We start from the raw sequence: 143,225 nt of genomic DNA, 5'->3' as shown, positions 1-143,225 counted from the left end.
TGATGTGGGCGGATGCGTAAGATATAGGAAAAGGCCTTATTTGTGTACTTGTTTTATCTGAGCTGATACTTTCTGAATCTTGGATAAAATTTGTAATAAACTACATTTGAACATTATCGTAAGGCCGCGGTTTTCAAATATTAATGTGCATAAAAACTCCCTGAGCGCTTGTTAAAATTCAGTGAATCTAGTGTAAGGCTTTAGAATCTGACTGAGCCTAAGAGACACCCCCCCCATATGTGTACACACACACACACACACACACGCACACACACACACCATCTCTAACCAGTGATTCTGTTACTAGTAGTTCGAGAAGTAAAACAGCTCTGAAAATGGTTTTACTTCATCCTAAATAAATAAATAAATAAATAAATAAAATGTGCTGAACGCTTCTGTGTGTAACGGAAGATGTCCAGAAGCTACATGATATTTAAGATTAATTTCTTTCGTCCCCTCCTATCTAAGGGACGATTACGAAATAAATCCCAAGCAAGACATATGGTAACCGATCGTCAATTGCATTTGAAAGCTAGAGAATCCATCACCGGAGATTCAAATTCATGGTACAATAACAATTTGTAACAATTTTACAACAAGAAATTAATCATGTTAGCCCCAAGTCTCGGATATCGGATTCTATCTTCATTTTAAGGACTTACTTAGCAGTGGAAAGGAAACATACGCGAGAGGAGAGGAGCAGGGGAACAAGTGATTTATTGAGCGATTTGGGGGAACCATCAAGCGGCCTGGAGCGTGGGCAAAGACTGTAGATCACACCATCTGCGGTTTTTAAATGCCTTCCTCTGTTGGCTCACCTCTACGTGGTTTGACGTAAAGGGGTCCCTGGACAACTGCCCGGTGACTTTCTGGTTGTCCTCGGGCCAGCTAGAGCTGGTTACGTGGTCGCAAACACCAGCAGGTAACTGAGGTGTGTGCGGAGGGTTAAACAGTAGGATGATGAGAAAGAGGCTCAAGTCAGGTGCGCACAATCTAGAAAGTTTTGGCCCACGGCCGAAAGCAAGCAGTGCTCAGAAGAAGAGAGATAAAGAGTGACAAAGATGGCTTGGTGAAGACGATCCTGACAGCCACAAAGGGAGCAGGAAGGGGAGAGATTAAAAGTGACATAAAAAGGGATTGCCTGGCTAAAGGTCTTGAAACCAATAGGTAATAATTTGAATATGACCCAGAAGCTAATGGGAAGTCATTGGAGGGTCTTGAGAAAAGGAGAATGGAAACAGCAGGCATAAAAGATTATCGGAGGCACAGAAGATTGGGCCAATTGGAGGATAAGAGGCCAAGGGCTGGGGAAGGCTGGCGGGGGAACCCCAGGCCAGAGCGGGGCCCTGCCGCAGGCAGCAAAGCCAGGCAGGTTAAGTGGCTTGTCCGGGGGTCCCCTTGGGAGTTTCTTTGCTGGTGTATCAGTGTTCTGTATACATGTATGCATACCTTGTCTTATTTTCAACACAAGATTTAACATAGTCTGTTTATCCTGCGGATCTACTCCGCCAACTTCCAAAAGCATTTACCAAATAAGCTCTGAGTCAAAATCAATCAACTCAAAACTTCCAGGGGGCAGATCTCAGGCTTCAGTATAAAAAAAAAAAAAAAAAAAAAAAAACCACTCAGAAAATGACAACGTGCAGCCAGGGTTGAAAACCACTTTTCCAAAGGCAGAAAGGGAACAGATGTTCTCACGTCCCAGATGCTCGGCACTGATGACAAATTAGAGAGGTTCTCAGTAGCTAAGGCCAAACAGGACGTGCCCTGGGTGAGCAGTTTTCCTTTTTAGCTAAAAGACGGGACCCGCACCAGTTTTCGTTGACATTTTGTCCAGAAACTAGACTCAAGTCAGAAAGAAGTGTATTATCTTTTTATAAGGGTTTTGTGGAAAAGTTGCTAACGTCAAGTACGGTTTTAAGAAAGCGGTGCGCACACTTTGTCCAAATGTCCTCCTGCAGACGTTGGTAAGTCACCAGGTTCACACCATTAATGCGCAAGTCAGGAAAGCCTTTACTCCAGGGACCAGGGCAAAATGATGCTATGGTTGGTTCTCCTCCCCCTCCTCCCCCTCCTCCTCCCCTTCCCCCTCCTCCTCTCCTTCCTCCTCTTCCCCCTCCTCTTCCCCTTCCTCTTCTTCCTCCTCCTCCTTCTCCTCCTCCTCATCCTCCTTCTCCTTCTCTTTCTCCTTCTCCTCCCCCTACTTCTCCCTCTCTTTCTCCTTCTTTTTTAATCGAACACGCTAAACGAATATGAGATGTTTGAACAAACCTCTAGCAGATGCCGCATGGTCAACAACCCATGAAAGAATCCTCTAACGAAACCTGTAGTGAAGATATTTCCTGATCTTCTTTAGGCTGGAAACTGTATGCTTTACACACCGGACAGGAAGAAAAGTTGTTAATCTTCATTGCTTGTCTTTTAAGAGTGAGACTTTTTTTTCAAGTTCAGAAGGAGGCCAACCCTATTCAAAAAAAAAAAAAAAACACCAAAGGTATTACCTTTGGTGTTTTTTTTTCTTCAGAGAGAGCCAATGTTTTCACCTGAAAGTGGGTCTAGTTCTTTTTGGGAAGTGCAGATACCTGGTTGAGACCCAAAGTTGTTTGTCTGATACCGTGGAAAGACAGCGAATCAGAAATCTCTGATCTTCCCCCCAGAATTGTGCTTCCCACACTGCCCCTCCCTGCTTTCCAGTCCACACTTCCATGTTAGATGTTAGGATTGGACTCTCAACGTGAATACAGAGAAGGAGTTAAAGAAGAAAAATAAAGAGACTACAAGATTTGATAATAAGGTAGAAGGAGAAAAAATAGGACAGAGGCATGAAAACCGGAAATTGGAAATTTCATGCGTTTGCCTAACACCAGAACACCCAGGCGAAAAATGAGTGCTTTAAGAAGTCAGCGATCTCGCTGCTTGGCCATGATATCAAACATCTGGTCATCTGGGGCATCTGGAAGGTTGTCTGAATTCTACATTTCTCCAGCTGAATGTTTAAGCGTCATTTGGACACCATCAGACAGCCTTTATGGAGAGCGTGGCGGAGAAGATGGGAAAAGAGAATACGGCTTACTTTGTGGGAACCAAATTAATCTTATCAATAAGGTAGAAAAGTTGAGATCCAAATAGGGGTCTAGCTGGTTAAATCTGGATCAACGGAAAATACGCCATACACACACACACACACACACGTGCACAAAACCCTAAACAAAGAGCAGCAGTAATTACACCCACATGAAAGAGGGGCATGAATTAAAATTTCAGCAGCCGACCAGAGAGCGTGCCTCGCAATATGGCGGGATTGTTGCCGTTGTATTAAGACGTCTTAATTATATGATTGATGTGGGCTTCAAAAGAAAACTCCAAAGCCGCAGTGGCTCTGAGGGCATGAGTATTATCGAAAGGATAAAGACAGCTTCCCCAGAAGAAAACCACTCTGAGAGGAAGCCTGGGAGGTTTGCCTGGCAGAACTAATCAATAACGTCTTGGTTTTATCCATATTAAGTTTAATAAAATTTGATGACATCATGATTGAAGATCCCACACACAATTATGGCAACATCAAAGGTATCCAGTAGCCTACGTTCAGCTTGAGAAGTATAACAAATCAGAGCCTGAATGTATATGACACACGGACCCTGGGAGGGCAAAGGGACTCTCTGAAGTCACTTCGGCCACATTTATGAAAAGCTGTGTAGGCTTCCTCACCAGCTTCAGCCCTCTCTTCCCTCTCATCCTCCCGGATTTCTGACCTCAGACTTCGGTTATTTTTTTTTTCTTAATTTATTTACTTTGAGAGAGACAGAGCACGAGCAGGGGAGGGGCAGAGAGGGGCTCTCAAGCAGGCTCTGTGATGCCAGCCCAAAGCGCCATGCGGGGCTCGAACCCGTGAACCGTGAGTTCACGACCTGAGCTGAAACTAAGAGTCTGAGGCTTAACTGATGGAAGCACCAAGGAAGCCAGAGTCAGCACTGGATTGGTCCTCGCTTGACCACGCGCCGCGAAGCCAGGTGAGACCAGAGCATTCCAAGGAAGACACAGCCTCGCAGAAAGGGAGAGATCTGGCGAAATCTCCACCCGGTCCCTTGCAACAACAAAAAAAGGGGGGGGTGTGGGGAGAGGACTTGCTTGTCAAATTTCAGATGCCGTTCTGCAGAACAAAAGAAGAAACCGAGACCCGCAATTATCTCGGCTTTAAGAGCTCAGCGCAAATCGCTTTAATCCCCCGGACTTTGTACTGCCGTCAGATTTTATGTTCTCTTCAACAGGTGTACAAATTGTTTGGACCGAAGCAAGAAAACACCACTCAGCCCCCAGGGGCTGAAAATGAAAGCGGGTGATTTCAGTAGTTGAGTTGCGGTTGGTCGCTCAGTGTTTTCTCCAAGAAAGAGAGGACTTTCTTATTCCCGTCCGTGGCATTTGTTTTCCTCAGATTGGCAGCTGAGAATGCTACAACTGTCCTCCCAAAAGCGGTTCAGTTAAGTGAGCATTCACTGGTTTTATGTCAGAGAGGCAAGGCAACTTTGCTGGCTTATTCAACTTCAACTATCGGACCGAGGAAATCATGAATTTCAGTACAGTCTTTCTGGTACTCATGGTTGCTAACCATTTAATTGTATTTGTTTATTTGAGGCAGGGGAGGATTGAGAAAGAGAGAGAGAGAGAGAGAGAGAGAGAGAGAGAGAGAGAGAGAGAATATCTCAAGCAGGCTCCACACTCAGTGCAGAGCCCAAAGGGGGGGTTCCATCTACGGACCATGAGATCATGACCTGAGCCGAAATCAAGAGTTGGACACTCAACCGACTGAACCACCCAGGAGCCCCTGATAATCATTTTATTTGAGGATCTCTTACCACCCTGATACCTAACCAATGTGACTGACATGACATATTACAGAAGTTGGCTTTTTTTCTTTTTTCACTTGGCTTTTAAGAAAATAATAAGGGTGCCTGGGTGGCTCAGTCAGTTAGATGTCTGACTCTTGATTTCGGCTCAGGTCATGGGATAGAGCCCTGAGTCAGGCTCCATGCTGAGCAGGAAGCCTGCTTAAGATTCTCTCTCTCTCTCTCTCTCTCTCTCTCTCTCTCTCTCTCCCCGTCTGCCCCCTCCCCCACTCGCTCTCTTTCCTTCTCTCTAGAATAAAATTTTAAAATAAATGAATAAAGTAATAACTTGTAGGTCCCTCCCCCAAAAGTCATAAAGTCATGATGAGTTATCAACAAATCAAAAAATAAAAATAATAAAAACTCAGCTTCTAAAAATAGCTGTTTCCCTGAGGGTCTCGTTGGGTTCTGTTTTTGTCTCGTAGCTTCAAGCAGATGAGAGTTTTCTAGGCGAAAGTGAAGTGATCTAATATTGCCAAGCACAACCCCTTCATTTCCCTCTCTGAGGGGGTGGAGAACCAGAAGTGTCAGAGTCGGGCTTTGGACTCCAAAGTCACCTTGGTTTTGTCACACCACACGGCCTTCAATGAGCGAAACCAACACAATACCATATTTGAAATACCCTCAATCTTCTAGGTTTCTCCCAGAGTATTTTCCACAGCCATGTAACAGAAACTTGCTGAGGTCATTAAGACACTAAAGATGAGGGGACATTCGTCTCCTGGCATCACAGCCCATGACTACCTTGAGAGCCAATATTCCCACTGGTAAAAGGCTCTCCTGCAGTAGTTCAGATCTACTGAGAAGCAGAAGCCAAGGTAGGATTAGCCATACAAGAGATTTGACCAAAGAAGCCCGGCTGACTCGGCCAGGAGAGCCTAAGATTCTTAATCTCGGGGTTGTGAGTTCAAGCCCCACATAAAGGTTATGAAAGAGAAAGAAAGAAAGAAAGAAAGAAAGAAAGAAAGAAAGAAAGAAAGAAAGAAAGAAAGAAAGAAAGAAAGAAAGAAAGAAAGAAAGAAAAAGAAAGAAAGAAAGAAAGAAAGAAAGAAAGAAAGAAAGAAGAGATTTGACCTCTTGTATTTGTAACGTGGGGGCTCCCATGGCAGAAGCGGGGCGGGTCCTGAGAAGGTTACTACCAATTCGAGCGCCCCTTCACCAGGAAGACGCCACATCCCTCTGTCCCCATAAGAAGGAGCCTTGATTTCCTGGCCATGTTTGGGGACTCTGTCTTGAACTCACCAGAGCCGCCGTCCCCAGTGAAGAGTGAGACCATTCGCTCTGATTGACCAGGGCTGGCGGTAAGAGAGTGAGAGTTAGTGCTACGTGACTTACACAGAGTGGGTAGAAAGATGAAAATAAAAGCTACTCTGTGCAGACAGGAGGGGTGAAGGGTCCATTGAAAATCAGAGAGATTAGCAGCTCATCACATTATTTGTGGGTTATCAGGAGACAGAGGTAATGAAAGTGAGACCTATATCCTTGATCAATAAGACTTTGACTGCATTTTGAGTTCATTTTCCCCCGCCGAGAGAGAGACAGCAGGCTTACTATTGATCACCGTGTTAATCCATAACCAGACTGGGCCTTCGCCTGGTGAAGCAAGCAGGAAAAATAAGATAATAAGCAGGAACTCTTGATCTTTTATTATGGTGTGCTAGATAATCACTCTGACTTTTAGTTGACCTTATTTTGCCAGCTTCCTAACTCCACTGTATGAAGGACCCCTTTTGAAAGACCGGAGGCCGAGAGTAAGTAGGCCAAGGGACAGTCACATCGCCGTAGGGCCCAGCGGTCAGAAGGCAGTGCCTCCAGACTCCACCCCCCGAAGGCCAAGTGAGATTCCGTGTCGATTGCATCTATATACATTTTACTGTCTATTTTATACATTTGTCCTGATATGTCAGAATCACTAAACCTCAGCGTTTTTGTATAAGCGAATTGCCAGCCACACGTGTCACTCTCCTGTCGAAGGAGCCGACACCGTTTAGCGCGTAGTTACACCAACGGGAAAAATGGAGACGTTTGAAGTTTCTGTTGCAGTGACTCGAGGGTCTCATAAAAGCCTACGGGGCCACTAAACGTCAGCGCGATTGCTGATCCAGAACCATCGGAGAGAGAAAGCAGTGTGTCTTTTCCTTCAAAACCTCTCAATCCGGCCTAAATCCTGCTGTAATGTAGGCGTTTCCTGTCCTGCCTTAATCTATAAGAATATCAGCTCTTTGTCGGCGACTCAATATTGACTCAGGACTGTTTTTGCTGACATTTAGACCAGCTTTACCACGAAATCCCTCTGATAGCCGTGTGCAAATTAGGAAAATGTGACCCCTCTCAGCAAGCACAGCCCAGGCAGCCCCCCCACCCCCCTTCCCCCCCCAGGGAACAGGTGTGCACAGCCCCCAGGGGAGACCTCGATGCCCACCCGACTGCCAAGAAAGCGGGTTGATGGCGAGAATTTAGCCGGTCTTACTGCACTTTGCACAGACACGGATTACTTTCCGCTCTCTGTGTCCTTGTCCCAAGTCGGCTATTTCTCATTTAGATTGTTCCTGTGATTTTCCAACTGAGTTTCCATCTGGTTCTTCAAGATGTTCACCCTACTACCCAAAGAGCACCTATTAGTAAATGGCAACTTCTTGTCACCCCCGAGTTAAGGATTCAGGAACAAAAGAAGGGGAAGGGTGTGTGCGTCAGTCAGCGTGTTAGCTGGATGAGAGAGGAGGAGAGTTCCATTTTGGAAGCATAATAATACTTCAGCTGCTCGACTCCAAATTCCAGAGGGATCCATTTGAAAGCAACACATTTAACGAAATGCCTTCATCACGTATCATCGTATCCTCGAGCTCTTTACCTTTGGATGAGCAGGGACGTTAAACCACTGAAGTTCCTATAGTTGTGAGGGGTGGGGGGGGGCTTGAACCCTAAGGCAGAACTTCTGGAGCTGGGGTCAGAGGTACTTTCACAAAACTGAGCCTTAAGAAACTTGAAACAGCATAGGTTACTAAAAATCTCATTTTCACAGTGAAAAGCACCAGCTTGAAACTACTATACTCAGTGCTTGGGATACATAAGTAAGTACCTCCCTCTAGCGTCAGGGTGGTCCACAAAGTTCTCCCTGCCAGGGGCACCTAGGTGGCTCGGTAGGTTAAGGATGACTTCGGCTCAGGTCACGGTCTCACGGTTTGTGAGTTCTTCGTCAGTTCGAGTCCCGGCTAGGCTGTCTACTGGCAGCACAGAGCCTGCTTTGGATTCTTTGTCTCTCTGTCTCTCAAATGAATAAACATTAAAAAAAAAAAATTTTAGGGGCGCCTGGGGTTGGGCATCTGACTTCAGCTCAGGTCATGATCTCACGGTTGGTGGGTTCGAGCCCCCGCATTGGGATCTGTGCTGACAGCTCGGAGCCTGGAGCCTGCTCGGGATTCTGTGTGTCCCTCTCTCTCTCTCTCTCTCTCTCTCTCGCTCTGCCCCTCCTCACTCACACTCTGTCTGTCAAAAATAAATAAAAACATTAAAAAAAAATTTTTTTTTTTAATTTTAAGTTCTCCCCCAAGCGTTAAGTATCCCCCCTGAGGGGGGGTGTTAGTATCGATTTGCATTTCAAATGTAGAAAAGATTGTTGAGGAAAGATTTCTATTTTAAAATGACAAAAGTCAGGGGCACCTGGGTGGCACAAGGTGTTGATTTCGGCTCAGGTTATGATCTCACAGTTTCCTGGGATCAAGCCCTGCATCACGCTCTGCACTGACTGCAAAACCTGCTTGGGATTCTCTCTCTCCCTCTCTCTCAATAAATAAATAAAATTTTAAAAATTTAATTTAATTTAAAAAGTCGACCACAGTTGGGGCGCCTGGGTGGCTCAGTCGGTTAGGCATCCGACTTCGGTTCAGGTCATGATCTCGTGGTTTGTGAGTTCAAGCCCCACGTCGGGCTCTGTGCTGACAGCTCAGAGCCTGGAGGCTGCTTCCGATTCTGTGTCTCTCTCTCTCTTTCTCTGCCCCTCCCCTGCTCATACTCTGCCTGTCTCTGTCTCTCAAAAATAAATAAATGTAAAAAAAAAAATTTAAAAGAAAAAAAAGTCAACCACAACTTACCTAAAGCCCCCAGAAAACAAGCCCATCAACTGATGCGCTGGGATTTAGGGATGTCAGGACGGGGGGGAAGAAGGTAGAGTCAGTTTTGAGTAACAGATGCTAGACTATCTCTGCTGGTCAGCCAATGACAAGTTGCCCCAAGGCCTTAGGCAACTTCTCTGAGCTTTCCTCTCTTCTGGAATGATCCAGATGGTCATTCCAACTTTAATGTCCCATCATCTCCCCTGCCCCATAAACAGATCCTAGAAGTCTGTTAAATAACGAAAATTCAGGGCGCCCGGTGGCTCAGTCAGTTAGGGTCAAGGTCCGTGAGTTCAAGCCCCACGTTGGGCTCTGTGCTGACAGCTCAGAGCCTGGGAGCCCGCTTCAGATTCTGTGTCTCCCTCTCTCTCTGCCCCTCCCCTGCTCACACTCTGTCTCTCTCTCAAAAATAAATAAACATTTAAAAATAATAATTAAAAACTTACAAAAATTCAACTAAATAAATTTGAAGGTTTAATTGACCTAATTAAGTGATTCATCCATCGACCAGAACCCCATGTAGCAAATACAGAGAAGCTCCAAGGATGTGTGCAAAATGTAAGGTTTTATAGGAAGGAGGATGGGGCGAGGAAGTTTTTGCAAAAGAAAAGATTAGCCCACGTGAGTCCACCTTCCCTGAGGAGGAAGGTCGGGGGGTCTTCTTATAGGTAGATCCTCTGTGATGGCTCCTGGGTGCGGCCCAGAAAATTCCAGATTGATTAGCTTAAAATTCTACCCCCCCGGGTGCTTAAACTGCAATTAAGTCTTAGTTTGTTGTCCTGGGAACAAATGACTCCACCTTAGCCTTGGTCTTGGCTGCGACTTGGCCAAAATCTTCTCGACTGCCACCACAAGAAAAGAAACCAAAGCTCATTACGTAACCCATTGGGATGTTCCTACGAGTTTAGCTGGCCCTTATGTTAGGACACCAAAAATAATTTCATCGAGTAGATGTTACTCAAAACCAGAGTTTATAAGAGCGGGGGCAACCTGTAACCGCTCTGTAAAAATACTTGTTTTTACCTTCATAAAAATTCAGGTCTAGCTTAAATGGACAAATGATGCGTTTGGAGATAGCCGCAGAAACCAAAAGAGAAAATTCTCTTATCAACAACTTTCTTTTTTCCCCTTCATTTTAAGGAGAAGGCAGGATCTTCGGGGAAAATATGATGCACGCAAAAAATGTCCCAAGAGCAAAATATTCCCGAAAGCCATGGTGGACGTAAACAACGTTTACGTTTTGTAGCGTAAACACTGAGCTCTTTGTCCTATGCTCATATACAAATGCAGATTCCTGACAAAATCAAAATCATGTTCTAAATATTATTCAACTTGACTTTTTTTTCATTTACCCTCTAGGATCATTTCTCCATACTCTTAAATGCTGTGGGAAAACTAGAGAACAGAGCCTTGTCATTGTAGTCTCCTTCTTCCTCTGCATCAAATGTAAAGTCTACTTGCCTCATGTGTAAATGGGCCAAGGTAAACTGGGTCGAATTCTGAAAGACAAGATGAATTCCCAAATAGCGATTCAAATTCTCATTTAGCGATTGGACCATTTGTTTCTTTAAACGTAGCAACGAAACGGTGATTTCCAAGGTGGCTTTCATCTAGAACTGATTTTCCAAGCGGTTAGAATATAAAAAACTAAAATTAAGGCCCCCGTGCTGGAAAGATGGTTGGAAACGTTGCCGTGGGCGTAGGCTCTACCTTTGGGTGTTTCCTTGGTGCGTTCAGACTGCTCTACCAGAATCCCACAGATTGAGTGGCTTGTAAACAACAGAAATGTATTTCTCACGGCTCTGGAAGCTGAGAAGTACATATCAAGGCACTGGCAAATTCAGTGTGTGGTGACAGCCGAATTTCCTTGTTCAGAAATGGCTGGGTTGTATCCTCACTCGGCGCAAGGGAGCTCTCTGGGGCCTCTTTTATTAGAGCACTAACCCCACCCATGGGGGCTCCCCCCCCTCGTGACCTGATCCCCCTCCTGGTGCGACCATACTGGGGTTAGAACGTCAGCACTTGAATTTGGGGAGGACACACACATTCAATCTCTTGCAGGCACTGTAGGACCCTATCTACTCCCTGTAAATGTCGGGAGACACCTTTGGAGGAAATAAAATAACCCTTATGAGTAATCTTTTTTTTTTTTTTTTGGCTTCTCTTTTAACTTATTTTCCTTGATATCACGGGCTTGACTTATTTCATTGGTTTCCCTATGCCTGGGAAAAAATACAATGGAAAGAATCTAAAGCCACTTAGAATGTTTACTTTTGCATTTGATCAGCCAAACGTGGACCAGCACTCTTGTCCACGAGGATTCCACCGTGCCTGCGATAAAAAGAGGTTTTATTCCACTAAGCTAGTTAATAAACACATATTTTCTTTAAAAAAAATTTTTTTAATGTTTTTCTGGGGGGGGGGGGGGAGTGGCAGAGAGAGAGGGAGATACAGAATCCAAAGCAGGCTCCAGGCTCTGAAGTGTCAGCCCAGAGCCCGACGCGGGGCTCGAACTCGCGAGCGCTGAGATCATGATCCGAGCCAAGGTCGGCCACTTAACCAACTGAGCCACCCAGGCGCCCCAATAAACACATATTTCCAAGAGCAGCTCGGAAATCCTGAAGTATTTTTAAGATTTCCATCAATCGACCCATCCCGAAGCTGGTTGATAAGTTTCTCTGCAATGGCAGATAGCCCCGCAGGCAGGCAGAAGCCCAGATTCAGGAGAGAGGGCAGGTATAATCCCTGCCATAAAATTTCTCCTTTCACCAGAGTGGCAACTACCAGGCATCGCGGTCGGCTTTTTCGTTTATTCCAACTATTTAAACAGCTTTTCGCTGTAGGCGGTGTTAGCTCCATTGGACGGATGAGAAAATGAAGGCTGTGAGATCTCGAAGCCCTAATTAAAATGCGTGTGATTTCCAAGGTGGTAACCGTGGACACTCTTATCTTTTCCTTAGAACACTTAGTAGAGGGGCGCCTGGCTGGCTCAGCCAGAAGAGCACGTGACTCTGGATCTCAGGGTCATGAGTTCGAGCCCCACATGGGGAAGAGGGAATGGCAGTCTGGAGAGGGGAATATGTGGTCCTCAGAGACAACGTCTTCCTGACTGTGTCCAGGGTTTTAATGACACTGGAAGCCTTTAATCTCTGCCCATAAAATGTCTTGGCATTCCTGTGGTGGGTATTACCTCAGCCTTCAAAAGGCAGCGAGATTGGCCATTCTCCAAATCTCCTCCCGCCCCAAAATTGTAGACTCCCGAAACCATCCCACAGATACATTTGTCACCAAGAAACTGGCGGTCATTTCAGACGGGGAGAACCACACAGGCTCTTGCTTGATGAGGTTCCATACGCTGGGTTGTCTCTGGAGAAGGTTCTTTGACTCCTGAAGAGCAAGGCAGGCGTGTTGCGTCCAGAATGCATTATTTCAGTCGAGAAGTTAGGGTTACTTCTCAGGCCAGGATGTGGTTATGGCACCCCAAATTCTTACGTCGCTTGGTGCCACAATCCAGGACAGCGACCCCAGTCCCGTCTATTTTTGCAAATTCCCGTGCCATGTTCATAAAAGAGAGAATGAGAGAGGATGGCATGAGTCATTCAGATACATCACGCGACCAAAAGAGTATCCCCGGGACTCCAAGAATAAAACATGGTTCTTCATGAAACATTCAAGATGCCTGCTTTTCAGTGATGCAGTGGTTCCCCAAGTTCTCTTCTCTCAACCAGAAAATGGAAAAACGAAAACGGCACATGAGAAAGTGAACATCTCATGAGCTACAAAGTTTATGCTGTCAAGTAGTTTTGTTTTTCTTTTTCTTTTTTTTAAATTTTATTATTATTTTTTTAATTTACATCCCAATGAGTTAGCATCTAGTGCAACAATGATTTCAGGGGTGGATTCCTTAGTGCCCCTTCCCCATGTAGCCCATCCCCGCTCCCACACCCCCTCCGCTAACCCTCAGTTTGTTGTCCATATTTAGGAGTCTCTTCTGCTTTGTCCCCCTCCCTGTGTTTATATTATTTTTCTTCCCTCCTTTTATGTTCATCTGGTCTGTGTCTTAAAGTCCTCAGATGAGTGAAGTCATCTGATTTTTGTCTTTCTCTGACTGACTAATTTCACTTAGCATAATACCCTCCAGTTCCATCCACGTAGTTGCAAGTGGCAAGATTTCATTCTTTTCGATTGCTGAGTAAAACTCCATTATATATATATATATATATATATATATATATATAACAATTATTATTATATTATATTATTATATATTAATATATTATATTAATATATTATTATATATTATATATAGTTATATATTATATATAATAATATATATATTATATATATATATAAATGGATGGGATGAATGGATGGGATGAATGGATGGAGGGATGAATGGATAAAGAAGATGTGATAATATATATACATATATTATGTATGTATACATATATATACATATATATACATATATATATACATACGTATATATATTATCATGTCGTCTTTATCCATTCATCCCTCAATGGACATCTGGGCTCTTTCCATACTTTGGCTATCATTGATAGTGCTGCTATAAACATGGGGGTGCATGTGTCCCTTCGAAACAGCACACCTGTATCCCTTGGATAAATGCCTAGTAGCACCATTGCTGGGTCGTAGGGTAGTTCTATTTTTAGTTTTTTGAGGAATCTCCATACTGTTTTCCAGAGTGGCTGCACCAGTTTGCACGCCCTGTTTTTTCATTAAGAAAATGGTTGGGGCGCCTGGGCGGCTCAGTCGGTTAAGCATCTGACCCTTGATTTCGGCTCAGGTGATGATCTCATGGTTTGTGAGTTCGAGCTCCACATCGGGCTCTGTGCTGATGGTGCAGAGTCTGCTTGGGATTTTGTCTCCCTCTCTCTGTCCCTCCCCTGCTCAGGTTCTCTCTCTCTCTCTCTCTCCCTCTCTCTCTCCCTTCTCTCTCAAAATAAATGAATGAATAAATAAATAAATAAATAAATAAATAAATAAATTTAAAAAAAGAAAATGGTTTTTGAGGGGCACCTAGATGGCTCAGCGGGTTAAGTGTCCGATTCTCGATTTCAGCTCAGGTCATGATCTCACAGTTCCTGGGATCGAGCCCCAAGTCGAGCTCTGCACTGACAGCACAGAACCAGCTGGGGATTCTCTCTCTCCCTCTCTCTTTCTGTCTCTCCCCTGCTCGTGGGCACACACACACACACACACACTCTCTCTCTCTCTCTTTCAAAATAAATAAATAAGCTTTAAAAAAAGACATTTTTGAATAGGCTTTTTTTTAAGTTTATTTCTTTATTTTGAGAGAGAAAGTGTGCGTGTGAGCAGAGGAGGGGCTGAGAGAGAGGGAGAAAGAGCATCCCAAGCAGGCTCTGAGCTGCAAGACCCTGGAATCATGACCTGAACTTGGTCATGATCAAGAGTTGGACACTTAACCAACTGAGCCACCCAAGTGCCCCTGAATAAGCTTAGTTTTAGATTTTAATTTTAAGTAATCTCTACACCCAACATGGGGCTCACACTCACAACCCTGAGATCAAAAATTGCATGTTCTACAAACGGAGCCAGCCAAGTGCTCCTAAATACACTTTTAACTCTACAGTTGAACAATAAAATATTCACAATTAGAATACAGTAGAAGTCTAAAGGAAAATAAGGAACTATTCCAAATTCTTAATCAAGTATTATACATGATGCTTTTACTCATATACATATGCTTTCACTCATTTCTCTTTTCTCCAACCCACGAAATACTAGAAAAGGATTTTTTTTAAGACATAAGTCTACAAGGATAGGGAGAATGAAAGATAATATTAAAGCAATCAAAGTTTGGAATCTATAAAGCGGGTGAAAGGCTGGTCACTGAATTAGCAGATCCCAGAAAACTGAACCATAAGCCAAGCATGAAGGAAATCTGTGAACAGATATGAATTACATAAAATAATCTCCAAGGATGCAAATATGCATAGCATCAAATATGTCTAAAACCTATAGTGAGAGGGGAAGGAGAGATTGGGACAGTAAAATAAAGAAAAAAATTTTTTTTAAATCTGCTGAAGAACAAGTCAAATATCTAGATCTTCTTTTAAGATCACATACCCAAGAAATAGCCCACCCTCACCTTAGATACAAAGGACTGGAAGTTTATTCTCTGGGGCAAAATTTTTCAAAATTTCAAAGTCAAATGATCTCTAACTTAGATTTCTATACCCAGCCAAACTAAGTATAAAACTAAAGGCTAAAATACAGATACATTCAGATGTGTCTCTAAAATTTTCCTTCCATTCACTCTTTCTCAGAAAGCTATCATTTTGGGGGGCCTCTGGGTGGCTCAGTCAGTTCAGCATTTAGCTCTTGATTTCGGCTCAGGTCATGATCTCACAGTTCATGGGATCAAGCCTCTCATTGGGCTCTGTGCTGACATTGTGGAGCCTGCTTGGGATTCTCTCTCTCCCTCTCTCTGTGCCCCTCCCCAGCTTGCATTTGCACTCACTCTCGCTCTCAAAATAAGGAAATAAACATTTTTTTAAAAAATGAAGATATGTATTTCTCTCCACCATAACAGTCTTGAGTGGGGAGGCTGGCTGCTGGGCCAAAGCTGGGTCCCAGTAATTACAGTAATAACAGAGGAAAGAAAACTCAGGAGAGTGTGCACACAATGTTTTAAGGACCAACCAATGAAGTGGCATATATCACTTCTGTCCTACTCTGTCACTTACATGGGCACATTTCCCTACAAAGAGCCACTGGGGAATTTAGTCTCTGGCTGGACAGCCACATTCCCAGCATGCTTACCAGCAAAGAAGGGGAGAGTGGGGAGAATCCATTGTGGTCACATTCTGAGACCAAGAAGAAATGTCTAAGACCGTACACTCCCACAGTGAATCCAAGAACACAACTACTCGAAAAAGGCCAGATGGGAGCAGAGACCAGTAAGAGCACAGGAGAGGCCACATAAGGCCAAGCTCTTCCTCATCCCTGACGACCACAGGAAAAAGCAGCAGGGAAGGAAAGAAACCCAAAACACTGTGCATTGGCCCCGAAGAGACAGTTTTGCAGACAGTTGAAAGCAGAGAAGCTTGTATTTCACTAAGCGGCACACTGAAAGTTCAAGCACCCACCAGCAACCCCACTATTACCCTCCAAGAAGGTCGGTCCTCATAGAAGCATCCAATCAAATATCACGAAATAGAAAGGCTGCATTTTCTTTGCAAATCTCTGGTAAGTATGTACCAGAACCAACCCCCACTGACGGACATGCGCATGCTTTCACCTTTTCCTTTTCTTTATTTTTTATTTATTTTTTTTTTCAACTTTTCCTTTTAAACAGTGCTATGATGATTGCGTGTGGGCAACGTGCACACCTGTTCGTGTCAGTGCATTTTCCAGATTTGTTTCCTTTGGATAACATCTTAGCAAGGAACCGCTAAATTGAAGGGAATATGCTTTTTCTTTTTCTTTTTTTTTGAGAGAGAGAGAGTGCAAGTTGGAGAGAGGCAGAGAGAGAGAGAGAATCCCAAGCAGGCTCCGCACTGTCAGCCCAGAGCCTGATGCGGGGCTCGATCTCACGAACAGTGAGATCATGACCTGAGCTGAAGTCGGACGCTCAACCAACGGAGCCACCCACACGCCCCGAAGGGAATATGCTTTTTAAGGTTGCAGATATCTCTCTGGAAGCCAATTTGACAAAAATTATATTAAAAAAAATAAATAAAAGGTTGTAGATATCTCTTGCTAAACTCTCTCCGGTAAGGTTGTCCCAACTTACAATACCACGGCAGTGGAGTCCTAAACTCTCCTCATTCTGAGTGTTGGAAATTCTTATTCATAGGAAATTCTTATCTTGAAGTGGCCACCTAGAACATTTTGTTTTCGTGATGCATCCCGTACATGGAATAAGGATCGAAACTGAGACACTGGTAGGGAAGAGTTAAGCTCAGTAATGGGTTACAACTCATTTCTAATCGCGCAATGCGATGTTCGGTGACAGGTGCCGTAGAAGAAATACTGAACTGAGACCCAGAGTCACTACACTCAAAAGGCACTTCTAGTACTAGGAGCTGTGTGACATTAATAAATCATTCTACCTCTCTGGGCTTCAGTTTCTTTATCCTTACGAAAATAGGTGATAGAGTGGAATGTATTAATTTCTTATCCCATAAAGTATCAGAAATCTTAACGATCACGAATGTTCTAATTTTCACTGGAGTCAGAGACCCTAGCCTAAAGACTAAGCCACGCATGACTGAAACAGAAAACTCAAAGGAGAAGAAATGTTTCATTTTGTACTGTCACCAAAATGATCTCACCAGAAACCTCATTAAGGATTCCCCTATGCAAGATAGCAACTGTTGGCTTAAATTCAGATGGATGGCTGTAGCTAATGTAAAATTTTCAGCATCATTTCACTTAAATTCAAAATTCAAATTCTACAAACATGTATTGTGCCAGGAGCTATTCCGCGCGAAGAATATAAAGCAGTGACCCTGTCCTAGAGAATGTGACAACATAGTTAAGTCATTTTCTCTCAGTAGGTTTTCAACTTAGAATTGTTTCTATTTAAATGACAGGAGAGAATACTAAGACTAAGAAATGCCAAAAGTAAATAAAATGTCCCAACTGATCTCAACATTGAGACTGACTTTTGGCAGTTACGTGCAGGCTTTTCTTCATATTTAATATTTTTTGCATATTGTGCAAATAAATGGTTTTAATAGATAACACTGTGTGGGTCTATAATCTTACTGCTAACGTATACTAATTTGGTATTAAAATGAACTATTGATACATCTAATAATGCTTGAGTCAAAGTTTCAAAGTTAACAGAGAAATATGATCGACATCAGCAGAGTAACATGTTATATAATACAATGACTTAATTTTAAAAATTAACTCCATATAATTAACTATTACACCAATTAAGCAATACGTAATTAGGTAAGTTATAGTCCCTGACACTTAGCCACTTCATCATAAAAGCGAAGCATATTTTTATAAACAAATAAAATAAATATGAAATCTATTAATTAGATGTGTGGTTGGAGCTAAGAATAAACATGAAGAATAAAAATTATCCATTTCCACAATCTGTGTAATCAGAAAATAGGCCTTGCGATGCAGCACATAATTATTATATTAGCACAGAGTGGTTGGTATGCGATGTGACTCAGTCCCTCAGTTTGGATGCTGGCTCTGCCATGTACCAGCGACTTAACTTTATTGGTTCATCAGTAAAATGAGGATAATAATGGTGCTTATCTTATCAAGTCTTTTTCAGAATTAAATGAGATAATGCACAATGTTTAGCATAACCCTTGATGCCTGGAAAATCCTAGGCATGAGTACCACCTAGTTCGTTTGGCAAATGGTCAGCTTCGTGCACAGTTTAATGTCAAACAGAATTCGGTGTTCACGTGGGCAGACAGCCTGGTTCATCTCTGTGACTGGTAGGAGACCTCGGAAAATGGAAGCATAGGAGTTGTGTTATTTGGGCAAAAGTTCTATCAAGTCCTGTCCTCCGGCAGCTTCCTCCTTTCTGTTCGAGGGAATCAAGGTATTGTTACCGAAATCCGCACCCGCTCCCACTTGCAAACCACTTTGGCAAACAACATCTGATGACGTTTCCAAAAGAGAACTTACACAGACGGGCGCTTTGAGGGGAGACAACAGAAAAATGACGCCGGCCAATGTCAAGCGAAGAAAATCTGTTGGAAGGAGATTAGGAACAGGAAGGCTATAGAACCAGGTTTGGGAGCAGATGGGAACAGAGGCGACTCTTGAGGGTGGAGGCAAGGCCCCCAAGGCCACCCTCACTATAGGGGTCTGCGGGGTAGGGGCACCTGGGTGGCTCGGTCCATTGAGCGCCCCACTCTTGATTTCGGCTCAGGTCGTGAGCTCACAGTGCATGAGTTTGACCCCTGCTTGGGACTCTCTCTCGCTCCCTCTCCGTCTGCCCCTCCCTTGTTTTCGTGTTCACGCTCCCTGTCTCAAAATAAGTAAATAAACTCAGTAAAAAGGAATCTCCTGGCCAGAAGTATCTGACGAGGATGGTCTTACACCTGCTCCCACCTATCTGCAAGGCTTAGGACACACGCCCCAGTCTGTTTGTACTGGGACAGAGGAAAGAAAGACGTGTCCCTCCGGACTGCTCTGGCAGCATATCAGTCCCGGAACGTTGCACAGGATGGGTGGCGGGAGAGGTGTGCATGCGTTCTGGACAACCTCACGACCCGGGGTGGTCACAGTCAAATTCATGAAGAATCCATGGAACCTCGTGAAGATAAAACACCATTGGAATCACGTCGTTGGAGGTTGGGGGACGGGGGTGGGGGGAGGCAGTATAACTCCTCCCTGGGGAGCTTCGGGCAACCACAGTCTTTTGAAGGACCCACGCTGGGAAAGGATTCGTAAAACCAGGAGACATTATACACTAGCAGAGTTCTCGTATTGTCTGGGATTACGTAATGCCATGTCTGTGAATATCCTTCATAAAACACAGCCCAGTCTGCAAATGCAAAGTGGGGTATCAGCCCCACCAGACACGTATTAGAAAGGTAGGCACCATGAAGGCGGCTGGCTCAGTCAGTGGAACTTGCGACCTTCGATCTTGGAGTCGTGAGTTCGAACCCCACATTGGGCGTAGAGATTATTTAAAAATAAAAATCTTTAGGGGCACCTGCGTGGCTCAGTCGGTTAGGTCGTGATCTCGGGGCCTGTGAGCTTGAGCCCCGCATCAGGCTCTGGGCTGACCGCTCGGAGCCTGGAGCCTGCTTCGGATTCTGGGTCTCCCTCTCTCCCTCTGCCCCTCCCCGCTCGTGCTCTGTCTCTCTTGCTCTCAAAAATAAATAAAACATAAAGAAAATTTTTTTGAACAAAAAATCTTTAACGAAAGAAACATTGACACCTATGTACACAGAATCTGTGGGAGATAAGCCATTCTCTTCCTTCGGCCACTGTTCCCCATCCTCTCTTTTAACAATATCAGGTTTTATTTTATTTATTTATTTTTTTTAACATTTATTTAGTTTTGAGACAGAGAGAAGCAGAGCGTGAACAGGGGAGGGTCAGAGAGAGGGAGACACAGAATCTGAAACAGGCTCCAGGCTCTGAGCCATCAGCACAGAGCCCGACGCGGGGCTCGAACTCACAGCCCTCACGGACCACGAGATCATGACCTGAGCCGAAGTCGGCTGCTCAACCGACTGAGCCACCCGGGCGCCCCAACAATATCAGGTTGTAATCAGCAAAAATGAGTTTTAAGGAATTTTTTTTTAATTTTAAGAATTTTAAGAAATTGTGGTGAGGAAGAATACATAGGCACAAAGTATACTAAATACACACACAGACACACATGCACCCAGACCCCATTTTATAAAGCTACCAATAAAATAATCCTCGTGGAGGCTTAACTGGTAATATTCAGGTATTACAAAGAAGGAACTCAGGATGGGGAAGGCTTTCTAGAGAGCCTGTCTCTGGAGCTGCGATCACATAGGAATTCAGGGGATGCTCTGACATTAGTATTAGGGGGACTAATTTGTTTGCATCTGTTAAATTTACAGTGCTTAACTTTTCAACGCCAAGACTGTCAAATTTCCAGGAAATGTTTGATTCTCTCCATTTCCTTTGTCTGCAAAATGAAGCTATCACTGAAATATTTCCAGGGAAATCCCAGTGGAGATCTTTATAGACAAAGGGGTAATTGCATAGATGGAATGAATTGGCTCTAAGACTTCGTACATGTAGAAAGGCAAATAATATTCTGATGATACTGAAGTTAGCAAATCTGGGGTTTGAGAGGTAAAAGGCACGGAGTTATGTAGGTGCTTGATAGCGACAAAGAAGGCAAAGGAAGTTTTAGGGAGAAAAAAAGCAAGTTGAAAAATATCTTTCTTTTCTTTTTTTCTTTTTTTAAATATTTATTTTTGAGAGAGGGACAGAGCATGAGCAGGGGAGGGGCAGAAGAGAGGGAGACACAGAATCTGATGCAGGCTCCAGGCTCCGAGCTGTCAGCACAGAGCCCGATGCGGGGCTCGAACTCACGAGGAACCGTGAGATCATGACCTGAGCTGAAGTCAGACTCTTAACCGACTGAACCACCCAGGCGCCCCAGTACCTTTCTTTCTAAGCAAGGTTCAAAAAACTATACATTTTACTAAATACTAAAGAATCCAAATTATATTAAAGTTCTGTGAAATGGAGACAAAAACAAATCCCATTCATTTCTTTTTTTAAAATACCATTCATTTTCTTTTTTTTTTTAATTTTTTTTAACTTTTTTTTTTTTTATTTTTGAGACAGAGAGAGACAGAGCATGAACGGGGGAGGGTCAGAGAGAGAGAGGGAGACACAGAATCTGAAACAGGCTCCAGGCTCCGAGCAGTCAGCACAGAGCCCGATGCGGGGCTTGAACTCACAAACCACGAGATCATGACCTGAGCCAAAGTCGGACGCTTAACCGACTGAGCCACCCAGGCGCCCCTCATTCATTTTCTTAATAATGCCTTTTATTAAATAGAACTAATATTTTGATGAAGCAGTTTATCTTTTTCTATTTAATTTTTATCTTTATTTATTTATTTTTTTTTTTAATTTTTTTTTTTAACGTTTATTTTTGAGACAGAGAGAGACAGAGCGTGAACGGGGGAGGGTCACAGAGAGAGGGAGACACAGAATCTGAAACAGGCTCCAGGCTCTGAGCTGTCAGCACAGAGCCCGACGCGGGGCTCGAACCCACGGACCGTGAGATCATGACCTGAGCCGAAGTCAGACGCTTAACCGACCGAGCCACCCAGGCGCCCCTATTTATTTATTTTAATGTTTATTTATTCTTGAGTGGGGGGGAGGGAGACACAGAATCCGAAGCAGACTCCAGGTTCCGAGCTGTCAGCACAGAGCCCGATGGGGGCTCCAACTCACAAACTGTGAGATCCTGACCTGAGCTGAGGTCACAGGTTTAACCGACTGAGCCATCCAGGTGCCCCAGATTTTTATCTTTTTTTAAAATGCCTTTATATTCTGAGAGATATTTGCCTACCCCATATTCTTAAAGAATATGATTATTGCTTACACTTTACATCATCTGTCTGGTACTATAGTTTGTATATGCTATAACATAGGTACCATATTTTTCATTTTCCCATCTCAATTGTTCCAGAACCATTTATGGAAAACACCTTCTTTTTTTTTTTTTTCTGTGTTCTGTGTCCCTGTTGAAAACTGACTGACTATATATGAGTGGGGCTGTTTCTGGACTATGTTTTGTTTCATTAGCCTATTTGTCCTCCTTATACCTTACAACACTGCTTAATTGTTATAATTTTACAATAAGTCTTGAAATAAAGTGCTGAAAGTTTTCTCACTGTATTCTTCTATAAAATGTTGGCTATTCTAGGTTCTTTGCACATCTATGTAAATGTCAGAATCAGCATGTCAATTTCTTCCAAAAAAAAAAAAAAAGTCTGGAACAGAGCTAGCGTATCTGTCCTAAAACAGTCTACCTCTGGACTTATCCATGAGGCGGAAATAAAATGCCTTTTATTGAAGCCACTCTCATTTTGGATGTCTTTCCAAACTTCATTCTAATTGCTACAAGCTTTGATTGGCTCTGACGGACTGCTCGCTAGGCTCTGGACCAGTCGCCATGGTCAAGGAAGCATAATGGAGGCAGCCCCACCAGAGCCCCAAGAACTGATTGTGGAGAAGAGATGGCTCCCTGGGGAAAATGAGGGCAGGAGCGAGAACTAGAAGCTAGAGAGTAAGGGGTAGGTAATGCAGCATATATCTACCATCCACCAACATAGCCTCAAAACTAAACAGGCTGGAATGTAACATGCCTTGATTTGTTTTGTGTTTGACCTTTTTTTGAAAAAACTCATTTGCTTTAAAATGTGTGCCGAGCCATCCAGTTGCTTATACACTCTGAAGTACAAACAACAACATCCAGGGTGAAGGACGGCAAAACCTTGGCTTCTGAGCCCAATTCGTTCTGGAAACATTCTTGTAATCCAAGGCACTTGTATATCTAAGTGCATTTCAAGGACCTTTGGCTCAGTTGTGATCATGTGACGTTCGGCATCACTCACTCTTCACATTGCAAGACATCGCTCGTTTACCAGGTTAAAATTTATTGGAAATGTCTGCTCGTCTCGCAGAACGCTCGCAGAATAAGTTACTCGCAATCCAAGGTTTTGCTGTATATAAAGGAGACGTAACTATGTAGCGATCCCAGAGATCCCAGACCATGGTTCTCTGAACAAACCTGGCAAGCCAAGTTAGCTATGCGAGAATCCAGAAGTCATGAGGACAAACTATTGTACCTGCCGTATGTGGAAGCTTCAGAAACTACTTTGTTGGTTTGTTTCTGCTTAGTTTAACTTGATTTGCACTAACCAAACAACAAGTTGAAATAAAAATAGGAAGGGGCATGTTTTCAGATTGCAAACTTAATTTGAAAAGTGGGCAACGGGATGCCTGGGTGGCTCAGTTCTCCAACTCTTGATTTTGGCTCAGGTCGTGATGTCACAATTCATGAGACTGAGCGCTGCATTAGTCTCTGCTCAAGCTGCTTGGCTATATCTCCGATGGATGCTTGGCCGTGGCGTTCTGGGGATTACTTCCTCCTTCTCCTGTGCTCACCTCTGACGCCATCACATCACAGTCTGAATCATGCCTTCCCGAGTCTTGCAGACAGAAAGAAACTTAAATGTCAATAGCACGCCAACCTCCTCATTTTCAGATGGGGAAACTTGCAGATAAGATCTCTAGGAACTTTTCTCAAATGTGAGCGAGTCTCCTTGCCCTTGAACAGGAGATATTTCTGTTTTGTATTTATCTTATTTCTTCCCCGTGGTTCATTTTGTTTCTTCTTCTTCTGAAGCCATCTATCAGAAAGCTCTCCGTATGCATCAACCAATCAAAGGTACTGAACCTTAAAACAAGTGAAGTGGGAGAACAAAGACAGACTTCCAGGGTTGAAGTGCATGACGGCCGTGATTGTATATTTAATTTAAAGCAATTAATCCGAAGGATTATCATCAACCTGCTGGCAGTGTTTGAACTCATAACCTGTCTGTCTACAGTGTTGTGCCAGACAGATGGAATTACCTGGACAGGATCCCAGGCTTCAGATCTACAGTACCATGCAGGTTGTTTGAGGTCAATAGCAATGAGGGCTGTTCGTAGCCAGCACCCAATACTTCTCTTGGGATTGGAGACACAGGTAGATCCATGAACACCTCCAGAGTCTCCTCAGGTGGTCACGAGCATACTGGACTCAGGATAGAGACCACTCCGCCTTCACATGGCCTATCACCCCCTAACATGGTGCCCTTAGACACTACCCTTTCTTTAGGAGCTCAGGGTCAGGTTCATGAGCCACTGCTACTGAGGGAATACGACTTCAGGCAAAGCCTTTTGGTACTTCGTCTTTCTTTCCTTCTTGTTTTGTTTTATTTGCTTCTAATTTATGTGGCAATATAATTAACATTTTCGTTAGTCACTTTGCATCCTTTATGGGGCAAGGTATGATTTTTATCTGATACTAATTTTACTCTATCAAGTTATACTACTGTGTGCGCATGTAAGTTTGGAAGTATCCCAGAAGGAGCATAGGCTTCAGAACCATGCTGCTTTCCTTTAAATTTCTCCTCTTCCACTTAGTGTCTGTGTGGCCTAAGAGGAGGTATGCAACTTCTCTGAGACTCAGTGAAGTAGGAATGAAAATATCTATCTCAGAAACGGTCGTTCGCACTAAAGGTAGCACAGAAAAAATACCTTGCACATTGCCCAGCACTGAGTAATCACCCGTGCGTCACTGAATATACTTACTTATGAAGCTGGTTATCTGTAAAGTGTTTAGGGGTGACCCTATTTCTACACAGGATTGAGTACAAGCAAGAAAAGCAAAATTCCACAAGTAGGACTACATCAAACTAAAAAGGTTCTGCATGGGGCACGTGGGTGGCTCAGTCAGTTAAGCGTCCGACTCTTGATTTAGGCTCCGGTCATGATCTCACGGTTCACGAGATCGAGCTCTGCATTGGGTCGTGCATGGAGCCTGCTTGGGATTCTCTCTCTGTCTCTCTCCGTCCCTCCCCTTTCTCTCTCTCAAAATAAATGAATAAACCTTAAAAAAAAATATAAGAGGGGCGCCTGGGTGGCTCAGTCGGTTAAGCGTCCGACTTCGGCTCAGGTCACGATCTCACAGTCTGTGAGTTCGAACCCCGCGTGGGGCTCTGGGCTGATGGCTCAGAGCCTGGAGCCTGCTTCTGATTCTGTGTCTCCCTCTCTCTCTGCCCCTCCCCCATTCATGCTCTGTCTCTCTCTGTCTCAAAAATAAATTTAAAAAACGTTAAAAAAATTAAAAAAAAAAAAAGAACTTCTGCACAACCAAAGAAACCATCAACAAAATGAAAAGGGAACCTAAAAATGGGGGGAAATATTTGCCAACCATATATCTGATAAGGGGTTAATATTCAACATCTATAAAGAATTTATACAGCTCAATAACAACAGCAGCAACAACAACAAAAAACCCCAGCCCAATTAAAAAAAAAAAATGCGAGGAGGAACTGCATAGACATTTTTCCAGAGAAGACATCCAAATGGCTAATAAGTACATGAAGGGATACTCTACATCACTAATCATCAGGGAAATGACAATCAAAACCACAATGAGATATCACCTCACAACACCTGTTGGAATGGTTAGGATCAACCATTCCATCGTCCATTGTTGTCCATTGTCAACCACTGTTGACAAGAGGCCACCAGCGTTGGCAAGGATGTGGTGACAATACAACACTCGTGGACTGTTGATGGGAAATGTAAATTGGTACGGCCACTATGGAAATCAGTATGGAGGTTCCCCGACAAACTAAAACCAAAACTACCATACGATCCAGCAATCCCACTTCTGGGCATAGACCCAAAGGAAATGAAAGCAGGATCTCAAAGAGATGTCTACTCTCTCGTGTTTATTGCAGTATTTATTCACAACGGCCAAGATATGGAAACAACCTAAGTGTCTGTTGATGAGTCAATGGATGAACGGATAAAGAAGATGTGATATGCGCGCACACACACACACACACACACACACACTGGAATATTATTCTGCCATGAAAAAGAAGTAAATCCTACCATGTGAGACACCATGGACCTTGAAGGGATTATGCTAAGTGAGATGAATCCGATAGAAAAGGACAAATACTGTATGATATCACTTAGATGTGGTATCTGTGGAATCTAAAACAAACAAACAAACAAACAAACCTAGCTCATAGACACAGAGATCGGAATGATAGTTACCGGAAGCTGGGAGGCGGGGGAAATGGGGAAATGTTAGACAAAGGGTATAAATGTGTGGTCAGATGAATAAGTTCTGAAGATCTAATGTACAGCATGATTATAGTTAACAATACTGTATTACATGCTTGAAAGTTGCTAAGAAACTAGATTCTCAAATGTCCTCACCACAAGAGAAACGACAATTATGTGACACGAGAGAGGTGTTGGCTAACACTACAGTGGGAATCATGTTGCAATATACATGTTGTATCAAATCAACATGTTGTACACCTTAAGCTTACCGAATGTTTACGAATAATAACAATAAATGAACAGGATCCAGGATTTCCTGCCAAGTTAACCGGACTGGATCTAAGCACATTAATACTGCCCTGCTTCCCCTGCCCTAATGCAAAAGTGCCAGCTACAACCTTTCCTAAGGTGTCACCTTGATACCGGGAGGGAGGGAGACAGGAGAAGCAGAACAAGAGGAGTCAGGGAGACTCCCTGAATTGATCAAATGAATACCCAACACTAACCAAGCCAAAGGGGGGCCTGGCTTACACAGTCACGGGCAAATGTCCGTCTCGGTACCAACAGAGAACTTGCAAGAAATCCCAATCAGAGTCTCTTACTATGAAACCCGGAAGTCTGTGATTTAACAAGCCCTCCAGGCGATTCTTATGCACATCAAAGTTTGAGAAATGCTGCTGGAAAATACTCATGATGGAAGGCACCCACGGCCATCAGCCGGTCCAGATAGAATAAGCACCAGTGACCCATAGGCTGGATCCAGCCTCCAGGATTCTCCGTCTGGAACTGCGAAATGATATTTTAAATGGCCACCTTCACATTTTGAAGTTTGGAATTCCTAGGCTATCTTGAAGAATCAAAACCTGTGATAAAATTGAATCTGTGTTTCCACAAGGTCACATTTAACAAGGGGTCAAATAGTGGCATGCCTCTTTAGAAAAGGTCCATGCCGTCCGTGTTGCCATGGTCCCCACCGCTCTCCATGACCACACCTGGTCCCCACAACCCACCTACAGTCCCCTTCATGCCCCCGTGTGCATTTGGAATGATCAGTCCCGATCTGGTTCCACGCTCCCACCCCCCCAATCGCGAAAGTAAAGCTCGTGTCAGAGAGTTTAGGAACATTCAGCTAGCAATTTAGGAACAGGATAATGTCTTCTATAAATGGGAGCTACCATTACAATATCATTTATTAACAGAAAAAAATATTTTTTGGAATATATATTATTGGAACGAAACCCTGGCTCGGGGATGCTCTCTGTGTTGTGGTTCTGTATCTTCTTCCTTTGTGGCTGTCCTTGATGTTTACGTTCATGAGAGTTGTCCAGAATGTTATTTGGAAAAGGGAGGCACGGTGTAATTTGCTGAGTTTCGCAGGAAACAATCTAAGAAGCAAACAGTTTTGTTCTCGCGCGGGCGGCATCTTGTCTCTGTATTACATAGTCAAAGTGTGTCATTTCTAACAAATACCAGCAATTACTCTGGAAATGGTATGCTTGTGTTTGTGCGGGAAGAGGTTTCTCATGTATCTGTAAAACGCGGATTTTTAAAGCTTCCCAGGTGATTCCATTTCATGCAACCAGGTTTAGGAAACACTGATTTGTTCAACCCCAACTAACACAATTATCTGCTCTCTGCCACCCCTGACAGATGGGATGGTCACTTTCATTTATTTACTTAATTTTTTTAATGTTTATTTTTGAGAGAGAGAGAGAGAGAGACGGAGCACGAATGGGGGAAGGGCAGAGAAAGAGAAAGACACAGAATCTGAAACAGGTTCCAGGCTCTGATCTGTCAGCATCGAGTCCGATGTGGAGCTTGAACTCACGAACCGTGAGATCATGACCTGAGCCAAAGTTGGACACAACTGACTGAGCCACCCAGCCGCCCCAGGATGGTCATTTTTTAAAATGTTTATAAGCCAATCGAATTATTGGAAAGTTCTTTTTTATACTGAGTCCACTTTTTTATACTGAAGTCCACCACCTGCAATGCCTGTTTTCTACTTGATCCCCTTTGAAAGCTCTATTGGGACATTTAGCACATCCCACCCCAACAATGTCTCAACTGATCTTTATTTTATTTCGGAACTGACATCCATTACAGTCATCATCCTCGGGAGTAATGATGAGATTCGTCCCCTATGAAGATCTTCTGTATCAGACGCAGAGCTAGGGACTTTGGATCCCTTCTCTCGCATTCTCAACAAGACAGAGAAGTGAATTCTATTACCCACTCTTTCCCTGGCAAAGCCAGAACGGGGGCCAAAGCTACACTGTCGTGTTAGTCAAAGCTACAACGGCCTGGCACCACTTGGTAGTCAGATCTGGGCATGGATCGTTTTAAACTGGGAGCTTCCTGATCTAGAACACTATATTGTCAGGTTTAAAGTGAGTAAGCATATCAGCGCGTCATTTGTTTTAGACGCAGCCTCAGGTCTGACTGGCTGGGTGATGCACCCTGGAAGACGCCAGCATGGGCCTGCAGAACGCATCACCCATCACATGCGTCCATCTGTAAGCGCAGGCCATTGGAAATGAGCTTGCCAGGCCCTTAAGCGCAAGACAACAGTCTCAATAGAATAAGGGGAAGGATAGCGGGGCGCCTGGGTGGCTCAGTCGGTTGAGCAACTGACTTCGGCTCAGGTCACGATCTCACGGTCCATGAGTTCGAGCGGCGCCTCGGGCTCTGTGCTGACAGCTCAGAGCCCGGAGCCTGCTTTGGACTCTGTGTCTCCCTCTCTCTGCCCCTCCCCCACTTGTGCTCTGTCTCTATCAAAAATAAGTCAAATATTAAAAACAACAAATAAGTGAAAACTTAATTTAAAAAAAGAACTGTAGCCTATAAGTCCAATGAATGCTCCCCAAAATACAGAAGAAGAGCTACACAGTGGTCTAACGTGCTCAACAACCATTCGTCTTACCTTGTACAACAGGCATCATAAAACCTACGCGCTTCAGATATGTGCTTGGTGTTCGATGTGTCTTTGTCACTTCGCCATGAGTTAATTTCAGAGAGCTCCAAGATTTCTTTTTTTTTTTTTAAGTTCATTTATGTATTATTTGAGAGAGAGAGAGAAAGCGCAAGTGGGAGACGGGCAGAGAGAGAGAGAGAGAGAGAGAGAGAGAGAGAGAGAATCCCAAGCAGGTTCCATGCTGTCAGCACAGACCCCGACACGGGACTCGATCCCACCAACTGTGAGCTCATGAGCTGAGCCGAAATCAACCGGCGGTCGCTTAACCAACTAAGTCACCCAGGCGTTCAGAGATCCACAGATTTCTGCTAGGATTTTATTTCATGGTAGTGCATCCTTAGGGACAATGATTCTACTGGAGATGCGTTTGTAACATGTGATTTTTTTCTTATAATTTACCGAGTAGAGTCAGGTGTGTTAACTGCTCGTTTACCTTCCGTTGTAGATATTGTTTCAAATTCTGTTGGATGGCTGTTTCAAAAGACAAATAAACGTGAACTCCAATTTATGTTTTTATTTTTAAGTGGCTTCAACAAATTGGGTCTTTCCTAATTGAAAGTTATTCGGTTTGATTACACAGCCTCAAGAACAATAGCAAAGTCAGTTTGCAATCACTTGATTTATTTCAAGTTTTCCCACTCTGCCGTTATTAAATTAATTCACCTTCTAATAAAAATAATTCCTAATGTTGAGAAAATACAGATAAGTAGAGAGAAGCTTTATTAAGATCATCAGTATTAAAACTAAATCATTTTTTTCTCATTAAAGAAGATACAGTCAATTTAATTAATTCACATTAATCCCTAGTTGACATTAAATTCATCTAAAAATCTACACTCATAGAGATTATTAACACTAAGCCATAAAAATGTTTAAAATGATTAATATATAGAAGAAACACAGTTCTAAAAATTCAAGTGATTATATTTTATAACGTTCTATAGGGGCGCCTGGCTGATTCAGTCAGCAGAGCATGTGACTCTTTCTCTCCAAGTTGTGAGTTCAAGCACCAGGTTGGGTGGAGAGATTACCTAAAAATAAAATCTTAAAAAACAAACAAGAAAAAAACCCCACTCTCAGAGCACCTGGCTGGTTCAGTCAGTGTAGCATATGACTCTTGATCTCTGAATTGTGAGTCTGAGCTCTGCCTCAGGTGTAGAGATTACTTAAAAAAAAAAAAATCTTAAAATAAAATAAAATAATAAAAATACTTGTGATTTAGAAAAACAAGAAATCAGAAAAATATCTTTTCTTTTTTTTAATTTTTTAAAATGTTTATTTACTTTTGAGAGAGAGAGAGAGAGAGAGAGTGCGCACGCACAAGCAGGGGAGGGGCAGAGAGAGAGGGAGACACAGAATCCCAAGCAGCCTCCAGACTCCGAGCTGTCAGCACAGAGCCCGACACGGGGCTCGAACCCACGAACTGTGACATCATGACCCGAGCTGAAGTCAGATGCTTAACCGACTGAGCCACCGAGGCGCCCTGAAAAGTGTCTTTTCTAGAGAAAAAAAAAATAGAAAATTTTACTAGGATATTGATTTAGGATTGATATTTCCTTCTACATTAACTGAAAGTGATCATGGTATAAAAATTGAGCCCCAAATTATTTTTATACCTACACCAGTTCAAGTCTCATTTTGAGAGACAGCTCTATTTTGTGAAGCTTTCTGATATTTTATTCCTTTACTTTTTCTAGAAAAGGAAAATTATTATAAGATAATCAATAATTCACCTCCAACATTTTTACATCATTCCAGATTGTAAAGCTATCTATGGACCTCTAGTTACCGGTAGATGTCCGGTGACATATTTTGATTCTGGCTTTTTAAATCTGTTTTCAGGCTATAGGCCACTTAACAAAGACTGTCATCATGTGTGTTCAACCCTAATTTCAGACTGAGTTCTCATCCCAAGTCCATGCTGATCGGCCTTATAAGAGTTTAACTTTACTTAATGAGCTCCTTCATACAGGGTTCAAACCTTCTACCAGGGCAAGTCAAGCTGAACAGAATAACTGTCTTTTCAACGTACACTGACTTAAAGAACTCACCCTTCACATCAAATGACAACAACGAGAAACAGACTTGTATTTTATCCAGCTTTTCAACTGCATGATAAGCTCTGGAGCTAATTAATTTAATAGACTAAAAGATGCCCATTTTCTTTATTTACTTCTTTTTTTTTTTTTTTGTCTTGATCAACATTAGTGTGCTTGAACTGACACCTCTATTTTTCTTAGAGTTTTAAAGCTTCCTTTCATGTGGGAGAAAAATGGCTAAATATGTCAGGGTTTATCAAACAGAGCCTTGCTTTTTTGGCTGGTCCCTTTTGCCTTATCTAGCAAACACATTACCCTCTCCATCAAAATGTGGTCGAGCAAACAAGGCAGTAAAGCCCGCACACATAACCAGAGCTACCTTTAAACAGCCTCTAGACTCTTTAAACTCAGCTAGAAAGCTGATTAGGTCCCAGATCTTGCGTATTATCTTATTTTTGATAGCTGTGCTATGAAAAGGCAATAAAGAAAAAGCTGTCTAATAAGAAGGCAAGTTAAAGTGTCTGCTTACTTAAGAGGTACACTTAAAAGGAAGGAGGAAAAAAGAACTGTGTAAACTAGTAGAACTATTTGCAAATCTCAAAGGGAGCAATTGTTCAAAAAAAAAAAAGAATTTATTTGTGAGTTAAAGGGGAGCCACGATATTTCCTTAAATCTCAGCATTCACATACAGCAAACAACTTCGTCGTGGTGTATTTTCCTTTCTGGGGATATTCTCGTATCATTGTTTAGTACACTGTCGACAACTTTGAAGCTGTTGTTTGTTCAAATGGGAGAAAGTCAAAGATTCCTTCCAGGCCTGTGGAATAACCACAAAAAGACACACAGGAAGTTATGTATATTTCACTGAGGTTACCTTTCCCTGATCTAAGAGTGAATTAATTAAAAGGTGAGAAAATACTTAACACTGAAACTGACTTGAAATATCTGAGATGCACTTTTCCTATCAAACACAGCAACGGCAGGTATTTAGAAGGAAATATGTCAGCCAATGAGCAAATTGCACGCCTGTTTATCTGCATCTTAAAGTCACTGAAAGTCCCAACTTCTTGGGACTCTACAGATTTTTGGCGTATGTGCAGAGTGGAAAGAGACTGGCTTACCCCACGGAGCAGGTGGAAAAGAAAAGATGTGAAAGGGATATGGAATGCTGATTTAAACAGATGGGGGGGGGGTGATTCTAGGTGGCAAGGTCAATGTTAACATGTGTAAGAAAACACCAGCTCCTGTCTGGACATGTTTGCAAGATTTGGTTTGGGAAGTGACATAAAATGAAAACTATTCCTACCTGAGGTTCTGCGATCTAATTGTAACAAAAGCAAGTCATATTCTGTATCCTTGGAGGGTGACTTGGAGGGACTGGGGACGGGTGCTGTTAGCTGCCATTCAAGGACTCTGGTTCCATTTAGCCCAGATCTTGAGTTACTATCTGGAATGGCACTAGAGCAGCTCAAAAACATAAAGAAAGATATCCCATAGTTGAGGCAATGCTGATTTTATTCCCAGTCGAAACTGGCTTTGTCTTAATTCCAAAAGTCAACATGTGAGAAAAAATCAAACCCTGAAAAAAGTGTATTATCTAACTCTATTCCTTTTCATACCAAGACCCTAGTTTTTAATCAATATCCTAACATGAGGAAATGAGGAAACATCCTTTTCTGTTAAAAAAGAAATTTAAACTTGGGGCGCCTGGGTGGCTCAATCAGTTAAAGGTCAGACTCTTGGTTTCAGCTCAGGTCATGATCTCACAGTTCCTGAGTTCGATCCCTGAGTCAGGCTCTGTGCTGACAGCGTGCAGCCTGCTTGGGATTCTCTCTCTCTCTCTCTCTCTCTCTCTGTCTCTCTGTCACTGTCTCTCTCTCTCCTTCTGCCTCTCCCCTGCTTACTCTCTTTCTCTCTCTTAAAATAAATACACTTAAAAAATTCTTTTTTAAACCTTTATTTTTTTTAAGTGTACTTGTTTATTTTGAGAGAGACAGAGACAGTGCCAGCAGGAGAGGGGCAGAGGGAGAGGGAGAGAGAGAATCCCAAGCAGGTTCCATGCCGTCAGCACAGAGCCAGACTCAGGGCTCGAACTCAGGAACCGTGAGATCGTAACCTGAGCCGAAACCAAGAGTTGACGCTTAACTGATTGAGCCACCCAGGTGCCCCTAAACTTTTAAAAAAAATTTTTAATGTTTTATTTATTTTTGAGACAGAAAGAGACAGAGCATGAGCAGGGGAGGGGCAGAGAGAGAGGGAGACACAGAATCCCAAGCAGGCTCCAGGCTCTGAGCTGTCAGCACAGAGCCCGACGCGGGGCTCGAACTCACCTACCATGAGATCATGATCTGAGCCGAAGTCGGACGCTTAACCAACTGAGCCACCCGGGCGCCCCTGTGCCCCTAAACTTTAAAAAAAAAAATTTCTTTAATACATTTAAACTTGAACAGCTTCATAGAAGATAATTCCTAGCACATAGGAAAAGAATATCATAAAACCCAGAGGCTGTTAAAATTTGCCACGAAGGACTTAAGTACATAAGGCAAAATGGGGAGGCAGTGTGCTGGCACCCTTACCAAACCAGGGGCTAAGAAGTCACATAGCTGTTAGCCTTTTTAGAGGCTCTTAGCAGAATTTTCCTGTGACTCAGCCTACAAACCATTCAGTGGCGTGCCAACCACACCCTGCAGCAGCGTTTCAGCTTGACATTTACAAGGAAGGCGACTTACTGGGGCTCGGGAGACTGGGAGCAAGACAGTCATTGCTCGGCCCCAGGGACGGTTTTGCACTGCAGTTCAGCGCCTTCATAGACCCACTTCAAATACAGAGTTGAAGTTTTGGAGTCTAATCGCAACGCTGTGGGTGACCGTAAATAAAAGCACTGTTGGGGCGCCTGGGTGGCTCGGTCGGTTAAGCGTCCGACTTCGGCTCAGGTCACGATCTCGCGGTCCGTGGGTTCGAGCCCCGCCTCGGGCTCTGGGCTGACGGCTCAGAGCCTGGAGCCTGTTTCAGATTCTGTGTCTCCCTCTCTCTCTGCCCCTCCCCCGTTCAAGCTCTGTCTCTCTCTGTCTCAAAAATAAATAAACATTAAAAAAACAAAAAGCACTGTTGTCAATAACACAATGCGACCCTGATGCAAATGGTGGTCTGCGAGGATAGCAGATGCCAGCCTAGTAATAGATACACGGCGGACGCTGCCTTAGGAGGGTTGTGTCTTAACTCGCTCCTTACAGCGACCCCCGAGGCAGGCACTATTATGATTTCACTAGATGAGGAAACTGAGGGGCAGAGAATTGTAGTAACGTGTGCCCGGGGCTGCAGAGCTAAGAAGCGGTCAAACTTGAAACAAGTTCAGTCGCGTACGTGTCTGTGCGTGAGCATGTATTAAACAACCGCAAAGGTGCCCCCTTGAAAAGAAATGGGAGCCCAGCCAATTTATTGGTCTCCCCCGGAGACAATATAGGAAAGTATTTTTTTTTTTTTTTGTCATTATTGGGGGTAATATACATTGCATTCTATTAAAGAACCTGGTGGTGGATGACTTTAAAAAAAGGTTGACGTTCAATGCAAACCAATGATTTGTAAAAACGGTTTGGGAAAAGGCTGCAAATTGATTTACAGCGTAGCTCAAAACTCCTTAGCTCACCTCATTAAAATGTGGAGATTCCGTTCACCACAAATTGGCCTTTCCTTCATCTTGCTTCATTTGCTACCTTAGGGCCCCCTGACTGACACTCTGTCATAGGTAAATATTTCCTTTGTCAGCCTACCCTCTTCTCTGTCTCTGTGGATGTTGTGTCTGTACTTACTTTTGATAATGTCTGTTTTTCTCCGCAGAAAGACGCATGTCCTGGAGTTTTGCAAATAGTTTGGGTCTTGTCACTGAACACCATCTAGGGATAAATAGCACCATCAAAGGATTGAAAAAAAATGCTGAACTTAGTATTGTCAGCAAAGAAGGTATGCCATCAGAGTCACCCACACCTGCCCTAAGTCTAAGGGACAATTAAAAGGAAATGGTTGCCGGAATGGAAAGTAGAGATCACATTTGATTAATCTCTTTACCATCATTATAAAGTATACAATCAAGCCAAAAGATGCATTTTTGTGAATAACAGCACGAAAGGGAGGGAAATGAATGAATGAGTAGATGAATGGATGAGAGAGTAAGAAAGTTTTAATTATAAATGTTGCCATTGTTGCTATCACTGGGATATACAAGAATTTTTCCTGCAATGTTAACCTAAGACCTGACGAGAAAAAATAATTACTTTAGATGCGCTGACTTATTTGGGGGGCAATTATGCACTTAACATCTTTTTAAAATGCTATGAATCTTCACCCTCCGGTGCAGCATTATATACTTATGCAATTAACCACACTGATAATGACCTTCCCATCTGATCTAGAATGACAAAATGAAACTCTGATCGACAAAGAGATTCATAACAGTGCTAAGGTGGCCTTTCCAGGCTTCATGAGTCATCCCAAGAGTTTCTGAAGGACAAACATAAAAGTAGCAAGCACAATAAACAACAGTATGTCTATTACTGAGAAAAGAACACACATTTGAAACTTTACTTTTATACACACACACACACACACACACCCGTTGCTAACCCGATTGATAGAAACCCAAGAAGATGCACCAAAAAACGTGTTCCATTTTTGGAAACACTATTTTTTCAAGCACAAATTAGTACCCATACCCATGCGTACTCTGTTGGTGTTAGTTTTTCAAAAGTCAAGGAGAAAGCTCTTTTCCTCCAGAAATCTCATAGGAAGTAATTATTCACTGGTCCGTCAATAGGTAGTGCTAATTTCACTAGGATGTGCCCAGATCATTAGGATCATTTACTTGAAAAGACCCAAATAGTATGAAAGTGTATGTATGGACAGTTTGTTCTTGTGTGTGGGGGGGGGGGAAGAATCGTTTTCTCACCCACGGGGTTGGGGGTCTGGGGCCATTGAATATTAGTAACAATCCAGTCTGCTGCCAGAGGAGGTTAGGAACCAATTCCCAGTGCAACCTCAGAAAACTGTAAAAAAAAAAAAAAAAAAAAAAAAAACATTTTGTCTCCCTACTGCTTTCCACATCCCATAGCTGTTATTGAAAGAGAGCAAAGGAAAAGCAAAAGAGAAGCCCACACTATTTGACATTTTCACCACCACCACCACCACCACCACCACCACGACGACACCCAACCACCTTGCCACCCTGCAGCTAAGGAAATGTTAGCCCAGCCACAAATCAAAATGAATAATCTGATTACACTTGGGGAACCAGAGTAAATAAAGGTTGTGTGCCCTGTAATTACCCACACTGAACCATCTCAGGAGGTATTTAAAATATTTGGGGGTTGCAGGTGGAGAAAGGTTTCTTGGCCGTAGTTGTTCATTGAAATCTCTTACAGGATTTTTTTTTTTTTTTTTTTGAAACCTAGCCTGTGATGCAGAGCCTGCTGGGCTAAATTATGAACCAAAGGCTTTGGGGTGGGAACAATCAATCAAAATACCTGGGGTAGTGTGTAATGTGCATGATCTTGTCAGCATGAGCAGGCTGCCCCTGAACACGGTCCCTCAGCAGGTTAAATAAATATGATACTATAGACAAACCGACAGGATCACACGGCTGCATCAATCAGCTGTTGATAAAATACAATCTTCCTTTAATACACGCTGAGAAAGTTATTTAACACTTACAAAACCTATATCCATTTCTTGTCCTTTTTTTTTTTTTTTTTTTTTTTTCTTTCCAAAGTGTTACTCTTTTCAAGAGCAGGGGAAAGAAGTTGAGCCATCTCGGGTGGAGGAAGGGGATTTAATGGACCCAAAGAAACAGACGCGGCAGCCTAACCTGGGCGGGGGGGTGTACAAATAACAGCCATGGGGGTGGGGGAACCGGCCGGAGGTTCCCCCCCCCCCCCAGAATGCAAACCATGCCTGAAGCTTTGCCATGGGTCTCAAAAAAAAAATAGTGGATACCCTTGTTGAAACTACCCCCGCAGGGAAGCCCCCGGGTGCACAAGCAAACGCGCGTTATTTCAATTCCGTTCTTATTTCAGCTCTGCAGTTTGCCTGCCTCTGGAGCAGATGAGAGAACCATTCCGGATTTATTGCGGGGCGGGGGGGGGGGGGGGGGGGGGGATGGAGGGGGGTTGCTGGACAGGAAATCATTTAACAGGCGGGGGCGGGGTGGGGAGGGGGGCTCCAGTGAACTTAGAAAAGTGACCCCATAGACCCGGTGGTAGAGGGGTGATCGTGGCTGACTGCACACCGGTGAAATTTGGGGGGGGGGGTCAGTACTAGGGAAACAGGGAGACGACTGCCCTGAGTTCGCAGCGAGGGTGCTAAGCGCCTGTGTGCTCTGTGGCTTGAGAAAAAGCCCATCGGTGATTAAGGAGCCACTCTCCCCGCTTGCAAACAGGCGACAATGACAGGGGGTTGGTGCCAGGACCCTCCAGAGCGCCGGCCCAGGCTGGACCGTAAGTCGATGTTGACTTTAACCTTCGCCTGGAGCCCGCTGTCCCCCCACCCACCCACACGCGGCCGCCTGGCCTCTAGTGGAACCCCGGGGTCCTCTCCTCGGTCGCGCGTGGACCCGCGACACCGCGCGCCCGGGGCAGGGCCGGGCGGGGAGTGGCCGAGCGCCGGGGAGGGCGTCGGAGGCCAGGAGTGGGGGGAGAGCCCCGGGGAAGTGCCGACGGGCTGTCTCTTAACGAGTGCAGATTAATGTCCCATCTCACACTAAGCTCTCCTAAGTGCCGTCGCTCCAGCCCAAACACTGCGAGCGTGGCGAGGCGTCGCCTGCCACTCAAAACGCCGATCTTTCCCAGCCTGTTGAAATAACCCGCCGGGGCCGCCGGAGGTGCTGACGGCCACGTTTGTCAGCGCGCGGAGCCGCGCGGGACCCTCCTCGGCGGCGACCGGGGCTCGGAACCAATCCAACGCGCGCGAGCGCGGCCGCACTAGGCGCGGCTCCTCCCCCGGCCACGCACGCCCTCCCCTCTGGTTTCCCGAAGATTCGCGCGGGGAGAGGCTGCTTTTGGGGACCCAGGGGTCTGCGACGGGGGCGACTTAGGTCGCCGAGAACCGCTCCTTGCCCCGCACTGTCGCAGGCTTGCCTGGGCGGCCTGTGCCACGTAGGCGCAGAAGGCGACAGATGGAGACCCGGCAAAGAACCGGACCGGGACGGCCGGCCTGCACGGACCCCCTCGGCCCCAACAGGCCCCAGTCCCCCGGCAGACTCCCTGCCCACGCCCCACGTCCAACTCGGAGGCTCAGTCCCCTGGGCCGGAGGCGGGGAGGGATCCAGGTGAGGGAGGGAGGAAAGGAGGGATCTGGCTCCCCTATGAGCGCTTTCCATCCCGGAAACTCGCTTGAGGTCCCCTCCCGACCCCCGACCCTCTCCCCCCCTCCCCCGGGTGCGGCTTCAGCTCGCGGTGGCGGCGACCCGGGCCTCGGGGACGGGGGGAGGCGCTGGAATCCTTGCAGCCTTTTTGGAGACTTGGCGCTTTCAAGAGCTCTTTACCTGAAACTGACACCCGCAAGCACTCCCCGGGGACCTGTTGGGCAGATGGAGTGGCAGGGCCAGGCGGGGCCTGTTGGCGAGACACGGGGACATTTGTCATGGGTGACCCGGCGCCTCGGCTTCTGAGCCCACGCCGGCGCGGGGAGGCCCGCGCTAATGTAATAAAGCGAGAGCGACAAGAGGAAAGGCCTCTCTCGCCCCGGGGCCGCCACATGCTCACTCCGTTTTACTGTCAGGGCTGGTCGAGGCTGTGGCTTCATTTCATATTCCATTAATATTTACAGCAGCTATTGAATTTCCCATTACAAAGTTCACCATACACACTGCTAATATGAAATTTTAATAGTATTGTGCACATTATGAAAAGTCCCACCATTAAGAGGGGACGCGGGAGGGTCCTAGGGAGAAGTTGCCCTGGGAAGTTATCCTCCACTGAACGCTTGAAATGCCCCCCAACGCCCCCCTCCCAGGTCATTACATGAATTCATTTGCGACTATTACCATAAAGACGCGAAACGGTGGGCATTTTATCAACACGGAAATCAGAAGCGAAGGAGGGAGGCAAGTGGGTAAAAAGCCCGCTGGTTAAATTGAGTTTGCAAAGTTGTGCGTGTCGGTGCTTTGCCGTGACTTACGGATGTTTGTACACCGCCGCAGCTAGGCGTCCCTGGGGGGCAAGGGGGCGCCTGAGGAACCGGCAGAAGTTTCCAGGTTGGGCTGGGTTCTGGCCGCAGCCGTCCGAGGCGGAGGCTCCAAGCGCCGGCGGGGCGGTGGGTGAGGCCGCCCTCTCCTCCCCGCTCCCCTTCCCCGTACGCCTGGCTCTAAGCCCTAGAAGTTCCCAAGGCTGCAGTCCTGGGGTGGCCTCGGGGGGAGGGGAAACCTCCCCCGAGAACCGAGTCATCTGTTTGGCAACTTCTCAGGACTGGCACCCTAAGTTCGGGTGGCTCTCTGGCAGGAAGATTGCCCTGAGAAACGTGGTTCCCTTGCCACGTGTTTTGCAACGGAGCAGCGAGGGGCAAATGCTACCCTGGAGGGAAAAGGAGAGGAGGGGGAAGGAAGAGAAGGAATGTGGCCTGGACCGTTGGAAGGGCTGGTGCACACCCCCTAACCCCAAGGTCCCGCCGCCCAAAGCGGCCCGAGGGAGGCAAACCCAGAGGCTCCAAGACGGCAACACCGAGCCCTAGGATACAGTTTGTCTCGACGGCCCCTCGAGAGCTGCACAGTGCAGCCCGGGGCGGGGGGGGGGGGGGGGGGTTCTGGGGCTGGAGATGCACCGTCTGCTGCAGAGGGGCAGCAGGGGGCGGGGGGCGTCCCCTTCCGCCAGGGCTCGCAGGCCGGTGGGTCCGTGCGCCCACCTTCCGCTCAGGTCCGAGCCCCGCCCACCTGGGTGCCGCCCCCAGGCCGCCCTCCGGAACGTGTCGCCTTCCCAGTCTGTGCCAGCATAAGGACAGTCAACTTCCTGGAAGACCCAACCGGCTCCGAACCCCTCTTGCCTCTCGCATTTAACCCCATCCTAGAGTGGATAGTCAAAACAGAAGGAAAATCATACGTATTTGATTTTGTTGGGGGCGCGCGCATGGTGTCATAGCGCTAGGCTGCACTAGGCTTTCACACCCCCTGCCCACGCACCCTCACACCACCCCCTTCCCACACTCCTGGGGTGTAAATTAGGGGCAGTACTTTAGGCGCCACGGCGGGGTCTTAATAGGCTTGTTTCTGCCATGAGACGGCAATTTCTGAATCTTTAGGTACTTCTCAGCCTCAGGAAAATGACAGTGACAGAAGGTAAAGATGGGTGACATTTCCACAGCACGATCTGGTGTCGGGTTTTTTTTTTTTCTGGGTTTTTAAAAATTATTACTATTATCATCATTCCCCCAATTTTGTCTGTTTTTTTTTTCCCTTCAGCCCCTAAATGTGTCATGCTTTGTCACATCCTCTGTGTGTGTGTTTAGAGAACATTTGAATAAAAGGCTCGATGCCAGGTATTGGTGACACAGGGGGTGGAATTTTCAGCCGCTCCACAAAGAGTTGGCCGCCTCTATTTGCATAAGGTCAGAGTAGTGCTTCTGATAGAACTTTAGCAGCATCTCTGTCTCTTAGCAACACTCTTGCACTCTTGGTCCCCGCATTAAATTGACTGGTCCCTTCCTTTTCTTCCTTTCATTGGGAGGCTTACAATAAAATGTCACCCTTCCAACCTGTGCCTGTCACCCAGTAGGTCATCTGTATCTCCCCCTTCCCCCTCCCCCAGCTCCTCCCCTCCCCCTCCCCTTTCTCTCCAGCTCCAATTAGAGGAGGAGATGTTTCATTTGGTGGAGTCCCAAAACTGTCTCATTTCATTGTGTTAATTCATATTAATACCATTTCTCCCTTTGTTAGTATTAAGAAAAAGCCCTCGTAAACAGAGGCGCGATAAAGAGCAAATTGCCAGCACCTGCCAGACAATGGGCCTGCGAAAGGGTAATAAGGCGAGTGCAGAGAGAGAGAGAAAGCGAGGTTTGGGTCAGCCTCCCCACCCATTTAGTTGATGCAAGGTTGAGTGCAGCCGGAAAACCCTGGAAGCACTTGGAATGTGCCGGGCAGCCTCTTGGCTCTGCGATGGGACACGGTGACAGGCTCCAGATGCTGATAGGTGGTGTTAATGGAGGGTCACGTTTGGACAATAGTATCCATCACTTGCCTCCTGGCTCCTCTGTCAGAGGGAGTCGTTTCTGACTGTTCCATCACTCAGGTTTGGGATAGATTCAATTATTACCTTCACCCTGGCAACGGGATATACGAATCTCTGCCCAAAGGACGTTGTTATTATTGGTATTAATTATTATTATTGCTGCTGCACCTCTCTCCCTTTGTTCCTTTTAAAACAAGAAGCTCCTAAGTGTTCAAAAACCCCTTCCTATTTTAGCCTAACCAACAGCCGCCCAGTTACTCAAGCCCATGGGATAATGGCCGCTTAATTAACACAAAGAAACTTTTGTGTGCATGCCTGAATGATTATTGCTGATTTTTATAATATTATCAGTTGCCTAAATTAAATCGTCTCTGGATGTCTCCCCAGGTCTTGGGAGAGTCCAACTTAGGGTCTTGGCGCTCTCCTTAAAAGAAAGTGAAGAACTCATTTCCATCAGGTTGAAGATCAAGAAAACCAAAATCCCGGGACGCTTTTCGTAAAGGGAATTGGGAATCAGATGTAAGGTGTTGCTGAAGTCCCTTTACACTCTTGTCTCTGCTCTCCTGGACAGAGAAACTGAACCTTTTCTCAGAAGAGTGGTTTGTTTTCTGTAACACCCCCTTGAGTGGGGCAACCGGGAACGTAAAACACCCTGCTTTTCCCTGGTATTTTCACAAACCCTGGCTTCGCTTTCTCCTCTTTTCTGCCTAGCTTGCACGCCCTGTAATTCCTGCACTGTATTGCTAGATAAATGTGCAGGTAATGGGGTCTGAGAAAAGCAATCAGGGTTAGAAGTCAACTAGCTCCTCTTTAATAATTCACGTGTCATATTTCTTCCACTATGTCAAGTTCGCTAAAGAAGATGGACAGGGGCTGACGGGCAGCCACTTGAGTTTATTATTCTCAGCCTCAGAAGGGAGGAAAACCATAAAAAGAGATGTTCCCGCTCTTCTTACAAAGGGGCTCCGCCAGTTTGAGGCTTCCTCAGAATTCTATGTTGTCTTGCTGACCCTGCTTTCCAGTTCTGCAAGCTGACTGGAAGATTTGTAAAGATGGGACAGGGGAGCCAAAAAATATTCCTGGGGACTTTGCGGATTTCCATTTACCTCTCCTTTCCTCCTCACTAGTGCCTTCATACTTATTCTCTTCCCAGTGGCAATTCTGTTCCTTTTTTTTTTTTTTTTTTTTTTTGCCACAGTACAGAACACCTCTGCCAGGTCAATTTCAGTCAGTTACAGATGACAACTCTTGTTGTAACTTTCTTACACATGACCTTTCTCCCTTTTACAACTTTCCCCCCCCCCCCCCCCCCCCCCCGGGGCACTGTTTGTGACAGCTTCGTGTATCTTCTACTTTTAAATCTCTCTGTCCTCTTTCTTTTTGGAAGGGGGGGGGGGGAGTTGAGATATGTGATTTTCTTCACTCAATAATTGGTTCTTTCCAGAAAGAGGGAGGGGCACAGTATAGAGAAATCAATGAAGTTTTAAGCATATTTAAGTTTGGTTCTGGAGAACAAGTTGGTGTGTGTGTGTGTGTGTGTGTGTGTCCAGATTCCAAAAAGGAAGAGAGAACAAAAAGATAAATAAAGATGGATTCTTAGGTGGTGAGACTGTGCCCCAACACAGAAATGAGCATCATGTTTACGCAGTTTTCATTCCCCTATGGCTCCTGTTGCCTCATCAGATTTCTAAGCATTCCACTCTACACAGACCAAGCCCGGGAGTGATTTCGTTTACAATTTCTCTCTCCCAATCTTTTCAAAAAGCCAAACATTAGAGGAAGGTTTATCCATCGTGGGGGCTAAAACTTTTTCTACGGGTTACTTTTTCCATGAAAAGAACCCTAGAGTTCTGCAAACCTTTTAGCTGATTGGTTGTTGATGGCCAGGCGGATAAAGAACAAGCATTTTGCATGTTTCAGTTCTTAAGAGTTTGCCAACAAAAATAACCCAGTAAACCGGTCTTTGGGGGAAATATAGTTTCATCTTCAAGGTACTAATGGCACACGTCATGACAGAAAAATAGTATCTCCTATCCTATTCATTCTGTAACTTCAGTGCTATAAAAATTATCTATTTTAGGCGCCTTTTCCACTCAGTTTAGTGGCTCTTTAAATTCAGCGTCTTTTCTGCAGCAGGTGCCCACCGTGGGCACTCACGACTTGCTTTTCAGCCTCAGTTGTTACAATATGAACCTTCCCAGCTTGTAGATCTATTTGTCTGTCTGACAAAGTGGTTGGGGAGGGGGAGGGACGTTTAACCGAAAGTTCCAGTGGAACAGCAAACAATGGTTTATAAAAAAAAAAAAATCAGGCATATTTGACAAGAGAATAAATAGTTTTGGAAAAAAAACTAACAGTAAAAGATTGTATTGAAGTTAGAAAAACTAACTTGGGTTTACACCGGTCTTGTTGCATGGTGTGGGGGAGGGGTACAATGTGCCCAAGACCGTGCTTCCAAGAAACTGTCTATTTAAAACCACTCCCTACAACTTTTTCGGGTTGATACACTTTATCCGCTTCACTCATCAGCCAAGCCCTGGAACAATTTTTCAAACACCCCTCAGGACCCAGCCCTCTTTCTTGAATGGGAAATACTGATGGACCCTAGCTGTTTGTTCAGTTTATCTAATTTCTCTCCCTCCTCAACGATAGAGGTTCATGTTTTATTTGCATATTTTTTTTAAGCCGGGCGTCGGGAGGGGGGAAAGAAGGATCTGTAGGGTTTGGGGTTTTGTTTTTGTGCTTAACGCATTTTGCTATGGCGCGCTAAGCACTGCTGGGAGAAAGTTTCTAGTTTTCTGGCTTTCACTGAGTTCGAATCCTTCAAAGCAACGAATTTTGGACGGAGGCTTGCTTTTGAAACTGCTAGCCACGCCTTCTCTAGATATGAGAAATGGGGCTAGAATTTGGAGAAACAGATCACCCTTTGGAGGATACAACGTCGCCCCCCGCCCCTTTTGTCCTGCATTTCTGCAGATAACTGAGCCACCACCCCGACCCCTACTCAACTGGCATCCCCAGACCAACCCAAACCTTGCAAGCTCACTTCCCTGTGGGGCGCTGGCTTTGTGCTCCGTTTGGGGTCCCCTACCCTACTCCGAGTTGAGGGCCAGGCGAGGCAGGTCTGAGCACTCACAGAGACAAAACTATTTTCCACTGGCGATGGGTGATGAAAAACATTTGAAACGCTGCCAGGGAGAGAGAGAGGACGCGTTCCCCACCCTGCAACATCAGCAGACTTAGCAGAAACCCCCAAGGCCGCGTCTCCCACCTTACGGAAAATAAAAGTCTGCTCGATTCCTTTTTCTTTCTTTCTTTTTTTTTTTTTTTTTTCTGTTTTAACTAGGCGAGAGGATGTAAACTCAGAGTAAACCCAAAACAACTCAAAGGAGCTCTAGGGGGAGCGTGGGGGGGGGGGCATATCCCGTGGATGGCAGGAGGCACATCCCTGTTCTCGAAGAGGTCCGCAAAGAAACAGAGCCGGGGAGACAGGGAAATGCACGCTTGCCGCCTGGAACCTAAGACGCAAATTTGCGCGCCGGGAAAGGGGTGGGTGGCGCGAATTTTCTGGGCCGATCGCGGGGCCGTGGGCGGCGCGGCTCCGGGAGGGAGGGCGCGGGTTGGTGGCACCCGGCGCCCTAGGGCGCAGGGGGACGCAGGGGGGCGGCGCCCCGGCCCCCGCGCGTCGCCCCGCGGGCCCCGCGCACCCACGCGCCGCGGCGCCCACCCGGATTCCATCTCGAGCCCGGCTCACACCTATCATTTGAAGCCATCTTCGCTCTGTCTTCCAAACATCTCGAGCATTTGTGATTCCACCCGCCGCTCCTTCTTATTGAGTTCTCCGTGTCTCTCGGCAACTTGTCATAACCTGTAATAAAATGCCCTTTCTGGCGGGAGGTAGCGTCCAGAGGCCAGTCTTTCCATTTGCAACTGATAGCCGAGGACAGGAGCCGAGGCGGCCTCCCTTTTGTCCGCCTCGGGCTTTAACTCCTGCGGGGCCGGCCCCGCGCTCCCAGATGCCGGCCGGGTGCGGGTGCGGGTGCGTCCCCTGCAGCCTCCGGGCTCGGCTCTGGGAGAAAGTTCTGGGCTTCTGGGGCTGCGCGCACACGTGTTGCCAAGGCGTGTTCCTCAAAATGAGAAGAGGCTGTTTGCACATTTCGTTTCTTCTCCTCCTCCTCCTCCTACTTTTTTAATGGGGTAGGGGGTGAGGTTGACAGAGAGGAACAGACCTGGATAGGGTCACATTGAATGATCCCGAGGTCACCGCGGCCAGCAAGGGGGGGGGGGGACGCTTCTCACTGGGTTGGTTCTTTAACTGGGCCGAACCATTTTCCTTCGTTAGGGAGACCCATCCTGTAATTCTTTTCGTAACATGTGTTCGAGATTTTTCTATCCGACCTGTGAACGTTAAGGGTTCACACGGGACAGCGGTGTGAACTCACCAAGGATGGGGAGCCCCAGAGGGCCAGGACGTTCGGCTGCCCAACCCCGGATGTGCTATCTTCCTGCAGGGGTGAGCCCCCCCCCCCCAAAGCGCACTCTGGCTTCGCAATTCCCCCTCCCCCGTCCCAGTTGTCTGAAACACCCCTCTCCAGCAGCCACCATTATGCATTTAGAAGGACCCCCGCTCCGAGATGTCACCTTAGCATTCTCTAAGGTCGCTGATGGGAGAGGTGGAATCGACCAAATATTTCTCATGTGACTTTCACCATCGGTGACAGAAGTCACCCGCTTGGGGAGGTGGATGGGGAAGGCCGGTAAGGTTGTGTCAGGACTGGGAAAGAGGAGCCAAGCCAGGATCCCTGCCACCGTCTTCCTGGTGCCTCCTTGTGTCCTTGGTTTATCTGTTTAAAGAAGGAAGTAGGGTGGCCAGGCAAAGAGACGGTGTGAGTGTCCCCTTCCTGATCCCGGAGGCCCCCTGTCCAACCCCACAAGTCTTCCAGGTCCCCCAAGCGAGGAGGGGGGCTGTGAAGTTATTCTCATCCAGCTGTGAGGCAGAAACAGCTTTCCCTGATCTCGCACCCTCGGCCTGCCTCCCTTGACCTTCTCCAAAAGACATGCCCACTGACTCTGGTCTGTCCAGCTGAGATTCCAGACTTCCTGTGCCCACCCCTCTCTGCCAATTCACACACTGTCTGCTGATTTCTTTCTACGCCCGGAAGCCAGTTCAACCTTAATAAGCAATACTTGAAAAACCCAAACCACGTTCTGTCCCCCAAAGGAAACCTGCAGAAAATGGCCAGCTGAACTCTGCAGGCGATTTCTTTGGGGGCAGGGGGAGTGGGAGGGAGAAGGAAGAGTTTGTGTCACAAATTGTGATAAGAGACGGAGAGTGGAACCATGTGATTTGAGAGTAGCGGTTATTTTCTTGTTCCTCCCCATCAAAGTCCATTCTGTTTAGTTAAGCAAAACAAATGCATTTCTGTCTTCTGCACGGAAAGGAGCTGGTGAGATCTAGTGGGGAGGAGTTTAATGGATCTGGGCAAACTTAAGCAGGGGAGACTTTTAATCCCCCGAAAGAGAGAAAATTAAGGGGGAAAATAGCAAGAACACAGAAAAGGCATTTCTAGTTGAGCAATTGTTTTAGAAATAGTCCACCGCGCAGTTTCTTGCCATCCCTCATTTCTCCTTTGTTTTATTTCTCAAGCTTGATGGGTGGGTCTCTAGGACGTCCTGGGACGTGGGCATCTGAAAGTGGTTAGTTTGCTATCAGTTGGGCCAGTGCTCCTGCCTTTATGAAGGTGATTATTACTGTCCCTTTTAATCTCTGCACAAAGCCAGACTCCCTGTCCCCCCGTGTGTCCTACTTTTTGTAGAAACTACGAGGTTGCGAATCCTAGAAACAGTATTCATTTAAAACACTGTTCGGAAACACTCAGGACATATTTGAGGAGCCTGACAATTATAGCCCCATTCTCCCCAGTTAGCTCATAGGCTCTATTCAGAAGGAAGCCATTTGGGGGCATGTAAAAGCCAGTAAATTTCCCGCCGCACAAAAGAAACGGGTGCTTTCTGCCCACTGCCTATTTCCACTCGAAAGCGAATAATGCCCCAGTTACCACCAGGCCTGACTTGATTTATCTTGGTTAATAGGATTAACGTGTCAGCCCCTCTCAAGAATTTCCAAATGCAGATCTGGAGGGTCACTGACTCGCTGGTGTCTTTTTTCCTCTCTGATGGGCATAATGATGCACCTCCAAGCAGAGGGCCTTTGTCCGGTGAGGGCAGGCAGATTATCTGTCTCCAGTGAAATAAGGCGTGTTGCCACCACCTTTGCCAAGACTCAAAGCCAGAACCCAGTCACTATAAAATAATTGTGTCACTGCCTCACCAGTGCCCTGTTCGTGTTTCATTTCTCTTTTGACCGTAATTGAATGGTTGAAAAGCAAAAATGTAGACAAATTCCAGCCGTATTGAGATCCGTTTCTTCCTCCGCTACCTCGGCCCATCATTAGATACTTTCCCTCTCTGCGCAGGAGGTCAGAGTGTATAAATATAAATTGCATTTTGCATTACTTCTAGATGAGTGAAGCTGTCAAAGCAATAATATGAGCTTTCAGTCCCACATTCTAGCACTTCTTTCCCATTTTTTGGCCAAGAGGTCATGTGCAAATTGAACGTGACAACCCAGAAGACATGTCCAACAGACTCGTATTGTTACCCCGCTCCGCCGCCTGGCTCATAACAACATTAAGCCCACATTAGTCTCCAGCCTCCTCCGCCAGACAGGAACTCCTAACCATGGGACCTAGGCTTCTCAAAAAGTTCACTTCGATGCTGACATGTCGTCTGAAAGTGACAAGAAGCACTAGCCTAGAATATTTTTCATCCAAGATGCATGAGGATGCCATCCTTGGAAAGACCGGGCCAGTGTCTTACAAGACAAAAAACCGAGGAACAGGTGAAGAGCCAAAGAGCCCCCAAAACACACACACACACACACACACACACACACACACACAAATATACTTGCTTCTATTTGCAACTACTGAAATTTTCCAGAATCCAATGGTAAGATGGTTGGAAATCATTTTCGCCGTTGTTCGAACGATGAAGGTGTCACTCAGGAAGCCACCTTAAAATATGGATTGACCTTGGACTCTTAATAGCAAGTTCTGGTTCGCAGTCGCCTAACACAGAGTTTTAGCAGGGCACCGCCGTGATTAAACGATAACCCTCCTCAAACGCTACTGTAGCAAAAGAATTAGAAATTGTGATCAATCCGAAGGAAACTCAATGGCTTAGAGGATGGGTAATTGGCTATCAATGTGACCCATTCTTGTCTCGCCCAGATTGCAGTTAACGCAGAGCTGTTGTTCGCTGACAGGGTGTTTGATGGCTTCTAGGAAATGAGTGGCTGTTTTCATTCCTGTTCCAAATGGACAGGTGTCTACATCAGAATTGGCAACCTGGTTGGCACGCTCCAAGAGTGGCCAAAGAGCGAATTGTTTATGGCGAATAAACTTCCCCCCCTCCTGTGACGCTCGTGAGTGCTGGCAGTGGGGAAGGGGCAGCGATGGAGACACCGGAGGCAGAAAGATTGGTACAGGTCCTTGAAACTTCAGCAGGCTGACGCCCTTTGTGTTCTGGGCGGCCGCCATATGCAACCACATCGCCCCCGCAGCCCCTCTTGTACCTTACCAACCTGCACTCGAAGTGCATCGATAAAAGTCATCGAGAGGCGCTTAGCCGTGGCCAGGATGCTCCGATTGGTCTCGACCGCGAAAAAATATATAAAATAAGGCGATTTTTTTCAAAAGTTTTTTTTTACACTTTCTTAAATAAGTTTTCTTTTCGCACATCCTTCTTTTCTCATAGAAAGTCTCCTGATTCTATGACTGATACTATGTCATAGTCTGATACTATGTTTTATTATTTATTTATTTTGACATACAGTCCTTGTAACCCCAAGTTATGATTTCTGCAAACGATTTGGACTTCCTGAGCGTTAACAACAACCCAGTGTATGAGTCACATGCTTGAGGAAAAAAAAAAAAAAGCATTCACTGTATTGCCCCAGGACCTGACATCATCTTATTATCTAACCTTTACTTTCGCAAGTATTAAAGTTGTTTTAAGTATAGGAAAAGCGCTGACTTCAGCGCGGGTCATGACCTCACGGTCCATGAGTTCGAGCCCCGCGTCCGGGCTCTGTGTTGACAGCTCAGAGCCTGGAACTGCTTCGGATTCTGGGTCTCCCTCTCTTTCTCTCTCCCTGCCCTTCCCCCGCTCGTGCTCTGTCTCTCTCAAAAATAAATAAACATTAAAAACAATAGTCCTTACTTTACAAACTTGTTTGAGGCTTCATGAGGTATCATGCTTCCCACCCGTCTGGGAAGGACTTAGTCCTAAATCCGTGTGAAGCACCATCACTTCTGTCTTGGAAACTGAAGTAAGCTCGCTAAGTGCTGGAATCTTCATCTGTAGGGCAGACATAACAGCAAGAAGGTTGTAGATGTAAAGCGTGGGAGACATTTGCCGTGGTGGCCGAACCAGGAAAGGCCTCCGGTAAATGGGCTTGTCGTGGCCTCATTCAGAGATCCAGTGGAAACGAGTGAAAGACTCACTTTGGAAAGAAATGCATTCTTCGAGAGTTCCCCTGAGCAGCTCATCACGCCTGGACAGAGAGGCTAAACTGGTAGAGGACGGCATGGACGAAGGCAAGCTGAGAACAAGGCCCGGTTATCTTTCTTTGTCCCATGACCTTAACTCCTACCTTGGCCTCGCACGAATTCGTCCCACCGGGCTGGGGATGAGAAGCCCTTGCGAGAGTGGGTTGGAGTAGACAACCCAAGTCCACTCTACTGCTGAAGAAAACAGATGAAAGGAGACTCGGGGAATGTGTTTCACTGACCCAAAGAGGAGTCTTAAGAGCTGAAGGAGAATGTAGACAGTTGGACTATATTGTTTACTTCCTGCTACGATACATTCACTTCTGCATACAGGATCAAACCTTTCTGGAATTCGTATGTAAGAATAGACTGAGATGCCACTTAAAGATGCATCTTAAAAGAACTTAAAGAGACCCTGAAGCCAGCAGCCTTCAGTATCTGTAGACGGAACCAGGCGGTTCTCGGAAAATCTACCCTGCCTGGGAAGGAGCCATCAGCCCTGGTTCTCTGGGAGCTTTACGTTAAGCCAATGGCTATGTTTTATTTGGGCCTTTGGAGGGGTGGGGGTGGCCTATATATCTGGAATAATATTTCACGTTGAAAATAATTTTTCAAAGTTTAGGAGATACCCTGGGATATCAGAGTTCATGAGTATAATCTCCCTGGGGGATGGGGGAGCTGGTAAAAACTGGAAGTTGCCAACCTGAAGCCATTTATACGTCACTAAATAAAATGCTTGTGCGGGACGTATACAACACTTCTGTATATAAAACCAAACAATCCTTGAGTGATTAGAAAGAAAGCCAGTTTGTGCAGATAGACCCTACTGCTGATTCATTGTGTCAGATTTGGTGTGTGTGTGTGTGTGTGTGTGTGTGTGTGTTTCCACTGTATCAACTGCCCAGTGATATTTAAAACCTCTAATGTCTTCAGTTCAGCAATAAAGCCAGATGGAATTGGGTTCACTCCATTCTCCCTAAACATAACTGCCTCATCCTGGAAGAGTAAATTAGATTTCGGGAAAATTAAAACATAGGCAAAAAGAAGTAACTCGTCTACGCAGTCACCACTGAAGACCCACATAGCCAAGTGTCTGGCATTTGCCTGTCATCTGCTTTGCTGACCATAGGGAGCGGCTCAAATGACAGGCACACAGATGGACGCATTGTGTGATTAATGGCATCTACCAGGCCTGGTGGGGAGAATGCAGGAAACGGTGACAGACATGAGCTGGTCCCCTTTTTGGTTAATGCTCCTTCCAAGCTTTGAAGTAGAAAGGAATCAGGAAAAATTCCAGCCCCATTTTTTGCTAGAAAATCTGAAGGCACCCTTCTTGCTTTCTCCAGGATCATTTGCCAAGAGCAGACCTTTGATGGGTGGCTACACCAGCCGTTTGAATGACCCATCAAAATTACATTCCCCCTCCCTCCTTTTTTCCCTTCCTTCCTTTGTTCCTTCCTCTCTCCCTTGCTTTGTTCTTTTTCCCCCCTTGCCTTCTTTTTTCTCCTCTTCCTCCCAAGCATTGTCTCACCTCGGCAACCTCAGAATGCAAACTAGCCTGCCAGAGTGGGCTCTCCACTGAGTCTCTAAAGAACAGATTTGGAAGGGTGTGAAATTGGGAAGGGTCCGAGCAGGCAGCATGAAGATTTATACCAACTTCCAACTTGGTGCCCTTGGACTTCGCCTCGGTCACTGTCTAGCCAAGGGGGTCATTCCCAAACGTGGGACTTCTAACACGTCAAGAATATGGGAGACCCAGATTCTACTACTAGAAATGGGCCAAACTTGAAGCCACAGTCTTGGGATCATACCCAAGTTAAGAATTCTTTCCTGTGCTGTCCTTTATATATTTAATCTGTCTTAAGAAGAAGTAATAAATACATGCAGGAGGTAATAAAAGGTGAAAAATATTCATCCAGTCCTATTTTTCAGCCCCCCTATCCAAACTACCAATGCCCCCCTTTTTAAAATTTTTTTAATGTTTACTTATTTTTGAGAGAGAGACAGAGACAGAGACAGAGATAGAGCATGAGTAGGGGAAAGGCAAAGAGAGAGGGACACAGAGAATCCAAAACAGGCTCCAGGTTCTGAGCTGTCAGCCCAGAGCCTGATGTGAGGCTCGAACCTACGAACTGTGAGATCATGACCTGAGCTGAAGTTGGACGCTCAACCAACTGAGTGACCCACGTGCCCCACCCCCCCCCCTTTTAAAATAATTGTTTATTTTTGTGAGAGAGAAGGAAACACAGTGCAAGTAGGGAAGGACCGGACAGAGAGGGAGACACGGAATTGGAACCAGGCTCCAGGCCCTGAGCTGTCGGCACAGAGCCCGACGCAGGGCTCGAACTCACGAACCGCGAGATCATGACCTGAGCCGAAGTCAGACACTTAAGGGACTGAGCCACCCAGGTGCCCCAGCAACAACCCCCCCCCCCATTTTTTTTTAATTAATAGACTTTTTTGGAGCAATTTTAGGTTTATAGAAAAATTGAGTGGAAAGTATAAAAAGGTCCTATACCCCCGTGCACCTCTCCCCACCTTCCCTGCCGATGATTAACATTTCGCTTTAGTATGGCACATTTGTTAGAATTGATAAGCCAATATTGAGGCATTATTATTAGATACAGTTCATAGTTTACATTAGGTTCACTCTTTGTGTTGTACCTTCTGTGGGTTTTGGCAACTGTATAATGACATGTATCCACCATCATGGCATCATAAGAAATAGTTCCACTGCCCTAAAAATCCCCTGTGTTTTACCTAGTCATCTTTCCTCCCCTAAAAAACCTCTGGAAACAGCTGATTTTTTTTTTTTTTTTACTGTCTCCATACTTTTGCTTTTTCCAGAATGCGAGTAGTTGGAATCATACAGTATGTTGCCTTTTCAGGCTGGCTTAACAATACACATGTATTGGAGGAAACTTTTCCTCCATATCTGTGCATGGCTTAAGAGTTCATTTCTTCTTTATTTTAATGTTTACTTATTCATTTTGAGAGAGAGAGGCAGGGGGGACGGAGAGAGAGAGAAAGACAGAGAGAGAGAGAGAGAGAGAGAGAATCCCAAGCAGCCTCCACACTTTCAGCACAGAGCCCAATGCGGGGCTTGATCTCACAAACCACGAAATCATGACCTGAGCCGAAACCACGAGTTGGACAGTTAACCAACTGAGCCACCCAGGTGCCCTGATAGCTCATTTCTTTTTCTTGATATACACTATTCCAGTGTCTGGATGTATTACACTTTGTCTATCCATTCACCTACTGAAGGACATCTTGATTGGTTCTAAGTTTTGCCAACTATGAAAACAGTTGCTATGAACTCATGGGCAGGTTTCTGCGTGGACAGAAATCTTCAACTCAGACGGAACTCAGAATCGCCAAGGAATGTGATTACTAGGTCGGATGGTAAGAGTGTGTTTACTTTTGTAAGAAACTGTCAAAGTATCTTCCAACTCAGTGCAGTTTTTGGTTTTTTTTTGTTTCGTTTCGGGTAGTTTTCAAGTACATATCGGTCAGCAGAATAGGCATTTAGCAATGATGGAAACCCAGACCCCACCAACGGCACCTGATAGACACCAAGGCAAGAGCTGTCACCGCCCTTTGAACTTGAACTTGATCAAGCTACAGGGGTTTACTTCTTGCCTTGGCTGCTTACTTGTTCTGGGACCTCAGGTATTATTTTGTTTCCTCAGCTGAAGTTAGGCTTGGTAATAGTACCCAGACACTAAGGATCTGAGAGTTAGATATCCCAGTTGGGCACACCACTTGGTACAAGTAAGTGCTCAGTTAATGTTCATTATTTTTATAGCTTATTACAAAACCCAGCATCTTTCCCCCCAACCCCTTCCCAGAATAGCCAGTATATTCTTTCCTGATGAATCTGTGTAACAACGCATTCAAGGGAGCCAAAGACAGAACAGTTCCACGCATTGTATAATCTGGTGAGGAAAGAAAAAAAAAAAAGTGCCACCGCTAAAATAAAAAGAAATCAAAACTAGAAAGGAAACGCCTTTCCGTGTTGAAGGTTTTGATCCACAGAATAAATTCCCTCACTCTCCTCTCACCCCGGATTCCCATTAGTGTTTCGCTGGCTCAGAATCCTCTGGGATGAGTCCTGGATTATGAAATGCCCTCTCTCTGGTGGCCTGCCAAAGCCTGTTCTACAGACACCCAGGCTAACCTGGCACTGGCTCACGGTAAGAAGCCTCCTCACCCCGAGGGCCTGACTAATGCTCATGTTTTTCCTTTCGCAGACAACTCCACAGGCAGGCGGAGCGGGGAGGGCCATTAAGCAATCCATGCGGTGATTTTTTTTTTCTTTCTTTCTTTGGGCAATTCTTACATGATGCCATAATGATGTGTGAAAAATACAAGGGCCGGAGCTGTGTCTCTTTGTGCTGGGTTTGTTTTGGAAATTGACAAACAAGCCCAAAAGAACTTCTCTCCTGTGCATTCCTCATTAATAATCGATGGCTCCCCACAATACCCGCGCCCGGGTGGAAATGGAAACATCTGAGGGCACCTACCAGCTAATTTGCCTTCACGAGATCAGATAACTAGTTTTCCTGTTTTAACTGCATGGGCAGGGTTTAGGTGTCATGAGGTCAGAGTGTATGGAATTTTTTTTTTTTTTAACTAAGGGTAAACAGCGAAACCTGATAACTTATTCAGGGCGTATGGCTCAAAAGCAGGCACTCGCTAATACGAGTCATATCGCGTTAATAAAGCACGACACTAAGGGCAAATTTGGATCAAAATATTTTTGATTAACTGTAAAGCTGAAATCTGACGGCAGGGCCCAGAATCCTGCCAAGGAATCACAAACAGGGTGGGTTTGGAAAGTTGAACCGCAGGACACGTGGGTCTGTTGGAGTCGTCCAAAGGGCTGGCCACAACCAGGTTTTAAGACCGTTCAGCCCATTGGTCCTGTGGGAAGAACAGGAAGAGGGCAGAGGGTCAGAATGAGCAACGTCTTTCTCTTTCCTCTCTCCCACCCCTGCTCACCATTCCTAGCACAGCTTAATGGCATCGTGAGAAAAAGAGAGGAAGGACAAAGGAAAGAAAGAACCAGTCCCCAGGAGACATCTCTCACTCTAAGTTTGCTTTGGGTGCACAGGGAAATCCCTCTTCTTTTCTAGAACATTCGGTGCTGAAAGGTCCAGTCCGGTGGGTCGGGATCACGATGAAGGGCAACGGGTGTCCAGAATCAGACAACAGAAACCAACCTGAGTGCTGGGTCGACCCCCTCCCAGCTCTGGGCCACGAGCCCTTAGCCCTTGTTCTCTAAGCCTCACTCTTCTTTGGCTGCCAAATGGAAATAGTAACAGTAAGGAACATACCCCCTCCTCGAGTAAGGATCCCAGAAAACAACCGTGCCCAGCACGGTCTCTGGTGCATAGTGAGTGCTGACTCTCAGTTCCTATGGCATCACTGTTGCCAGGGGACTACCCAGCTACGGATATTTGTTTTCTGTCCAGAACAGGAAATAGGCAGGAATGGGGTTGGCACCAGCAGGGCTCAGGCATGGACACTGAGGCTGGGGGTTTCAGTGGCCTCGGATGCCTGAGCCAGGTCGGTCTTTCAATTCGGTTCAACAAATGCACTGTGAGAAGCTTCTCTGCAGAAGACCGGGTAAGGGGTTGTCACCAGGATACAGGTGAACCCCACATGGTCCCTGCCCCACCAGCACTCGGCGGACACAGGGGGATTCCACAGACGCAGCTGTCCGGTAAATGGTGCCGTGCCACGTTGCAGACAGTCCCTCAAAATAAAAGATTGGCCTCTGAATCTGAATTAACAGACACTCACCCTGATCCCTGTCCTCCACAAAAAATATATATACATGGAGATACATACATATATATACACACATACATATATATGTATACATACATGTATGTATATATGTATATACAATATATATGTATATACTATATATATGTATGTATATATGTATACATAATATATGTATATACTATATATACATATATATACAAATATATATATACAAATATATATATATATTTGAATAAAATAATTTCTTCTTAAAATCCTTTGAAAATACACCCTGCAGGGGCGCCTGAGTGGCTCAGTCGATTGAGCTCCCACATCGGCTCAGGTCATAATCTTGAGGTCTGTGAGTTCGAGCCCCGCGTCGGACTCCGTGCTGACAGCTCAGAGCCTGGAGCCTGCTTCTGTTTCTGTGTCTCCCTCTCTCTGTCTGCCCCTCCTCCGCTCACACTCTGTTTCTATCTCTCTTTCAAAAATAAATAAAACATTAAAAGAAGAAGAAGAGTAGGTGAACAGATAGTCTATTAAACTGAGCAGTTGAGCTAATTCATCAAGAATTATTTGGAAGAAGGATGTGGTCCCACACTACATTCTTTTTTTATTTTGATTTTTTAAATGTTTATTCATTTTTGAGAGAGAGAGAGAGAGAGCATGAGCGGGAGAGGGGCCGAAAGTGAAGGAGACACAGAATCCGAAGCAGGCTCCAGGCTCTGAGCTGTTAGCACAGAACCCAGTGCGGGACTCGAACCCACGAACCGTGAGATCATGACCTGAGCCGAAGTCAGACGCTTAATGGACTGAACCACTCAAGCGCCCTCCCCGCAGCCCCCACTGCATTCTTGATGTCCCATGCGTCAGAACTCCAGTGGCAAAGCTCTGCTGGGCTCGGGGGAGGCCTTTTCGAGCAAATTTTCTTTCCCACTTAAGGCTGACTACCTCTCGGCATCCTGTCAGTCATGGGGACACGGATGGATACATGCAGGGGGCTAAAGCTTTTATCTCCGGGCACATTCGGAGCCCTGCGTTTATCTTTCTGCACCAATAAAAAGAGGAGCAAGGGGAACATGACCTTGACCTTTAATTTTCTTTCATTGTCAACCAAGTAACCCTCTCCCTGGGTGAGACAGTTAAAAAGTTGCTTGATTTTTGTGACTTTTATGGCTTTGGCTACAGGAAGGAAGGAAGGAAGAAGGAAAGAAGGAAGGACGGAAGGAAGGAAGGCAGAAAGGCAAAGAAAAAGAAAGGAAGGAAGAAAAGAAAGAGAGAAAGAATATTTTGAAAGCTAATATTAAAGTGTGAAGTACCTGAAAAGGCGTCTTCTAAGTTATGTGTGTCTGATACTGAGGAGCACTTGTAGAGAGATCTCTCTCTACAAGGTGTGCTTCTTTGCTGGTTTACAGACAAGTAACCTTTGCTGCTCCCAGCCCGTCTCCCTGGGCTGCCCCTACCCTATAGCCAGGTCCCCATCCAGAGAGCGGGAGACAGGGAGGCCGATGTCTGGTATGTTCTTGAAGGTCTAATGTTCTCTTCCTTGAAGTTCTGAAGCCACTTCAAAGAACTTCATTGTAATAATTGCAACTCTACCTAATCTTTATTCGCTTTGGGGAAAAGTACGCCCTCTTGTCCCCCAAATAGCTTTCCAAACACTGTCGTTACTCTTTTCAAAAGAGTTGCCGGCACTCCGAGCTCTGATGGCCTCAGGAGCAAACCCTCCCCTAGACCCCTGTCACCCACCCATCCAGCTCCGTTGGGTTCTTCTGCCACAAGATCTGTGTGCTTTGTGGATGACTTTTTCTCCCCCTAACTCCTTCTTCTTCCTTCGGCCAACTTCTCCCCATCCCTCCCACATCAGTTTTAACATGGTTTCCCACCGGAAACCTTCATCCCCCCCCACCCCCAACCAGGACCTGGCCTCTTCATCCACGGGGCTCTGGTTCCCAAAAGATGACTAATGAACTTTATGCAATTGTTTTTTCGAGGGTTTGTTTCCTGCTCTGTGAGCTCAGGGACTATTGCCTTCTTCCCATTGTGCCTCAGTGCTTGCACAGAATAGGTGCTTAGTAATCTTTGATGGGAGTCAAAGAGAAAAGACAGAAAGAGACAGAGGGAGAAGGGAAGGAGAAAGGGAGGGAAGAGGAACAAGAGAAGAAAGGCATAAAAAGGTGTCACTGTGGAGGCATTTCTAATTTGTCGTTACCGCCCCACCACACACACACACACACACACACACACACACACTCATTGGCCTCTCTTTCTCTTTGCTCCTCCCTCCTCAATTTTCTCCTCTTTACAGAAACACGAACATTAAAATAAAGTTAAAAGCCTCCCTTTTTCAGTGTGTACCCCAATTTAATCCTTCGTTATGATCATTCTGGGCCCCCACAGTTCAAATGTATTTCAAAGCCAATTTACCCAACAAGCGCGAAATATCATTCTCTCTCACACAACATCTCAATAAATAAATGGCAAGATATGTCTTACTAAAATACAATTTTTCCATTTAAGTTTTGAAAATCTTACAGAAGTTTTAAGACATCAACGAATTCCATCTTGACAATGACATTAGTTTTGCAAAAACTAATAAAAATAAGCCACCAGGAACCATATTATTTGGGGGATGCAGGTGGGAACGAGGCACATCTTGGCAAAAATCTAGAGAAAACGGGGTCTTTGGAGAGCTAGACATTTTAGTTAAATTTTTATTTCATTAGTAACTAATGCTTGAGGTGTCCATTTAGTTACTCAAATGATGTCTACCCTACTTAGGAAAAAGAAGAGTTGCTTGCCCCCAGGGGTGTCAAAATTGGAACAAAGTCGTGTCCAAGCCCCTTTAGGACATTTCCCGTAGGATAAAAAGTCCCAAGCTATACAGGGCTGTATAGGGACCAGACACTACACAGTGTATGAATTAGATAAAAATCCTTCCAAGAAATTTTCCCTTGCTTTCAATGAATTTCTCTTTCTTTGGTGTGTGTGCAGAGAAGTCAAGAAGACAGAAGGGAAGAAAGAAAGAAAGAAAGAAGAAAGAAAGAAAGAAAGAAAGAAAGAAAGAAAGAAAGAAAGAAAGAAAAGAAAGAGAGAGAGGAAGGGAAGAAGGAAGGAAGGGAGGAAGAGAGGGAGGGAGGCACAGAGGAAGAAAGGAAGGAAGGAAGGGAGGAAGAGAGGGAGGGACGGAGAGAGGGAGGGAAGAGAGGGAGGGAGGAAGGAAGGAAAGAACATAGTACAAAAGCATCACAGAAGAGAATACTACATGTTCCTTTGTGTCCTGTCTTCACCTCTCACTTCCTCACCTGAAGGAATGATGTGATACAAAGATAGCAGAACTCCAAGGCAGGGCAAGAAATTGAGTGCACTGTAGACTCGCTCGTGACAGGAGATTTCAAAAGTTGGCATTACTACATCTGGGCTGGAAAATAAGAGAGATTTACTCGGGCATGTTAGGCATTAAAGATATGTACTGGCCAGGAAAACTGATGGATCCTTATTACATTGTCCCCAAAGAGACCGCACTGCGCTGCGCAGTGAATGCTAAGGAAATTTAAAGCAAGTTATAGGAAATACTTCTTCACCTGGTAGAATTCATTCGGAGGAATTCGCTGCCACGGGCAGTCATAAAATCAATCACTGAGCTGGATTTTTCAAAGGGGCAGGAAAATGCATGACCCACTCCGCTGGCGAGTTGGGAAGGATAGAAGCAATCAATTCGCCTGCTTCTAGGAGATCACAGTTGATTACAAGTGGGGTCAGCGAAAAGATGTCCCCCACACTTGATCAGGATAATTAAAAAGTCTTTGCCCGTGCTCACACGTCCTGGAAGGAAATCGGAAATAGGATATAAAGATCAAATGATCTGATCCAACATGACAAATGTTTTTTGACAGGGACAAAACATTAAACAATGCCCAGATCAATTCCAGGAACTAATTATAGGTGTTCCTAAAATGTTTTTTTTTTTTTTTTTTGCCAAAGCATTTTTTTTTCTGGCCGTATAAATATCGCACAACGTTTTCATTTTTTGATCTGATTCTCCGACAAGTCTTCTTGGAGTACGTCTACCAAACCTGATCACGCTTAACATTTATGACTTTGCTTTTTCCCAGTGGAAAGTGGAGTTCAGTCGAAAGCTGCGAATGCAGGGGAAATATTGGCAAGACAATGCTAATTTGGGGGCTGTCATGATGAAGGTCGGTAATAAACATCTTTGATAAAGTCATCACAGGGTCAATTCAGCATCTTTTTCCTTTGAAATCGATCTCAGCTCTTTACCTTATTTTTCTTGGAAACGTGTTGTCTCTAGGACTTCCCTTTGCGCTGCCACGGATGTATCGAAAGCAACATTGCAGAGAAAGACAAACACCATATGATTTCATTCACGTGTGGAATTCAAGAAACAAAACAAACGAATGAAGAAGAAAGAGGCAAACCAAGAAACAGACTCTGAACTACAGAGAACAAACTGATGGTTACCAGAGGGGAGGTTGGGTGGGGAGATGGGCGAAATAGGTGAGGGGGATTAAGGAGGGCATCTGCGATCCGCTCTGGGAGATGTATACAGTTGTTGAACCCCTATATTGTACACCTGAAACTAATATAACACTTTATGTTAAAAAAAAAAAAAAGCAGGGGCGCCTAGCTGGCTGAGTCGGTAGAGCGTGAGACTCTTGATCTCAGGGGTTGTGGGTTTGAGCCCCACATTGGTGTAAAGATTACGTAAAAATAAAATCTTTTAAAAAAAAAAGGAATATTGTACCTTTGCCATTCTAATTCATGAGCTTCAGAAAGAGACACTAAAAAGGCATTTCAGGTGTCACTGGAGCCTGCATTTGTGTTTGGGCACAGTCTACGAAAAAGGGAAATTTTGCTTTCCAAAATTACAAAACAGAGTCTTGAACAAGTCATAGTAAAACCGAGTCGTTGAATTTCACAGAAGCGCAGCAGGGCTGAAAAGCCATCATTGTCACCTCCTGAGAACCAGGAAGCGTTACCGACTTTAAGGGACATTGATCTGTCTAGTTTTATCACCTATGTTAAAGAAAAAGCAAACATAAAAAGCAAAGGTGTCTGGAAGTTCTCCGCAACTTGAAATCGTAGTTCTAATCTGAACTTACAGACATCCTTGTTTTCATAAGCATGTTCTATGAAAACATCGTCCTGACCTGAAGACTAAAAAAAAGATGAAAGTATATATCTCCGTGTTAACGTCAGCAAAGTTTTCTCTCACTGCCAGGACACTGCATTGGAAAAACTCTACAAGGCATTCCTGAATCAGCTCATGGGACACCTCATTGCTACAAGCACTCATTTGTGGAGGGGACAATCTCTGGAACCAGACAGCCTGGCATCCAGCTGTGGCTCTGCCTCTCATCAGCTGGATGACCTTGGGAAAATCTTTTCATTCCCCTTGTGTGGACATCCTCTTCTGTAAAATGCGTAGAACAATAATGCCTACACCATAGGATTGCTCGTAAGTTTAAACAAATATGAAATCACCAAAACCGTGCCTGGTGCATAGTAAGTGCTCAGAGGTGGTTATTTTCCTTCGATCCCCAGAAAGCCTGGGTTTTAAGGGAAGTCGTCTTTCCCCTGGGAGAGAGAGAAGGACAAGTGGAGGTCATTTCCTGTCTCGTGGATTTGGGGGCCAGAGTGGGAGAAGCTCCCATTGTTACACTCCCTCCCCCTTCCGTCCTCCTCTTTCCTCTGCCCCTCTCCTGCCAGATTTCTCCATAAGTCCTACGCTTTGCAACCCAGCTAGGTGTCCTCCCTTCCCTTACTTGCCTCTGGTCTCCCCCAACCAAACCCCCATTTGGCTCACTCGCACTCACCCACCAGCCCTCTGCTCAGATGTCATCTATTCGGAGAAGAAGTCCCTAAATCCGACTGGGGTGTTCCTTATACACTCGCTCACAGCTCCCTCTGCTTCCATTGCCATCTTCCATTATTTGTTTACTTTCCGTTCCCACCATCAGACTGCAAGCTCCGCGTGGCAAGGATTTGGTCTTGTGTGCTCACGGTTGCTCCCCACCACTGAGCTCCGCTTCTGACATGCTGTTCAAAGTCCTGAACGGCTCAAAGAAGCAACCAAGATCAAGAGGAAGCCTGCCCTTGGGGCGCCTGGGTGGCTCAGTCGGTTGAGCGTCCGACTTCAGCTCAAGTCATGATCTCACACTCTGTGAGTTCGAGCCCCGCGTCGGGCTCTGTGCTGATGGCTCGGAACCTGGAGCCCACTTCAGATTCAGTGTCTCTCCCTCTCTCTGCCCCTCCCCTGCTCGTGCTCTGTCTCACTCTGTCTCAAAAATAAATAAAAACATTTTAAAAAATTAAAAAAAAAAAGAGGAAGCCCGCCCCTTCATAGAATCATGCTATTTTCATTTGCCTTTACTCTGCCAAACCACATGCTAAGGAAGGGCTGCTCAAATGAAATGGCTGTTTTCACCATTATATGACAGAAGAGTCACTATCAGAGTTGTGTGGAACTAAATGGTTTATCTTTTAAAAAACTAATATGGCGCCTGGCTAGCTCAGTCAGAGGAACATGGACTCTTGATCTTGGAGTCATGAGTTTGAGCCCCGCGTTGGGCATAGAGATTACTTAGAAAGAACAAAATCTTAATTTAAAAAAAAAAAGACACTGGGAAATCTATAATGCAGTCTGCATTGGAAAAGTTTGAAACAAAGTTAAGAAATTCTTTCTTTGGGGCTTAGTCAGTCTAAGAAGAAAGACTCAGATGGCTGTTGTTTTCACATAAGTCTAAACTTAATTGTTCAGTCTCACTGCTGAGTTCACATTTATCTGCTAAAATATGCAAAGGGTATTAACCTTATAATCTTTTAAGTACACACAGTGTATACTTGGCTTTGTGGTGGGCAACTGGAATGGGAAAAAAAAATAAATCAAGCAATTAGAAGACAAGTACAGTCTGGTCTGAGTGCAGTAGTGTTTACAATTAATTGATCACAGCCACTTACAGATTTCTTTGTTCCTTCTCCACTTTCACTGCTTCTCTTGACAAGAAGAAGAAGGAGGAGGAGGAGAAGGAGGAGGAGAAGAAGAAGAAGAAGAAGAAGAAGAAGAAGAAGAAGAAAGGGGGGAGAAGGAGGAGGAGGTGAAGGAGAAGAAGAAGAAGGAAGAGAGGGAGAGAAGAAGAAGAAGAAGAAGAAGAAGAAGAAGAAGAAGAAGAAAGGGGGGAGAAGGAGGAGGAGGTGAAGGAGAAGAGGAAGAAGGAGGAGAGGGAGAAGGAGGAGAAGAAGAAGAAGAAGAAGAAGAAGAAGAAGAAGAAGAAGAAGAAAGGAGGGAGAAGGAGGAGGAGGTGAAGGAGAAGAAGAAGGAGGAGAGGGAGAGGGAGAAGAAGAAGAAGAAGAAGAAGAAGAAGAAGAAGAAGAAGAAGAAGAAAGGAGGGAGAAGGAGGAGGAGGTGAAGGAGAAGAAGAAGGAGGAGAGGGAGAGGGAGAAGAAGAAGAAGAAGAAGAAGAAGAAGAAGAAGAAGAAGAAGAAAGAGGAGAAGGAGAAGGAGGAGGGGAAGAAGGAGGAGAGGGAGAAGAAGAAGAAGAAGAAGAAGAAGAAGAAGAAGGAGGAGAAAGAGGAGAAGAAGGAGAAGGAGAAGGAGGAGGAGGGGAAGGAGAAGAAGAAGAAGAAGAAGAAGAAGAAGAAGAAGAAGAAGAAAAAGAAGAAGAAGAAGAAGAAGAAGAAGAAGAAGAAGAAGAAGAAGAAAGAGGAGAAGAAGGAGAAGGAGGAGGAGGGGAAGGAGAAGAAGAAGAAGAAGAAGAAGAAGAAGAAGAAGAAGAAGAAGAGGAGGAGGGGGAGGAAGGAGAAGGAGAAGAAGGAGGAGGAGGAGGAGAAGAAGAAGAAGAGGAGGAGGAGAAGAAGGAGGAGGAGGAGGAGGAGAAGGGGAAGAGGAAGAAGAAGAAGAAGAAAGAGGAGGAGGAGGGGAAGGAGGAGAAGGAGGAGGAGGAGGGGAGGAGGAAGAAGGTGGCAAGAATAGCAAGGTAAAGGACTGATTCACGCAATTCATCCCTCCCATTTCACCCATACCTGAAAGTTGCAGTTAATAGAGGCAGAAACATGGAACACTACAGATGAACGATTCAGTTCTTTATTCTCTCTTTGTGAATGCAGGCTGAAACGACATTTCGAGATTCAACAGTAACTAGCATATTCAAGCCGGGGCCAACTATGGAACCTCTGCTAAGCACTGTCTGGGCATTATGCCATTTAATGATCACAAGAATCCTATGAGGCGTGGAAGAATTATAACAATACAGATGAGTATTTTGAGGCTAAGCGATTAAGAAATTTGCCCAAGGTCACACGACTCCCAATGGGTAAAGCCAGTCTCCAAACTATTGGTCATCTGATTAGAGTTTTCTTCTTAGATACCAGCCTACGCTCCTGCCCTCACCCAATCTCAGATAACCTGATGTAATGGGGAAAACTTGAGGTCCAGAATCTGAAGACTTGCATTAATTATCTGGGTTGACTCCCGGTTTCATCATTCGTGGTATGAGAATAATAATGTCTACCCTGCCTGCCTTCCAAAGCTCCCATGATGATTGGGTGAAAGAAATGCCTTACATGCAAGAACTTAGGAAACAGGAATGTGCTATACAAATATCAGCTGATAAGGTTTATTTACAAGTGTAGTCTGTTGATGGATTTGTACGAATTCAGTTGGTGTTTAGGGAGTATTTTATGTGTGACAGTTGGGAATGAGTTCCACCCAAACCAGATATGATAAATGGATGAAAATGACGGACTTTGCCCACACAGATAAATGGATGTGACTTGAAGAAGGAAGCGTCTGTCCCATAACCATGAACTCCAGGCTTGGGGACATAGTAATTGGCACCTACAGAAAAATAGAACATCAAAGACAAGGTTCCTCTTCTGAACACAGCTGTGCTGGGACCAGCACTGCTCACAGATTAAGCAAAGGCAAATCCATTTCAATAACAGGGATTTCCTGGGGATTAAAAAATGATCTTATCGAAAGAAGAGACCAGCATTTCCACATGTATTTACTTGGAGAAGACTGATCACTCATAAGGCCTCAAAATTTTGTTTTATAGCCTGTACGTCCTCCCCCCGATGTATTTTTCCATAGAAAATGAAAATGTAAAAGACGTTACCCACTGCTGTTACCTCGCTGGGGAGATGTCGTGTTAAAGGGAAGAAGGTAACTTGAGATCCAGTTTCAACCATCAGAGTTTTCCACCTGTCCTTAGCATTGTAACTCTTGTCGCTTTTCGCATAAAATAACACCCTTGACTACAACAGTGTATTTTCTCACCCGCACTTGGCGAGTACTCACGCGTAGCGCTGAGCGGGAGAATAGATGCCTGCAGGTTTGCTCTATTCAACATCCATTCCGCACCTCCGTTTCCCTTTAAGACACGATCCCCTTTCTCTACTCTCAGTCCTTAAGATTTCATTGGGGCTGACTCCACCTGTTGTTTCCAATGGTGGGCGGGTGGCCTCACCCTGACCAATCAAAATGGCGGTGATTGGGTTCTTTTTTTTTTTTTTGTTTTTTTTTGTTTTTTTAAGTCTGGGCCAGGGACCCAATCAGGACCTCTGGGTATCAAACCCGCAAGGTTTGGCGCAACTATTGGGAAAGAGGCTAAACTTCTAAGACAGCATCGCTGGGGTGCTGGTAGCCATCTTGGCTGCCCCTTGAAGCCAACCTACTTGAGGAGAAGGCCAAGGCGAAGAAAAGTGGAGCCAAAAGATAAAAACAAGTTTCCCAGCGGCCTTCTGGGCACACTCATCTGTCCCCCTGTTCTTTTCCATCAGGTGAGCTAACACATTCTCTTTTCGATTAAGCCAGTTTCTAGCGAGGTTCTATTACTTGCAACTGAAAGCAACCTCAACTCACCCAAGGGGATTTATCAGTTGTGCAATGTTTCTATGAATTACATGTTTTGTCTGCCAGGACTCTGATGGCTTCTCAGAAATCGACAGAAGACACTGAAAGAAAATCTGCGGAGCTGGGATTTACTCCTGTAAACGTTTCACTTTCCTTCATCATTCTTGATCCTTCCAGCACGTTGACTAAACGTCACAGCAAATACGCATACAGCACATTCAATGTGACAGGTGCTCTTTTCATCCCATGTGTTTGGTGGAATCATTATTCTCACGGTGCCCACTAAGGAACCCAAAAAGAGAATTCGGTGTTCCAGAAGACAGCCAAGCGCTTGAGATGGAAGTTTAGCCTGGAGGTAACACCTTCCAGATGTTAACAGGTATTGTATTTGTATCAACATAAGAATCTATAAAAAGCACTTTGGTTAAGAGTCAAATTATCCTCATTCTGCCACTGAAAAGCTGTTGAAATTTGGAGCCAGCCGCCTAAGCATTCCTTCACGCCAGGAAATGGAGAATGCCGGGAAAGAGGAAGGAAAAAACTAGCTTGTGCTCCGGCACTAGTCTTGGAATTCAAAGCTTTGGGTTCCAGTCCCATTAATTGGCTGTGTGAGCTTGAGCATATCATGTCATTGCCCCGGGTATCTGTAAAACTAAGTCAGCGATTCAACCTGCCTACCTCCGGTACATTGTATGTGAAGCAAACAAGAAAAGTTACCTGGAAATGACTTGGGAAGTTGAAGGCCCATGCAAGGTATCGTGACTATTTCTGATGTCAAAAACCTGCATTTGCCTGAGCAAGAGAGAAGATTTCCTTCATTGTGGTACCAGAGGAGATGGCGTAGAAATCCCCCAAGCCACAACCAGAAGATAAGCCTGGCCTGGGGTGGGATAGGAAAAAGAAGAAGAAGAAGGAGAAGGAGAAGGAGAAGGAGAAGGAGAAGGAGAAGCTAAAAAACACAAGAAAGTCTTCATTTTTCAGCCACGCTCGATGCTTTCTCGGACATATTCTAAAGCTCTGCAACCTCGTCGTGTCATCAATTTCCATACACAAAAGAGTTAACCACTATATAAATAATAACAGAAGTAATACCTGGCATCGAAAGAGCTAGGTTTTAGTTACTGGCTCTACCGCTGGCTTATTTTGTGACCGAGGACACAACTACCTCCGGGGCTCAATTGTCCTGAAAGGATTGAATTGTATAATGGGATGGGCATCGCTGCTGCGCTCCCGGATATGGCTTTTCTCTCCCTTTCAGGCACGTAGACTATTTATAGTTATGCTTGGACAGGTGGCGAGTTCTTGCCAACCGCCCATGAGCAAAAGAGTGACAGGTCACTTCTGGGCACGAGACATTCCAGAACTCTCTTCCTTTGCTGTGGCCACAGAGGATGCCACTAATTCAAAATGGCCTATTTGTCGATGGCAGAGCCTCTGTCATCGGCCCCTCGGGTGGGTATTTGGAACAGAGTCCCCTTGCCAACTTGCAACCGGCATGAAATATGAACAAGAAATAACCCTCTGTTTTGTTAGGCAACAAGCCTTTGTTACAGCAGCATAACCTAGCTTATCCTGAATGATAAAATCATTTTCTTTTACTCGCTAAAGTTGCTAGGCATATATGTTTCCTACGTTGAAATAATGGGGTTTAGAGCAAAAAGAAGCTACGAACCCCACAGATCTGCTAGGATATTTTCCTTTATAAGTTGGAGGGAGAGATGGGGGTAAGGAGAGGCCATGGGGTTTCTCTGCCCTCAGGAGGGGGCATTCTCTGAGATTTCCTTGACTACGTCTTCCAATTTGTCCCGCCAAATTGGAATTTTTTTTCAAAAAAAAAAAAATTAAAAGGGGTGTTTTATCTTACTAAATGTCAGAAAAATAGACGTCAGACTGGAAAGATACATATGTTAATGTAAACGTGTAGTGAATAGACATGTAGAGTTACCAGAATTAGATATCACATTTAATGCATCAGTCATATTTGTTTGCAGATGTGGCCCAAGCAACTTGCAAAACAAGGACATTTTAAGAAATCTAGTAAATAGCATCATATTCCTGGCTGCACTCATTGTACCTCTACTCTCAGAACCAAGAAGTTTGTCCCAATTTACTATGGTAAATTTTATGTATTCCTGTTTTGCCAAAAGGTCAGAAGACCCCTTCAAGGAAAACACCGAAAGGTTGAGAATAGGAATAATGATATACTTGATGGAAGGAAGCAAGACAAATGAAAGGATATTTGTCTGTGTTATCCGAAGACTTTCACGCTTTTTATCGAACACTCATGTAAGCCCTAGACTTCCACCTAAAATATAAAATATCACGGGACCCATCCAAAAAAAAAAAAAAACCATTTGCTTGGCCAATTTCTTTTTTTTTAAATTTTTTTTTTTAACATTTATTTATTTTTGAGACAGAGAGAGACAGAGCATGAACGGGGGAGGGGCAGAGAGAGAGGGAGACACAGAATCTGAAATAGGCTCCAGGCTCTGAGCCATCAGCCCAGAGCCTGACTCGGGGCTCGAACTCACAGACCGCGAGATCGTGACCTGAGCCGAAGTCGGACGTTCAACCGACTGAGCCACCCGGGCGAGCTTGGCCAATTTCAAAGTGCCTTTAAACAGAAGCACATAACACGAGTGAGGAAAAGGCAGGAAAGGAAGGAAGTAAAATGGATCCAGCCCGACTCCTGGTTTTCTTCTCCCCTACTTCATTCTCCATGGCAGAGAGGTAGATGGGAAAGAGGAAGGGGGAAACGACGGAGATTACAGGACTGGATGGGACTAGAAGAAGACATTGGCAAAGCGAGCAAGGTTAACATGATAAAAAAAAAAAAAAAAGGAGACAGGGATATGCAGGGAGTCTCATACAATTTCAAGCATGGTCGAGTCAAGGTGAAGTAACCAAGTGACGGACAAGAGAACCACTTAGTGGCCTGAGTCCCTCCCTAAATAGCCTTGAAGTCCGCTCGAGCCATTTCTGCAATGGCGCCTATAGCTCAAACCTCAGAATTACGGCTTCAAGGTCACCTTGAGTGGTGGAAGAGGAGTCTCCAAATGCATTAAGAGAGACCAGTCAAAGGGCAGAACCGACACTGGACAGAAGGCCATTTGGAACTGATCGAACAGGAGCAGGAATGTTCAGCACCTTCTCCAGAGTCCAGCCCGACAGGCTGTAAAAACGTGTCCCTACTATCCTTATCCTACCTCGTCAGGCTCCTCCTACGGTAGCAGAGCGGTCAAACCATGCTTTAATCATACTTCTTGTCTCCAGCTTTTCAGGCAATCCCACCATACTGCTGGTGGGTAAGAAGGGCAGCCGAGTGGTCTAACAATGTGGGAAACAGAAAAACTCGTCACGGAAAGGGGCAAGTTTCGAGAGACCCCCTGCACGCCAGGGGGTAGGTAAGCTAAACCTTTTCATACCTTGTCTTTTAAAAACACCCTCTACAGGGCACCTGTTGGGATGAGCACTGGGTGTTGTATGGAAACCAATTCGACACTAAATTTCATAATAAAAAAAATAAAAATAAAATAAAATAAAAATAAAAAGCCCTCTATCACACTCTTTGTTTGCTTGACTTATAGATGAAGATAATGAGGCTCCAGGGGATTAAATGAATTCTTTAAGTTCTCACGGTTTGTAAAGAAAGAGGTGGGATTCTGAGCCGGGTCATCTGACCCAAAGGCCAGCTCTGATCTCATATGGCACCACAGAAGGCATGGGTGAGCCCCACCCCCTGCAAGTTTCTCCCATTAACTGTTAAATGCCTTGCATTATCCACATCCTTCAGTTTGGTGGTTGGACTCATTCTCACCCATGAATACCTTGAGTATATCACTGTGGTGACACCCTTACTCATCTGGGTTGGTCGCGTCTACCTACCAAACGCAAAATCTGGGTTTTAACTTCTGTAAGCAGTGAGACGTAAAGAGAGGGCTTCAGCAAGTATTCCTTTAACAAAATGCTGGCAGATGTTCAAATGGGCTCAGAAGTATTTCGTAGTTAAGGGGTGGTCCCACTAGTGGGCAGCGATAAATACTTGCACAAGGACTGAACTTTTAATAATTAAAGAGATCCTCCTTCAGAAACACTCTTCTGTGAAGCTATTTTAGAAGAGGCTATACGAAAAGATGTGAAAGGATGTACGTTAAGCTTTTCATGTATTCATTTTGATTCATAGTCTCCACAAATATTTATGAGCTTTCTAGTCAATCCCAGAAACTGTACGACTTACTTCTTAGGGATGTACTCGTTACCCATCGCTATGTAACAAATTAACCCAAAACTTGATAAGTAAAAACAACAAACGCTGATGGTCTCACAGTTTCTGTGGGTGAGGAGTTGGAAAAGAGCCTGGAGTGGGGGGGGGGGGGTTGCTTTTGGCTCAGTCTCTTGTGCGATTGCGGTCAAGTTATTGGCTGGAGGTGAGGTCCTCTTAAGGCTTATGGAGGCTGAAGAATCTGGATCCAAATTCACTCACCTAGCTGTTCCTGGCTGGCTATTACCAATTGTTACGCCAGTTCCTTGCCATGTGGACCCTTCTGGAAGGCTTCCCAGAGCCAGAGATCCAAAGAAAGAAAAAGAGAGAACACGCATCCAAACCAAAAGCCACAATTGGCTTTTTATTACTTTTCATTTAGTCTCCAAAGTAGTTCTACGCCGCGTCTCAAAATCAGGCTCCAGCTCTCAAAGAGGGAAACATCAGAGAATCCCTGGATATAATTTTAAAACCACGGAGCGGAGCTGACTGGAAAGAAAACTGTTAAAGCCGTCTTTACGCACACGCCCGTGCTTTGACGGATTATAATTGACAAGTGCTATTTTATAACTTAATTTTCTATTAATATACTATTTATGACCATGTGCTTGGGACGGGAATGGAGACTCATTAGACATAGGGGGTAGGGTAGGCCTTCTCCTCTTTCTTACCCTCTCCACAGGAAACCAAAATTACATCAATTCCCCCCACCAAGATGTCTGGGGGGAATTTAACGGAGGGGTGTTATTTCCATTTATGTGTCGAGATACTGCATGGACCCAAAGTTCTAGTTGGGCGCCGTCCCAGCTAGCTCAAAGAGAGTGGGGCACACTCCCAGTGACACAGAAAAGGCTGTCAGAGAAAGATCATCAGGGAAGCTAGAAACTGCCACCTACGCGTATTCGCCAATGATTTGCAACGTTCCAATTCATTTAACTTTTAATGGTCTGTATTTTGACCTGTCGAACTGTTTAGCAGATTCAGATTTCCACCATTGTCCTTCACAGCAAATAATGAATTCTGAAGCGGACTTTCCATCTGTCAGTGGAGAGGATCTCATCTCTGCGGTGAAATCGAGTTCCCCTCACCTTTCAACAGCCAAAGCACCATTTCATCGTCGGCAATGTGGAAAACCACAAATCAATTAAACTTACCTTGCATTCACGAGTACCCATGAATTGCACTTACGATGGTTTTGCAAAAAAATTAAAAAAAAAAAATGGTAGCTCGGGGTTCTCATCAAAAGCACGAAAGTCAGGTAATGGCACATCCGGGGTCAGAGACCCCTTCCCTCTTTGTCCTGTGTGTGACTCAAGCGGAGTTCTTCTCCTTCCTTTTTCTTTTTTTTCTTCTTCCTTGGGCCCACCCGCCACATCCACTTTGCAATATTCCTTGTCGCTCTATTTAAATCCAAGAAGAAAACCCCATGCAGGTTTCTGAAGAGCCGCATGTGGCTAAGAAAGCCTCAGGTTGGAATGCAGCCCCTGTAATCCCCTCACAGGGGTAGAGAGAAAACAACTCCGGAGAAGGCTCCAAATACAACCAATGCCCCTTCGAGCTAAGTTGTGCATTTCGCTTTCTGCTTTAAAATCGCTATTGGCTGCACATCTGAGAAGGCTTAAGAACATAATTTATTCCATATAAAGTTCCCAGTAAATTATGCTCACTAAATTGGCAACATAGGAAGAATTTTTTCATGGACTACCATGGAAGATTATTAAAGGCCATTTCGTACAAGTAAAGACAGGACAGGTAGCCATACTTCATACAAAAGGAAACCTATTGGCATCCCAAGTTTTAAATGAAAATAATTTTTATCTTTTTAATTCACACGTTTATAATTTCAGGTTTGGGATAATTGCCCCCTCACACAAAATCCTCCTCTTAGCCCACATTTTACCATTTTTAAGCGCTTCTTCCTCAAACTGGGGAAATCCAAGAAAACCTTCTTTCTTGAACTCACTTTACTTCCATATATGTTGTTTTTTTTTTTCAGTTCCAGATTTATGCCAAGATAATAGCTCATTGCTCTGAAATGCTTGCTTTCCTGACAGGTAAATATTAACTCTTTGTTCTCAGCTTTGCTTTTCTCAGCAAGAGACCGAATTTAGTATCAGCCCTTCCTTTGTTTTGCCCGGGAATGAAAAACAGATTGGATCTATGTGCACGAAGCCAAGGCTATGGTTGCAAAGCAGGAAATGTGCTCCATGATTTATATAAAAACTCCTGAACATCTAGATATTGAATCACTGTTCAATGATTAATGAATGTTTCATTTTCCTTCCACTTTTTTTTTTTTTTTTGCAGCGAATAAAGACAATCATGGGCTGCAGAATGTTATTTGTAATTGTCCCATGATGACGTGATTGCTCTTCCCTCCTTGGTATTTCCTAGAAATGCCTGAATTAAGAATGTTAAATCCATACATTTGTTGTAACAATTATTTAGATACTTAAGAGTAGGCACGTGTGCATGGAGACAGTTCTCCAAGGTGGAAGAAGCTATTGGCTTCCTATCCGAATCCCAAAAGTGAAGGCTCTGTGTTTTGTGGTCTCCACAGAACCACCCAGATGCTGAAGGGCTGGCAATTGACCAAAAGCTGAATTCCCCCATCTTTTGCATTTTGTGCGTCCGACCCCCTTGGACTCTCTCGGCATGGGCTCTCTGGAACCTTGTTTTCATATTGCTAATGGGAAAGTTTGATCTTTGCCCCCGGGGAACCCACAGCCCTCAAAGTTGTGCCTTTCTTTGAGTCATATGCCGATGGCCGGATGACATTCAGACAACATCTCAGCTCTCTGGATACTGAGGCTCAGGTCAGGATCTCTGAGATGATTATCAAGGCTACCATGGCCCCCTCAACTCAAAGCAAACAAAAGCTATAAACTTCTTTACTGAAAGTGTCTGCTGCTCCCAGGAGCTACGCACAACAGTAAACATAGTTCTCAAAAATGTGTTCTGTTTCACTTGTGAATTCCTTTGCAATTCGAATTCTAAAAAGAGAATTCACAGTAGAGATACCGGGGTCGGGAGGATTTTTTTTTTTTTTTAAGGGAGAACGTATTTAGAAAAGAAGAATAGGAAGATATCTTGCCATTAAGCCAGTGGGAATTTGAAATTTCTCCAAGCCAAGGAGCCAATAGACTGGCTAAAACATAAGGTAGAATTCAAAGGGAGCCGATCATGTTTTGATCTCATTTTATGCTTTTCTTCATGCTTGTTTCCAAGATCTAATTGGTGCCTATGTTAGAGAACGTTAACGCAGAACAGTGGTACAAAAGAAGGGCATCAAAACATCTTAGATTAATCTGTCCTCCCACATAGATCTTGCCCTTTCCCTGGGCAAGTGGCCATAAGGTACTAACTTTTAAGAATCCAGATTATTGGCATTCCTCAGGTCACCCAAAGTTATAAGGAAGCCACAGGAAGAACCACAGTTGAGCCTAATTGAGAAAGTATCTTGGCCAATGTACAGACAACACATAAAATGACAAACAACAACAAAACATGCACACCCAAGTGAGTTTTGGTCATATGAGACTTCACTGTAGCTCTGAATGGTACAAAGACCAAGAAAGAGAGCACGGTTGAGCCTTCCTGTCATGCTGAGAAGTAACGAAGGCAAAAAATTGGGCATCGATTTGAAGCCTCCAGCCCAGTGTTTTTCAAACTTGCGGGTCTTGAGTTTCTTGGAGGTGACTGCCCAAGGTCAAGGCAAGAGGACACAGTTTAATATCTACGGTGCTTTTACCCTTCACTTCGGCAGGCCAGTCCCCGCCGTCAATAAAGACTAGTTTTATAAGAACCGGTTTGCGTTGCGATCACTCTGTGCAATCACAGGTGAAAACTCCAAATGATAAGCCGAAGACAACCTTCAGATGCCCCACCTCTCACGAACACAAATGAAAAACCAATATTCTTCGACTTGTATCCCTCGCTCATTCAGAATGTACTGAGCTCTTCTTATGCGCCTGGCACTGTGCCAGGGGCTGAGAGCAGAAGTGAATCAGCTAAGCTCCCAGCCTCCAAGGGAGAGGCAGACACATAAAACTCACCAAAGCATCGTGTTTCATCTGTTCTGATAGAAGCGCGAGCCCCGAAGAGGAAGCCAATTGGTACCAGGACTTTTTGGCATACTTGCAGAGTCAGGAATACATTCTGGCAGGAATTTGTTTTTTCTTTTTTGCCACAGCGCTCAATATGCTAATCTCCTCTGACCTGACGTTTCCACAACTTGGTCTACTCATATGCGTCCTTCTCGCTGTCTTAAACCTTCAGTGAACGCTCAGGGCACAAGGAGCTGCATTTATTCCCTCTAGAAGGAAATCTAAATGTGGCTCATCAGCTGGACTAAAAAGAAACGCCTTCCTTTGGGAAACAGTCTCGCCTACCTCCTCCCCTCCATGAAAAGGACAGGCGGGCAGAAGACACGCTGTATGCGAAACCTACAGCTTTTTTACACAGGCCCCCGATAAGCCAAGGAGCGTTGCCTTTGACTGTTACCCCAAGAAAGAAGAACCCGATCTGACCTTCTCTGCCTGTACTCTGCGCCACCAATGTCTCTCTCTTGTCCCCACCCTTGTTCTGCCTCACCTGCTGCGGCTTCTGAGTCCCAGGTGAGATCGTCTCCACTATGAGGTCTTGCCCAGGTAGTTTTCTGTGGCAGGAGGGACCGCTCTTTCTTTCACGCTTCCAAAACTCTTTGTATCCATTGTCAGAATCAGTAGGTTACATTTTCTTACCCGTCCCTGCAAACTTGAAAATTCCTTGAGGCCAGGGCCCATGACTTCCTAATCTTTGTGTCCACAAGTACCTTGCTCTAGGCTGGGAACATTTTTTTTTTTTTAATGTTTACTTATTTTTGAGAGAGAGAAAGAGAGAGCACGAGAGGGGGAGGGGCAGAGAGACAGGGGGACAGAGGATCCCAAAGGGCTCTGCACCGACAACAGAGAGCCCGGTGTGGGGCTCGAACCCCCAAACTATGAGATCATGACCTGAGCCGAAGTCAGATGCTTCACCAACTGAGCTACTCAGTCACCCTAGGCTGGGAACATCTTCCCTACTCAATAGGCAGATGTTAAATGCATGCATAAGTGAGAAAGATTCCCTGAAGAGCAGGAAAATAACCATTCCTTCACCTTCTACTAGGTTCTGTATTCCCCACGTTATATACCCATGGCCCCACCCACACTTCTACTGCATCCCAGGACCCACTTGCCAAGCCAGGGAGCTTTAAATGCAGGATAGGCCTGGGATATAACCAGTAGACACAGCCAATCCTGACCATCGGTGTCCCTCTAGGACTGACTGACCCAAGCTAACCACCTCCCTCCAGAGGAGTAACACACGCGTTGATGATTCCCTCCTACAAACTGAAGATCTGAATGCTATCTGTCATTCTGCTGTTTTGAACCAACATAATAACGACTACCTAGGTACATTGATTCTACAGTGGCCTTGAAAATATTAGATGCTTCGGTGCCCTTGGGTGGCTCAGTCGGTTAAGTGTCCGACTCTTGGTTTTCGGCTCAGGTCATGATCTCCTGGCTTCATGAGTTCGAGCCCCATATCAGGCTCTGTGCTGGTAGCTTGGAGCCTGCTTGGGATTCTCTGTCTCTCCTTCTCTCTGCCCTTTCCCCAATTGTGCTGTCTCTGTCTCACTCAGGATGAATAAATAAACCATAAAATAATTTAAACAATATATTAGCTGCTTGGCCTTATGGAGATGCCTTCGTCTTACGGAGATGTAACTTTAGCTTGAACCAGGTTACCAGATTTGAATCTGAATCGCCAGGTAGTTTTGCTTTGGATTCTCCCTCCTGTTTGGCTGAAAACCTGCGCTGTCAGCTGCCTTCCGGTCCCCCACTGATCAGCCAAAGAGGGTAAGCAGAAAAAACTGGGGCTGTCTTATTTCCGTGAACCAAGGTTGGCACTTCTAGTGTGAGTCAGTGGGCTGTGGCCAAAGGATCCTGCTCCGGTTTCCCTGGGGACAAGGCTTTGGCCCCCTTAGCATCTCAGCATCCAGACAGGTCCCACCCCTCAAGGACAATGTCCTCGCAGGGTTTTCAGGCGCAGTCACGCCCCGCCTATGACCAACAGGCAAAGGTTCTTCTCATAGGTGAGAAAACGATCCCAAGCAGTCAGTGAAACAGAAAAACAAAACAAAACAAAAAACAAAAAACAAAAAACCAACCAACCATGCGAATGTCTGTAGAGACCTACACATGTGGCATTGCACCTAAGACAGGGAAAGACATTTAGATCTCTTAAGGAAGTAATGATTTTGAAGATGATCACGGAACGGAAAATGGAGACAACTGGGGGAAGGAGAAATAGAGTTAAAGTCACATTGCCCATCCTTTGATCCACCCATCCCCCCAAAAGAATAGATTCTGAGGGGCCTCTGGGTGGCTCAGTTGGTTAAGCTCTTGATTTGGGCTCAGGTCATGATCTCACGGTTCCTGTGTTCGAGTCCCGGTTCAGGCTCTGTGCGGACGGCACGGAGCCTGCTTGGGATTCTCTCTCTTCCACTCTCTGTCTCTGTCTCTCTCTCTCAAAATAAATACATCAACTTAAAAAAAAAAAAGAATAGATTCTGAAATTCAGGAACGCTTTTGCATATAGCCAAAATGGACAACTTGGTACTACTGATTTTATTAGCAGAAACCCTGTGATGAAAGAATCTTGGTTCTAATCTTGCCTCTGCCGCTGACTAGCTGTGGATGACCTTGGGCCCATTAGGTGACCTCTCTCTGCCTTGGTACCCACATCGACAATACGGAGATAGTATAACGAATAGCATCCTATGCCTGTTGCAAGAGTTAAGGTATCTGACATAAATAGTGAAGTGGGAACCTGTCTGGCTGACACAGCTGAGGGGTCCTTCAGATAAAAGTGAACACCTGATGCGACAGGTATTAACATTGGAAACGACAGGCTACAGATAGAATTATCCTCATAGCGTCTCGTTGCTTCCACCTGCCAGGTGCAGGTCTATGTGGTTACCATCAGGACAACAGCCATAGATCTCATTTGTTATTTGCTTGCTTGCTTTTATATTACTTATCCAATAATATGTAACATATATGTTCGTATATGTACTTGAAGCAAATAGCAATATATAGAGTATAGAAATATATATTTACAGAGAATGCAAATATATAATTACAGAGAATCATACAGGGAGGGGGGTTCTAATAAGGAGGGTATTTTCTTAAATTTACGGAACGTGAACTTGCTTAGCTAAGAAACCACCCTCGTGAGAATGTTGAAGAAGGAACACCTTAAAAAGTAAAGAAAAATGGCGAGGTCAAATACTACCCATCCCAATTTGGTAAGATAGTTCATGGCTCTCTATCATTGGTACTACGTAAGTCTGTGAAGACAGCACGGAAGTAGACGAGAAAAAAGGGGGGAGACGTCCTCCTTGCTATTATGTCCCTCCATTAACACCTGCAGACAGGTCCTTCTGGTGACACAAGGGGACAGCTCTCTGTTCCACCCTGAGAACATTTTTCTGGGGTCCCGTGAGGAAACGGGACTTTTTAGTAAAAGGGAAGCTCTCCTTCGTGTGTTTACATCAGTGTCTCTCCCCGTCATAACGGGGAGCGTGTTGGGGTGTTTGAAATGTTGCTTTGGGGCTACAAATTGTGTTACGTGCCTTGCACCAAGCCGCACCCATCTCCAGAATAAATCTGCACAAGCGTTGCCCCATAGTACAGGTGCTCTCTTTTCTTTTTTTTCCTCCTTCCACCCCCACCCCTTACATCCAAAGGCAAGCGCTCTTTCCGTGGGACCTCAGAAAGGAATGATGATCTTCTCATTCTCTCAAAATAAATCAATAAACTTAAAAAAATAAAATACAGAAAGTGCAAAGTCATGGCTCTCAGCCCTAGAAGCATGGAGGGGAATCCCTGACCTCAGCTGAGGGGTTCAGGCACTGAAGCCCCTCACTGGCTCTGCAATGGGGGGGGGGTCAGATCGCCAAGCAAGGCCACTGCTCGGTCCCAGAGAGAGGCTCCATTTTGCTCTCCAAGTGCACTGATTTCTCTCCTGAGTGCGGGTTAGGACAGAAGCTGGCCTCCAGTAGGACCTGCCTGGTTCCATCCAGGTCTGGCATACTGCTAGCTGGCTAAGCTTGGTCAGGGCTCTCAACCTCCCTGAAGCTTCCTTTCCCCAGCAGAAAAAAAAAGAAAAGAAAAGAAAAAATAGGAGGCCATTGTAGTACCTATGTCTCAGGGGTGTGTGAGGGTGTAAAGACATAACTACAAGTAACAGGCTTGGCCACCTGCAGGGCTCCAGAATGTATTTCTGACCCTTTATTTCTATTTTTCTCCTCGTCTTTCCCAGAGAATCTTTCTAGCTGTTGACAAAGTCGTTGCAGGAAGGTTAACACCCCGTGAAAACCACTGCTGGGCAAAGTTTAGAGATGGGAGGCGGGGTCAAAAGCGCGTGTGGATTTCATCAGGACTGGGCGGTGGAAGAGGGGAAACGGGGAAAAGGGCCGCAGCCAAAGCCCGAGTTCCAAGTCCAGCTTTGGCTGCCATTCCGGGTGAGAAGGGTCTCTTGTTGACCAGACCCACCCAGGTCTCGCTCCTGATCCAGGGTGAGAAGAACGAGGCTTTTGCCCTTGACTCCCTAACGTGTTCTGAAGCCCTGCCTCCCCTGGGTGTCTCCTTGCTCTCACCATGATGCAGAGCGAGGCAAGCGCGGGACTGTGGATCTAGGGGACGCTGGGCTGCAAATCCAAGAGCGGGGAGAGGGGGAGGGGGGTTCCGAGCAGAGAAAATTGGGGCCAGATGCGGACTGGGTCCTGCTCTTCTGTCCTCAGCTGAGCCTTGAAGTAATCTACCCCCAACGCGGAGGGAGGCCTCCCCGTCAAAGCCACTTTCCCAAGTTCTTGCCGATAATACCGAGTTCCCCAACCACTCCATCTCAAACCTGCTCGGATGTTGCAGGAGGCCACGAGGACCAGGGGCAGGGAACCCTGTACCCGTCATCTCCTGATCACGCAGGAAAGGAAAAGAACTAGGTTGAAGAAAAGGAGATGTAGGCGGTGGGGTCGTTGCGGGGGAGGAGAGGAGAGGCGTCAGCTCGCCCTGCTGGAAGCCTCCAAGAGCAATAGACTTTTGGATTCCCAAGGCCAATTAGGTCTAGCAAGCCCCGGGGGAGGCGGAAGTTCCCCCAGGAAAAGAAAGGACAGGTTGGGGTCCCAGTGACGCGTGTGGTGGATGCCAAGTTTCCCAGCCCCTTGTCTTCCTGTCACCACCCCCACCTTGCGCACAGACGCGCACAGACATCGGTTAGGTGAGCCCCAAACAAAGGCCATAAGTCTTTCCCACCGGGCCTCGCGGGGCCAAACCCAATGGTGGCTCCTTCTCGCCTGTTCTGCCCTCTGGCTTCAGCCTCGACCTCCCCTGGACAGTTCTTTCGAGCCTAACTGACTTCTGCCCCGCACAGCGCTGGACCGAGAGGGGAGCCCGGCGTGGCTGCGAATGTCTTAGCCTTCTCTGGCTGACCTGCGTGTCTGAGACAGAATGGTCAGGTCCGCGGGGTACCCTCTGGGCCCAGGGTCCTGGGCCCAGCCTCACTCGGGTGGCCTCCCAGGGCCTGTGAGGCACCCTCCCGTCTCTAGTACTTGTCGTTCCCTTTTCCCAGCCTTTAAACGGGCCATGGGGATCTTAACTCAGGGCAGCGGGTCCGGAGATTGCCCTACCCTCTCCCCTACTTCTTTCAACCTGCTGCTCTTCTGGTAACAGCGGCGCAGACGGTGCGCTGAAGGCCGGGGGAGGGGGGGTCCAGGCTGGGGGGCGGTGTGTGTGTGTGTGTGTGTGTGTGTGTGTGTGTGTTGGGGGGAGCGTCGTACGATTCTCAATCTTGTTCTTTGTGCCTAGAAAGCTGCGTGGAGCCCGCGAGAGGGGCGAGCGCGGAGTGAGAGGTGACAGAGAAAAGCATTGGCCCTGCGGTCACAACGAGGACACTTGCGGGGTAGGGGAGCCGCGCCCGAGGGCAGGAAGGGTGAGGGTAAGTTCCACAAGCCCAAGAAGGAGGCCAGAGGCTTCGCGAGAGAAGGAGGTGACGAATCTTGCTGCCTCGAACGTTCTGCCCAGGCCCTCAAGGCAGAAACCCGAGGCTAGGGAGCACCATCGGAGACCGAGCTGGGTAGGCGGAGCACACGAGGGGGCGTTTCAGCATCAGGCCCCAACCTTTGGCTTCTAGCCCCGGGGCGGGAAACCTTCCTACCTCCTCTGGGCGAGTCGGTACCTGGAGAGGCCAGGCCAAGGCTGGGGGGAAGAGGGGGGAGGGGGTGGCGCTCCCGAACCACCTGGAGCCGCCGCACCGAGCACTGCGAATTCAAATCCAGTGGAACGGTGAGGGCAAAGGCCTTCGCAGCGCGGAGTTCACTCCCGACCGCGCATTGACTTTCCCGGTGTCTGCAATTCCTGATCCTGACCTCATAACCTTATTCAGTCTCCGCTCCGAGTTCCAGCCCACTCGGGGTGCCCGGCTTCCCCAGAGTATCAGCCAGGGTAGGGACGTCCACCGCCCGGGATGGATTCGCCAGGGACCAGGTTTCTCCGAGCTCCGCCCGGGGGCGCCTCGAGCCCTGTGTCCCCAATCCCGGTGTGGCCGCTCTGCCTGCTGGGCGGCCGGCCGGCCACGGCAGGGAGAGGCCAGGCAGCCGCAGGCCGCGCGCACAACTTTTTTGAAACGCTTTGCCGTCCACCTGAAAGGTGTTACAACAGCAATTCAATTACAGCCAATGGCGCACATCGTCCTCGCAGCTGGAAAGTCGGTAACTAACTGCGACCGAGCAGTGCAAAGGAATGTGGCCAAACGGACGTTACTTATTTTATTTTCCGCTCCTCCTACAAATCCCCCCCCCCCCCTTTCCGTCTTTTCCCCGCTCTCTATTACTTGTAGCTGGACCTCTGGTTAATTAACTCCAAAGAGCTTTGTCTATCTGGACAGAAACACACTGAGAAATTTGCACCGGATCCTAAAAGCTGGACGTGGCTCAAAAAGATCTCCCGAAGTTCCTCTCCTTTCCTTCCACCGCCATAGCCGTGGCCCCCAAGGAATAGAGCTGTAGTCCCCGGTGGCAAAGTCGCCTGGGAATGTGGCCACCTAGGTGCGCCTGGGTCCATGGCCGGGCTTCCGCTAGAGAGCCTCGTCCCAGGGCATGGTGCCCACCGAAGCCCATGTGATGTGGTCCGCAGGCACCCAAGGAGAGGTCGGGCCTGCTCCTAGGGGGCCGCACTTGGAGTTCATTGGAGAGAACAGACACGTTCGCCATTGGTGTCACGGCACGTGCAGTTCATGCTAAACTCTAAATAGCGTTCCGTGAAATTAAGAATATCAACAAAAATGCAGTAAGGTGTTGGGGGGTGGGGACGAGGCCGGAACGAGCTGCTTGCTCTCCAGGACAGTGGTAAATCATTACTCTACTCCACACGTTAAAATCTGGAGGGAGGGTTGGAGGAGGGGGAGAGGCCCTCACCAGGCAGCCTGGGCAATCATTTAGATGAAGGCAAAATTAACATTCGCTCCTTTGAAGCTGGAGAGGAGATGGCCTAAAAGCGCATGTTTATTTAGTGGATGTCGTATCAAAACGGGAAGAAACGCGTTGGCTCGCCTGGAGTTTTTAGTTTCATGATTAGTTGTTTAAAACCTCATTTCAGAAAAGGCCAAGATGGCTACGTGGGAATTCGAGCGCTTTCTCGCCGCCCCGCGGGGCGGGCCTCCCCCAGCAGCCACGGGATGTTTCCGACGTGGAAACGCTCGGTTTTCCGCGCCAGTGTTAACGCAGCCGGAAGACGCCTCCGGTGGCGCCGCTTCTCCCTAGCCAGCACTCGCTAGACCCGGGGATGTTTTAGTGCTTTACTCCCGGAGAGGGCAGAGCGCGAGATACAGAGGTTGGGATGGGGTCCCGGCGGTGGCCTCCCTGCCACCAGTGCCCCTGAGCTTTCCACCTGACCCCACGCCTTCCCTGGCCTGGGCGCTGCCCCCTCCCAGAGCCAGCCTGGCCGGAGGGGCTCGGCAGCTGCAAAGAAGGGTGCACACAGGGTCTCCTGAGTCGAGGCGAGTCGAGGCCGTGGCGCGCGGGGCCCAGCCCCGAGTTTGGACCGAAATGATGCCGGAGCAGAGTGCTCGGCGCGCGCTCTGCCCTGGACGCACTGGGCTCTGGGCCACGCACAGCCAGACGTGTTTGGGTTGTTTTTGGCTTTGTTTGCTTTAAAACCTAGAGGCGCGGGTTCCTCTCCAGCCCCGTGAAGCCTCTGACCTCCAGTTTACAATTCTCCGCTGGGCCCGGCCCTGCCCTTTTTTTCTTTCTTTCTTTTTTTCTCGTAAGGCGAGAATGGGACGGCTAGAGGAAGGTTCCTCGCCTGTCCTCCGCTCCCAGGGCCGGCGATGGTAGGAAACAGGGAGCCATCAACATAACCAGAGGTCACCGGCAGCCTGTGATTTGGAGTTGTCACGCTTGTCCCCGCCCCTGGAGTTCCTGGTTAAGCGGTTGCGGAGGGGTCCGAGTTTCGCGGGTTTCGCCTCCCTTCCTGGTCCGAGGAAACCCCTCTGCTGCGGGCCAAGCGGGCAGCCCTCACGACCGCTTCGCTGTTGGTGTTTTTCACGGAGGCTCCGGCCGGGTCTGCATTCTGCAGGGAGAGTTACCCCAAGACCTCCCACTTTCCAGCGGAGCAGCCTGGACCCCCGCTCCGGCCTGCTTGGGGGAAATCCCGGGCCCTGAGCACGCCCGCGGTGGCGTCGATGGCGACCGAACCGTGGCCCGCGTGCGCCGCCTCCCCGCTGGGGCCCGGGCGCGGCTCCGGCTCCGAGCACACGCAGCCCCCTCCGGCCCCGGGGGGGTCCCTTCCTCAGTCTCCCGGCTTCCTTCCTTCTGCTTATCCTTGCCGGCCCCTTTTGCACTCCGTGAGCTTCTCCGGGGTGCCAGGAAAGGCCCCATAGTATTCGCTGCACGAAAGCTCGCTTTTAAAGCCCGGCTGGGAGGGCTTGGTCCTTGATGGGCGATCGGGAGCGAGACTTAGAGCCCTGCGGGTGGCCCTTCTGCAAAGAGAAAGCTCCCCTTCGTTTGCAGCTCTGCTCGAGCTTTTTAAAGTTCTTCTTGGAACCTGCTCGCTCTTCCGGTACTGTGATTCTGGGGGGCGGGGAACCGAGAGGCCGATTTTGAGGGTAGAGGCCGCCCTTCAGACACAGGGCCTCCAGTTCTGCGGTCGGAATTGGCTCCTCGGGTGTCTGCGAAAGCTCGAAAGTCCTATAGGACTCGAGGGGCACGCATGCTCCACTTTTCTCCACCTTGCTTCCAGAATCACCAAACCCAGGGCGCCTGCGGCCGCGTTCTCGCTCCCTCTCCGGCCGGCGCAGCAAAGCTGCAGGGGCTGGGGCCTGTCCCACCGCCCGGCGGCCTGCGGGGTCCTCCCGCAGCGCCTCAAACCTGGGGCTCCCGCAGCCGCTGCCCCAAACTCCAGACGCGGGAGGAGTCACGGATTTGAACTTGTGAAACCAGTTAGTGCAACTCTTAGAAACTTTTCCGTTTCTGCCCACCTGTTAAAGAACACACGTTATTAACGGTTTAAGTCGGTAATTCAGGAAAACAGGAGTCCTTCTTTACACCGGCCTCTTCTCCCCTGGGAGGGGGGGGGGTGGTCCCTCCTCAAGAGAGATCTCCTAAAACCTGCACTTAAGGGAAGTTCTTAGGAAACTCACTTGTGCTCATCTTGGTCTCAGAGGAAATGAAACCCAACTATAATTCAAATCGTTTCCCCCAAATAACTTCTTGTTTATCTAAGATAGCCAGCTAAAAATTAGAGTTGGCAGTGATGATAAATTAGCCCTTTGTTTTACTCCTCCTAAAGTTCCCCAAACCAGTAGAAGCTAATTGGAGATGATTCCTATTTTGGCAAAGTTGACATTCATTGCTTCTGGTTGTCCCCAACGTGTTCTCCAGCCCTAGCTGTCTAACCAGTATTTTTTTTCTTCTTCTTCTTCTGCTCAGCCTGGTCCCATTTCAAATTCCTTACTTTGGTCTGTTCTCATAGAACTGCCCTTCCCACCAGTTCCTTTTATTTTCTTTCCCCTGGTGGATCAATCACAGAGACAATTGATTTTTCTGTGTCCTGTTTGAACCAGAAAGTGCTGACATCTTGGGGGGGGGGGCGCGAAATATGAGTGAGCATTAACTCTCACCAAATAAGAGGCAACCAGGCCAATCTCTGGGTTTAGTGATTAAAGTTGTGTGTGCATACGTGTGCGTGTAAGTGTATACTCCTGTCTACATACCTGAACTTGGATAAATTGCCAGGGGTAAGAAATTTCAGTGTGCTGCAGGAAAACACGCTAAATGAGAAATCGTGTTAGCAAACCAGATCTAAAAGTCCAGGAGTAGATCACTAATTAGGGAAACCCAAACTCTTGAGCTATGGTCCTATGCTAGCTAGCAAAGAATAATTTTTCCCTCTTTTCTTGGACATAAGACCCTAAATTCCTTTTGACTAGAAGGAAGTTACGAGACAAGATGCAATTTTCTCTTTCTTTTCTGACAACTGTCATCCAAAGGATCACAGCCCATGTCAGAGTATCTGTCTTGAAGAGAAGAAAGAGAGAGGGAGAGAGAGAGAGGGAGAGAGAGAGCGCGCGCACGAGAGCACTCGTAAGAGAGGTCCTGCAGCCCGTGGCCATCTCTGCATCACAATTTTCCAGACCTCTATTTTTGATTGTGATCCCACTGATCTGAGTTTGAAATGCGAACGTAGTGAAGCCCCTAAGCCTTCAATCGTGTGAAATTTTCAAAAGATCTCTAGAAGCAATCTCAGGCTGCCTGACCCCTGACAGGCGCCGATCTCTTTATTCCTCTCTCTGCCAGCACTTTATTTGTTGGAATATCTTTCAGATTTGCACCTCCAGATGACAAACCTAAGTGTTTATTATGTGTACATGAATCGGAAATCTTCAAGCCCACACAAAAGCGCCATCTTAAACATAATATTTAATTTCCCAGCCTCAGTGCCTCCTTCTTTATTTGCTTTTCATTAGCTTAAATATTTTTTCCAGGTCTCCCATGTGTCACTTTGATATTTAGATGATTCTGTCTTTTAATCATCATTTCCCCCTTGAAAAATCCCCTGTCGCCTGCCTCTGCGGGGCTCACACTGCAGTGTCGCTGTGTGGCGGGCGGTGAGGCCTCCGAGCTGGTGGCAGAGCAGTTCTGGGGGGGTGTGGGGGGGGGTGGATCCAGGCAGGATGGGGGCCCTGGAAGTGGCAGAGAAATGCTTGTATTAACTGGCGACCGGAGCTGGGTCGGGACCGGTGATGATGACCCTTCTCGTTCCACCTTTCCTCCTCAGGCCTTTGAAAATTCTTTATGTTGTATTTCAAAAACCACACACATAAAATAAAACCTCGGGTGCTTGGCAAAGGTGCTCTAGCAGCTGGGAGTCGGCCCCGCTGGGCTGCAGACGTCTCTGAGCGTGGGCTCGGGGTTGAGACTCCTCACCCAAACCGGCCAGGCACTCCCTCCGAGCCCTGGCACTCCCTCCGAGCTGCCTTTCTGGGGATCCCTAAATCCTGGGGCCCTGGGGGCACTAGAGGTAAAGGGAGGGTGGGGGGGGGCTTCTTCAGAGAGAGCTGCTTTGTTACAAGTGCCCTCTGTCAAATAACTCCACAGAGGAGATTTGGGGGTCGATGACATCGCCCATCCCCCCCATTTCAGCCCCCCACTGGGGCTTCAGATCCCAGAGGGGCACCTAGGTGGGCTGAGCTGAGACACAGCCGCACCCCACCCCTGCACAAGCAGAAGGTAAATCGCCACCCTCAAGGACAGTTCCGGGCTGGGAGGTGGTGAGCTACAGCCTGAACACCCCTCCCTCTGTGTTTGGATGGGCCGTGTTGCTATGATTAACTTATTAAACCCCTTCGTAATTATTTTAATTTGACTCCAAAAAATACTTTGGGCGGCGTTGCGATGTGTTTGTATTTATCCATCCCCCCCCCCATAAAACCTGTGTTAAAACAAATGTTACTTTTCTCTCTCTGTACATAGACCCTCCCTTTTTGAAATAGACCGCAGGGACTGCCATTAGATCGAATGGCAAGTCTTTATGGAAAGTGTTTTGCATAATTACATACCAAAGCCAGAACAGTCACCTCCACATTTTATGGGTCACAAACCATCAACAATTGCCACATTATTGTCCACGAAACCTTAGTCCCTTCATTGACGGAGCGGACTCCACTGCCTAATCTAGAACGAGAGAGGATGGAAATTTCTTCTAATAAGAACCCGAGAAGATTAGGTCCCCACTGACAACGTGTTTACATATAGTTATAAAGTTCAGAGGACCGACAGGGAGAGGAAAGGAAATCGGACTAGGCCTGATTAGGAGCCGCGCATCGGTCTAACGTAGATAGCGTATCAAAAGGAGCGGCTGAATGCCTCTGCCGTTTTCAGATCCGACCCCTTTCCTACCTTTGTGATGCAGTAATTAAGATATTCTTATTTAGACAGACAGCTTCTCTGGTAACTGAATAATATTAGTTCCTTTGATGTCAAACTTTTGACAGTTATCACACCAGCACTGGGCAATTTAGTACAAATACCCTCCTTAAAAAAGAAAGAAAGAAAGAAAGAAAAAGAAAGAAAGAGAGAGAAAGAGAGAAAAAGAAAAAGAAAGAAAAAGAAAACCCCCATCGGCTTTGAAGAAATCTAATAAGTGTGATCCTTAGCACCAAATGATCTAAATCGCCGCCGACAGGCCGCCCGGCTATAAATTACATTCGGTGTTACATAATGAAGGCGAATTTGGGTTTTAGCTCATTGAGCAATTTTGGTGGAAACTGGAGCGGAAGCCCCCCCCCCAACTCTTGCACCCCCATTCCCGACCCCCCAACCTCCCCCCCACCCCCCCAGAGCCGCTGCCCAGATCGGGAGGAAAGCGCCACAAAGTCGCCAGGGTCAGAGCAAGGATGGGGGGGGGGGGGGGGAGGACGAGGTCCGGCCGTGGTGGGGGCAGGTGCGGGCCGAGCTCGATGCCCTTGTCCCCGCTCGGGAGAGCGGGACAGGACCAGCCACCTACTCCCGGGATGACACCTCGCCGTTGCTTTAGGAGCTTGGTCGCCAAATTTGGGATTTGCCAGATGGCAGGATTATTTTAGCGTCTGTTATATTATGCGTGTGGGTGGCGGGGGGGGAGCGGGTGCAGAGGGAAGGCAGGAAGTCCAGAGACCGCGCTGGTTCCTTAAAAACACACGCCCGTTCCCTCTTTGCCCACTCTCGGGCTACGGCCGCGTGGACCCTTCCCGCGGCTCTGGGATCTCCGAGCCGCCCTGCGGCAGACAGCAAGCCGAGTCCCCGCCATCCCTGCCCTTCCACGCCGGCCCACTGCCCGCATATCTAGACCCGGGACCCAGATGCGCGGAGCTGGGGGGCGAGGGGGGGGGGACGAGAGAGCTTCCCTCGGAGAAGAAAAGGGGGGTGGGGCGGCCAGGAGCGTTGGAAGGGAAGGGGGCAGAGAGGGCGGGTTAGGAGGGATGAGACTGTGACGGTGACACCTGGAAGGCATTGTCCTTGCGAGCGACACCTGTCAATCTCCGCTCCGGGGTCCCGGGGCCGGGGGCGGGGAGGCCGCGGGTCTCCGCGGTGATGTCATCGCAGAGTCCCTTCCCGGCGGAGGGCGGAGAGGACTGGGAGGGGCGCCAAACCCGGCGGGCTGAGAGAAGGGTGGGGGAGGAACGGAAAGAAAATAAACAGAAATCGCTCTCACTCGCCGCGTCCTCTGCTCCGGATTTACATGGAAATCAATAATCCGACTTTAGGGTTATTTCTGATCTTGATTGACCCGTCTTGCCTTTTTTCACTGGGGGAGGAGGTGTGGGGTTACAGCCTCCCCGCCTACAACCCGCAGTCCTTGGGGGAGCCCTGTTACCCCGGAGCCTTGAGGTGACCGACCCTCCTTCCAGACCCAGCTCCCTCTTTTCCTGGCGGTTGTTTCCAAGCGCAGGCTTCAGGCTTAAAGAGGAAACACTTGGGGATGAGTTTTGAAAGTCTTCCGATATTGCAGGGGGCGAGGGGAGAGTTAATTAACGCCGGGCTCGCTCAGCGAGTGGGAGAGGGGGCCTCGGCGTGGGTGGGCGGGCCGGGTCCAACACCCGGGTGCGCGCAGCGCGGGAGGCGTGTGATCGGGAGGCCCCAGCTCGGAGGCCCCGGCTGGGGGAAAGCGATCTGCGGTGGCCTCCGCGGGGGGCTGCTGCGGTGCCCCAGGCAGTCGCCCGCAGGTCCTGGGGCAATTCTGATCTCCCACCTACGGCGCTCCCACCCCCACCCCGCCGAGCACTACTGGACTCTCCCTCTTCCTATTCTTTTCGGCCTGAGCTAATTAGCAGCCTGCCAGCGGCCTGATTTATGGAAACGCTCGGGCGGGCGGAGACGCGCCGCCAGCCGAGTCCCGGCTGCCTCGGGGCGGAGTGGAGGAGGAGTTTCCACCGGCCTCCTCCGAAGAGTCCCCCCCCCACCCCCCGCCGCCACCACCACCACCACCACCACCACCGCCACCGCCCCGCCGGAAGCTGGAAGTTGCCGTCCCTCCTCCCCACCCTCCACCCAGGCGGGTCCCGGAGGCCCCCGCGCCCTCGGCGCCCCAGCCTGGGACTCCGGGCACCCTGGCGCCAGCGGGGCGGGCGGGGGCGGTGGCCGCGCAGCCTGCTGCAGAGTCTCGGGCGGGCAGGTTCCAGCCCCAGCTGACCCGGAGGGCAAGTTGGGCGCAGATAGAGCGGGAGCCTCCTTTCCCACGTTCGGGTCTCCAAAAAAAAAAAAAAAAAAAAAAAAAAAAAGGAAATCGGACCTGAAGGCGGGGGGAGGGGATGTTGCTCAAGGTCGGCACCAGGCCCCCAAGCAGCGAGGAGGCGTCGTAGGCCAGGGTGGGGCCCCGAATGGAGCCACCAGCCCAGCCTGCCCCCAAGAGGTTAGGGACTGGCCCAGGGGAGGGCGTGGTCCACTTCACTCCCTACCCCCCCACTTCCCCCTATACTTTCTCTTGGATCTTATCCTCAGAGGGTCCTCTGAGTTGCTGCCACCAGTCAACAGTCTGGGAATGTTGAGCTAGGAGAATGCGGGGCCACCGATGGTCCTTAGAGCCACCCAGCCAGGCAACTTGCCCAAAGATGCGGGCGCCGCCTCCTCGCCTCTCGAGGGTTGCACTCGCTGGTCAAGCGGGAAGAGGGCGAGAGGTGCTCCGTCTCCACCCACCTGACCCAGAAATGAGAGGGAAACGGAAGAGTCAGGGAGGAAGTACACCAGAACCTGTTGCTGGTGGTCCAGCAGTCTGGGGAGGTCGCTAGGTGACCGACTTGACCTAGAAGCAACGACGCAGGGCGATAAAAGAGAGAGAGGGAAGCATCTGTGTCCTCCCCACCTCGGGGAAGTGTTGGGACAAAGAGCAAGCAACAGACCCAGAAGGCCAGGCACCCCGGGGTGTGTTTTCCTCGCTCAGACTTGGGATAGGATGGGGACACCAGTTGAAGTCACTGGGAAGAGGGCCATGCCCCGAGTCTGGCTGTGACCCACCTTGCAGTGGTGGGGAAATGTGATCTACAAGAAAGTGTTTAAAATTTATTTAAAACACCCCACCAGTTCACCCTCCAGAAACCATATCTGGTCTGTGACCCCCGGCAGGTGCAGAATTGAGAACCTTCTCCCCCATTAGGAGACCTTCAACTTCCTGCCCCAGTCCCCCTCTGTCCTGGAGCTCCCTCCCAGATTAGGGCCCGTTGATGTCACTGAGAGCCCAAAGGGCCCCCCTCCCCAGGGCCTCAAGGAAATATAATTTCCTGCTCATCTTCCTCACCTTCCTCCCCCACCTCAGCCACCACCATTTCCAAAGAGTAAGGGTCTTTCAGGCCCTGGCCCTTCCCCACGCGTTTGGATCAAGAAAAGGAGACCCTCAGCCAGCTGGGGAGCCGGGCTGAGCGCCCATCTACATTGTGGCATTCAGTCCCCTGAATTTCCAACTGTGCTGATGACTGTCCAGACACACTACGGTGGGCCAGATCCGTGGCCGAAGTCTCAGCGGAAATGGAGACCCGCCCACCACAAAATGTCGTTGCAGACAGCGTGGGTCTCACTCGGGCTGGCTCCCAACGCAGGGACCTGGGGATCCGCCACTCCGGAAGCCCCCCGCAGGCCGACTCCAGGGCCCGCAACCCGCACAGCAAATGTTGGCTGTTAGGCGCCCAAATAATATTCTTCATTCGTCTTTTTCGAAGTTGATTTATAGCAATCGACAGGTTAAAGCCTCATCTGACTTCATTACTTTTAAAAGCTGTCTATTTCACAACTGTCACTTTTCATCACTTAACTCAAATAAATACTTGAAGAAATGAATTGGAAGAGACTTTTAGATCATGTTTATAATTCTTGGTCGCTACGTTCACATTCCTAATGACCTGACCCGCCGGAGTTTCTGTAGACTTCTCAATTGGGCCGAAAATTCCTGCATTTACGCTAGACAACTTCAAGGAAAGTGAGGTTGGCCAGAAACCGGCTAAAAGAAGCAGCACAGCTGGTAGGAAGCGATAGGGTGCAGGTTCAGCAAAGCTTGCCAGCGGCCACCGTGGCCCAGGCCGGGCACCCAAGGCCACTGGGAAGGGTGGTGGCTCCCGGGTCAGGGCGTTCCAGGGCAACCAACTGCTGGAAAGAGGGCCCAGGCTAACAGCCGCTCGATGCCCGCCTTGCTCTTGCTTCACGGAGCCGGGCTGCAAACCCAGGAAGAAATTCATGCAGAGTGGAAAGGCTGTTCATTTTTACTGTTACTATTATTATTCCTATCATTGTTGCAAAAATGTTTTGGAAGCCCCCCCCCCCCCGTTCCAACAACCACAGGTGGAGTGTGACCGGGTGAAAGGCATTTCCTCCGGGTCAGCGTTGACCTAGAGCTTGTGAGATACCCAGGGAAGGCAGAAGTGTGGAAACGACATCGCTAGGACGCAAGTGCGTTCAATAAATCGAAATAGTTTCTTCTTCAATTTTGCTGCCATTTGCCAACGCTGAGTCCTCTAGGGCTCGTGCCACTCAGACCCTTCTCTCTCTTTCCCACCCGCTCACTCAGAACCATCTCTTAGAAGTAGGTTAAGAAAAGAAAAGAAAATTAAGAAAACAGAAAACAAAGGAAGGAAGAGGGGGGAAAAATAAGGAACGAAAAGAGAAGGAAAGGAAAATGACAGGAAAGAAAAAGAAAAACCTATTAAACAGAAAAACTCCCTACTTTGGAGGACAAAGCAATAGGGAGCGCATACGATTTTCTTTCCTTTATTTTTTCTTAAAACAAGAAAAGAGAAAGAAGCAGCCAAGTCTGCCGACCCTGGGGCTGGAGGAGGTGGGCGACGCTCTGGTGTGTGGAGCGCGGGCCTCCCCGCAAACCCGGCGGAGGCTGAAGCCCGGCGCGCGGATCCCGGAGGCTCCGAGGTCCCCGCACCCTGGCGTCGGCCCCGCCCGGGTCCCACCGCGAACGCGAACTTCGCAGATTCCCCGGAGCAACAGCGCCGGGAGTGTGCACCGGCCCCGGCCGGGTCGCGGCTCGCCGCCGCCGCCCGTCTTCCCCGCTCGTGGCCTCAGGCCTTCGCCCGCCCGGCGGACCGGTCGGCCCAGAGGGGGCTGAGCGCTCTCCGACTTCGGGTGCAGAGGCGACAGGGACCGGCGCGAACCCGGCTCCGCGGCCGCTGCGTCGCTGCGGGAACGCGGCCGGCTGGGTGCGCTGCCGTACCCTGGAGCGCCACCTCGCTGCGGAAACTGGAATGGCATGGCCACGTTCCCAGCCTTCTGCAGCCTAACTTGACCGTCACCGGACTTTTTTCCTTCGTCAAAACCTTACGAGAAGCCGAAACGCACAGGCCTTCTTCCCATCGGTTAAAACCCATTATCTGTGACCGACGTATCGCACAATGTCTGCATTGGGGTGAAGGGAAAATAGCAGGAGAAAGAGAAAAAAAAAATAGGTCTAATTTCACCAAGTCCAAGCTGTGATACTGCTTTGATACGAAAGATAAACTAAATGAGAGATGTTTTCTTGGAGGCCCATGGGTTCGGGCCGCCGAGCTCGGGCCAGTCAGCTGAGGCCAGTGCAAACATCTCCGATGAGGCCTATGAAGCCTTCCCTTCCCAATTGTAAGCCCACCCAAATTCACTCATTCTGGTCAGTCGGACATAAGAGGGACTTTTCCATGCCATGCCAGTGGCCAGCCTACCAAACCTCATATCCCACAGCCTTCGGCTCTGCTGACAAAATAATCACAAAACGCAGCCCTTAAACATATACACCTGTCGGCAGGCGAAAGCAGCACCAGCGAGAAGCATGGATTATACTGCATTGGACCCTATTTCCTCCAGTTGAAAACTTAAGAGGCTCGCCCGGCTCTTAAACCCTCACGACTAAAAAATATACAGCAAAATTAATTCGCTGAATATAGTGAGGCTTTGCTTCGACTTGTTTTCAAAGTGCACCATCCCAGAGACAGAAGGGACAAGTAAAACACAAATTTCACGAAACAAGTTTTGTGTTTCTTTTTTCTGCGAAGATTCCAAACGTGGTGTTAAAAGTAGGGCATGTATCTGGTGGTGCTGAGAGCATTTGTGTGGTTTCTTTGTTTTCCGGGGGGTGGGGGGGTACAGTCCTTTTTCTAACGCAGTTTCCACTACAAGTTTCTTTTGGTTTTTGTTTTAAGGAACTCAGTGGATCGCACGTATAAATGATGGCGGAACTGGGGCCCATGGGGTGGAGGAGAACGTAGGTGTGACGGTGCGCATAAGCCCCCTTATTTTCCTGCCTGAGCAAATCCAACATAGAGACCCTTTCTTGAAACTTCGGTCTCCCTAAGTTCACAGGGTGGTGATGGAGGGTGTGCTCCGTCTCTCACTGTGACCAGTACTTTCTGCCCGGCTCAGAAACTACAGGGCTGTGCGGGGGAGGGGGGGAGGGGGAAGCCAGGTTGTTTTTCTGGTTGTTTGTCCTTCCCCATCGGCCTAGGAAGAATTCCTAAAAGGGACCACACAGGAAAGAGGCCCCAACTTCTTAGCAGGACTTGAATGAGGATCTCTCACTCTGGCCAGCGGAGGAGGGGTGGCCTGGCCTCTGGGAGTCTTGGGGTCTTCCTGTCTGGAGGGATGCTACCTCCGGGCGGAGGAAGGTGTTGAGAGATCCTGGGAGCTAAGAGGTACTTAGGGAGGGTCCTGGGATCCACTGAGGGACAAGGGTGAGGGGCAGGGGCAAAAACAGAAGGGAGAAGGATCAGCAAATGAAATGCTTGAGAAGGGGAGTCTCTAAATTAGAAAGGTTTTCTCCTTTCTCTCTCTCTTTCTCTCTTTCCTTCCCTCCCTCCTTCTTCTCCTTCCCTTCATTTCTCTCTCCCTCCACCCCTGCTCACATTCAGATTTTCTGGGTTTTTTTTTTTTTTGTGTACTGAATAATGCCTGGAGATGAAAAATGGTTTTTATTGCTATTACACTTCCTACCGCGAGATGCAGTGAAAGGCGCAGAGTTTGTATTACAACTATGTCACAATGTTTCACTGATGCAAAACATGTAGCCAGAGGGTGTTGCTAATGACTCCTGGATTAGAGCGAGATTGAGACTGGGAGGAGAAAGAGAGAGCGAGAACAGGAGAGAGACAGGAAGGGAGAAGAGAGAGGAATTTCATTAGAGGAGGGGGGAGGGGAAGCATCACAGAATCAGGTCTAATAATCTAATCAGGATATTTTCCGAATTCAATGTTCTCTCCAGGCTTGAGAGTGTGAGCTAGAGAGAGACCAATATCCTTTCAAACACCACAGAGGGTTTTTTTTTTTTTTGCATGTTAATAACTATTAATTATGTTTACAGCCAGTTAGCTGAAAAACTGTCCTTTGGAAAGAATCAAACTTCGGAAAACGCTTAATATCTGATTAAAGGCTTTTTCCTGGAGCCGCGGGAGGTGGGAACCCGGTAATCACCCAAGGGGGTGCGGAGCTCAGCGCGGCCAGCAGAGGCTCACCGCCCCCGCCCGTGGTCGGGCCACACGTGTCCACACGCCTGCGACAGCCTGGTGGGCCCAGGGTGCCCCGCCGTGGCCGGGGCGGAGCGCCGAGGCGCAGCCTGCGGCCCGGGCTCGGGCTCGGCCTTCGCTGGGTCTTGGCGAAAAGGTCCCTGCGGGCTCCGAACTCCCCGGCGCCCTCCCCCGGGACGAGGTCTACTTAGGGAAGCGGGAGGTTTCGCGGTTCCTACCGTGGCCCGGGCCGGTCCCACCGCCCTGCGGTCCGCTTCTGCCCCTCGGGGCACAGCGAGGAGGGCATTCCCTCGGGGCTGCGGCCCTTTGAACCCGGGGAGCCCTCGGCTCCCGCCCGGGCGCGCGGAGCTCGCTCGGGGCCCGGCTGCGGAGCGGAGTGTGGGTGGCGGGTGGGGTGGAAGGGGAGTGGGGGAGGCGGGAGGGGGCGGAGGGGCGGGGGCGGCAGCCGGGCGTTAAGCCTGGAAGCTTGGCTGTTTACCCAAACGATTTTCCTTTCAGGCCCGAGACGCCAATGAGACAAGATCAAACTCCCCTCTTCGGGGTGTGCGTGTGTGTGTGTGTGTGTGTGTGTGTGTGTGTGTGGTGTCGCCTCCTCCAAGCCGGGCTTTGTGAATGGGGGCTCCGGGACGCCGGCTGGGAGGGACCAGAGGCCGACCCGAACACCAGCGCCTCCTCCCGGGGGCGAGGAGAAACCAGGCGGAGGGCGCCCCAGACACAGTGGTCCGGAGCGAGACAAGCAAGCGACAGGGACACAGGCCGCGGAGAGATAAGGGCCGCGTCCCTGCAGGCCGAGCGGAGAGACGTATGGTCGTGTGTGGGAGGGGGAGAGGGGAGAATAATATGAATCACATCCCCCTTGCAGTCCCTTAATTTCCGATCCCTCCAAAGCTTAAATCTAGCTCCTTGGGCCACTGATTTCTCGGCCGACTCCTTCGCTCGAGATATATTAGCTGCAAATTAGGCCAAGGTTTTGGCGATTACGGTACAATGCAGGCCGCGTGACACGCGCCGCCGGGCCTGCGCCTGGGTCCCTCCTCACGCCGAAAAATGATGAGAAAGCAAGAGAGGATGGATGGTCTGTATTGACAAGACATTTGTCATTTTTAAAGGGGTCCACATCCGAGAATAGCCACCAGCCTGGGGGGTGGGGGAGGGCAGAGGAGAGGAGGGGGACCAAGCCCCGGCCGCTTGCGCAGCAGGTGATCGCGGTCCTGGGCGTGGCTCCTGCCCGGCTCCGAGGGCCCTCTGAAACGTCGTTTGCAAAATAACAAAAACAGTATTTTTAGTACTGCTGATAATCAGAGGAATCAGGAAGACGGGCTTCTATTTGTTGGAGGTCAAACACTAAAACCCGGCTTCCCGGCGTGGTCCGTGTATTTGGTGGCGCTGTCTCGGACAGCTCATTCCCTTCGGCCTGGCGATTAAAAGCCTACTCAAATAATTGTTTCTGGAAGAAAAAGGTGTCATGCCGCTGCTTCTGACTCATCTACGATTGGCACGCCTGCCTCCGCCTGTCCCTGATCCCCACCCCCACGCACTTTCTGTTTCTCTCTTGTCTCTCTTCCTCACCGAAGGGTTCCCCCCCCCCTTTTTTTTATTGTTTTGAAACGATGAACCACCACCCCCTGTCCCAGGATGCTCTTATCTAACCGAAATTCCCCAGCCCCCGCGCTGACCGAGGCAGAGTGCAACGTTTGCTTCAGGCTTCAGTGGCCCAGGCCCGGACAAACACCCTGGGGGAAGAACCACAGAGGCCTTACGTTTTCTGCAGGCGTGTTAGGGTGGAGGGCTGTGGCTCCAGGGCTCAGAGGGGGCAGGGGTAGGGATCTTGGGGACCCCAGCTATGCGGTGATTGGTCTGGGATAAATGTGTGCCAGAGACTGAGATGCCCATGGAGGAGATTTGATGTGCCTCGTGATAATAACAGCTAACATTTATTGAGTGCTTACTATATACAGTCATTGTGCCCATACCCCTGGAAGCCTCCAAATCTGAGGTCAAACATGGTGGCCAAGGGTTGGCCATTGGAGCAACGGAGGCCGAGATGGGGCAGGCAGGTAGCTAGATAGGTGCCATTGTGTGGCGGGGGTGGAGGTTTCTGCCCCGCAACGCATTCTCCGGGCCAGGAGAGGCGGGGCGCCGCTGGCAGCCAGGAACCCGGCCAATGCTTCCTCCCTCCCCGCCTGCGGTCGTCTGTAGCAGGGCAGAGGAAAGGCCTAACAGTTTTCAGTGACATTCCCACTTCTTCGCACTGGAGCCCTGGAGGGAAGTCGATTGGGCGGCCAAGGGCCGTGAAGGCCAGCCCCGGGCGGATGGCGAGCGCTCGGTGCGCGTAGGGCAGGCTCCCAGCCAGGCCCGGGGGGGGGGCCCCCGCGTCCTGCGCCTGCTCTGCCCAGGTCGCGGCCGCGCTGCTCCAGGCGAGGTGCGCCTCCCTCGTGGTGCCAGGGGGCGCTTGACCGCCTCCGGGGCCTCCGCAGCCGAGGAGGGAGTCTCCGGCCTCTGAGGCCTGGTGCGCGCCGAGGCCAGCAGCAGGGCGCAGGCCGGATTGCCCTGGGAGCATTCCGGACGCTCCCGGCCCCACCTCACCCCGCCGGGTTTCTCCGCCTCGCCTTCCGAGGCCGCTTCCCAGGAGCAGGAGTTTTGCTGCATTCACTGCTTATCCCTCCCATCCGCCTAAAGCAGGGGCTGAGACTAGCCCGTGACCCCGTGCCGTGCCCCGCGCGGGTGGAAAAAAGCAGGCGCTGCGCTCTGTCTGGAGACAAAAGGCCTCCGCGCTCAGGCTCCTCCAGGCTTAGCCGCGGCGCGTTTCGCACCCGCCTCCACCTATGCAGAAGAGACTGGTGCCGGTGGAAGTGTCGCTGTAGGGGTGGCTTGGAGCAGAGAGCCTTGATTGATCCCAGAAGTTGGACACCTCCAAGGGCATAGGCACGGCCCCGGGCATCTGCTCCAAAAATACACAGTCTGCCCCCAGCACTCCCCGCCAGCCCCCCATCCAGACATCCTTGTATAAAGGGGGCCCCTCGTTGCTTTTTTTTTTTTTTCTCTTCCTTTCTAGTCTCCTTGCAAATCACCTGGCAGCTGGAAAACGCTCGCCCCTGTTATCGACCTGCAGAGGTTACTTCATTCCCGAAAAACGACTCTGGCTTTCCTTCTTCTAGTAGACCTAAGAGGGAATTCACTGGTTTAAAAAAAAAAAAAAATCTTTAAACTCTCTCTGGGTGTGAGATGTGGTTGGAGCACGCAGAGTCCCCTGTCTCCCCACACGGACTCCCCGCTGCACCTGGAAAGCTAGTCCTGCGAAGAAGCAGCAATAGTCTTTTCCTGCAGTCTATCATTTCGGTATTACAAATAACAACCATGGAGCGAGAAATACCCCCGGCCTAAGAATATTGATAGATGATAGTAGCGATATTCACAATCGATCCTTTAATAGGCAGACGTCATAAATCACGTTCAACTCCCTGACTGCACACCACTTCGCTTAATAATATAATTAAGATTAAAACTCGAGAGGTATTGGAGGCAGCAGGTATTGATAGCTTCAAAAATTGCATTCTGGATATGATGGTGGAAGGGAAAGGGACCTCTGGAAAATATAACCCCGTTCCCAACATGTGAGGTCTTCTCTGCTCTCCTGTCCTGGGAGTCCCTTTGACCCTGCTCCCCACCCCCCCACCCCCACACCTTCCCCCTACCACCACCAATAATCCCCATCTTTGATAGGTGAGCAGAGAATAGGCTGGCTCTTTCATAGAAATGTCAAGGAGGAGGTTAAGGAGAAATAGGGCTTCGCTTGGGGGGGGGGGATTTCATGGATTTAGGGATCCTTCAAAGATCTACTCCTTCAGCCTTGAATCTGGAGGGGAAAAAAATGTTCAGGAGACCCAGGAAATGATATTGTTTGGTTCTTTCCACACGATCAATTTCCTCGACAGTGTTTTCCAAATTACGTAGAAATCACTGAACATCTACAGGTCTGCCAGTGAACTCCATCCCTGCGGTTTTCACGGCCTGTGAACCTTTCCACCACTGCTGTCCCGTCCAAATCAGGCCTCAGAACGGAAACCAAAACTTCACATGAAGAGTAAAACCAGTGGGAGAGGGTCCCGTGCAGGGGGTGGCGATCTGCTCTTTGCTTCATGGCTGAAGCTGATTGTAAGTGTTGCTAAAATTATTTCAAAGAGTGAAATATTAATCAAGTCAATCAGCGCTGACAAATGAGAAATATCTGAAAGTCAGTGGTAATTTACAACTTTGTTATTAGTTAAGAATCGCCTGCCTTGTAACAGTAATTAATAACACTTAGGGATCATTTGGAAATCCCCCTCCCATGCTTTTTATTTTCCTCTGTCTCTTAAGGAAGGAAAGAGAGAAAGGAAGCAAATGAGTGATCAGTAGAAACAGGAAAAACACTGAGTCGTTACTGAGGAGAACAAAACTGGAAAAAATAAAAGAAAGGAAAAAAAAAAGATTAGCCCCATGGGAGGCCATCAGGAAATAAAGAAAATATAGGAGGAGGGGTAGTAAATCAGAAAATGAATTCTGTAACCATACCCCATGAGCAGGCTGGCTAAAGGTTGAATTTCAAATGGCCCAGAAACCCCATCAAAATGAACAGTGCTGCTAAAAAATCTTGAAAGTAGCTCAGCTCTGAATCAAGGCAGAGCTCAGGGCATTGTCTGTTTTGTTGTTGTTAACAATGTATTTCTTTATAGCCCAGGAGCAGACGTGTGCAGGCTCTTTCCAAAATTCCATCCCTGGAGACCCGCCTGGCTTTCATGTTTCTGGTGTTAACTCTCCTCTTGGTCACAGACAATCCCCTCCCCCAGTCTTACATTGATTATTAGATTGTCTCAGCCCCACCTCAACAACCGCACCAAAATAATGACTTGTTGAAAAACTATAAATCATTTCGGTTGTCTGAGCTTGGAAAGCCACTTCAGTCAACAGGCTTACTGTGAAAAGGTAAAGAAATTTCCAACCTTCTAGTCACCGAGGAAAAGCTGCTACTTCCCTGAACTTTTATTTGTTGGATGGGGGAATTTTCCAGATTGGTGAAAAAGAGATGGAAGGGGAAAAATAACTTTGGCAAACTTTATCTGGCCTTTATTATAAACCTCAGTCTTGTCCATGAGGAGCTCAGGCTACAAAAGGTAGCTAGAGATGGAGATTTATTGGTCTCTAAATGAAAAGATTCATTTGATATAAGAGGTTAACTCAAAGTTCCTATACCGTGACTAGCTTCGGCAAATGCCTCTGTCGAGTCAGCACAAAAGCAGTTCAAAGAAATCTTAAAAACACACACAGATATAGACACACAAACACACTTGCCCACTTAAGCCGCAAATGCAATTCTCTTTTCTTTGTTGTTTCTTCTGTCATTACAAATCTCCAGCCTCTTTCTAGGTGGCTGGGATGGCGGGCTCCCCCCATGCACGCGCAGCTGAACTTTGCCATTTTGTATCTTTTGCTTTTTCTAGCAGTGAATAAACGAATGAGGGGGGTGGTGGGATAAAGTAAGAGAGGAGAAGGGAACTAATTCAAATAAAGCAGAATGCGTTTGTAAATGAGGTGGAGGGGAGAGAGAGAGAGGGAGAGAGAGGAGGGGAGATGTGGACGGAGGAGAGGGGCTCTGGGATAAACGTAGGCAAACTGGAAATTGATGAGATGGGTTTTCAATGATCAGAGTCTATGGGTCCAACAGGAACCTGCAGAATATAAGCCGGTGCAGAGGGAACCATGAGAGAGAACATGCCAGAGACTTGGGGGGGGGTGGGGGGAGCAGGGAGAAGACAGCAGGCAAGGACCTGAGATCCTGTGCAAGGAGAGAACTATGGAGATGCTAATGAGGGAAAATTAACCTTCGGGGTTGGGTCTGTGACATGGGCCCTGCATTGAATGCCTGACCCAGGGGCTGCAAGCGGCTTCGCTCTGCACCAGCGAAATGAGATAATCGCTCTGAAACCCACCAGTCTTGGTGCAAAAGAGCTCTGAAACACTGTTGTGGAGAGTAACTAGCCAGCTCCTCCAAAGAAAAGGCAAACAAATGCAAGCAGGCACAGCCACAACCAGGCACGGAGAGAGCAAACCTATAGACATTGGGTACATTTGTTCAACTGTGGAGCCTCCCCCACCACGCCACCCCCGCCCCCCCTCCCGCCCCTGCCGCCCTAGGCTGGCACATTAAAGGGAGGAGCGGGGCCTGGGAAATGAGAAATGTCTTCATCTCTCTTGCACCAGTCTGTCACCAAAGGCCCCGGATAACCGGGCCTTGGTGAGGCAACACAAGGGATAAATGGATTTTATCTCCAGGAACGTGGCCACCGGGCCAGAGGATTATTGCTTGGCCAGAGAAAATATACGGGGGCGGGGTGGGGACGGTGGGGTGGAGGGCTAAAGAACAGAGAGAGAAGTTGAAGAGGACAGACACAAAAACAAACAAACAAAAAAGAAATTCAAAGGGAAATTTGAAGAGTCGAGTGGCTGTGGTTACATATGTCACAGACACTGAGACATTAACATACACACACACACACACACACACACACACACACAGGGATTTTATTAAACAAACAAGCCAACAACTAAAGGCACATCAAAAACACATTTGCTCCCGTTGTCAGAGGGAAAGAGAGTTTGAAATGATTATGGGGTTCCGGTAGGAACCCTTCTGGCCTTCACTGCTGTGGTCTCTCTCCGCCCCCCTTGGCCTTTTCACAGAAACCCTAAAGTCACCTATGGAGAATGGGCCTCCCAGAGGCTGCCTGGGGAGGACTCCCTGTTGGAGGCAAAGGGGTCGTGTTTCCAAGTAGAGACATCAACAAACCACAGTCTTAGTGACAGTGACAGCGCAAAATTATGTTTAATGTTGCAAGGGGGAAAGGGGAAATATAAAATTAGCACAGAGAAAATGTTTCCCAGACCTGCTTTACAATTAGGGCAGTGGCATAGGGATGGGCGCAAGAGGGGCGAGAGGTCGAAGGCGACCTAGCAGGGGCCACAGCACTGGGTGGAGGCCAAGGTGCCTCCAGTCCTGGGAGGAAAAGGAAGGAAGGCTTCTGAAGGGGGGGGGGGGGTAATGGCACTCTGCCCAATCGCTTCACTTGGTTTCGAACCTGTTTTTGGAGAAGGGAGGATATTCTAGACATTCCATCCTGGTGGAGATTGACAGTTCAATGACTGGCCTGCTCAGTCCCAAAGCCACGGGGTTTTTAAATTAGTGATGAGGCTGGTGAGCCGGTGGGGGTGAGGGGCTGGAAAGAGGAAAAGGAAATAGGGGGGTAGATGTGCGCTCCCAGACCCCTCCCCCATCCTTTTAGGAACATGGGTGGCTATAGGGAGAAGAGGGGAGGTAAGAATTATTTAATAAATTAGCAAGCCCCTCTTTGGAATTTGCTATCGCTCTGCCTCTGCTGCCGGGGGACAGGCGGGCAGGACCCCACAGCAGTTTTCTCATGGGCCCTGGGATCTCCATGGGCCTGCCCCCACCCCTACTCAGGACCAAGGGCGAGCAGATACCTGCCAGGCAGCAGAGGGGATTTGCCCAGAGAGAGCCAGGGGAGTGGGAGCGGTGGCATTTTCAAGGAAGCAGTTTCTGTTCAATGGCAGAGATTATATTTCCTAAGCTGCTTATTTAAAGAGACAGAGATGAGAGAGAGAGAGAGACCAAGAGGGGGAGAGAGAGAGAGAGAGCATCCCCAATCCCCATCCTGTTGTGATTATAAAGAATATAATTTTGTCTTTGTCTAGAAAAGACCATATCTTTGCGGTTATTAAACAACACAGTTTCCCTTCTTAGTGTCAGGCAAGGGGAGCAGGGATGAGAGAGAGGGCGAAAGGGAAATTCATTTTTCAAATAATACCAATTTGAAATGAGTGTGTTTGTAAAAATGAACCCTGGACGATAAAGGCAGGAGAGGAGAGACTGCAGTGAGAGCGAGAGACAGAGAAGGAAACACGGAGAAAAGGGCCTGATTCTTTAAAGACTAATCTGTGCAGAATAATCAGGAAAAACAACTTGGGGAGGAAGAAACAGCAAGTGCCATTTCCTACGAGGTGGCTCCATGACCTTAGGAAAAATGAGGAAGCAGCCAGACCTTGGGGTTGTATTTTTACACTTAATTTTAGCAACAAGTATCAAAAGATCTAAACTAATTGATTGTCGAGTTCCTTGGCCCTTCTCCAAAGAGCAATATAGGTTTAATTGTATGTTGCTTAAAACTCCATTTCTCGAACAGTGTGAAACATGTAATAAAAGTCATAAACCGTATCGGAGAATTTTTTTTTTCCCCCACAAGCATAAATACCCAACTGACATTTGGAAATCTTAGCTAATACCCCTAAAGGGTTAAAAAAAAAAAAAAACAGCAGTGTGAGAGAGGTAGCCACATAATAAAATCTAAACTGTTAATCCATTTTAACTCATTCAAAAAGAACCTGAGGTTGCGGGAGGGACGTTTTGCAGACGAGGGGTCGGGGCGAGGAGACCCCACATCAGACATCTGACCTGTTTCAAACGTGGTCCATCTAAACCACACTCCCCTAAAGGAAAGGAAGTTCGGGCCTTCCAGAAGACACCAGAAATCTCTCTCTACCCCGGGAAACGGAGCTGAAAGTTGCAGCCAAACACCGGGAAACCACTCGGCGGCGGCCGTCGCTCTCCATCGGCCTCAGCCCGGCTTCTCCGGAGGGAGAGGGGGAGCTGGAGGCCGGCAGGAGCTCCCCAAAGCTGCGCGACAAAACCGCTCCCTGCTCCTCCCAGGCAGCCCCCCCCCCATTGTCCTCTGCTATCCCTGACCCCCCCCCCCAGCGGCTGTTCCTTCTAAACCAGCGTCCCCCCACCCCCACCCCCGCACGACACCCCTCCGGGGCCCGGGCATCTCCGAGGAGGGAAGGGTCCCAGCCACGCCTGCGATTTGGTCCGCGATCAGCCACTGCCGCCAAGTTCGCGGCCGCCATCAAGCTGGCGGCTGCGCTCGTCGCGGGCCGTGCCCTGGCGTGGCCACGCGGGCCGGCTGCAGGCGGAGATCTGTAAAAATCCACGTGAGCCGCCCCCTCCTCCTGCCGCCCGCGGCCCCTGACACGGCAGCATTGAAGCCGGCCCGGAGGTCCCTGAGGTCTCCGAGTGTGACAGTACTCAGCATAGCGGGTAGATGGCACAATTTTCTAACATTTAGAGAGAGGAACCCACGCTGGGAGCAATAAGTCCATTTAAAAGCCCTTTATTTAAAAGGAACAAAGATAACTGACAAGCGAAGTACAGAGACATCTCAATGAAATTTCCAAAGAAGAAAGAGAAATCAGAGGCCAAAGCAAATGCGAACTGGGCTTGATGGAACAGGCCAGCACTTTCCTCCCCCTCGGAAAGAAAGATAAAAGACAAAAAGAAAGGGGTGGTGGTCACTGGGGCTGCGTGTGCTAACGATTACAGTCCGAACCAAATTCTCAAAATCCACAGCCACGAAAACTTTAAAATGGCCAGGTGGGCCCTGCTGGGGCAGGTGCCAGAGAAGCCGGATCTGTGCAGGGCAAGAGGAGACTTGGGAGTTTTGCCCCCACCTTGGAGGCTACACCCTACCCTTGGATAACAGGCGCCTGCCTCTGCCTTGGATGGTTGGGATTCAGGGAGCCCCGGGAAGGTGGATGGGCAAGGCACCCACCCTGGGCACACTTAGGCCCCTCTGACGGCCTGGGAGCCAGGGGGGTGTCTGTCTCCGCGCTCCCTCCCCTAGAATAGGCCTGCGGGTCCAGCGAGGACCCCATGACCTAAGATTTGGTCAAAGTCAAGGTACTGGAGAGCCCACTCGCAGACTGAAACAATTATCACCCCTTCAGACCCAAGAGGGTCACGAGAGCGCCCACTGAAGTCTCCCGGCAAATCCAAGAACAGCCTACACTTCATCGTGTGATCTAACACTGCCCCCACCAGCTCCCCACCTCCAAACCTCCATGCCAGGTCCCCCACGCCCCCGCCAAGAGCCCTGCAGGCTGGGGGGGTGGGGGGCGGGGAGAGACAGAGGAGGGGGTGAGAGGCCAGGAGAGGGGCCATGCCCCTCTGGGTCTTCCCTGCTCGGTGCTGACCCGGCAGAATGGGTGAGGCGGCTAGCGCCCCGCACGGGGGGTCAAATGATTGTATTTGGGTGGGTGCTCCCCGACATATTTGCTGAGTAAACCTCCCTCGCTGTGCTGAAGGCGAATCCCCGTTGATAAATCCATCATTACTGTTCGGATTCAGGGAGGCAGCCGCGCCACTAAATTCATCTTACATTTGTAGCGCTTTAATAGACATTTATTAAATGCTTTTAGAGAGAGGCATGGGGCGCGTGATTACATCCTAGTTATAGACAGAACATAAAGACCCACGTTAACACCCATTTGCAGGAAGGAAGGAAGAGGTGGGGAGGGGTAGGAAGGCAGAGGGATAAAGCGAGGAGAGGCGAGGAGAGATGGGGCGGGCGGGGGGCACCGAGCCTGGGCGTTATTAGCAAAGGCTGCCTGGCGGGGAGCGAGGCGAGAGCCGCAGGAAGTCGCGGGCTGCCGAGCGGAGAAGTCCCCCGCTCGCTTGGCAGTTCCCTGGGCTTCCCCTTCCCTGGCTCTCCCCCCACCCCCTTCCACACACGCACTTGGCAGCGTGAGGGGCTCCTTTTCTCTCTACCAGGGCACAAGGGACGTCCGCATTGCCTTTATCGCCCCCATCTGTCCCCACCCCCCACACCTCTACTTTATTCCAGGCCTCTCCAACTGAGACTCCTTGGAGCAGCGGGAGTAGAGCGAAAGGAGCCTCCGCACCCGAGGACTCCAGAGCTCCTTTAAAGCAACCTCTCCACTCCACTCATGCCCCAAACAGTTGGCCAGAGAGCTGAGCCGGGCCTCCTTCAGCACAAAGCAGGCAGTCCCCGTGGCCACAGGGCACGATACCCTCGGCTGCTCCCAGGGTGCCTTGGCCTGACTTGCTCTGCTCAGTGGATCCCTCCCCCTTCCTAGGCCAGAAGAGCACCACGCCACCTTTGCACCTCCACCATCTCGTGCCTGGGGACCTGCCCCAGACTTGGCCCGCGTCCCTCGACCTCAACCTCGGCAGCTGGACCTGCAGGAATGCCTGGGCCTCCAAAGGGCCTAACGCCTTCCCGAGCACCCGCAAGACCTTGCCTAAAGGCCCGGTCCCCAAGCTCCGTCTGTTCTGCGCGGGCCCTGGCTCCCCTGGGATGCAGCCACTGACCTGGGCCAGGAAGGCAGCGGTCAGCACTCCCGGCCCTCTCTGGCTCTTGGTAAGGAACACTTCCGCTATCTCAAAGTTGCCATAAGAAAATAAATACAAGTGACACTGTGCTGGGCCAAAGCTCATTAGTTCGTTGTCCAGGGCTAATAAAGGAACAGAAGCGCAAATTATAGAGTTCAGCTCCAACACACGCTCTGTCACCCGAGATCAGCCTACCGCGAGCCTGATTCCAATGGCTCCGAACTTGCGGCGCAGTTTTGCACCCCCCCCCACCCCCTCCTCGCGAGCAGGAGGTTGGTGGAAAAATATAGTTCCAAAGGGGGTAATGATCAAGCTTTTCCTCTCGGAAGCCTGCGCCACCTCATTTCCCATCAGTAATCCCAATAAAATTAACGTCGTGGCTGCAATTGAAAAGAGGTGGGCCCGCGACACTCCTGAAATAACACACTCTCCCCCAGCAAAAGGTAAAAGGCAAAACGGCCCTTTGTTCAGCTAATTAACGAAGGCCCAACTCCGAAAGCAGATGTGTTTGCTTAGCTAATCACAAGCATGTTTCTTTCAAGGAACGTCATTTCGAGGGGGCCGCTCCGGGGGATGGGAAAGGGGGACACGGCACACACACACACACCACCACCCCCCCCCAGGCCCTCTCTGCCTCAGGGGTCTCTCACCCCAGACTAGGATCCAGAGGCTGAAACCAGGCAGCCCATCTCTCACACCTTCTCCCCCCCTTGGCCCTACCCCAGAGGCCAATAGGCACCTCCGAGCTCCACAGAATGCCAGGCCTGCAAGACGCGAGGGGGAAAAAAATAATAAAAGTTTTAATGACACAGATGCCATATTAAATGAGGCAGTTTTACAATTCACTTTGAATAGGACGCTAACTTATTACAAGTGTGTTATCAGAAGGACGATAAGATTTATAACTCCAAGAGTCAGCTTTTCGCCTTAATGACAATGGATGTGAAGGGGAGGAAATCTGTTCTTTATTAGAGAAGATGAGAGTCCCTTCCCTGTTTTTGGGCACTTACAGATGGGTCCAGGAGGGCAGATACGAAGCCCCTTTGTGTCTCCTTATGAAAAATTGTCTCATTCCCATTTGGCTATGAAAACGGGGCTCTCTGCTGGGTGAGCCCCTCGCTCAGCTTTTGAGCTTGAGCTGAGAGAGGGCAAAACAGGGAGAGAGAGAAGAAGGGACAGGAGGCAGACACAGGGATGGGGACAGAGGTGAGGGGGTGGGGGCGGTCCTCAGCCCTCCGGTTTGTGCAGCAAAACTATTTCCCCGTCTTTCTTTGCCATACAAAAGATGGCTTTCCCCTAAACCAACACAGTAAGCAAACTTTAAAAAACTGGGGTCCTATTACAAACCAACGCCCAGCACTAACTGCTTTAAAATTACTGCATAATTAGATTTAGTTGAATTTCACCATTAATTAGGCAGCCGCACTGCAGGGAGCCTTTGAAATCTGAGAAAATGGGAAAAATCATCTGAAGCACGTTTTTAAAACCCAACTTCAATAAATCTTGACGAGGCCCGGAATTCACAGAGTACCTCGCTTCCCTCCCAGGCGGCTGAGGGTAGGGGTCTCCAGGCCCGGGCAGGGGCTGGCATTGGACGTAAGGGGCGATTCCCCCATCCGCTGAGAGCTCAGCCCGGGCCAATCCACTGTCTCTCCAGAGGCCCTCTGAAGACCCTCTCTGGGAGGCCAAATCTGTCCCACGGCCGGCCTCGCCCGCTCAAACCTATTAAAGAAAGGGGATCTTCAGCTGCAGGCGCGCTCCTGCCAGGGGCGCCGTCCACGCAGGCTCATACATTTCTTGGGCCTGCGACCACCCGCCCGGAACCCGCCCTCCGCCGCTGCGCGCCCCCAAGTCAGCCCTCCGCCCGGAAAGCCACCTTTGCTGTAACTTTGACAGGCAAGCAGCAAGTTCTGCCCACGCCTGGCGGGGTTCGCAGCCCAGCCTCCACCCCCAGCTGGACCCGGCCCGCACAAACCCCGGCGCAGCCCCTGCATTAATGAGCGCGAGCGCTGACCAGGTCTGTAAATACTGGCCTCTCCCCTCCCCCTATACCATTCAGACATTTAAGATGCTTTGAGGATAAGAGACTTTTGCTTTTTCTAATTTGGCTCTTGTTGGGAGGGGAGACATGAAATAAACTCTAATTACAAGGGGGGAGGGGAGCGAAGGGAGAAGGGGACACTGCGTTACCAATCTTTCCCCTACGAATTCTGCTGCTCTAATTACAGAACAATCGAGGGCCGCACTCACTCGCCAGCAAGAGTTTAAAAGAGGGTTTTCTGCCTGCAGATGCAATGGTCTTTGGTCGCCCCCCCCCACCTCTTTTTTTTTTTTTTTTTTTCTTTTTTGGTAACCAATGTGTTTTCTATTACCCGGCCCTGCCGTGCCTGGCAGCCCGGCGCTCGCGGTGCAATGGGAGACGCCATGTTGGCTCAGCTCATAGGACCAAGTCAAAAGCGAGCTTCGAGGCAGAGTTTCACACGCTCGAGCTCCCCCTGACCGCCCCCCGCCCCCGCCCCCCGCCTGCCGCCGCTTCGTGCACATCCAGGGAGTGCAGCTCCGCGCGCCCGGCACCCCGGACTTTCCCGGGGCGCTGGCGGAATTCCGCCGCACGTAAGTGGGGGGCGGGGGCTGGGGGGGGGCAGGCACTTTTCCGCAGCTGCTGCCAACTCCAGGCCCCCGTCCCTGCACGCCGGCCGGATGCGAACCCAGGCGTCTCCGCGGAACCAGCCCCGGACATCGCCCGCTAACTTTCAGCCCCAGCCCCTCGCGGCCCAGAGAGAGAACTAACGCTGCAAGGCCGAGGCAGGGCGACCGCGAGCCGAGCGAACGGGCTACGATCCTCCCCCCCCCCCCCCCCCCCCCCGCCTCCCACCACCACCCCCAGCTCAGTCTTTCCCCCAGGTTTGTTTGAAAGTGGCGAGAAGCAGCGATCGCCCCTCTCTCTCTCCTCGGACTATTGTTGCATTTCGCGTCTAACTGGGTTCTCTCACACCCCCGAGCGCCAAGAGGAGGAGGGGGAGCGGGTTGGGAAAAGAAATAAAGCGAGCTCAGATCAGATGGAGGAGGAAAAAAAAAAAAAAAGAAAAAGAAACCAGCAAGGAAAAAGAGACACTTAAAGGGAAAGAGTCGCCATGTTTAGCAGCTTTTTTAAAGATCTCGTCAATTTCACACAGAACGCACTCGCTGGGTCCCAGCCCTCGTCTTTTGTCCAGTTCAGTTGCAGCAAAGATCTTTTGTTCTAACTCAGCGTGAAAAGAAAAACTTTCTTTAAATGCAATAAACTTAAACCAAACTCAAGACTCTAAACAGATCCTCCTCCGGCCACTCTAAACATATACAAGGGGTTTTGTTTTAACCCGTTTGAAAAATTTTGGGTCCTGTTTTTCTGCCTCGCAGGCCCCCAAGCTCCTTGCTGAAACTTAAGAGTGAGAGAGAGATTTCCAATGACTAGAACACATGCTTAAAGCATAATAAAACAGGGACTGGCTTTTGCTTTGAAAATCATAAATTATAATTTAATGCCAATAATAATTTACAACAAATGGCTGTTTACAATAAACTAACACAAAACAAACAAGGAAAAGGGCCTGTGTTTTACTTATTAGAGAAACTTCACACACTCACATGGATAGCACTTGCAAGAGGAGAAAATAAACAGCAACCGACAAACCTGGAGCTAAAAAGGTCAGCGATATTCTGCCCTAAGAACGTACTTGTATTTCTGGATGTATATATCTACAGAAAGAAGCTGAGGGTCAGCTGGAGAACTCTGCTCAAATGCACACATCAGACAGATTTTTCTGGTCTACATATATTGACTGGAACTGAGTATCAAAGTTTAATACACTTTACAAAATGATCCCCTTTCTTCCACCTGCCCTACCCACCCGCTTTTAAAATTGAACCACAACATGGGGAAGTATGGTGGGGGGTGGTGCTGGAAAGCCTCAATAAGAACAAAATTGCAAGCTCCCACACACTGAGCTTCCTCCAAACCAGGAAAAGAGAAAGAGGAAAAAATAAAAAACCTCCAAAACAAAATAGTCACTACTTCCAAATCAGCACACCCTGTAAAGTTTCCTTCCTTCTTTCTTTCTCTTCTTTTTCTTAATTTGGCTTCTAAGGACAAAGGATCCCAAGAGCAGTACAGATTGTATCTACACAATCCGAAATGTCAAAATGTCGATGTGTTTTTATGTACATAACTCCAGTGGAAAAGACTCCCTTGACCTGTGGTCATGCTCTCACAGAATGAACGTAAAGGGGGGGGGGAGGGGAAAGACAGGCCAGCGGCAAGTTATCATATATACACTAACAACAGACCCTTCAGCACTATAAGCTATATCACTGAATTTGAAATCCTCTCAACAACCAAGCTAGATGAGAACCACAGAGTATTTTTAAAAAATCACACCTACTTAAGGAAAAACTCACTGCAAACAACTGCCCTCTATTTACAATGCTGTGATTAGCTTGCTAGAACTGTCTTTTGCTGAACAGTCAGAAATGTACAAAACAGTATTTTTTTCTGATCATAAAATAGATACTGATCTCAAGATTTCTAATACTTTCCACAATACCTTCCCTAAGCAGGCACTTAAGTGTGACAAATATAAGGGCCTTTTTTTTTTTTTTCCTGGAAAATCCATTTTTAATTAAAAGGAGGATTAGGTGAATGGGGGTGGTTTACTATATCAGTATGGCACTTCCTAAACCATAGATAAACCATTAACTTCAGCTTCTCCCCCCACACACACACCCAAATTAAACAGGCAAATAAATACACTAGTCCACCTTTGAACAAACTGAGGGGAGTAAACACATGAAAGCCCCCAGCCCGGCTCAGCGAGAGCTCACAGGGGCTCTTCTCGATGGAAAGACAGTGAGTGGGGACAGCCAAACAGATTTCAGATATCAAATAATATTTTAATTTCTGAATACTTTCAATTTTCCTTGGAATATAACACACAAAGACTCGACCAAACAGTTCAGTTATTATAACTTTTACAGTATACAGAAATGTTGCACTTAAAAAAAAAAAACCTTCAGTTTTTTTTTTAAAACACAAACTGTAAACTCTAAGATACTGAATCAATCACGTTACCTATAAGTGCCAACAGTGTTATTTTGTCATGCTGATTTCAATGGTATTTTTTAAAAAGGGAAAATATCAACAATTATAATACAAAGGGTTTGCAAATATACAAACAGATATAGGATTTTCATAACAATTCAAGAACTAAGCGGGACCCAATTCAAATTACAAAAGTTCACTTTTTATTCAAAACCTCAGCACGTGTCTTGGACACATTCCTTGGCTGCCAATAAATTCCACAGTTCATTCTCTTTCTTAAAATATTTTTAAAAAGCTAGGTTTGTCATGGTGTCTTTTTTTGGGGGGGGGGCAGGGTAGGGGAAGTTAAGTGTTGTGTGTGGTTCCTCCAGTTCTCAAATTAAAGAGTGCTCAACTTCACCTAAAATTTTTGGTCACCACTTGTAAGTGCGTTTCCATCACCTTTGAGTTGCCTTTTAAAGTTTTATGTCTTCCTATGGTATTTTCATGGACTCAGTTTTAATTCTTGCAGAACATATAGTTTAAGGATACACAGTTTTTAAGAAGCCAAGATTATATCAAAACTTATTATAGAACCACAGAATAAACTGGTTTGGAACCAGAAAAGTACAAAAAAGAACAGCTAGAGGTACATAGACACAGGACAATTAATAATTTGGAAAAAAAAAAAAAGACTTACTTTCTCCATTCTGCTAATTTTCTCCCAATCTCCTTAAATGCACTTTTAGCAATATTTTTCAAAAATTTACCAAAAAAAGAAAAAGACTAATTTCCTTTTTATACAAAAATGATAAGTAGCAAGTTGTTCTGACCGACACAGGAGTTTTTTTTTTTTAATGCATTCTGTAAAAGTTCATTTGACAGTCTTTTTTTTTTTTTTTGAAATTCACAGTCCATTAAATTCTTCCCCTCTCTTCTTTTAGCAAACTTGTAACATCCTTTTATATCCTTTCTTAACAGAAGGAATTTAAGCAAACAAACCAGTCTTTTGCCTTTTCTTTCTCTCTGTTTCACTCCCCCTTCTTATTTTGATTTCTTATTTATTGAATTGCCATATACGGCCAGTTAAAACTGCTGCCGGACAGTAACATATCCCGGATGAGGGTTTCGATGGGGGTTTTACCTACCAAACGGACGAAAAACAATTGCTCTATGACTGAGGAGGAGACCGTGCGGAGGGAAGGGAGGCGAAGCAAAAGCTTTCCGAATCGCGTTGGTTGGTTGGGGTACTGGCTCCTAACGTACTCTTCCAAAGCACACTGGGACTTTTCCTGCAAGCTTTCCACATGGGCTACATCAGAGAGACCACAGGCATCTGGAAGAAAGTTTAAAACAAAAAAAAAAAAAAAAGAAGAAGAAGGAGAAGGAGAAGAAGAAGAAGGATTCAGTCATCAGATTAAGAGGTTTGAAATGGGTCACATGAGGTGTGTGTGCAGTGCTTTGTCAAACTGCCCCAACCGGAGTTGGAGCAAATGCCAGTATACTGAAAACTTGGATGGAGGGGAGGTGGGGGGGTTGGAGAGCACGAGATGGTCCTGGGGGTATTTGCTTTAAAGTAAAACACAGCTCAGTGCACCGCAGGCTTTCACGCCACCAGAACTCAGGCTTGGTCCCTGGGAGGCCCAAGCAAAGTGCACTGGGTGAATCTGGCTCAAGTCAGTTGATGGACAGACAAACAGATGAAACCAAAACAGCCAGTGCTCCTCCCCCTCCTCCTCTGTAAATAAGAGTTTGGCTTATAATTATATATTGGGGGGGGGGTGGGGGTGGTGGTGGGAGAGGAGGGCCACAACCTGGCCCAGCCTCTAGTAATGGCGTCCACGACCCAGCCTCAGATTCTCCCCAAAGAGGGCGACTCATTTTTCTCCAGTCTTTGAAACTGATTTAAGTGGCCCTTTAAAACTGATCTTGTCAGTTTAGCCCTATTGAAGGGCAGCCATGCAAACTGTGATCTCTCTGTTCATTTGAGCTGTTTCTTTTCCCCCCTTTTCTTCTCTCTCCTTTTTTCTCCTACCCCCCTTTATTTATTTATTTATTTATTTATTTATTTATTTATTTATTTTAAAACCCACTTCCCTCCCAGAAGAAACCCCTCCCTGTTATCTTCAGGAAAACACTTTTCTCTTTGGGGTATGTGGAAATACAATAAGTGTCTTTGAAATGAGAGGCTTCTCAGTGAAGGCGGCGCAGGTTGTGACCTGACCTTTTTGGGCGCCCCAGACAAGACTTGGGGCTAACACATGCATACTGTGAATCCTTAAAACAGATACTTGAAAACAGCCGCCACTACCTCCAGCCCCCAGAACCAGAAGACACATGTAATTTTCTCATGTGTGCATCCAGGGACTCTGCATGTAAAGAATGCATAGGTGTCTGTGGTCAGGAATTAAAAGATCTGTCTGCATTGGACTCCCTCCCTTTGCATGGGTACACTGTGTGTCTCCCTACGAATCAGATAAGAGGGACCTTTATCTCTTTGTGAGGCGATCTGCATTCTCCACACAGGCCTCTGCATTTTGCAAATAGTAATAAATTAAACTCTTACGACAGTATCAGGCATTTCTTTCCTTGAAGAGACCAAGGGTAAGGCTAAGAGCTAACAATGATATGGAGAAATTAACAACACCCCCCCCCCCCCCGACGTCTGGGATCCTTGGCTGGGTGGAGGGTTGTGGGCTGGGGGTGAAGGGGGCTATGGGGTTAGGGGAATATCCTGCCTGTACATTTGCATCAGGCAAATGTTCTAGTTATGACAGTTCCCCTGAGAAAAATACTCCAGATCCAAGCCTCTCTATACAGCTCTTCCTTGCCCAGACACTGCCCTTTAATTGATTACCTAAGGACTTTCAAAGGCAGAATTTGGGGTGGCTGTGGGGGGAGGTTATGTGTTAAAAAAAAAAAACAAACCAGCAGCGTATAACAGACAGTGGGTTAAGGACTCAGAACCTGCAATCGATTGAGCTAATGACTTGGGTCCCCAGATTTCCTTCAAACAATAAGGAAGAGACTGTGAATCTTTTTGTCTGCCACGAGAACTACCCAGCTCTCCGAGTGTCCTGGTTACAAGCTGTAAAAAACTGCAGTTCCTAGGTTCCAAGCCCCACAAACGTCCAAATGTTTGTAATTCTTAATTGGGAACCTCTTTCCCCCCCTCTCAGCCACGACAAAGGGATCAGCTGACAACTTAGAAAGAGAATGGAGAGGGGGTGATTTCCACCCACCTGGGATGTGCTGAACTCAGCCTGAAGGCAGCCAAAAGGCTCAGGTGTGGCCCAAAGTGGAAAGCCAGACACCTTCAGAAATCATTTGGCCTCAAGAGTTAATTAATATTAGATCTATTACTCACACAGGTTAAACTACATACAAACTAATTAGATTTCATAACGCAGTCAATGATGGTTTTATATCTCTGGCAACATTCATACCCAGCCCAAGTTGGCATACATTTTGGGTTGTCTGAAAATTGTCTGAAGTGTTTGCCTGGGCAGATCAAGCTAGAGGCCAGAGTCTTCAACCCCTTGCAGACATCCTGGACAGTTATGATGCCCCCTTTCTTCCTCTTGCCCCCTTCCTGACAGCCTTCCTCCTCTCCTGGCAGTCTGCATTGTTTTAATAAGAATATGATTTTGAAAACTGCTGCCCTCAGGTTGGGTTTGCCTGGAGCTCCAGCTCCCACTGAGTTAGCAGGCAAACTTTTCCCCTGCAGGGGCAAACTTTTCCCCTGCAGAGATGATGCCAGGGCAGCTGCAGGGCCCAGAGGCATCTCCTGGAGACTCAGTCAGGGTGACAGAGAGAGCGCCCTGGGGCAGAGGAGGCTGCACAGGACCAGCCAGCCCAGGAGGCCTGGGCCAAGGGAGGGCACAGGAACACGCATGCCAGTCTGGCAGGCTTGAGAGGCTTCCCCGTGGCCCATTTTGAGAGCATGTGCCCTAAGGGACCTTCCCGAAGCCCCAGCCTTCCTCTCTTGTCCCCAGGACAGGCCTGGCGAGGCCCAGCAGCTCTACAAAGTCCCCACTCCAGGTTGCCCTCAACAGGCTGGCCTTTCCAGGGGGAGGCTGGGCTCACTCTGGGGACTCCCAAGTTCTCTGGGCCCTAACTCGGAGCTAGGAGTCCTTGGGCAGGAGAGGGCAGGGCTCCTTCCTACCTGAGGTGAACAGGACTATGGCCTTGAGACAGCTGTACTCGGCGGAGTCGACGTGCAGCGCTTTGAGCTTCTCCACTTGCTCTTGGAAGATCCGTATGTGGTCCATAAAGGCGACCACTCGGTCGGCGGACATGGGTGAGGCGTGTAGGCCAGCGGCGGCCAGGAGCGGGGCGACGTGGAGAGGCATGGAGCACTGTGCCGCGTTCAGCACGAACAGCTCGCTCCAGGTGAGGCGAAGCAGGGCCACCTGGTCGGTGATCTGCAGGTCAGGGAAGAAGGGGATGTTCCGGGCCCACTCGACGGCGCTGAAGAGCATCCGCGCGGCCAGTTCGCAAATGTTCTCGATGCCCATGATGTTGTTGGGCTGCATGCACTGGCTGCCGAAGCGCGACGTGGGGTAGGGCTCGGCGCGCAGCAGCAGAGAAATATATCCGGACAGGTACGAGTGGCAGTTGAGAGGGTCCCCGTTGGTCAGCGCAAACTGCCCGTGGGTTGGCTGGGTGGGCGGCATCCTGCCCCTCTGCACCGCTGCGGGGAGGAAAGGAGACACCCCGCCGTTAATGACCAGCCTCGTCGGTCGCCCAGCTCCCCCGGCAGGGTCTGCCCCAGCCCGACCCCCGCCTGACCCAGAGCCCGCACCGCGCCCGAACAGGCAGGCCTGCCCCTCTCGCCAGCGCGCCAGGGCCACAGACCTGGAAGTCGCCGGGAGCCCGGCAGCACTCCACTCAAGCCACCACCCAGGCAAGCTCTGGCGGCCAGAGCGGCACACTTGCCTCCGAGGCCCGCTCGGGGCTGGGCCGCCGAGGACCCAGAATTGGCCGCTTTGCCTCGGGGTCCCCGGCACTGTGGGCGGGATGGAGCATTCTGGGGGCATCTTTCTTCTTTACTGCTAAACAGCTGATATTTCTTATTGATTGGAGGAGAGGGAGCGGGAGGGGCGAGTCTGGGGGGGAGGGTGAGACGCTTTTGCAAAAGACACAAGGGTTCACCCCAGACGGCCTGCGGCCACCGTGCCACGACTCTCCCCCCAACCCGGCAGCCCCAGCCCCAGCCCGGCGGGGAGCCCCCCGGTGAGAGAAGAGCAGAGAGCCGAGGTCTGGCGGCAGCCTGATCAGTGTGCTCGAAGAAAGAGAGACGGAGGGAGAGGGCGGAGAGAGAGGCCGGCCGAGGCGAGAGGAAGCCGGGGAGAGGCGGGGAGCAGGCGGCCGGCGCCGGCGCAGCCCGGGTAGGGCCCGAGACGGCCGGGGAAAGCTGGCGAGGCTCGGGCTCGGGCTGTTATCTGACGCCGGACCGGGAGAGTCGCTCTCGCAGAAACACAAAGAAAGCCCGGCGTTCGCTCGCCCAAGCCCGGAGCCCGCGCCCGGCGCCGAGCGCGCCATTGGCCGAGCACAGCTCGCGGCGCTCGGCGAATTTCATATCACAAAGACCCAACTCGCGCAGAGCGAAAGCAGCCGCCGAGGGCCCCTCGCCCACCCGTCCCTACTCCTATCGCGCTCTCCTCCTTTCAAAAGTGAAAGGAAAAAAGAAAACAGAGGTATTTTTTTTTTTTTTAGCAGAATGTTAATCCACGGAGGGTCACATGAGCGCTGCCCGGGCGGCAGCGTTAATACGGCGAAGTGCATAAAATTGCCATTTGTAATTTGAACCTCCTGTACAAAAGTACAATCTCAGGTTGGTTTTTTTTTTTTTGAGAGGGTGGGGGCTGGGGAAAGGGGTGGGGAGGAGGGACATATGTTGAACATGCAGGAAAAACAAGGGGGAGAGAGGGAGAAATCGAGAGGAAAGACGGAGAAGTAAACCAGGCTTTTAAAACAACAACAGACAACACCCCATCCCTCGCAGAAAGGCGAACTCGAATGAACTCGCAATCAATGCAAAGAAAATGAAACAGCCCGAAGAGAAAGTAGAGGAGGAAATCAGTCGGCCAAAGCATGCGGATTTGGGGGGTCTGGGTTCCAGTGCAGAACTTGCTTCTAGTATAAAACCCCTTTCAGCTGCAATACGAAGAGAAGAGCTTGGGGCTTCTGCGTCCTTACCCAGAGCAGGCTAGCCAAACGCACCCAGGGCCCCGGGACCCCAGGCGAGGGTGGGGGGGAGAAATGAGAGGCCGATACCTTCCCGTCTCATGCCCACTTTGAGGCACTTTTTGAGGCGGCAGTACTGGCACTGGTTGCGGTGGTGCTGGTCGATGGGACAGTTCCGGTTGGCGCGGCACGTGTAGCTCAGGTTCCTCCGCACGCTGCGCTTGAAGAAGCTCTTGCAGCCCTCGCACGTGAACTGGCCGTAGTGCTTGCCGCTCGACTTGTCCCCGCACACCACGCACTCGATGTGCTGCTGCTGCTGCTGTTTGTCGCCGCCGGGGCCGCCAGGGCCGCCCTGGCCACCGGCCGCCGTCTGGGCCGGCGTGCTGGCCGGGCCCCCTTGGCCCGGCGTCTGTGGCGTGTGCGGGGCGCCGGGCGGCGGGCCGGGCACAGGCGGCGCCTGCGAGGCCTGGCTGCCCTGCGAGCCGGGCACCTCGTCCTGGGGGTCGCGCCACGTGCTGACTACCATTGCCATATCTATGGGGGCCGCGTCCGGACTTCCTGCTCCCCTGGCTGCGGGCGGCGGCGGCTCCCGGGTCTCGGGCTCCGGCGCGCCGCCTTTTGTGTGTGCGAGGGTGCGAGAGGGCGCGGGAGGGCGCCCCGGGTGGCTCGGGGGCTGGTTGGTTGAGGTTGGTTAGTTTTTCCTTTTTTGTTTCTGCTTTTGCAAAGTTTTGTCGATTGCTTGTCTGGCCCGGTGTGTTTGTTTTGTTTGTTTCCCTCGGCTCAGCTTTGTTGGTTTCGGGGGGCTTTCGGCCCGGAGGGGAGGGGAAGGGGCCAGGGGAGAGAGAGTGGGAGCAGAACGTGGAGAGAGAGGGAGGGGAGGGAGAGCTGCAAGTCGATTGTCTGGCTTCAAGACAGAAGTAGGAGGCAAAAAAAAAAAAAAAAAAAAATCTCTCCAAAGATCTCGCTCGCTCTCACTCTCTCCCTCCCTCTCTCGTTCACTCTCTCGCTCTCAGAGCTGGTGTGCCGAGGAGTTGGAGTAGGAGGAGGAAGAGGAGGAGGAAGAGGAGGAGGAGGAGGAGGAGGAGAGGCGACTGTCCGGGGGCCAAGTCCAGGGCAGCCCACAGTCAGCCATTCAGGAAAGCCATCGAAATCAGGAGGACTGGGAGAGCGGAGGCGCCGGTCGCGGGCGCGCCCAGAGAGCCGGGCAGGCCGGGGCGGAGGCCGGCGGCCCGCGGAGTGGCCGGAGCGCTGCCCGGGTCCGGGGGAATCAGCATGAAAGTGGTCCGCGTCGGGCGCTGCGCGGCGTCGTCCTGGCGCTGGGCCGCCGCCGCCGCCTGCCACGGGCGCCCGGCGCGCGCCTCGCTCGCTCTGGCCGCCGCCGCCCGCTTTCGCCGGATGGAGGCCGCTCGCCGCTCCCTGCGGGCCGCCCGGGCCGCCGCCGCCGCCGGAGCCGCCGCCGCCGCCGCCGAAGCCGCCGGGTCGGGCCCGGAGCCGCCGCGTCTAGCGCCGCCGCCGCCGCTGAAGCCGCTGCTGCCGCTGCTGCCGCCGCCGGAGCCGCTGCTGCTGCTGCTGCCGCCGCCGCCTCACACACATAGGGAAAGAGTCAACTCGCCGGCGGCGGGGGAGAAATGATAAAAGAGAGAGAGGAGGGCAGATCACCACCTAGAAGCACATCCTTCGTGCGCAGAGGGGGGAGAAAAAGACGGAGAGAAAGAATGAAAGAAGGGAAAAAAAGGCAGCACGGCACCCGGAGAAAGGAGGCAACTCGGGGAGAGGAGGAGGAGGAGAAGAAAACACACACGCGCGCACGCACACACACACCGCGGAGAGAAAAGAACAGAGAATCAAAGTGATCAAATATGCTAAAAAGGGGGGCGCGGGAGGGAATGCGATTTATAGGCGCCGGGGCTGGCAGAAGTGGCTTCTCCGCGATCAGCTCACTGAGCTCTCTATATAGTGAACTTTGACACGACTGCTGCAACTTAGCGCACGTTGCCATGGTGACGGCGCGCCTTATAAGGCAGCAGCCGGGGTTGGCCTGGCCAGGCGCGCGCGCGCCGCCCCCTCGTCGTCATTGGCCGGAGCGCGGCGGCCCCGCCATGGCGGCCGCGGGCTCAGCCCGGTCCTAGCGCGAGCGGCGTCGCGGCCGCGGCGCGGGGCGCGCGGGGGGCCAAGGGGGGCGGGGAGGGGGCGGCCGCGCCGCCACCACCGCCGGGCGGGGGATGGGCCCGGGCCGGCCCCGGGCACGCGGCCCCCGAGCTCTCCGCACCCCGCACCGGAGGTTTCCGCCCCAGCGGGGAGAGGAGCGCGGCGCGCACACACAACGCCTCTTAAAGGCTCCGCGAGAGGCTTTGGATGGAATCGAGGACTTCGCCTCCCGCAACTTGGCGATGCCACGAAATCCGTCGCTCGCGCACCACCCGGGACTCCCGGCGCATCTTTGTGCCCACAGTGCCAGAGAAAGAGAAAAGTTCCCCGGTTTCTTTGCAGAGGGGTAGTGGGTGGGGGTCAGGATAGGTGCCGAGAACCGAGCTTGGAGGCATTTTGCAAACGAAACATTTGGTCAGATCCGGGTGACGGTAGACCCTTCTCTTAAGCAACTCTGATCACTTGCTTGGTTTTGTGGCTTGATAGACATTTTTTTTTTCCTTTTTAGAGGGAAAAAAGAAAGAAGCCATTTGGTATCTCTCTTTTTCTTGCAGGGTTAACATTTCACAGGTATGTGGCCTGACATTTTAATTGCTCAAATGAAACATCTCGGATGCTGAGAAGCACAAGTAGACTTCATCTCATTGTCATGACGCAATTAAAATCAATTTTCCTCAACTTCATCCTCTCTCATTAGTTGTAGCTAACTCACAAGCCAACGTCCTGCCACACTACCCAGTCGTGGAGAGAGGTGAATAGACCGTTCTGTCCGCTGATGGACGAGCGGAGGCAGCCTCCCAGCCTCCTAGCCTCCCCTGTGCATACCCTCTGTACATACATGTAAGCGCACATGTATCAGATGCATATTTGTCAATGTACACAGACAAAGACTTCAGCGCCTATGCTTCTAGGTCATGGAACAGTTGAGGACGAACTTCATTGTTCCTCAGGTTCCTTTTAGGCATCCATTGAGTCATTAAAACACGACCAGCGATTCTGCTCCAGATTGGAAATAATACCAAGCACAACTCACAGGAACCACACACAAGCCACAGGCCACCTCAAGAGATTCACTGCAATAGGAACAACTTCATAGCCTATGCCAGTCTGCTTCAATGTGCTAAAATCATCAACATGGATGTGTCTCTGAACTCCAGGGCGTTTGGCTTTAAACATCACACATCTAGAGTTGGCCCCACGGAACACACTGTATTTCAGGGCAGGCACCTTTCGGTATGATCATGAGAAGTTCATTATGATTGTTCAACGTTTAGAAAACAAAATTTTGACAGCATCGCACACATTTTGCCCCAAGAAAAACTGTAAAGTTGGAAGCCAACCAGGTTTATGAACAGTTGAAATATTTTACATCAACCACGCTGAGTTTCAGGAAACATGAACACATATGAAGAGTAAAGTAATGACCCCAGGAAAGCATCCTTGATAGTGCAAAAAATGGACGAGATGAAAGGTGTAAAAAAAACCAACCATAGACCACACATACGATTGACCTGTGCTGGTGTGTGCTCTTTGCATTCAATAAATACCCTTTACCCACAGGCAGAATACAAGGTAGGTACTAAGTGAAGATATAGGCAGACAGGGGCTAGTTTTTAGGAGAGGAGAAACCCTCTTTACACTTCCTTGCTGAAACCTTCTTAGTCCTCACCCTTTCTCCGCTGAAATCACGTATTTCACTAAAGCTGCAGGTGCTGGGATTATTTGAAAGTTGTAAAAAAAAAAAAAAAAAAACCAACTACAGTGGACACTGAACTATCATAAACCTGGTGTACAATGAGATTGCCACAGAGAAGGCAGGCTGAGAATTTCAGGTTGATTAGAGACACAATATCACTTTCTCTTAAAGAGGACAGAAGGATGGAAAAGAAATCATTTCAAAGGTTTTTTTTTTTCCCCCCTTTCAACTCCTATGATTCAAGGGATTGCCTAATGCTACAAATGTCAGTAGATTAGGGGCAATCTCAGCAGAGATGTGGTGGGGCTGGGATGAGACAGGAAATCTAATGGACATACCCATCTCAATTTAATAGAAGAGAATAATTGATTGTAGGGAAATCTTAATCTTGCCTCTTGAGTGCAGACACTTCCATAGCAAGATCACCTTTTACAGACATGCAGTGGGAAATTTCTGAAAAGCAACAGCTTCCACAGGGCACTTAGAGATTTTTGGTGTTTGAAGTATGCTCTGCTCTGATGGACTTAGATTTAAAATGAAGAATTTCCCAACCTCCTACAAAACTGGAGCCTGCCACAGCACACGACCACAGGCTTCCCATGAAGTCAGACGTGTTTCACTCTGTATTTTAGATTCATTCAGTTATGGGGATGCTATTAGAAATTCAAAACAAATAAATGACCATATCAATTGTAGTTAATTTTACTGCATATAAGAAGAGAAAGGACTGCAGACTGAGAAAAAAAAAAAAGGAGGGGAGAATATTTTCAAATGCCTTCTTCAGAGATGCTCATTTCCCTTGAATAAAACAGCTCTAAGACTAAAAGAGAAATATCAATATGTCGTTACTGTTCAAAAAAAAAAAAAATCCAGCCCAGTCTTTTATTGCAGATGTAAATTTATTTTAATGAGGGGAATGGCAAGCTTTAATTTGGCTGGAGAAAGTTGGAAAAACATTTGTTTTACTCTGGTGGAAAAAAAAAAAAGTAAAGCAAACCCACCCAGGAATATGATTTTCTTGCAGCAAGTGGCCTGACGGCTGTCATTCTCCCCAAATGAAATCACAATATGAATACAGACCCCAGCAAATGCCGAGTTTAACTCTGAACTCGGTAGAAACCAGTTCTGTCCACCAGGATTCATTGAATTCCTCCTTTCCCTCAATCTAGTTCGTGTGTGTTTTTTCTCTTCCACCACACTGGAGCTCCATGAATAGGGAAAGGGGTTTCCATTGTGTCCCTCTGAACTTCCAAGTCAATGCAATTTTTAACCACTGGCTTGTGGTACTTTGAAAATCACCAGGGGCTGTCAGAGTTGGGTCCTCTGAAAAATTTACAGTGCTAAATCAGAGCATATGCTGGGAGGGAAAAAAATTGCTTAACATTGGAGCAAGTACAGTATCTGTCTGCCCCCTAGTGTAAGAGTCCTCGCTGCCTAAAATTCAACTTTAAAAGAAAAGGAGCTCTTAAAGGGAAACGACTTGGAGCTCACGTAGGCATACGAGAATGAAACTTCTGTACATTTTAATCTGAATAATTCTTCAGGATTTAAAATTAATTGGCTCTAGCTTGGTTGGACCGGACTCGGATCTCGCCACCGCTGCGTTTCCCGAGTCACTGGCGGGGAGAGGTGATCTTCTTTTTTTTTTTTTTTTTTTTTTTTCCTCCCTGAACTGGGTTTATGTGCGTCCCCCTCACCCCCTCCTCTCTTTTTCTTTCTCTGTCTCTGTCGTCTCTCTCGCTGGCTTTTTAAAAATGAGGAACCGGTCCTTGAATGTTCTGGACAGAGCACAGAATTGCTTCTTAAGTCAGCCCGACGCGGTTGCAATAGACAGCCGAAAGGTAAACGTTTGCCTGAAATCCGCACGCCAGTTCCGCCACCCCGCCCGATGGTGAGTACCCTTCTCGTTGCGATTCTCCTCCTAGCTTTAACCGAGCGCTTGCCTCCCCGAGCCGCGGCGGAGGGCGCCGGGCAGGACTTTCCTCCCTCCCTGCCTGGCTGGCTGTCAGTTGCACAAGGTTGCAAAATGAAGCGCAGAGGCAAATCGAACAGTAAATGCTGATACGTAGAGCGAGCCTCGCAGCTCCTTTGCTAGAAAACCGAGTCGTCTGTTGCTTGGAAAAACACGCTTATAGGACTGGCTTTTTTAGTTTGCTCTCTGGAAGGAAAGGAGTTTGAGGAGACAGGACGAGGAGATGGGGAGGCACGGCAGTCTTTACGCTTCGGTTTAATCATATTTTGGCAGCTTTGCAATTGTATTTTCCCCCCCTCTTCCCCCCTCCACCACCTCCCCTATCACACACATGTAATAAAATATGGCAATGCATTGAATTGACTGTCCCCCCCCTCCCCAAACCCCTGAAACCACAGTCCTAGGCATTTCAGACACGTTAGCAAACCGATTTTTTGAAAAGCCCCAAGTCACCCCCAGCCCCACACAGCACAAGGAGAAAAGTGAGAAAGGAGAGAGAGAGAGAGAAAAAATACTGTAAGTAAACATACCAAAACCATATTTGCCTTGTTCAAGGTCCCAAACCGCTTGCATCTTCCTTCTAAACTGGAATAACTCTCCTTTAGTTTGGCGGGTGAAATAAACGCTTTGTTGGCCCCCTGAAAAGATGTGTCTTTGATAATTAAAGAGAATCTCCTCCTCGGTGTTTATCTAAGCGATTGTGCAAACTGATAAAAAGTAGGCACTAGCCTGCAGGGAAAAAGAGGAAAGGTGAAGGGAGAGACCTTCCACCTCAAGGAAGTGCTTCCCCATGTATTAGGCGTTCTCAGCCTTGGAAAGCCCTGCACACTAACTTTAGAGAGACGAGGTTTCAGGGAGCTTTGTACATAGCTGCTGAGGAATGCGAGCCTCGCCTTTAAGAAAAAAAACCCCAAACCGTAGGTAGGAGATGTCTGGAGTGATCCTTGTCTCTCATCTCATTCCTTAGAAGGAAGAGTGCGTTGTTACACCTTGTTTGGGGCTGGAAAGACGAGACTTTAAAAACACCCGTCCAATTGAAAAAAATCTCCCAACTTAATGAGTTTAGTCGGAGGCTGGAGCAAACGGCTCAGCCTCGGCGGAAAACCGCCAGCAACTATAGGCGATATTGCAAAGCAAGACGACCCGAGGCACAGCCAAATTCCACTGTTTGGGGTCGAGAGGGATGGAGGCTAATCCTAAAGCAAGTTGGAAAAAAACAGAGGTGGGAGAGGAGGGGGAAAAAGCAGCCTCCTAGCAGACTGGCAGACAGGCTCCCCTCACCCTGGATCAAAGATAGAACTTGAAGCAGGAGGGCAACATTTTTCCTAGGAATCCGTTGGAATCCTCATTTTCTACTTTTAACTCATGTCCCCCCAAGTGATTTTTCCCACTCCCCTGCAGAGCCGTGCCCCCCTTTTCCAGTCCCCATTCTAGAACTTTCCTGAGGAGGAAACCTATTTCTTTTGGGGGGGGAGGGGTTCCCAATTTCAAGCCTTCAAATAATGAATGCTTAATTAACCCCCTCCCTCCACCCACCCTCCCAAATGGAAAAAGGAAGCAGGGATACAGTAACTAGAGAAAATTGAGGAAAAACTATCCTGCCTCTTGCAGTTTAATACAGTTTTAACTAATGGATTTTTTTGTTTTGTTTTGTTTTAAGAGAAGAATAATGGGGAAACACGGATCTTTTATTTTAGGAAACTGTTATGGTAAGATGTATGTCAGACTTGACAAATGGAACTAACGCTCTTCGGCTGCTTCTTGTCCTTGTCTTAAACAGGAATTAAGTTAAACACAGTGCTGAATGTTAATTACATGTTTACTGGCTAATGAAAATTACAAATGGTTTTGCCACCTCAAACAATGATGAAAACTCTGAAGACACTGTAATTATATACTTTGAGGGAAATAACTCAGAATATTGATCATAAGAAGTGTAAATCTTTTTTTAACTATTCATTAATACCATAAATATGGGCTACAGAAGTTTTTCCTTGTGGTTTGTCTCATCAGTTATATCGAGTGGATGGATGGTGAGGTTTCTCTGGGGAGGTGGTGAACTCATTCTCTTGTAGAAGGAGGCCACTTGTGTAACTCAGGGGGTGCCCCCTCCCTTCCGCCCCCGCCCCCTTTAACCCCGGCAGAAGGTCGGGGGGGATAGTTGAACGCGAGGAGATGGGGGTGGGGGGGGCTGGGCTCAGGGCAGGTGAAGGTGATCACTGCCCAGCCTCTCCTCTCCCCTGCCCTCTTCTCTTCATTTCTCCCTCCTCCCTTCCCTGCCAGGTCTGATCGATGACCGCCGTCCCCAGCCTGGGCTCCTGTCGGGTAACCTGGCATTCTGGTTCCTAATGGAAGACAACTCACCGCAACCCAGCCACGCTGCCCTGGCATCTTAAGTTCCTTCTTTCAGAGATGGCTAGGGCAGTTCATGGCAAGAGAAGGGGGGAAAAAAAAAAAAAGTTGAGTGTGGAAGGGGTTATTGGGCAAGGTGGCTCAGGCGGCGGAACCAGAACCGGTTTGGGAGCAGAGAAATGTTTTTTGTTTTGTTTTGTTTTAACTTTGGCCTGAGTTGTAACTCTGCACTCTGGAGCGTGACAGCCACTCCGATCTTGGGGGTCAAAGGTGAGGGCTGCACTAACCCTAAAAGGCTTGTCTGGCCTGGCCAGAAGGCCGAGCTTGGGAGAGGTGGGGGGTGGGTGGTGTGGCCAGCCATACTGCCTGACGCTTCCGAGGGGGTGTCTGTGAAACCCACACGTGGGGGGCACAGAACCGAGGGCCGGTTTTAAGTGCAATATTAAGGATTTTTTAAAAAGTGCCCTAGGCTTGTGGGACTGGAGTCCTCTTTTTCCCTGAGAATTCCCAAGGCGCTGGTCTTTGTCTTAGAAGGAATGGAGTTTCTGAATGGTGTGAAAGGGACAGAGAGGGTCGCTTCAAATCGATTTTACTTGTCCTTTCTGTCTTTTCGGATCAACGCCCTTCAATGGGCACAGAGGTGCTCTTTCAACCAAAAACTTGTGCTACATTTTCTGCCTGTATTGGTGCTAAATACAATAAGCAGTGGGCAGATTTTTTTTTTCTTTGCTCTCCAAAGCAAGAAAGCACCCTAATTAAATTGTTTTATATGGACAGTCAAGACGGACCAATTAAGTATGCATTAGTATAAAGATATAGTCTGCAGATAAGGCAGTTTAGAAAATCATGCGTAGGACAAAGGAGAGGGCGCTAGCGTTGGGGAGGGGTGCGCGAACCCAGCAAGGTCGCCTTTGCCTTCCTCGCTGGGCCCGAGGGAACTGCAGAGGCCCGGGCCTCAGGTGAGAGGAGAGCAGGCCCGCTAACAGGTGGTCAGGCCCGAGCCCCCGACCCCGGCCGAAGAGAGGTGGAACCCAGGGCGTTAGTAGCCCTCCCGTCTCCTTACTCGGACGGACAATGTAGTCGGCTGAGGTGGCGGGTCCCGCATGAGTGGCGGGGGCGGGGGGGGGTGGCGAGAGAGTGCCGTGCCCCGTGCCAGGTCGGGCCCATCGCCCGGTGTCCGGGTCCAGGGCTCGGCCTTGCAATGAGAGCGTGCGCCCAGGGGAGGCTGGGAGGGCCAAGGGGACGCGGACACTGCCACTGCGGCGGCCGCAGCCCTGCGGCAGTCAAGATCAGGGTAGGAGGCCCCCTTCCCAGCACATCCAAGCTCAGCGCTTTTTCGCTTCTAAGGAAACGGGAGCTCCTCTGCGGGGAAAGTAAAGTTCCCACTCGACGCCATCCGGCCCGAAGGGCGTCGAGGACCAGGCGCAGGAATGGGGGAAATGACCGAGGGTCGGAGAAAAGGTAGCGAGGAGACTGGCTCCTTGGGCGAATGGAGATCTGGGCCTCTCCACCCTCTCGCCAGCCTCTGAGGTGTGGGCGGGCAGAGTGCACCTCACCACGAAGGCGAAGACCCCCAGAGCAGGGGCCTGGGCCTCCCCGCGTCGCGGCGCAGGGTTGTGATAGGTGGTCCCCGGGCCGCGGGGGCGCGAGCGCAGCGCGCTGCCGCGGGCAGGGTGGCGCGGGGCGCACAGGGCGCCCTTGGTCGGGCGCGGCGCGGGGTGGGCAGGAGCAGAGGCGAGAATTAGAGCCTGGGGAGGTGGCTGAATGTCAAAAGTAAAAAGGTTGAAAAGCCAATTTTCCAGGCGCGCTTTCGCCCCCTTTTGCTGGTTGCCGAGGCCGTAAATCAGCGGCCGGCGGCGAGGGCGGGAGCAGCCCCCTCGGCGGGCTTGGCGCGGCCCCGCCCGGACCGTGTGCACCTCCCGGTGGTCCCCGAATCGATCCGAAGACTAGCTGAGGATGTCACCGCACTAAATATTTACTGATCACACACAAGTAGCCGGGGCTCGAACGATTTTCCTCTGTGAGAAGAGCGCAGAGAGAAGGGTAAATCATTTTATTAGTGTGGATAAAGCCCAGAGCACACTCCGGGCTGGAGTGTTTTAAGATGTGTCTTCAACGGGATGAAAAGAGTTAGGGAAATCGATACGGAGTGATTAGAAGCCCCCGGGGTGACGAAGGGGGCCCAGGCTTTCAGGGATTTGGCGAGGCTGAGAAGGGGGAGCAACCCTCGAGGGGGGCGGCCGGACCACCGCCAGGGAGCTCCCGGGCGCAGGCCTCCGTCCCTCCCTACTCGACGGGATCCGCAGGGGCGCGGCAATCCGCAGGGAGTCGGCCGAGGCCCGGCTCCTGCGGGCCGCCGCCGGGGGAGGGTTGCGCGGCCGCCACGGGGCCAAGGGCTTGGGAGCCACGGGCTCCACGCTGCGGGTGACAGTGGTCAGGTGGCCGCCGCAGTGGATCGCAGGCCCGGCGCGGGGACGCTGGCAGGTCCCCCCACAGCGCATCTCTCCAGGCGACCTCCTGGAGTAAAGGTGTGACCCAAAAGGGCTGCATTTTTCCGCCCCAGCCGCGACCCGCAGCATCCTGGAACTTTCTCCTTGATACATCTCTGTCCCTCTCCTCCTTTGATGTTCCTAAAGAGGACGCGGCGGCCCAGCCCCGCTAGCTGCCTGTCCCTCCCACCCACCCAGTGTCTAGGGCGGCCGCCGGGTGGCGGAACCCGCTGCGGACCACAGGGCTAGTGGATTCCAGGTTCGGGGCTCCTGGGCAGGTGGGAGGAAGTCTGAGGCCGACGAGGCAGTCGGGGGCTGGGTGACAGACACCAGCGAAGCCCCCAGGACGTCTCGGTTCCCTCCAGGGCGGGGAATTAGCTTTGGGGGCTTCAAGCCACGCTCCAGCGGTGGAAATCGGTCTGTGGCCCCAGGGCTGCGTGCAGGAGCCTCAAGTGGCAGAGGGGTAAAGGCTCGCAGGGCTCGCTGAAGTTAGCCAGGCTTTGGGGGGGGGGGTTTGCTGGGAGGGTGAGGAAACCTTCTCCCCAAACTCAAGCAGCAAAGTCCTGGCGTGAAAATGGCTTTTCACTTCTAGAAGCGGGCGCCTCGCTGGTGACTGCGAACAAACCTCGAGGCTCGACACAGCTGCAAATAATCAAGAAGACACTCATTTTGGGGGGGGAAGGAGGGGCGGAAGGTGAGGCAAGGGGAGAATCTGATTCGTTTCTTCTTCCTTTTCCAACACCTGGCCTTTTCTTAAAAATCTGCTCTTGCCGAAAAGCGGATAGATTTATTTATTTATTTACTTACTTATTTATTTATCTATTTATCTATCCATCCATCCATCCATCCATCCATTCTTCTTCCCCCCAAATTGCTCGATTTTCTTGGCAGCTTGAGGAATTCAGTTCAGGTCGCCCTGCCTGGCCCCTCAGTGCAACAGGAAATAGAACTTCAGATCCAATTAACCGTTTTCCAGAAGGGGTAGTTATTATTATTAGTTTTCAATATGAATCCTAATGGATTGGCGCAGTGTGTTCAGGTGTGAGGCGATTGGTGCCTGGAAACCCTGGCTCGGTGAGACTCTAATTCTTGCGATGTTAGCTGCAGAGTATCTGGACACTGGACACCTGGACACTGTCAGGACCCCCGGTCTCCATTAACCCTTCCTGGTCTTGGCCAGAGCGGAGGTTAACTACACTCATGTACCAAAGGGGCTGTAGCAAAGAAGGGAGAGAGAAAGGAGGAGGAAGCGGAGGAGAAAGGAAGGAAGGAAGGAAGGCAGGGACGAAGAAAAGAGGGAGGGGGCGAGGGAGGGAAAATTCGCCCTAGTTGCAGGGATTTTCAGGCTCCCTGCCCTTCACTGGTCTCCCCCACCCCCGTCCTTCCTAGGAAAGCAGGTTTCCATTCAGAGAGACAACAGTCTCATCCATCAAGGAAGCTCACTCCATGAAGGTGGACTTTAGGGAATAAGAAAGCATAATGTAGTGAAATATTTTCTTCCATTTAACTGACCACCCAGTTCCCTTAAAAAAAAAAATATTTCTAACATGTGTACAACAGTAGAGTATTGCGGGAGGGGGTTTAACCCCTCCTCCCCCCAAACCCACTACATATCTTACCTTCTTTCATTTAAGTAAAAGCTAATTTAGAATCTTGCCAGTAGCCAAATTATAGCCACAAGATCTGGATGAGATTAGGAAAATATTCATTCTGCTGGCTTCAAACCTGGTGGCATTTTAATGGGTAGTTATGTAACAGTTATGTGCGTGAAGGTGTATGCACGTGGGTGTGTATATATTCTTAGGGTGTTAGAAGTTCCATGATGGATTAAAGGTTCATATACTCAAGCATTAGATAGAGGCTGTCACTCATGTGTACATGCTGGGGGTCTGGCAGAAAGCAGTGCAAAAAAGAGTTCTGAATAAGCTCCTTGGAATCACTATTGTTGAAATACAAGCTGAAGCAAGTTAGTAATGGTAAAGCTATTGTGCCTTGCAGAATCATAAAAAGGCACTTCAAAGTAAAAATGTCAGTTTTCAGGGTAGTAGCTTTGGCAGGCCACTTAAACAAAAGGTGAGCGTCTTTTGCCTAATGTAGGTGTTTCAACATTCCACCCTATTTTACTTCTCAGTGAATTGAAGAATTAAAAGAGGAGAGGTGCTACATACAGATGCTAGCATAAGGGGCTTGTTGCCTGTGTAACCAAGTCTCATGTGGGCTATACACGCTTTTAATATTATCGTGTAAGGCAACTCCTGATGAGAAAGTTCTAAAGACATCTAAAGCCATGTGGACTCCAGTTCTCAGAAGTGGACAGAGTGAGGAAAGATCATCTAATTCCATGTATGTTTCCCCCCTTCTCACAAGAGCCTGGTTATGAAATTTTCAAAATGACAGTTCATTTTGGGTATGTCACAAAAAGCATGAATCAAATGACATCAAGTGCCAGTCATTTAAATGTGAAGGGGTTAGTAAGGCACATATCCAGAGAAATTATTGTTGCTGCTTAGTGGGATCCCTGTACTTGAATCAAATGCAAACAGAACAACAAAGGGGGGTTATCTGATTTAATTTCCTTTAGCCACAAACTCAAGGTGAATTTTGGAAGGAGAAAAATAATGGAAGGAGCAGTTTTTATTCTGTTGGTTTTGAGGAGGCAAAAAGCAAAGTTTCAACATAAAGCATAGACTTAAACAAGTGCATGAGCAGAGACACATCGCCAGGGGAGAAAAGCACTATGTGTGAATTTCGAAAACATAATTAATTAATTACCAATTGCCTTTCTCCTCTTAAAAGGCTGATTTCCTGAAATGTTGAAGGGACACATGAAAAAGACAGGACTTCTGTCCAAAATGAAGAGGAAGATGTTTCACATAATGTTCAGCTTCTTGACCACAGGAAGTTTCATCCTGAGAGTTTACAAAGTGTAGTATTTAAATAGAACGCACACTGGCCCTTTTATTTTGAATATGGGATAGAGAAAGCTCCTTTTCCCATCTGTCCATTACAATTTATAATAAATTAATCAACCTTATCTAAGAGATTACGAAGCGCTTGACTGAGGTAAATTGATTTAGATGATATCACTTAAAACAGTTTAAAGCAAAAGTGAAAACATAAGAGGAAGGGAATATTGGCCTCCGTGAAAAATGTCACATTGGGTATTTCCTGACAGGACCACATCACATCATATGTCAGAGGCAAGTTAACAAATTAGGCAACCCTACTTCTTGGCAGAATGTATGTTAATAGCTCATTTCCTGACTCCAAAAGTTATGCAGATTTTCATTTTGCATATACTTTGCTGCCATATTACCCATACAGTTAGAAGGAAGCTAGCATTGAAAAATGTAAGGGGGCTTGGGGGGTGAAGGGGTGGGGCTAAAAAGTAATTTTTTTTCAGTCTCCAAGACTTCATGCTTATTTCCTCATTGATTCTTTTCATAGGATATTGCTTAATTTAATGGCTTTTAAAATCATATACTATTTTGCTGGAGTCTACATTGTTTATAAATAGAAAACAAAATCAAACGCAGATCTTTTTCAGAAAGTGCAATTGACTGTTCAGTTATTGAAGAACTGCTATTTAAATTTCCTAGCTTCTACTTAAAACAAACACGCTTACACACATCTAAACCTATTCTTCTTTGCTAACTACTCTTAAAATTGTTGCGGGCATGGCTGTGGATGAATGTTTTATAGAGCCTTTAACTCTCTTTCTCTTTACCCTGGAAATGCATTTAATGTGTCTTTTGTGCTTACGTGCTTTAAAAAGCATTACTCAATATGCAAGAATTATTCACCCTCTTTTAAAAAACCAGGGAATAAAAAAACCTGAGTCTAGGAAAGAGGTGTGATGTTTACTTTGAAGTTTCAGGAACATACGAAGTTTTCTTAATAAACTAGAAGAAACTGTACCCTAGATAAACCTAAATAGGGCAGCTGTGGGGTACAGTTATACCCGTGTCCTTCCACCTTCTTGCCTTTGGCACTAAGGTATCTGGGTTTTTGTCCTCACACACTGTCTATTGTTAACAGAGTAGGTTTTGACATTAAAAAAAAAAATTCAAGTTGTCTTGCTTTTATAGCTGGATGTATTATTAAATTAAAAATAATATTCATTTCTGTGTTCAAGTTTACATGTCTAGGCAATAATGAGGAGGTGAGATTCTGCAACCCCCCCCTTGCCTCCCAAAAAACAAAAACAAAAATAAAAGCATTACATAAACACACTAAAGAGAGATTAAAAAAAAAAAAAAAAAAAAACCCAACACCTTAGGATTCAGTGTGTTGGAAATACAAGCACGCTGTTTTTACAACGGAGCTCGTAGTAAGGCTTTTTTTCATCTTAACTCTCCACCAGGATATGACAGTTCGGTTTTATACACAATTTATGATTTTTAAACCAGTTTTAAACAACATATCATCACAGGAGTGAAGGAAGTGACGGAAGATTTGAAAAATCAGCTTCCAAAAGAAAAAAAGAAACACAAATAAGAGGCAGGGCACGGTGGCTCGGGTCGGTTTTTCAAGATGTTATGCGAGTTACACTGAAACATCACAATAACATGCATTCTCACTGAGGGCAGAGCAAGATGATGATAGCAGAAAAAAGGAAGAAAAAGATGCCTCCCCCCCCCCACCCAATAAAAGCCAAACACAAAAACAAACCCCAATCCTACACCCCACATAAGAAGCCCCTTACCACTGGAGGGAAAGTTTCTGTGTGACTGTGGGTCCTGCCAGAACTCCCAGTTGGTCTACTTTTTAAACACGCCAGGCAATGGTCACACCCGTCAGCAGCCTGGCCGCCTAGAGAAGGAAGCAAACTGTTCCCCTGCAGATGGGACCTACCATTTCGAGGTAAACTTTGAAAGCAACTGTTGAAAGTTAACCTCTCCTTTCCGAAGGAGGTTTGCAGAGGCTGGACAGTGAGAGCTGGTCTAATCAATTTTATTATTTTCTAAAGTCATTCCTAACTTTTATGATACTTCCCCCCCCCCTTCCTTTACTATCTGTCTTTGTGCCTCGAGGGCCAGTGAAAGAACAGAGGGCAGATTCTAGATTGCTTTCAGAGTTTGCCTTCTCTGATGATGGATTACCATGTCAATTTAAACGGCATAGGATTAATTTGTTTCAATGATTTCTCTTTAGGCTGAATGCCAGCCGTTTTTCTATCTCTCTCCCTGCTCTTGAGAACAACAACAACCAAAAAAAAAAAAAAAAAAAAAAAAAAAAAAAAAAAAGCCTTCTTTCCATATTCTAAGTTAGGAGACAATAATGGAAATAGACAAGTTAGGTGTAATGTTGCAACACAGTTATAGGTCTGAGTGTTTTTATCTCTGCCTAAGAGGCTGAAACATACAGTCAGTCACATTAAAATGAAATTGGACTGAACATTTATTCAATAAATACTTGTCTTGTAGATAATCCAGTGCGGAGTGCTTTTGACACATAAGGACTTAATTTGTCTTGGAAAACAAGTTATTAATATGGCACATTTAAACTTGCCACCTACAATAAGGTTATTGAGATCTATAACAAACTCAAATGATCATACACACGTGTGCGTGCGCGCACACACACACACACACACACACTTACTAGTAACACGTATGTATTTCAGATCACATACGGACAAAAAAGTTCAATGAAGTTAGAAATGATTCCCTTCATTATGCAGGTAATATCTAACCTTTCCAAAGTAAGAATGTGTCAGGGAGTCTTCTCGTTTGAAAGGTTTCTGAAGTGCACAAGAAAAATGCTGTTCAAATCCTATTTCTTTGCAAGACCAAGTCCATTATGAGGTTGAAAATGGCACAAAAAAAGCACTTAGGTGCAATCCAAAATCAAACACTCCTTCCACATTTTTTGCCTTGACTAACCTCGTAGCCAGAGAGAGCATGTTGCCTGTAGAATAAAGCCAATTTAGGTGAAATAATCTATTCCTAAAGTGATTATTGTATTTCTTTCTCTAATGGGAGGTCTCCCAGCAGATGCAAAGGAATAGGAGAGGATTTTACCCTATGGAATGAATCTGCTGAGTAAATGTGGCTATTTGAACGCAGGGCTACATTTCCATCACCCTCTTTTCTTAATTGCCTCTCCCTTTCTCAGCCTTCTTCTGCACTGAAATTTAACATCATAGTTCAGGATAACAAATTGCATTCTGAATATGAACACAAATGGATCTTACAGCCTTCTCCTTTTCCTAAGCCCTCTCAAAAGCACTGGCGGGCTTTCTTTGAGCAGGGTGTGCTTTCTAAGGACATATGCAATCAGAGGCCAGTGACTGTCAGAACTGGAATCTATGCAATTTTAATTTGTAAAAAAGTTGTTGGTTGTTAACCTTGGAGGAGATTGTGCATCTCTAAGAAACCGAATCTTTGAGAGCTCTCCCTGGGAAATGATGTTACACATGAGCAGAAAATCCAGGCAAGAAAGGCTAATTGAATGAAGAGAGAGAATTAGGTTAAAAAATAGAGTACAATCTAGTATCACATTTTCAGTAGTGTAACTTGAAATGAAGGTGTCTTCAAGTCGCTGGTGATGCCAGAGTGTTTAGATGTTGGCCACAGATGGGAACACCTATTGAAATGTGTCTGAAGAAGATTAATAGGGCTTGTCACTGTTGGGAAAGCACTGCTTTGCTGTAAATTTCTACCAGCACAAGATGAATTACCGATGAACGCTCACTTATCAACCCCATCACTATCGTTCGACACTAAATCAAATTGAGAAGTTATCTGCAATCAGAAAATTTCTTTTTAAAATAGACATACACCTTTAGGCCCCAAGCCCTTTAATAATCCCACTCAGAAAACAATTCCCGAGCCCACGATGCTTCTTTAGCTGAAACAAAATTGTATCTCAATAACGAATATGTTTTTAAGTTCACGTGCAATGGGCAGCTAGTCAATAGCAAAGTTTGATAGTATTTTAACGAGGGTGTGAAGGCTTCTCAGAAGCCTGCGTTTAGTATTTCGTGCAGTGCATTTTCTTTGCTTCGAGATATCTCTCCCCCTTACTTTGGAAGGCAACGAGGAGAGTGGGTGTGCTGTTTTCCTGTTCTAAACCCTGTCCCTGTGAGCTACTCATGATCTAATCCTCTGGTAAGGTAAAATTATGAGAGAACCACATGCTTAGGTAGAGAACAGTAGAATAGGATTAAAAGGATAACGGTGATAATTGAGGAAACGCATCTATCCTTTTATGATTTAATGGTGTTTTATGTCTAAGGTGGCTTACTCGAGAAATAAAACAGTGGCGTTATCTCTTTTATGATCTGCTAACCAAGTCCAGGCAGCCGGAGGGTTTCCAACCTAGGAATAATAATGTTTGAATACGACCATGAACCCTTGGGCTTTCGGAGGGTTCCACCTGTTTATACGTTATCTCACATTCACAGCTCACTGGATTGTCACAGAAATTCTTCACAGGCCGATACTTTGAATTCCCATTCTGCTGCTGAGTTGACTGAGGCTCAGAGAGTTATCTGAGGCCATGAAGCTAAAAGGAGCACAGCCAGAAGTCTTTTTTTATTTTTAATTTGTTCATGTGTATTTATTATTGAGAGACAGAGAGAGACAGAGCATGAGCAGGGGAAGGGCAGACACAGAGTCTGAAGCAGGTGCCAGGCACAGAGCCTGACGCGGGGCTCGAACTCACGAACCGCGAGATCGTGACCTGAGCCGAAGTCAGACGCGTAATCGACCGAGCCACCCAGGCTCCCCACAGCCAGAATTCTTAACTACGATTCCTAGGTTCCTTTCAGGGTCTCTCCGTGGCGAGTCATTATGTAAATGAAGAAGAAGATAATGACAATGAAACTAATAGCAGGTAACATTTACTATAGGCAAGAACGGGAAACTTCTACGCGTGTCATTTCATTTCACCTCGATATATTCATATATAAGATATTCATTTTAATCTCTATCCAACTCTCGGAGGTAAATACAGTTATTATTTCCATGATCCTAGAGCCAAAAGAACCCGAGTCTTAACAGAGTTTGGGGACTCACCCGAAACTCACATTGCCAGTAAGCTGGGGACGTGTTCTGCAAACCCAGGAAATCTACATTTCAAAGCCACTGCCCTGGACTATGTTCCCGTTTCTAATTGCAAGGGATCTTCAATGCTATGGGGCCGTCACAAGAAATCCCAGTGATTTTTGGAACGCGAAGTCCCTCAGACTCTGAGACAGTTTGTCATAGCAGAATAGACCCTGGTTTGGAAATAAGGAGACCTGGGTTTAAATTCTAGCTTTACCAGTTACTGTGTGACCTCAACATCTTTGGTTTTTATTTTCCTCATCTCTGAAATGGGAGGGCTGGAGTTAATGAAACTACACACATGGGTTTTGGGTGCTTTCTTCTGTCATGGCGTCTGAGAGGAAAGAAATGAGGACCCGGGGCAGCGGCCGTGGTCTGAGGGGGTGAGGGGGACGAGTAATGTGTAGGGCACTTTGAGAAGGTGTCACTAGCATCTCTCCAACTGGAGACACTCAGCTTTGGATGAGGTCTCTGCTTTCCTTCTCTCCGCTTGCTGAGAGCACTGAATACTTAAGACAATGGTAGTTCTTTAGGAAACCAGACAAGAAAACTTTCCCAGAGAGAAGAGGAAAAACCTGAGGTCCGGAGCCGTTAGGTGACTTACATAAGGTCACCCAGCTGATTGGTGACAAGGTGAAAGTAAGCCCCTTTTCTCTCAGCCCCCTAAACCAGGAATCCACTCCCAGTGCCCCGCCCCCCCCCAAAAAACATCTTCCCAATTCTCTGCTCCTCATTCCACAAAAACATACTTCATTTTTAATTTTTTTTTAATGTTTACTTACTTTTTAGAGACAGAGCGAGCGAGAGAGCGCACCAGTGGGGGAGGGGCAGAGAGAGAGGGAGACACAGGATCTGAAGAAGGCTCCAGGCTCTGAGCTGTTAGCACAGAGCCCAATGCAGGGCTCGAACCCACAGACCGTGAGATCATGACATGAGCCGAAGTTGGACCACCCAGATGCCTCCACAAAAACAGACTAGATCATCTGGCCATGGCTCCATTATGACTGTTACTCTATTTTTTTTTTTTTTTTTTTTGAGAGAGAGCACAATCAAGTGCATGCTAGCAGGGGAGAGGGGCAGAGGGAGAGAGAAAAATCTGAAGCAGTCCCCACCCCGGCGCAGAGAACGACACAGGGCTCGATCTCACCATCTTGAGATCATGACCTGAGCCTAGATCAGGAGTTGGATGCTTAACCGACCGAGCCACCCAGGCGCCCTTCTGTGACTCCATTTTTTGACATGATACGTTATGTGTGTTATTACTGGTTGTAACGTGAGCTCTTCCTAAATCTCTCCCACAAATAACTTTTCATAAAATCTACTAAGTTAACCAGCCAAACAGTCGCAGCTGCTATGAAGAATCACACAGCAACAGAATATGCTGTAATCTCCATTAGGTCACTGTAATATTCCAATCTGTATTTATTACAAGCCTCCTCTGATGTATACATAACCAAACTTGCTAGATTTATATTCTCTCATGGTTCCCCAATGGGAAAAACCTGTGTTTTTTTTATCTTCCTTTTCCTGTCCCAAATCACCCTTCCACATACATTGCCTGCTTTGGGAACCCCCGTCTGGGTTTCATCAGAAGTTGCAAGACAAAATGTGCATTATTAAGAAATATAAATATTTTCAGAAGCAATCAAAAGGATGAAAGATTGATTCAGCATGTAGATTGGACCTAATTCGAAGCAGCTTTGTCCTAATGAAAGCTACCGGGATACCGAGTGAGGAGCTCTTGGTGGCCCCCAGTTGGAAATTCAGACTCCTTAGGATAATCTGTCAGGATCGCTCTTGCTAGGTTTGCTGAAATATTTTTTGCGAGGTGTATTCTCTCGTGTCTGGGCTCTGTCACCTTCCTTGCCACCCTTAGGGACTTGTGGTAGTCATCTTTGAGAAATCATGACTAATTCCTTCTCTTTCGAGTTGGGATCAGTGAGTAGCTCCCTTTTTCACAACTCGGAAGTTGGCTTAGCATTAACTTTCATAAGAACGCTTTGGCCCGGAGGCATCTGTATTACAATTTCTTTCTTGGCCTAATAAAAGGTATCACATTATCTACCTGGTCAATCTCTATCGGCTTTCAAAATAGAGACATGGAAAAACCTAATAAGCCTCATTAGGATATCTGCTTTAAAAACAACAGGCTGCCTCATTTAGCATGTTGCTTTGAAATGTCCCAGCAGAACTGGGTGGTCACCGCTTGAATACAGGTATTGCTAATTTGGGATCTTTGTCAGTCTGGTAGCTCTGGGAGAGGGGGGGGGGGGAAGCCTAATGTGTAGGTGGAATTTTAATACACAAGGGATCAAACCCTGATTGTTGTATTTTGTTTTTGTTTTCTTTCTTTCTTTCCTTTAATCCCACTTTTTGTCCACATGGCCCTGTGTGAGAGATGGCTTGATTTTCTTGATATGGTTCACCCATCCCCAGCTGGGATTCCAAAGAAGGCTGAAAATGTCTTTAAAATCAACACAACTCAGGGAGCCTGAGAGAACAAGTTTTCCTTTGTTGTAGGGTATAGTATTATTTGCTGTAGGTTTTTTGATATACATTCTAAATTAGGCCTGCAAAGGCATGCTTCATCTTTAATTCATCACTCTCAGCTGAAAGAGATTAGCAATGTCTAGCACGCACCCCTCGTATGGTGCTGACCTCATCAAGTATGGCCTGAAATTAATTAGCCTCATTCATTCCAAATGGAAAAGGATAATGGGGCAGCATTTTAGACATGACCATCACAAATTGTTTGCAGCATATTTAAAAGGCCCCTATTTTCAAACCATGTAGATTAAAATTCTTTCCAGGGCCAGACTTATCAGGGACTCAGAGCAAAGCCTGGTCAGGTTTCGCGTGTGTACGTTTGTGTGTGCGCATGCGTGTGCGAGGGTGCGTGCCTGCCGGGTTGTTTATTGTGTGTTAGAGCCTGCGTGGAGATGGGTCCGTGTTGAGCTGGTTTCGCTGTCCGGTGTGACACCTGGGAGAGTCGACCAGCCCAAATCTGATGTTTAATGCTGCTTTAAACGATCCAGTAATAGAATACGTTAGTGGATCTTTTTTTGTTGTCGTTGTTACCATGGAGGGGGCATGCCAGCACAAACTTTGCTGCTATTTTCCAGTAAGATGCTGTTCATCCTCGAATTTAGAAACAGAAAAGCCTCGTAAAGAAATGCTTAATTTTTCTATCTTGAGTTATTTTTGAAGCTTTCTATGACTTTTCCCAGTACTTATTGTCTGATCATACTTCAAAACATGATTGAGGACTAACTTGGATTAGAGAAATACTTAAATTTACCATCTTTCTAAGATTAGCTGATTTTTTTTCCCTTTTGGGGATTGACTAAGGAAGGCCAAATTTCTGAATATCAAAACTGCTTTCTTTTCTAGCCAAAAAAATCTTGACCGGGGTTCTTTGGGATTCTCGAAGATGTTGTAAAGTTTATTTTTATGAGCGGTCATTTGGGGACTACAGATTAGAAGAAGAAGAAGAAGAAGAAGAAGAAGAAGAAGAAGAAGAAGGAGAAAACCATGACATTTTGTGTTTTTAGATTTTGATTTTTAAAATGTGGTCAGTTTATGAAAAGGTATTTGCAGTATTTGGGGAAATTTTATCCAGGGCACATTTCTTCGGGGAAAAAAAAAAATTAAAAACATTTAATCCCAGAATAACTTCATTTAGTTAAATGAAGAAATAGATGTTCAAAGTAATGTAACTACAATGCTTCCTTCCACTTAACGGTTGGAGTGAAAAATGCGCTTTGAGGCAAATAATCTGTTTAGGGGTCATTGATATATTAATCTCCATATGTAAGTTATTTAAGATTATTTGGGCTTATAATAAAAGGGAAAGTAGAAGCATGTTGCTGTAAAGGTAGGATTTAGAAATTTCTCTAAGCTCACTCTTGCCCAATCTTCTCATCCCAGAAGGCCCCTTTATCTAATGGGCATATATCATTTATATGTACAAGATCATCAGTCACAAACTGTGAACCTATCATTTTGACATAAAAGATCTATCCTTAAATCTCCTCAAACCTCTAGCATATAATTTGAGGAAATTGGCTAGTTTAAAGTCTGGGCTTCTGACTTCTGGGGGATGAAATGCAAAAATGGAGAAAGCTTAAATTGTACAAATTTGATTTTAAAGTCACAGTTTAACTGAGCCAGTGATAAAAGATGATGCAGATCTTTAAGTGTCCACAGAAATAGATAATTTTGTTAATTATCATCTGGTCAGGTTGGGATCTCATGGCCAACAAACACAGTATGTTATAAAGAGAAATATTTGCCAAAATAGCTTGACTCTTTCAAGCACATGTTACCCCAAATATATTTTCCTTATAATTTTGTATTATCAAGACAAAGAAATGCATGCCTTCGATAATATTGCAGTTTGCTCAAATACCATACAGCATGCCTCAATTTGTATTAAAAAAAATTTTTTTTATCAACTGGGGTGAATATGGCAGAAAACCCATAAATATAAGGATTAAGGCTGCATGAAATTTGAGTTCATTCAAATGACAAACCCTAAGTAAAACCCGGATGAACTTACCAAATTTCATTTGCTATCCACCTGAAACTATAAATCCTCTTCTGGCATTTGAGAGTAGAAAGGAGGTTCACCTAAAATTCAAACCAGGTTTTCCTGAACCTGACCCAGACTCACTAACTTTAGGTACACTGGGGTTCTGTTGTGGGTTCACAGTGAAACTTTCATCCCGCTTTAGCTAATGATGAACAGATGATGCACTGGGGAAGAGAACCAGAAGATGGTTTTGACGTTGCTGTTTGTCTCTCTCTTTTTTTTTTTTCTTCACATTTCCTGTAAATTTCAGAAGTGGGGAAGAATAGCATTTGAAGCAAACTTTCAATGTGTGTGGAAAGATGACCGCGTATGAGAGACAGAGGAAGGACTGACAATGAAACGTACATAGGGTTGTTTGAAAAGGAGGATCCAGATGGAATATCGTTCACCAACATTTCTTGAGTGCTTGCTATAATCAGGCACCGGTCGAAGCACTTCATGTAGGGTGATCCAACACGGTTTGCCATCACAGTACCGGACAAACACTATTATCTCCATTTTGTTGATAAGAAAGAGCAGGCACGGGGAAGTTACGTAACTCGCCCAAGGTTACATTGTTCCGAAAGGGGATTTGAACCCCAGAACGTCTGGTCCTGGGATCTCTGCGCTTCAGCACCTCCTGACCCCACAGATGGAATACAATTATGGTGTTGTTTGGAAAACAAACCGCCACAGACTAGGAATGAGAGAGAGAGATCTTTCTGTTTTTATTTTTAGTTTAAAAATTTTTAAATGCTTATTTTTATTCTGAGAGAGAGAGTGAGAAGGAGCAAGGGCAAGTAAGGGAGGGTCAGAGAGAGAGGGAGAGAGAGAGAATCCCAAGAAGGCTCCACGCTGTCAGTGCAGAGTCTGATGCGGGGCTCGAACTCACGAACCCGTGAGATCATGGCCGGAGATGAAATCAAGAGTTGGATGCTCAACCGACTGAATCAGCCAGGCGCCCCATTTTCCTGTTCTTAAACTACTGAGAACGGTAGTAAATTTAATGGGAAAAGCCAAAGGAGAGAAAGCTCGCTCTTGTCTAACCTTATCCCAGAAGTGGGAAGGGAGTTGACATCCCAAATCTCCCATAAGCCTTTGCTGAGCTTGCACTTGGAATGCTACATATGTAGAATACCTTAATGCTAAGGTGATAGAGATAAATGGAGTGGAATTTAGAAAAAGTACAAGAACGACCCAGTGAGAGATTGGGGAAGAAAGATGAAAACAAACAAACAAAAAAACTAACTAAGTCAAACTTGGAGAAGCATCAGTTAATGTAGAACTCAACAGGATTCTAGACACATTTACAGGAGAAAGGAAGGGCCTAAAAATGTCATGAAGGAGATTGGAAATCGGTAAAACAGCAAGTCTGCGAGAAAAGCAAATTAAGGGAATTCAGATTTGTGTCAATGTCTTGCCGGGTCCATAATGCAAGCTCTGTTTTCTTGGAATACTGAAGCCTGAGCTAGAGATTTCACAGGAAAGACAGATTTTCTTCCCCGCCTTGTGTTGTTGAGGCTTAAAGATAGGCTAAAACACTATGGCTTAAAAACCGTGCCTGGGTAGCTCAGTGGGTTAATCGTCTCACTCTTTTTTTTTTTTTTTAATTTTTTTTTTCAACGTTTTTTATTTATTTTTGGGACAGAGAGAGACAGAGCATGAACGGGGGAGGGGCAGAGAGAGAGGGAGACACAGAATCGGAAACAGGCTCCAGGCTCCGAGCCATCAGCCCAGAGCCCGACGCGGGGCTCGAACTCACGGACCGCGAGATCGTGACCTGGCTGAAGTCGGACGCTTAACCGACTGCGCCACCCAGGCGCCCCTCGTCTCGCTCTTGATGTGGGCTCAGGTCATGACCTTGTGCTTTGGTGAGTTCAAGCCCCGTGTCGGGCTCTGAGCTGCCCCAAAGCCTGCTTGGGATTCTCCCTCTCTCTCTTCCCCTGCCCCACTTGCACCGTCTCTGTGTCTCTCAAAATACATTTTAAAAACTTAAAAAAAAAAAAAAAAACAACCCCACAATTGCTTTGTATCATCGTAATAGGTGGCAGGCCTCCGTAACTTTTATATTCACCCTCTCATTTCATTCTTGTGATGGGTTTGCGAGCTATTTATCACCCACTTTATAGATCTGACAACCGAGGCTCAGAGAAGTTCTGTTGCCTGCCTGGGCTCACACAGCCTGCAGTCCCCCTGAGTGTTCCAAAGCCCGGTCTCTTCTCAGAACACCCCACTGGCTTCTCTCACACAGCCTTCCTAGGGCTTTGCCCAGAAAATGATGTCATAAAACCACTGGTTTTCGGCCAAATTCATTACGGTGCATTACCCTCAAGGAACGTCCCGATAAGAACACATTATGCCCGAGTGAGACATGGGCCGGCTCCTGAATTCTGGCTGGCATCCTCTGAGAGGTGGCCCTGTCTGCTCAGCTCTTGCAGGAGCTTGTGCATGTTAAGTAAACACACCGAAGTCGGCTCGGGTGTGGGAGCAAGTGATAGATGAATGAACATTTGAAAACGGAGTGGAACTCTCGAAGCAGGCCCAAGCCTCCTGTGTTTACAGGCCCCCGAATGGAATCACCTGGCTGTTTATAGGAGTGTTAGCGCTGATGAGAAGACAGCTCACGCTCCAAACTTTTCCCTGCCAAAGGAGAAAAGTTCCAGGTTCTGTAAAAATGTATGGAGAGCATCGGATCTGAAAAGTGGCAACAGCATTTGGGACCAATTACCCAGATTAAGAGGCAACAATGCTCTGTTTACGTTTTGCAGCCAAGACCCCGTTGGCTTTGGCCCACAGACTGGAGATTGAAAATTATAGCAATTTTGGCCTAACTTGACTTCTCTTTTGACCCGTGTGTCTCAGCGTAGGAGAAAGCAGAGAGAAGAGGCTTGTTGAGGGGCGCCTGGGGGAGGGGCTCAGTCGGTTAAGCGTCTGACTTCGGCTCAGGTCATGATCTCACGGTTCGTGGGTTCGAGCCCCGCCTCGGGCTCTGGGCTGATGGCTCAGCATCTGGATCTTGCTTCGGATTCTGTGTCTCCGTCTCCCTCTCCCCCTCCCCTGCTCATGCCCCCCCCCCAAAAGAAATAAACATTAAAATAAAATTAAAGAAAAGCCTTGTTGCTGTTGGCTGTAAAGTGGATGGGGAACGGAGTATTGTCTTCTAGGTAAGACATTGAACACGTACATCCCTGCATGTGAAAGCATGGGTTCTTTTATCACCGGATCCTCTTATCCAGACGAGGGTCCGACCGGGTATGATGTGTCAGGATCTGGTTTTTCAGCTTGCTACTCCTCCAAAATCATTTTCGCAGAGGAAGTTAAAAAAATAAAAGCTCTCTGACGTCCTTTG

At 47.7% G+C, this 143,225-nt stretch overlaps 1 protein-coding gene and 1 long non-coding RNA gene across 4 annotated transcripts; both read right to left on the bottom strand.

Moving 5' to 3' along the window:
* Positions 1 to 31,476: 31,476 nt before the first annotated feature.
* LOC122239393 lies at positions 31,477 to 94,485 on the bottom strand. The gene is made up of 3 exons (XR_006218437.1): positions 94,333 to 94,485; positions 35,155 to 35,238; positions 31,477 to 32,162 (listed from the first exon to the last, which is right to left on the bottom strand). It is a non-coding gene; the product is annotated as an uncharacterized LOC122239393 (long non-coding RNA).
* Positions 94,486 to 108,849: 14,364 nt separating this feature from the next.
* NR2F2 (nuclear receptor subfamily 2 group F member 2) lies at positions 108,850 to 123,307 on the bottom strand. 3 transcript variants are annotated; one of them, XM_007078249.3, is made up of 3 exons: positions 122,945 to 123,307; positions 114,575 to 115,102; positions 108,850 to 111,745 (listed from the first exon to the last, which is right to left on the bottom strand). In XM_007078249.3, exons 1-3 carry the CDS (start codon positions 122,985 to 122,987, stop codon positions 111,471 to 111,473), a joined length of 846 nt encoding a protein of 281 aa, XP_007078311.1. In that variant the 5' UTR covers positions 122,988 to 123,307; the 3' UTR covers positions 108,850 to 111,470. The 3 variants fall into 3 exon arrangements, with proteins under 3 accessions (XP_007078311.1, XP_042844075.1, XP_015391278.1); XM_042988141.1 differs by lacking the exon at positions 122,945 to 123,307 and adding an exon at positions 116,689 to 117,935; XM_015535792.2 differs by lacking the exon at positions 122,945 to 123,307 and adding an exon at positions 115,267 to 115,539.
* Between the last annotated feature and the right edge of the window lie 19,918 nt (positions 123,308 to 143,225).

The sequence above is a fragment of the Panthera tigris genome, chromosome B3 (genome assembly GCF_018350195.1).
Source record: "Panthera tigris isolate Pti1 chromosome B3, P.tigris_Pti1_mat1.1, whole genome shotgun sequence".
NCBI lineage: Eukaryota > Metazoa > Chordata > Mammalia > Carnivora > Felidae > Panthera > Panthera tigris.
This window is presented reverse-complemented; position numbering and strand designations above follow the sequence as displayed.

What these genes read in the sequence shown, in the direction of transcription:
- NR2F2 (XM_042988141.1), bottom strand. Translation starts at nt 117,130, where the DNA reads ATGGCAATGGTAGTCAGCACGTGGCGCGACCCCCAGGACGAGGTGCCC. An exon ending in AGTGGGCATGAGACGGGAAG is followed by an intron (nt 115,103 to 116,688) that starts GTATCGGCCTCT and finishes TCCTCCCCGCAG; the next exon opens with CGGTGCAGAGGGGCAGGATG. An exon ending in CATAGTCCTGTTCACCTCAG is followed by an intron (nt 111,746 to 114,574) that starts GTAGGAAGGAGC and finishes ACTTTCTTCCAG; the next exon opens with ATGCCTGTGGTCTCTCTGAT.